This window comes from Rhamphochromis sp. 'chilingali' (assembly GCF_963969265.1).
Source record: "Rhamphochromis sp. 'chilingali' genome assembly, chromosome: 14".
Lineage (NCBI taxonomy): Eukaryota > Metazoa > Chordata > Actinopteri > Cichliformes > Cichlidae > Rhamphochromis > Rhamphochromis sp. 'chilingali'.
The window spans coordinates 33,503,647-33,647,825 of NC_137941.1; the positions used below are offsets into that span (position 1 = coordinate 33,503,647).

At 41.5% G+C, this 144,179-nt stretch overlaps 2 protein-coding genes and 1 long non-coding RNA gene across 4 annotated transcripts; 2 read left to right on the plus strand and 1 right to left on the minus strand.

Annotated features, from left to right (window-relative positions):
• The first annotated feature begins 22,936 nt into the window (after positions 1-22,936).
• Positions 22,937-28,580, plus strand: LOC308410587 (G2/M phase-specific E3 ubiquitin-protein ligase-like). 2 transcript variants are annotated; one of them, XM_080904008.1, is made up of 12 exons: positions 22,942-23,527; positions 23,716-24,222; positions 24,289-24,380; positions 24,629-24,681; positions 25,891-25,930; positions 26,038-26,105; positions 26,239-26,325; positions 26,406-26,719; positions 26,951-27,129; positions 27,284-27,456; positions 27,611-27,825; positions 27,925-28,580. In XM_080904008.1, exons 2-12 carry the CDS (start codon positions 23,931-23,933, stop codon positions 28,158-28,160), a joined length of 1,749 nt encoding a protein of 582 aa, XP_080760134.1. In that variant the 5' UTR covers positions 22,942-23,527; positions 23,716-23,930; the 3' UTR covers positions 28,161-28,580. The 2 variants fall into 2 exon arrangements, with proteins under 2 accessions (XP_080760135.1, XP_080760134.1); XM_080904009.1 differs by lacking the exons at positions 26,951-27,129; positions 27,611-27,825; positions 27,925-28,580 and having other exon boundaries at positions 22,937-23,527; positions 27,284-27,450.
• Positions 28,581-28,701: 121 nt separating this feature from the next.
• Positions 28,702-30,486, minus strand: LOC308409849. Its single transcript, XR_013974090.1, has 3 exons — positions 30,469-30,486; positions 29,102-29,320; positions 28,702-29,025 (listed from the first exon to the last, which is right to left on the minus strand). It is a non-coding gene; the product is annotated as an uncharacterized lncRNA (long non-coding RNA).
• Positions 30,487-52,528: 22,042 nt separating this feature from the next.
• Positions 52,529-119,707, plus strand: klf7b (Kruppel like factor 7b). Its single transcript, XM_080903984.1, has 4 exons — positions 52,529-53,042; positions 93,392-94,043; positions 111,621-111,744; positions 118,413-119,707. Exons 1-4 carry the CDS (start codon positions 52,941-52,943, stop codon positions 118,462-118,464), a joined length of 930 nt encoding a protein of 309 aa, XP_080760110.1. The 5' UTR covers positions 52,529-52,940; the 3' UTR covers positions 118,465-119,707.
• The last annotated feature ends 24,472 nt before the right edge of the window (positions 119,708-144,179 follow it).

Here is a 144,179-nt window from a genome sequence, read left to right on the forward strand (position 1 = left end):
TCTAATCATGACTGTAACAAAAGGTTTCAAACGAGGCCTTAAACCTGGTGTGTGTGCTCCTCAGTACTAGCCAATGCATGAAAATGAGGCTTTCATGAAAACACTGAATAAAAATGTATTTGAAAAAGAATGAATTTACAGTTGAGTATTGAATATTACATAAACTACATACATACATAAAAAGTTTAGTTGACTCTTTTTAAGGTATGCCCCAATAAATTTACTATAGTAAGTTCATTATTTTGAAGTCATATATTGGCTTTTAAATATTTAAAACGTTTATGTAATGTTTCAAAAATAAATAAAAGCATCAGAAAGCAAACAAATAAAAAACACAATTTGTTAAATTTTGTGCACAATGTAAGTGCAAGAAGAACCTGTCAGCAACTGAAAAAAGACAAAGATTACTTTTTTTCATCGTCTTTTCTTAGATTCTAAATCAGGCATTATGTCAGACTAAAGATGAATATCCTTTAAGTTGACTGCCATGTAATCGAAATAAATAAGTAAAATTAAATTATATTTTCTTAGAAGGACTTAATGTGCTATTTAAGTTAGTTGGACTGTTTTTAAATGATTAAGTTTACATTAATTCATTTATTTAATTAGTTGAGTGTTTGGGTTTACAAAGAGGAAACATCTGGATAAGTGTCCCATTTGTATAGGCTTTATTTCTCCAGGGGTAGCAGGGGTGATTTTAATGTTACCTACCCTGGTCAGTCATTTTAATCAAGACTGGAGCACATATGGGTGTAAATGTCCACTTGGGAGTGATAATTAAAAGCAAAGTCATAGTATTTGATCAATTTAGTCCTTTTAATTAAGCCTGTGTTCCTTTCTTTTTCTTAACGTAATATAGTTCCCTCATGGTTGCTTTTAAGCCCACTCCAAATGAATTTGCAATTAGAGCATCTGTCTTGATTCTTTTTTTAAATGTGCAAAATGAATACAGAGAACTTGACTTTGCTAGTCCTCCTTTTATTTAAATACCATTAAGAAACAGTCTTGTTTTGGGGGAGTTTTTTGTAAGGCAAGAACATCCTGCTCTATTTTAGCAACCAGTGTAAAATTTGGCTTTTATGTGAACAGGAAATAGAAAAGAGTGAGAGTTGTTCTTACCAGACCATATATGCTTATTGAAGGAACCAAAGAATACAAAACCCCCCAACAAACTCATCAAACAAGCTTTTTTAATGTCCCTTGCAGGTAAGGACCATCCTCCCCTGGCTTTAACTGTTTTTCTGAAGTGCACAGGTCCCTATAACAAAGAAGAGATAAGATTTGTGGTAGAAATATTTCAACCCCCAGCTGCTACTAAACCAATTTTCAGGTTGTTGTTCAGAAAAATCTTCACCCAAACTGAAAAACTGGAACAAAAGCAGATAAATCTCTTCCTTTGAATCGTATTTGATCCGTCCGGTTAAGAAGCGGGACTCGCAGTCAAGTTCCTCTGTTGATGTCAGCTCCTTCTCCACTTCACATTCCAGCTGCCTGTCACTGTGTTTTAAAGCAGCTCGTTATTCAGTGGTTCTCATTTACACATTTTTATGTCTGCATTATCAGACAACTTGATGAGCGAAAAAACTGTGATTAAACACAACTCATAAATTGTATGTGTTAACCAGTCAAACAGTAAACCCCGTTCTGCTGCACTGATGAATCAGTCAAATTGCTGCTATCATCAGAAATCATGTGACAATTTGAACCTGCAGTAAAAGAGACTTTACGCTGGTGGTCTCTTTTGGCTCCAATAATGTCAAACCATTGCATTTTCTTCTGGTCTTCTGTGTTCTCTCAGCCCTGATCTCTGTCTTCATATCTGCGTGGTACATTTTGTACAGGACACAGGTAAACAGAATTTGTTTCGTGCAGATCTTAACACAAGCTTGTCCAATTTATTTTGAAACCACAAAGCAAACACAAGCACACACACAAAAAAAAAACCCTCACAGACATTTATAACTGCATCCATGGATACTGTCGACTGGGTAACAGGGAAAAAGCTTGATCACTGGTTTGTTACTTACAGAGGAGAGGCACAGAAACGCTTTAAAAATAGCACTGAGGGTTGTTTAGTCCTATTAATGTAAATTCTGGTAGTTTATTTAATGTTCTTTTTTTCAGCCCCTCCCCCCCCAAAAAACAAAACAACCAAGACCCCAAAATACATTTTTAAATAAATGAAGAGCAATCACTTTTGAAGTGATCTCTCCATCACTGGGGGCTTCCTGCAGACATCCTGTGTGTGTAGGTGTGTGTTTTGTTGGTGGATACACTCACCTTCACCCATTTCCTTGACCCAGTTTCAGCGCTGTGTCTCTGCTGAACCTTTTTTAAAGCTGAAATCCCATTTAAATCCCCTCCAACCCCAGCCCCCCAACATCACTGACCTTCCCTATTGCCCCTTCCCACACACACACACACACACACACACACACACACACACACACACACACACACACACAGAGAGAGAGAGGGGGGGGACAGGCACTGCATGTTGTCCTCGTTCTGCCTGGCTTCACCAAAGAATTTGGACAGAACACTTGAATTATTCAGTATCACCCCTCCTTCACACACACACACACATACACACACACACACACAACGCCGCTCCATCTTCAGGTCTTCCATAGTTCTGAAGTAAATTAAACTCAGGGTAGAAAATATGAATAACTCCACGGATTAAAGTGTTTTTGTCTGTTCACTTACATTTTTAAAAATCTTTTTACTCTTCCTCTTTCTCTCTCCGTTAAATGACAGAGTACACGCACTAGAGATTTTTGAACTAAATTTTAGAGAATGTTATTTCGCTGCATTATATATGCTAAATTAGAAATATATGTATGTATAGCATTAAAATGCCTTCCATGACCTGCTTCACAGCTTGTAGAGACACAAAAATGAATGAATACATAATTCGACACAATAAAGATGCTCATTACATGCGTAATGGTGACACTTATTTTGTAAGCCTAAAATAATAATAATCTTTAATTAAATGTTTAGCTTCCATTGAACAGTGGCTTGGTGACAACTACTTACAGTTGAACTCTGAGAAGTCAGAAACATTAATTATTGCCCGCGACAACCAGATATCTCTAATCAAACAGCATCTTGGTTCTCTTGGCTCATTTGTTCACGGAGCCTCAGGTACCTTGGTGTGATGTTTGATTCTGCCATGTCCATAGAACAACACTCTCACCAGTTGATTAGGAAATGCCTTTTTCAGCTAAGAAACATCTCCAAACTGTGAACTTTGCTGTCTAAATCTGAGTTAGAAATGGTTATTCTGCCTTTTCTTTTTCCTTATTAATAAGGAAAAAGAAAAGGCAGAAAATTCAGTTCAGGTTTAGTATTGTGTGGGTATGGAGAAATAGGCTAATAATTTAGTGTAACTTCATCTTGCTTAGATTATTGTAACAGCCTTTTTCTTTGTTTGAGCAAAAGGAATCTTGACCGTCTCCAGTTAGTCCAGAATGCTGCTGCAAGGCTTAAGACACGAAAAAGAGAGCACATTACACCATTTTAAAATCTTGGTACTGACTTTTAAAGCTTTGAATTGTGATGCCCCTGCCTACATTTCTGATCTTTTAGAACCCCACGCTCCCTTCGCAGCCTGAGATCATCTAATCAAAGGCTGTTGGTAGTCCCACAAACTTGTTTTAAGACCAGAGGTGATAGATCTTTTAGAGCGGTGGCCCCCAGGTTGAGGAATGCTCTCCCTCCAGCATTACGTTGCCTTGATTGTATTTATTCTTTTAAAAAGCAGCTTAAGACTCATTTATTTAGGTTGGCTTTTAATTAGATTTGTGCTGTATGTTTGATTATTAATGTATTTTATGTATTTCTGTTTTATATTACTGTGAAGCACTTTGTGGTTTTTATCCTGTGAAAAGTGCTATATAAATAAATTGATTTGATTTTGATTTGATAATGTCGAGCTGGCAGACCTTGGCAGAGAAGATATAAAACCACATGCTATGAATAACTATGAATTAACATATTTAGTCAACTGAAACTTTTTTTGTTTTAGTACTCAAAGTTCCTTCTTTAAAAAGTGCTTCTCAGTTAATCAAGTGTTCTTCCACAGAGCTTTTTAAATACAGCAGCCACTCTTAAAGTGGCTCGCAGGCGCACGAGAAGATGACCTTGAAGGAGAGACGGACCAGATTTAAATGAAAAAAGCTCTTTGATTTCTTTTGACCGTTTCCCTTTAGATCTTTGATATCTTTCTCTAAAGGAGATCACTGTTGTTCCTCCTTGATGCCTGTCCTGTTGTTTTGAACTGACATTGCTACAACAAAGAAAAAAATCCTTAAACAATCAACCTGCATGATGGTGCGCTGGGTAAGTTACAACAACTTGGTTTTCCCTGGTGTTGGTTGGGTTTGGGAGGGGATGCTGTGAGCAGCGTGTGGGGAAGGGGTGTAGCATTGAGCCTGTTTGCAAATTTGCAAATCATTGGTTGAGGCAGGTGTTGGTGTGATTTATCTCTATATGAATAGAATAGAATTGAATTAAATTCACTTTTCCATTTGTTACATCAGTGGATTCATCAGAGACAAATATAATGGAGCTAGCTGGTTAGTGCGCTAACTTCACAATACACTGAGGTCTTCAACATAAATGCAGAGCTGTTATTTCTTTAATCATTTCGGTTAAATTCTGAATGCTTACTGAAGAATCATAAAATTTGTTCTTAAACACATCATCAGTTTTATGATTATAGATTAGTTTATCAGCGTGTATCACACTGTGGTCTGTTGGTCGTTTGGTAGACCCCCAGAAAGATACCCTCGGAAACAAACAGCAACAATATCAACAGTCACATAAGAAGATTCCTGTCATCCAGAGTCTGTTATTTAGCTGTTCGTGTGGTTAACAGACGTCCAATAAAGATCACACTACTTTAAATCCCCATACTTTGAAACAACAGCGGACCCAAACAAACCAGAGAACAGGCTGTTAGCGTGGTTATTCATGGTAATCCATATTAGTGGATCATTTTTATTTAAAGGCAAAGTGAAATTTTGTCTTAATTTGGAAAAAAAGGAACATTCTCCAAGCACTTTGGGAATTAGCTATACTCTGTGCTGTTGTGCTGTCTTGTCATCTTTGTCCCTTGACATGTTTTTTTCTCTCTCTCTGTCTCTGGGTTGTTATTTTGGTTTAGTTTCTTCCCCTAGGCCAGGCTTATCAGACAGACCCTGAAGTATTGACGCCAAAATCCCAGTCTAGCTTCTATGCACTGCTCAGCAGGTGGCTGCACACACACACACACACACACACACACACACACACACACACACACACACACACACACACACACACACACACACACACACACACACACACACACAGAAACAGATTTCAATGGTGATGTCCTAAGGGACAACAGCAGTCTTCTGTTTCAGATTCTTCTTTAACCTCCAGCTATCCTTCTAACAAGACAGATTTTATAGCCTGTGGTCCATCTTAACACACACACACACACACACACACACACACACACACACACACACACACACACACACACACACACACACACACACACACACACACACACACACACACACACAGATACCTATTAGATTAATGTTTTGCTACGAAAAGCTGCACTTCACCCCTGGGCTGATGAACGTTCTGCCAGCTTATGGCTCAAATATAATTACATTTACTGTAGAATATAGGAGCAAATGTTTTTAATTCTTAACACAGAACAGCTTCAAGCTACAACAATAGTTGTGTTTCACGTCAGGCTCTTATACCGTCAGAGCTCTGACATAAGCAGGGTTGTGGGGGTTTGAAGGAGAGAGCAACGAGCCAAATGGGTAAATAAAAATTTAAAGTTTGAGATTTCTTTTTCTCCAGCTTCAGATTTTCTTTCCTTTATTTGCGTGGCATTACTTCATTTATGTGGAGTTTTCTGCTGTACCTCATTAGTACAGTCATGGTGGCAGCAGTTATGTTTTAGGACAAGATAAAATAATTTTAAAATCAAGTAAATACAACCTTAAATGAGTGAGAACATGATTTAATTAATACTTAAATAATAAATATTGAATATTTATTATTTTTAATACACAAGAAATTATTGATTAATACATGGGAAGTATTGCAATATGTCATATTTTGTTGTTCTTGTGCGATTTTATGTACCTAATTTTAAAACCTGCTATGTAATCGTTTCTACAAGTCAAAGACATATTAGTTGTTTTTCTTTTTTTTTCTTGTTTTAATCATTTTTGCTGATTTATTCAATTCCTAAATATTAGTCATTATACAAGAAAAGCAACTAATGTTGCCAAGCCTGCATTGAGAAAATACAATGTGTTCATATGCATCTGAGAAGCAGATGGTTTTATATCCTGATAGTGTCTTTCTTAGAGCTGTAGCAGATATTCAGGCAAAGATACCAAAATAAAAGCTAACTACCTGTGGCATTTATTCAAATGAATTACAGATGGCACAGAGGAGATAAGAAATCTGTAGAGTCTGTCTGGTGTCCTCATCTAAACACGGCAGTGTTGGCGAACAGTTCAGAGGAGATGAACTGTTGGCTTTGAGTACTGCTACAAAGGATGGTGCAGGTATCGTAACTGTCAGTACAAATCAATAAAGATTCCATATGTTAGATTTTTCTTCTTGCGTTTCTTGAAATTACAATATCAATAATATATTGTTTTCTTGTTTTGCAGAAAATGCAAGAGCCAATATAGTGTTAAGCTGAAAACATAGAAATAAATATATGTAATAAAATCAGCAGTTTAAATGCCTGGTATAAAAACCACCCACAAGGCTCATTACTTTTAAATAGCCCCCCCTTTTTGGTCCATTATGCTGCTTTTTACCACCTCTACAACAATGCGCCAACAAAGTGCTTTAGTGCAAGTGGGTTTTTGTTGTTTTTTACAATTGCTGGATAAATGAGATTTAGTTATCTGACACAGTATGAGGTAATATGCGGCAAATGGTTGGATGCATCTGTTGTTTTGAAGCAGGTACAGAGGAGCCACCAAACTTTATTACATTTAAGAAGACCACTCATTAATGCTCACTGGGTCTACTACGGTCTAAAATTTAAGGGGAGATCATCAATCATCTGTCTTCCTTTACCTCGATACTGATACACCGTGTGCTGCAATCAGTGCTTTCTATATTTTTTTTATTCCCAAGAGAGACGTCCGTGCCAGGACCTCAAACAGCAGAGGAATTAGTAAGAGAGGAGGACGATACATGAGATATGAACCGAAAGACGGATGAGAGGATGGAAGGATAGATGGAGATGGAGTACAGACAGGAGGTGAGGAGGCGGGAAGCAGTTTGGGAGCTTTCAGACTGCACAGCGAAGAGTTTCAGAGGGGCAAATAGGCATGTGTGTTCAAGTCTATCCATGTGGGAAGCTCAACTGTGTGTGTGTGTAGGTGCGTGTGTCTGTACAGTATGTGAGTGGGTGGATACAGTATGTGCGATAAGGTTTGTGGTTCACAGAAGTTTGGAGAAAAGCAGCAGAAACACAAAAGTAGAAAAAATTATTTTAGAGCATTTGAAACAAAATTGTGTGTGTTTGTGCGTGTGTGTGTTTTTTAAATACAACCACACATACTTTGATTTCAGGCTGGTTTCTGCTTGACATGACCTTCAGTGAAGAGGGAAGCAAAGTCTTCCGGTAACATGATGTCATCTCTGAATAAAACATGCCAAAGCAGAGCAAGAGTTCTCCATTGGAAGAATGATGTCATCGTTTTAAAGCAAAAAAAAAAAATCTTCTGCTTGGCACAAAAAGGTTTTAACACCGCCGTCATCACACCGTATCACATCTTCAAATATACTGTGACTTCATTTAAAATGCATTTAAAATGCAATAGCAACTCGCACACACTTGGACCCATTATGCACACACATTGTGATTGCAGAATGACTCATAACCCATCATCAAAACTTAATGGTGCACTCGCTGACTGTGTCAGACATTTCTAAAGGGTTCAACAGCTGCACCAGATCTTTGAATCCTGCCCATGGGTGAAGTTAAAAAGCTAAAAATGCTGTTTCTAGTCTTTATGCTAAGCCAGACTTTTGTCCTGTATATCAATCAGACACACGAGAAACATCTGCTGGTATTATTGGAGACATGATGTTTAAATCTTGTCCACCTTCCTATCCTATATTTACAGTATTAGTTGTTTTCACTGGCTGAATTTTGTTCGAAGGCAACTTTTTTTCAGTGTAACCGGCACAGATGGTGGTCGGAGTTGATGGTGGGCTTGCAAAGCCCTGAAGAGACTGGACTGCAGGTGAGTCCCTCCAGTGGGTCAGTTTTAAATAACCCATTCTGTCCCTCATCTATGTATTAAACCACACCAAAATCTTTCCTTCAATACATTTCTGTGAGCAGTTAAATACCATATTTTTCAGACCCTAAGGTGCACCGGATTATAAGGCGCATTAAGTAAAACAAAACAGTCAGATAAGTCAAACTTTACTCAACTCATTCATCTTGCTTCCTCCACTTCCGTACCATTGATTCATTAATGTTGAATTCTCTCGCAGCTGCTCTATTCCCATGTTGTTGCAGTATATTAATGACTCCTGCCATGCGATTGCATTTGTCCCTAACCATCAGGAACCCTCACGTTAACTTTTATCGAGTGGAAAAAAAGTTAACGTTCATCCTCCAGCTTCACTGTGTTTATGTTACGCTAACATAGCTGTGTCGCTAGCAATCACGTAGCACATCATTATATAGCAGCTAGCCCAACTTCAGTAACCCTACAAACATCACTGCTGTTTAGTTTTCTGTCTTCATTTATGTTGGAAGTGATAGCAGAGCTGTATGTTTTCATTTTTTCACAAATCTCTCAGAACATGCTATATCATGCTTAGGTGGAAGCTAGCCAGCTAACTTCCTGCTAACTTCTAACTCTTTTCAATTTAATAAATTCTGTTTTCATGGATGCCTGGATGTTAAACTTATTTGTTACACCTCATAAAGCAGCAACACTGATCATTTAATTACAGATGAAAGAATTTAGATGGTATTTAAGTCTCAGTGATGTTGCAGTGTTCATTAGACTTTGGGACCTGAAGCGGACGGAGTTTTGGACCCAGATTACTATGAGACGTACCAAAGTCGAACTAAAACATTTTTTGACAGATTTCTGAGCACCGTGTACCACATAAAATCGGTTTGAGGTCAGTAAGTACAACCAGAATTCATACATAAGGCGCACCGGATTATAAGGTGCACTGTTGATTTTTGAGAAAATTAAAGGATTTTAAGGACGCCTTATAGTGCGGAAAATACTGTAATTGAAGTCACTACAAGTGGATAATGTGGTGCACATATTATAAAATGTAAAAAATACATGGTCGCTTGATGTATTGCAGTGTGACGGTTAGCACTGTCGCCTCATAGGTTTGAATCCACAGGCTGACTGGTGCCTTTCTGCTGGAGTTTGTATTGTCTCCTTGTGCCTGCATGGGATCTCCAGATTTCTCCCATAGTCCAAAGACAAGTATGTTAGGTTAGCTGATGATTTGAAATTGGCTATAGGTGTGATTAGTTGCCCATGTTAGCCCTGCAATAGAATGGCAGTCTTTTCAGGTCTTACCCTGCCTTTAAAACCTCTGACAGCAGGGATATCCTCCAGCCCACGGTTGCCCAGACCCTAATCATAGGAAAATGAGTGCATGTGGGGGTGGATATATTGTCGATATGCTTAGTGTGAAAGTGTTTGTGACTCACCTTCTGAGTACTGGAAGCGTTTCATTCATTATATTAAAAAAAAACCTCATGTTTGCATTACCTTTCAATGTATTTGTTGTTCATATTTATTTAGAAAGGGTGACATGTGACCTGCAACTAATAAAGAACAATTTGCATGGCTTTGGTTGGGAGAATATTTGAAAGAAGAGGGGAATTGCACACCAGTCCCTCTTTGTAGTACCACACACACACACACAAAACCAGTAATGACCATGGAAGCATAATGTGCAGCCAGCTCGCTCATTCTTTCTGCAACAACGGCATCATAAAATTATCCATGAGTGATTTGAAATCATCCTCAAGCCCAAAACTGCAGGTGCAAACAGACTGAATGTTTACAGCACCACATCAAAACAAATTTTAAAAAAGGGTGAAGAAAATCATTTAAATGTTCTGAAATAAAGTCATTTATGCTTGGAAAGTTGGCATCTACACCTTCTCAGTCATTTTCATTGCTGATCATTTTAATCAAACTAATGAGAGCAAAGAGGAGAAACTGAACATGCAGTAATTACAGGAGAACATCACGACCTCCTGCGTGCACACCCCGAGCACAGGAAGTGACACGTGAGAGCAGGCAGTGGTTAATTACTATTGGTCCTCCATTGCTGTCCCACCGGGCGTCAGCCTCTGTCGCTCCCGATGCTAAAATAATTAATGCTGTCGCCGTCATACCCGGTCCCTGTAGCCATGGCAATGAGAAGATTTTCCCCCAGGAGCCCTCCCGGTTGTCAAGCAGCAGTTAGTCAATGAGGAGAGTCAGTGAGTGTCTGAGTGAATATACCGTTCAGCAGTGATTGTTCTGAGTGATTTGAGGAATGGCTTAAAGCTGCAGGTACCAGCTGGCTTCAGTGAAGTCAGGTTCTTTGTCTTTTAGAAGGTAATTTGAAAATTTGAAACAATCTGCTGCATCTTATTAGCAAAGAATCATCTTGGGAGGTAAAATGGGACTCAAAACATCTTTCGACTCAACTCACTGAGTTTCCAACACTCAGCCGAAATTTGATTGAAAACTGCTTTCAACAGTCTGTAACAGTCCTGAAGTGAAATAGTCCATGTAAGCATTGGATACTTTGAATTTTACGCCTGTGTTTTACTTTTATAATGCTTCCATTGTATTTACAGTGATAAAAGACAGCTTTCAGGCCAAACAGTGTAACCGTGAAAACTAAACTCAAGAGGAGCTTCTATCCCCAAGCATCCGGGCCCTAAACACACACACACCCGCCCTCTCACATCATCTCTAATTGACTGAGACAGGACTCTTCCAGACACTCTAAACCCAGGCACAATGTACATTTCAAATTCCTTTAATTTTAAATATGTTTATATTGTCTATTCTGTAAGATAGTCAGATGTCTATTCTTATTAATGTACAGAATTCACCTGCCTGCTGCTACTACTGCACATTCACCCAATGTATATACTATATACATATAATGTTCTTCCTCTACCCCCCCCCCCCCCCCCCCCCATTTTTGCACATGTCGAGGAGTGTGTCAGGCTACATTTCACTGTGTCTTATACTTGTATAACTATGCATGTGACAAATGTTGCTGAAACAACAAAGTAATAAAAAGATAAATCTATCTGATCGAGAAATCACTCATCTTTGGAAAAGAGAGTTTATTACAGAGAAATGGCTCTTTCCAAAATAAAAGCTATACTATACGCTTCTTCTGGGCTATATTCTCAGCAGCATATTAAACATATCAGGCCCCCATAAGGAGAATCATGTGCTAACAGCTGTCTAAATGACTCGGGTAAAGTTTGTAGCATGCGTGCTTGTTGTTTTTGTCTGCTTCCACTTGTCTTTGCACTCGGATGATGTCGGCGTAAATGTGCAGTCATATTCGTTGTGTTCCCACTAGTGCTGTCAGCGTTAATCTCGTTGAAATGACGTTAACACCACAACACGGCAAATCTCCGTTAACGAGCTACCGCCGATCGCCCCGTGCGTGGGGCTGGATGGCCAACACGTTAACGAGCTAACTGCGCTAACACACTAGTTCCCACCAATGTAATTGAGCATTGCATGGCACATCCAACATACTGTTTTACTTTAGTCCATGACTCGCTTACCTTCAGGGTCATACGTCACATGAAAACCAAAATAATTCCAAACGCCAGATCTGAATGAGGGTGGGGGAGGTTCAATTTGCCATGTTGCAAGGAGAGCTTAACTTCTGTCTCGCTAGCTTGCCCTGCGGTCAGTGAATCTGTGTTCGACTACTCCGCCTAAGCTGCACTGTCGAGCGCAGATCCACTGAGCGCTGAACACAGACAGCATAGTCAGAAGGAAAGTTGATAAAATTAATTAAACATTTTGTATTGTTCAATACATATGCGTACCGAACCGAAAGCACTGTATTGCTGTATCGAACGGTTCAATATCAATACGAATGTTGTTGCACCCCTAATATATATATATATATATATTCGTATCGATATTGAACCGTTCGATACAGTGCTTTCGGTTCGGTACGCATATGTATCGAACAATACAAATGGGAACACAACGAATATGACTGCACATTTACGCCGGCATCATCCTAGTGCAAAGACAAGTGGAAGCAGAAAAAAAACAAGCAAGCATGCTACTAACTTTAGCCGAGTCATTTAGACAGCTGTTTAATATGCTGCTGAGAATATAGCCCAGAAGAAGCGGATAGTATAGCTTTTATTTTGGAAAGAGACATTTCTCTGTAATAAACTCTCTTTTCCAAAGATGAGTGATTCCTCAATCAGATACAGGGCTCGCAATATCGCTAGCCCAACGTCCCGGGGCTAGCGATTCTTTCAGTCGGGCTACCAAAATCTATCTCTGCCCTGCCCGTCGGGCTATTGTAGGAAGGAAAAATATATGTCAATGCTTTTGCATTCTTTCAGAAATGTAGCTGGGTAATTATGTCATTGGCATCGGTGAGCCACTGTCAATATGTGACATATTGAAGTCGCGTTTGAATTTGCGCTTGTTTTTTTGCTTTCACTTTGCAATCGTGCGAACTGTGTATAGAGAGCGACAGCACTGATCTGTGAGTGATGATAATTTGTGCACCAATTCCTCTGACATCGTCTTATTAATTGTTAGCTTACTATGCAAACATGACAAGTGAAATCTCCCGCAGCTTAAACATGTGAGAGGTTGATCGCGCAGAGAATCGCTGAGCTTATGTGAGTGCGTGTGTAAAAGCAGCAGGATTTATATTTGACTACGGTGACCTGGATGACTGAGAATCTTCACAGACAGATATATATTTTAGTTCTGCTGAGCCAAATAAGACAGGTCAGGGTGAAGAAGTGACAGCCAAAGAAAAGCTTACCACAAAACGGAGAAGTTATGACAAATCAGACTATAAGGCAAAAAGAAAGTGCAGCTTTATGGTTTCATGGACAAAAGAATTTCTGTGGCTGCAATATGACAAGCGAAATAACCAGGGCTGCACATAAGTGGTCCGCAGGTGCGCATTCGCTGTCAAAATAAAAAACACGCACAAGGGTTAGGGTTAAATTTAAAAACTGTACTTTTGAATTAAAATATATATTTATAATTTTAATAAATGACAAATTAAAAAGGCATGAACATTTTTTTTGTATCGAAAAAATATCGAACCGTGACACCAAAGTATCGAACCGAACCGAACCGTGAATTTTGTGTATCGTTGCACCCCTAATATATGTTACTGCCTCCAAAAGATTGTTATATGTCGTTGCTTCTATGATCATTTTAGAGAAACTGAGCTTCTCCAAGCCTCTTAAAACCACTGCCAAGACAAAGCCTTCCCACACCAAAGGTGGACAATGGTGCCCACACTGACCGAAGACACTTCAACATGTTCTCAAGAGAGCGTCTCCATTCTGAGTCACATTAGCAGCTCTTGTTCCGTCTGTGATAATCTTGCACCATTTCAAGTCACATTGACTGTCATTCTTCTTCCCCACAGTAATCTCCTACAATCTTCCCATGATGTCCTCCATGTTGTCCTCTTCCTCCTCTGCTTTCATATCCGTCAACTGCATTAGCCTTTATGGATTACACTGAAATGACTATACAGCCAAACAATTTGTGACAATGCACTTGAAAAAGATTATAGGACACATGACAAGCGCATGTGTGTGTGCGCATGTGCACGTGTGTGGATCAGAAGTTGTCCTGTGGTCCTCTGTTTTCTGCTGGACCCTCTAATCCTTTTAAATCAGCTTTGTTAATCCCACTTTCTTCTCACTGCGCCCGTGACTTCATGCAGGCACATACAAGAGTTCTCACTACTGTGTATGCGAGCTGTGTTTTCTTCACGTTTCAAAACGACCTTTTTAGATTTAACAAAATACATTTGTTAGTTTAAAAACAGAGAGTTCCCACTTTTTATATAATATACATGAAAAGTACTTGATGAAAACTTGCACATATGTTCAAGCACCAAAGGTTTTCCAGCAGAACATTGTATTATTTACAAAAAAAGGTTTTATGTTATTCTAAAGCACTGATCAGTCAGTTATAACACTGAACAAAGGTTTTAGGTAGTTTACCTGAGGAGGATTCTAACATATCACACAATACCAACACAAAGAGAAGGATTTTTAAAAAATCTTTTTTCATTTCATTTTGAAGCATGACAATCCCAGAAGTGCTGTTAAAGTCTATCTTCAGCTACATAAAATAAGAGTTCTGTCAGCAGATATTATCTAACTGTTGTGGACAAGAGGAGAGAGGAGATGAGACAACCTAAATCCTAAGTGTTCCTAAACGCTTAAACTCCCTACCTGCCAAAGTCTTGAAAGACTGAGCAAAGACGCACCAAAGCTGATCTGTGCTGTTTTTAAAGGGTGGTATCGAATAATGGTAAACAATCATAATTTTGTAAAAACCATTCATACCTTTATGATTAACTTTTACAAACATTGCTAATTAATGTAGGTTCAGAAACAATATACTGATTGTTAATGACCGCTAGTTAATATTAACACTCAATTATGAGTCAGTCACACTGGAGTAAAAAATTAAGATGGCAGCCTCCCTGTGCCCACCGACTGAACTGATCCTTTTGGGTTCGGCAACCAATTGTAAGTATCTTTTAATTCCAAGGTGACTCCACAGATCGGATTACCAATCACGAGTGATTACGATCACTTTTGGACAGACTGGCAAAAGGTTTCCAAATAACTGCCTAATCTAATATACAAATGCAGAGAGACTGCCAATAAAAAATAGATAGATAGATAGATAGATAGATAGATAGATAGATAGATAGATAGATAGATAGATAGATAGATAGATAGATAGATAGATAGATAGATAGATAGATAGATAGATAGATAGATAGATAGATAGATAGAATCAAGGTTGTTTGTGGGAGCATTTCTGGATTTCTGTTCCAAACTTTACAAATCTGTTGATGTTTACATAAAAATGAATTAATTTTCACATATTTATCACAGTGAATTGCCCTAGTATTGTAAACAGTGCACGTTATTGACAACTTAACCCAATCAGTTGCAGACTAATTGCAGACTAATTCTGGCTTATTGCCCTTTCATCAACATCTTGATGCTCCAAAGTTACTTTTTAAAAACTGGGTGGTTGCAGACCTAGTCTACGAAGCAATCATATCAAAGGCAAATCGCAAGTTCATTGTATACGGTCACAGTAATTTTGGTCCTGCTCTGCACTTCCTAGTGCATTTTGAAATAAATTTTAATTTGTTATCTAAAATTGTTCTTAGTAAGCTTATTTGCCACTGCAGCGATATCCTATACTTGATGTACTGTATCTATAAGATGTGATCACATGTCAGACTCCAACTTTTTAGAGCTCTTGCCATAAAGACAAGGTGTAAGAAAGAGAAGAGCAGCCGTGTTTTAACAGACAGAGAAACACTGTTTCTATGTTTGTGGCGTGTTTTTAATTTAGAGTCTGTTAAAAGTGTTAAGACTTTGGAGGAAAGAAACTTTTTTTGGCATTGCAAGTGTTATATGGACTAAATGGACGCCATCACCAGCACTCACCAGAACATGCACTCACACGCCACACTTTTCCAGTGCCATGTTCAAAAGCGTGCTTGAAAGTCAACCATGCAATTAGCCAGATATGTAGCCATTATGACATGTCATCAGGAGCAGGAAGAACAGCTTGTAATTATGAGCTTCTTAATATATATATATTTGCTTATTTCCCTACTGTGAGACAGTTCTTGTGCTACCACGGGGATTTTTGACTATTTTATTTTTTAAGTTCTGCAACTTTGCCCTGTTTCACCTTCACCAAATCACTTTCAGATATTCCCTGCAACTCACCCACCGCCCCCTTCCCAAAGATCTGTTTATGAAGGCAGAGTCTTTGAACCCCAGCAGTCTTTATAGTTCAGAGGCTGTGAGGTGGCAGCTGATAATGTCAGTGCTAATGATACTTCAACCTGGTAAACAGTCAAAACACTTCGGCGCTGCCAGCTCACTGAGGCCAAGGTGGCGGCGCTACTGAATTCTAATTTCGGAGAAGTTAGGTGGGGTGAATGTTTGAAGATTGCAATGAAAGAAGGGGGTAGTGCTTTCAGAATCATAAATGTATTCATGGGAAAACAAAGATGAATCAGACAAACAGCCCAAAGTTGCGATGCTTTTGAGTTGTTGCAGAAGTGACGAGAGAGTGTAACCCCAGGGACAGAAACCACGGGAAGCTCCCTTTTTCCAACTCAAATCCTGAGGATTGAAATAAAGAGAGAAAGGAGATTATAATGAGAGCTGTGTTTTGGGGGGATTTTTTTGCATGCAGCTGTGTCCCGTCTCCGGCTCCTGCCCCTGTGAGGGTAGCAGCTCGCCCTTAAGGGCTGAAGGTCAGGGGGTGTGAACCTGCACGTCCCAATTTTTACAGTCTATAGAGGATTCACTGTTATTGTCAGTTCATGCCTTGGGCCCTCTGCACACAATCGCTAAAATGAGCAGTGCTCACCACAGGGTGGAGTCATTTTAGGTCACCAGTGATGCAGCGTAGTCATCCTTCAAAGATCATGTTATGAAACAAAGAAAAACCTGTTTTGTTCATCCCCGATGACATGAACCCAGAGTCTCATTGACTGTGCATTGAAGCTCTCTCAGACTCAGGTCAGGGGTGACGAACATTGAGCGCAGTGGTGAGGTGACCTTATTTGCATTGGAAAAAACAAAACAGCAGATGAACCATGAAGTAAACTTGACTATGTTCAGAGAGCATCTCAGTGAGATGTTACATTTTTATTGCTGCTTCTTTGATTTTTTTTTGTAGCTAAAGTGATGCTCAAACTTGTGACATATCCTGTATTCAGCCCTACTCCTCTTACTGCTTAGTTCAGGTTCTTTGTCTTTCGAAGGAATTCACCCTTTTCAGCTGCTTCCTTCGGTCTTCAGAGACGTCTTCCTACAGGCTGCTGCTGCAAAGCTGCTATCTAGTTATTTCAGGTTTGTGGATTCACTGTGTGTATTTCTGCCTTATATTTATCTACAGTCAATTTATGCCACGATTTAACCTAGTTTTCTACTCCCATGTTAGTTCTACTGTTCTTCACAATTAGTGTTCAACACTAACTGGCTGTTAGTTAGGAATTAGCGTCCTCTCCCACAGTAAAACGCTCTGGTAATAACTGTTGGTCTCTTCCCTCTCTCCCGTCTGAAAAAATACATAAATACATCAAAGCAATTCAATTAGATGCCCACGAAACACAAAAGAGAGATTATAAATTTAAGCAAATAAGGCTTCAGTAAATAGGCAGGTTCATCACAGGCTGGGTAATTAGGAATATTTTTGAATGGATTTTGAATCCAGCCCTCAAAGTGTTGCTGACTTGCTGCTGTCCTGCCATGTTGTTCTAAAAAATAATAAATTAAATGAAATAATACAGTTTAAATATTAAAATCCAATGTGTGATTTAAGTCATCCCTTATTTATTTTCAGGAGCATATTCAATAATGTAAAATAAGCTGTTGTCAAAGGCTCAAAGTTTTATTGTGATTGAGTCTTTTCCACAGTGTGAAGCAGGTTGCATGAACTCTCCAACCACGACCCTAAAGTGATTGTGCAGCTGTAAGGTCTACACCAGGTGTCCACATGAAGCTCTTTCCAAATGATTTTGAGTTTCAGTTTTGTGAAATGTTATGTCTGTCCATGGGAAATTTCACATGCTTTCGTACTCAGATGGGAATCAAAGAAAAATTCCTCCATTTACAAAACTTAAACAGGCCACACGCAATGCCGCCTTCAGACGGTGCTGCTTTTATGAAAGCTGCACTCATTACCCACAGACCCGATTAATAATGATTTATCTCCCGCTCCTGCTCGCAGGTTGAAGGATTCACTGTGTAGAAATGTGAGAAAAGACAAATAAATAAGGGCAAATAAATAACCTGCCAGAAACACATGAAACTGATAAGAGACACAGATTTAGTGTAAAAGTTAAAGTTATGGGTAATAACGGTGCTTTCAGACTTTCACAGAAGAAAATATCAACATTTTCGCAGCCTCGGGGGCAGAAAACCCAGATCAAGAGCTACTGTCTTTTTATCTTCCAGTGCAAAATGCAAACACTGAAGCGGTTGGCAGTTATAGAGCAATTAGAGCGAGAATAAATCAATACCTCGCAGAATACGACACAGTGAAAAGGTTTCCTTTCACACAAGCCATGAAGTATTACGCTAGGTTAAGAAAAATATTTAGTGATGAGAGATGTGAACTGTAGGTTGGTAATTACACTGCAGGGAGCTCACAATCAATAATCCCTGTCAGAACTGTTTATATAGCAGGAATACAAATATGTGCCAGTAACACGTTTAATGCAGAGTTCTGATCCTGTGTCAGGCCACGTGCTTATAATCAAACGCATTTGATTAACTGATCATCAGCGTGATCAGTTAATAAGTGTGAGCAGCTCTGGTTTTAGCAGTTTGCTGATCTGGCGCATTCAGGTGTGTGTGAACACAAGGCCACCATCTTCCCACGAGCAGACATCCCAGCAAATACACTCCAAGGTCAGACCGTGCAACAATCAGAAAAACTGCAAAACCAAATGAAAAATCTCAACAGCTCAGACTCTACAGGCCACAGGTAGCATGTTAAGTGTTAAAGTTCATGGCAGTACAGTTAGAAGAAATTTAAAGTGTGGTTTGTTTCTTCTCTCTACTGAGAGGATGGCAGCACAGCTTGGGTTTGCAAAGTTGCATCAGGATATAACAACAAGACAACAAATTAAACCAAAGTGGAGATTTTTTTTTACAATTATTGCACAGTGCAAAAAACATACAGTCATATAGAAAACCATTACTTCCAGTTATTGCTGCTAAGGCTGGTTACACAGTCTTGTGACCACTGGGACTGCATAGATGCAGTGGTGCTCATGATGTCTTGTGTGGCAAGTGGTTACACCCACCAACCTAAAAAAAATTTATATTTTGTAAACCCTTTAGATTACACCTTAATTGTTTAATTAAATCAAGCAAAACTACATAAATTGTGTCTTTGTTCGATAAATTATGGTCCCTAACTGTACATCAGCAGAAAACACAGTGGTATGATGTAAAAATAAAATAGTAGATGGAAAAACAAGACTTCCCATTTTCAAACAAAAAGTAAGTCTGCAGACAGAGTTTTCCTCTGATGCATGAATTATGAAAGCCTTGGTCAAGATTTTTTTCTTAAGTGCTTTTATTCTTCTCAGGACATGAAAAAAAATGTTTAACTCTTTTTTTTCCAAAAATATGTTTTTTTATAAAGTTATAAACTTGTCCACTCCAGTGGACTACATGCGCCTGAGCACTTAGCATGAAATACTGTGAATTTACTGTAAAAATTAATTACCTCGTGTTCTATTGTAAATATACAAACACTTGTTTGCTTGTATCCTTTGAAAAACATCTCAGCAATTTTTTTGGAACTTTCAACTCATAAGGCCCCAATGTTTAGACGTAAATAACAAAACCAATCAACAGTCCTAGCTGTGAATCCTACACCTGAATATGGCAAACTATCTCCAACAAGAGAAACATTTTTGAGTCTACACAGTTCTATAACGATGCAGGACAGTATTACCAAGCCCTTAGTAGCATGCTGGAAGAAAACACAAACTGACATCTTAGTCTCTGCATCTCCAAACAGTTCTATGTTCATCACACCTAGGCTGTGCGAAAGTTTGCAACGCATCCAGGGCACAATGGCACACAGCATTGCATGCAGATGTATTTGGTCTTCCGTGTGCACGCAACATCATGGCACCTGTTTGCATTTTTCACCTCGGTCAGTTGGGGCCAGTGATATCCTTTGGCAAACCTGACCTCACAGGCTACTTTGGTGACTGCTCTCCACTTCACGGGTTGTGGGGTCCCACTGGGTCTTCCTCTTTTGCATTGCTGGAGGGTGAATCTCTTCTCTTGTTACTGACAGTTCTTTCCCATACAAGTTGGTGTTGTATGTTATATTATCAATTAGATCTGCTGGAAACAGATGTCTGAAGAAATCTATGGGATCCTTCCCCTCCACATTCAATTTCCACTCTCCTAGAAAAGGAGGCAAGTCTCCAACCAAGTCATTGTCTTGGACTTTCCAAATATTTTTGCGGGCTTGAGTATGGTCAGGTGCCATGTACCCATCTCCCACAGCTCCCTGATCATACTGACCTTCCTCTTCATCCTGCCCCTCATCGTTCTCACTTTCTGCATCCTGACTGTCTGTGTCTTCATCATCCGTAGTTCCTATGTCTCTGTTCTGCTCTGGCAGCCACTCTCATCATCACTGGACTTATCACTGAACTCCTCATCACTGCACTCATCAATGAAATCATCATCACTGGAGCTGGATGGAATTTCCTGGACTATTCTGTACGCTGCCTTATTCTTTGCTGCATTTGAAGTCTACAAAATATGATAAAATAATTATTATAGTAACTCAAACTACAGCTGATCTGCACAGAAATATATATTTTAAATGAGTAGCTTATAAATGTAACAATTATATGCTTAATAATAACCAAAACAGTCCCAAAAAACAGTGAGACAATTTATGACTTATGTTAAAAAAATATAGTGGGTAATGCATGATGTCCACTACAGTGGACACATGGTTAATCGTAGTTTTCTACATATTAGACATAACAATTTCTTATTCCAAACAGATAATATCCTTCCCTAGATGTTACTGCATATCATCATATTTTTTTTACCTGTTGGGCTCTTTTAGCATAGAAGGATTGACAGGATATGCCAGCAGTGGTCGGCAGGGGTGACAGTTTGTCTGCCATCTTTGATTCAGAGGAAATTTACTTGCAGTTGCACTAACTGAACACTGAATTGACCTCAATGGAGCATGGCAGCAGAGAGCACTCTAGAGGCTAATATGCAGTTCCACCATAGAAACCAATGCATTAAAGAGATATGTACGTTTTAGTAGCTGTCCACTCCAGTGACCACTATGCATCAGAGGGTTAAGAAAAATATTTAGTGATGAGAGATGTGAACTGTAGGTTGGTAATTACACTGCAGGGAGCTCACAATCAATAATCCCTGTCAGAACTGTTTATATAGCAGGAATACAAATATGTGCCAGTAACACGTTTAATGCAGAGTTCTGATCCTGTGTCAGGCCACGTGCTTATAATCAAACGCATTTGATTAACTGATCATCAGCGTGATCAGTTAATAAGTGTGAGCAGCTCTGGTTTTAGCAGTTTGCTGATCTGGCGCATTCAGGTGTGTGTGAACACAAGGCCACCATCTTCCCACGAGCAGACATCCCAGCAAATACACTCCAAGGTCAGACCGTGCAACAATCAGAAAAACTGCAAAACCAAATGAAAAATCTCAACAGCTCAGACTCTACAGGCCACAGGTAGCATGTTAAGTGTTAAAGTTCATGGCAGTACAGTTAGAAGAAATTTAAAGTGTGGTTTGTTTCTTCTCTCTACTGAGAGGATGGCAGCACAGCTTGGGTTTGCAAAGTTGCATCAGGATATAACAACAAGACAACAAATTAAACCAAAGTGGAGATTTTTTTTTACAATTATTGCACAGTGCAGTGCAAAAAACATACAGTCATATAGAAAACCATTACTTCCAGTTATTGCTGCTAAGGCTGGTTACACAGTCTTGTGACCACTGGGACTGCATAGATGCAGTGGTGCTCATGATGTCTTGTGTGGCAAGTGGTTACACCCACCAACCTAAAAATTTTTTATATTTTGTAAACCCTTTAGATTACACCTTAATTGTTTAATTAAATCAAGCAAAACTACATAAATTGTGTCTTTGTTCGATAAATTATGGTCCCTAACTGTACATCAGCAGAAAACACAGTGGTATGATGTAAAAATAAAATAGTAGATGGAAAAACAAGACTTCCCATTTTCAAACAAAAAGTAAGTCTGCAGACAGAGTTTTCCTTTTTCCCACTTATTTCTTGGACTCAGTATAAGAAGAAAATGAGAATGTGACCCTGCAGCCTTCACAGTGCAGCATGTCGGTGATGGGAAATGGGGGGGAGTTCTGTGGCATTTTGTTAAGTTGGTGATTGGCCACAGCGGGAGCTGATTGATTCAATTAAACCAACACCTGCTGTGACATATGAACTCCATTCTAGCTATTCCCAGCCAAATGTTGCGCATGACACACACATGCACACACACACACACACATCCTTATACATCAATATTATTTTGAGAACTTACAATATACAATGTCTCTTTCATTGTTTGCACTGAAATGAATCAAGCTCATACACTCGGGTAATCCTTATAGTTGGTTGTTTTTAACCGACTGCACTGTTTCTTTCAGTTTAATTAGTCTGACAGCACAGACAGAGAAATGTTACCGCTGACAAAATTGAGATTTTTTTTCTTTTTATTGGTGCAATGCAAATGTTAACCTTTTCCAAGCACTTGATTTATTTAATGAAGAAACGTTTCCCCGCTGTACCTACCACAGTCAAATTTCAGCACGTGTCGGCAGCAGGCTGATATTTCTCCCTACTTGCTTATAAAACAGGCAGTAATCATAAAGGATAAAGCCGGTATAATTTTTCTGCATTTTCTTGCTTTTAACAGGAGCTCCTTTCATTCAAATATAATGCTAATATTACATTATTACATGGATGCTAAAAACCCTATAGATTTTAATATTGCAATAACAGTTTATTAAAAAACAACCTATATCTACGGTGGCTGGGAAGTGCAAAGCGCAACAAATTAAAAAACAGCAACAAATTAAAAAACCGCAACAAATTAAAAATCCACAACAAATTAAAAAACCGCAACAAATTAAAAATCCACAACAAATTAAAAAACCGCAACAAATTAAAAATCCACAACAAATTAAAAAACCGCAACAAATTAAAAATCCACAACAAATTAAAAAACCGCAACAAATCAAAAATCCACAACAAATTAAAAAACCGCAACAAATTAAAAATCCACAACAAATTAAAAATCCTTGACGGAAAGGGATTGTCTGAAATACCGGAAGTGGCACAACGATTAGGCTTACTCCATATTTGTAGCTCAGAAAAGTGATTCGGGATGTCAACAAACGTTGAGAAACTCACGCCTCACAGCGCTTCCTTATCACCCTGACGGTGCTTGCTGCACTACATAGAGAACCGGAAAATGTTTTGCCCGTTTTGTGGCGTTAGCTTCAGCCTCTTCACCCCTTTTTGTGCTTCCTGTGGACGGTCTCTGGAGCTTTTGCGGGACACAGACCAGGCTGAAGGATCAAACTCCCCGGGGACATCAAAACAAACAGAAAATTCTGAACAAAGTAATTTTGATATATTACTCACTTTTTGTTCTCTTCAGACAGTCTATGCTATTTCAGTTAAATAGCACGTTTATTTACCATTTTGGCTCCGGTTTCTGTTTCTGTTTCCTTATACTGTATTCTCGTCTACGTTTAGTAATGGAGAGTGCTAACCCCGTTTTGATGTCAAACGTTTTTCATTCAACCAGAACAAACATGTCCGTCATACAAGCAGTTCATGGAGTACAAAAAATCAAAATCCAAAGAGCGTCAGGCCTTCAGCTGTGGAGCAAAATTAAAACTCAAGTTACAGAGTAAACCTGTCAAAGTAAGCCATCACAGGTAACTTTATAAACGAGGATTTGGCAATTATTCTTAAAGTGATCTGGCTTTTATTATTTGTTTGTAGATCAATATCGGATTTATGGTGTCACAACAAACCGACTTAAAACCGCTAAGAGGGAAAACACTGCCCTTATTTATTACCCCCGAAATTACAGCCCCTGACCTCCTGAAGCAGGCTGTAGAAAAAATGAGAACATTCAACAAGGACTTGGTGGAGGGACCATATGTCCTTTTGTATCCTGACTGCACAGAGGTGATAAATGTGCCTGGGACAGAAAGGCCATTCCGATTGGCAGACTACAAAGAGGAAATAGGAAAGAACTACAACAGGATTTCTCTATTCATTTGCCCAGAGAGCCACTTCAAACGAGGTTTGTTAATTTTATATTTTGATGTGTTTACATATACAACAACTAATAATGTGTCTACTTTCTCAGCTCTGATTGCAGAGGATGGTACCTCAGACTCGGACCCTGAGATTGTGATTACATCAAGAAGCACAGCTGAGTTCAACCAGGCAGACACATTGGTGTGTACTTTTTTTCCCTCTCCACCATGCCAGAGGCCTGTGAGTGGCCCTGGCAGAGGTGCATGTCCTCTGAGTGCTCTATTTTTTTTCTCTATAATGATCATAATTCTGTAACATCCATGGGTCTATTATTTTCATTGTGTGATTATATGTTCTTTAAAAAAGTATTTTTTTTAAGTATTGATGAACTATCTAAATGCGATACGAAGTTGGTGAAAGCTTTGAAAAGTGCATGTTTTTCATCTTAGGTTTTCAAACCACAAGACCAGAGTACCCCTAATGGTAAACATGCAGAGAAGGAGTAAGTTATTTAAGAGCTTGTTCTGCTATATATTAGAGTTGGGCAATACAATATATGTCTTTGTTTTATTTCAGGGAATATTGATCACGATATAAACCGCTAGATTTGTACATATTAAATGTGCCGTTGCTCATGGTAAATGGTAAATGGCCTGTATTTGTAAAGCGCTTTATTAGTCCCTAAGGACAAAGCGCTTTACACATCCAGTCATCCACCCATTCACACACACATTCACACACTGGTGATGGCAGCTACATTGTAGCCACAGCCACCGTGGGGCGCACTGACAGAGGCGAGGCTGCCGAACACTGGCGCCACCAGTAGGCAATGGGTGAAGTGTCTAGCCCAAGGGCACAACGACCAAGACTGTCCGATCCGGGGCTCGAACCGGCAACCTTCCGATTACAAGGTGAACTTAAAATTTCACATAAGTAAGATGTGAAATCCTCAGAAGCTTGTTTTGATTTAAATATTTATTTCCTGTCATAAGTTCAGACAGACGGATGTATTAACATATTACATCCGTTTCAGATAACTAAAAAAAGGTACATGTTAAAAACTAAATCAAAAGTCAGGGATAAAGATTTCCAGTTTCAAAAGACAACAAACACCAGATCACTCAATTGCTTGGTCAATTACATTTAAAAACAAAAAAGAATGATTCTAAACATAAATCTTAGTTTACAGTAAGTTTTACAGGAGAACAGACATAAAATTGACAAAGTCTTTGTCAATATCAAATGAATAAGCTAAGAAATAAAAGCAAATTCTCCTAATCTCTCCTTGTATATTTATTTTAATGGTTGGTTTAGATGTAAATGGTGCCCAAACATCTCCACGGGTGGCGCTGCTACTTCACTGTGCTGCAGGTAACAAGTCACCCTAACTGGACATGATGCTGTTCCCAGAGCGATTGGTTGCTGCGCTACTTGATAAGGATTGACTATTCTTATGTCAATGAAAAAAAAGAGTGATTAGAGGAATAAGCAGCATATAAAATGGATGGATGGATAGCTCTATTGCAATAGTGTCATATTTCCTTTGAGAGAAAAGTATACTGCAATACATATTGTTATTTTATTGCCCCGCCCTAATATAAATATTTATTGGTTTCATAGCCTTTTTATAATGTTGGTATCATAAATAATATTGAACTGTATGAGCTTCTTATCTGAACATTTTAATTCCAATACTCTTATTCTGTTTCAGACATGCTCCAGGACCTTCATCTATCATACAGCCATGTCAGGTATTTGGGCAATTTATGTCAGCATGACGTTTTTTGCTATTGCTGAAATAGTACAAAGCTATGTATGTTTATATACAGTATGCAATTTTTGTTCTTTTTTTTTCCAGATTGTAATATCTGATACAGAGGATCTTGATCACCAAAACGAAACGAATCCAGTCATGAGTCCCTATAGGTAAATAAAATTGTGTCTTATATGTAATTTTAAATCTGTAACTACAGTACACGTTTGGGTTTGTGAAATGGGTAAAGATAATTAAAGGGTGAATAGAAGTTATTCTAATGTTGGAATTATAATTTCTCAACAGTAAATATGCAGACCTGTGTGCCCCCTGCATTGAGGACGAGGATGAAGAGCTGGTTGAAGTTGCTTCACCGATTGATGACAGAGCACTGTAAAATATCAAATACTACTTCAAATAACAACACTAAATTGTATAGTCTTGCATTCGGTCTTTCATTTTTGTGATTACAGGGAAGACGTTAACATTAATCTACCTGACATCATTGCAAACTTATCCAGTGCTATTCATCATGGAAGTGTCAGCAGATTCAACATCTCAAGAGCAAATGTCTGGGATGGAGCAGTCAGGGGTTTCAGGCGGTTGTCATACTCTGAAACCAATGACATGCTGGTTAAATTTACTGATGATTCTGGCATTCTAGAAGAAGGACTTGATGCAGGTGGCCCAAAACGAGAGTTTTTGAGTCTGCTAATGAAACACATGAAAGATCGTCCCATTTTTGATGGACCCGAAGGACGTCGATTCCTCGTCTACAATGCAAAGGGTATGCAATGATCAGATGTTTGATAAACTTAATTTAAAGACTTTTTTGGACTTTTAAATCAATTTGTTTTTAATTATTATCAGAAGCAACTCATAATAATTTCTTGGATTATTTCAAAACAGCATTAGTCTGTCTATCTGATCGATCTATCTGACATCGATCGGATCTGATCGATCGGTAGAGAGAGGTGTGTGTGTGAGAGAGTTTATCATTTACTGTATTCATTCACAGCTGTAAGGGAGGATGAATACTACCTAGCAGGAAAGATGATAGCCGTGTCAGTTGTGCATGGTGGTCCAGGGCCCCATTTCCTGTCAGAAGAGCTGGTACATTATCTTGCAGGCCAGACTTCAGTAAAAGCAACAGTTGCCTCAGTCACAGATGACGACATAGGGAAAGCTTTACAAGAGGTGAGGACAGCGCAGGATTTGAATGCAGGATAGAACTACAGCTTCTTCATCTGTATGACATTAAAAAATTCTTTCTTTGTGTAGGGAAAAAACAGGAATGAAAATCAGACACGCAAGCTTACATTGTGTATGTCCATTTTTATGGGTTTTTCAGATCGACAGTGCTGGTTCAGTGGATGTCCTGCGTGACTGTGTCATAAAACACAGTACTATGCTACAGGTGGCTGGTTGTCTAAGGCATGTTTCCACAGTTGAGGAAAAGAAAGACATTGTGTCTGACTATCTCCGGTGGTATATAATTGCTCGAAACTCATCTGTAATTGACAGGTGAGACAGGTGAATTATTGTTATGACAGTGTTGTTCATAATTTCCGACTGAAATATTTTACATTCTCCAAGGTTTCCAAAGTTCACAGTTTGTCCATAGTTTGTGCATGTACTATGAACTGGTAAATGACACAAAGTTCTCCTCATTCTTTAGATTTAAAGAGGGTCTTTCAGCACTTAATTTCCTGAGTGCACTCCAGCAACACCCTACTTTGCTTTCCCCGGTCCTGTGTCACATGGAAAAGAAACTCACAGCCCTTGAACTTGAGAGACTTTTCAAACCTGACTTCAGCCCATCTGGAAGTAACAGGAGACGTCTGGAAAGTCAAACTGTGGGCTACTGGTCAGACTATCTGCTGGACTGTGAAGGTTTATACCAGTATTTCTTTTAGTACTCATTACAAGACAATGTGTTGAATTCACATATACATATATAATTTTTTAATTTTTTTTTAAAATTTTTTGCAGAATCACAAACTGCTGTGTCGTTGGGCGATGTTCTGATGTTTGCAACTGGGCTAACATCACTGCCACCTTCTGGATTAGATCCACTACCAAGCCTACAGTTCCTGGATGACTCTTTATTCCCGATGGCAAATACATGCTTAAACTTATTGAAACTACCAATGATAACTTCATATTCCTTGTTTAAATCCAACATGGATTTTGGAATTCAAAACTCCCCAGGATTTGGATGTTTCTAGAATGTCTGGCCTTGTAGTTCAAACCTGCTGTTGATTTATTCCTCAAGTTTTTAAGTCAAATTTTTTTTTAAATATGTTATGAATAGGAGAAGGTGGGACATACTGGCGGTACAGCACAAATCCATTATAGTTTACCAGGTTTATTGTAGTTTTATTAGATAACCCAGTTACTTACAGCTGCTTCTTCTTGGCATTACATTGTAAATTCTGTAGGTTTTTTGCTACGGGACTTATCCAGAAATCTGTTATGTATTTGAGCATGTTTTTTTTATTCTAAAATGTAGGTACATCTGTTCAAAGGAGATTTAAAATGCAATCGCTAGACTTGATTTGTTCAAAGTTTTGACAGTGCTACTAAAAGTAAAGGCATTTAAAGGTGTACTGTGTTCTACTCTTAAAAGTTGTAATAAACACACAATACAGTGCAAGATGTGATTTTGATTTGATTTATTATTTATATAAATGTTCAGGACTGTATCTCAACTTCCATCAGCTAAACAAGGACCAGAATTATCAAGACATTCAGTAAGAATATGCTTTTACAAACACAAACTTAAACTTTTGGCGTCTTCAGCCAACTCATGTAGCCTAGTTCAAAAAAGCAGCATATGCTATAGGTTTTGGTGAAAACAACAAAAAGCCAGGTTTTTGTTTTTTTTAGAAATTTGCAATTTCTATTAACTTCATGTAAAGTTCAGTGGCAGACTCCCAGCAGACGGGCTTTTGAAAATGATTTTGCTCCATTACAAAATTCAGATACTCCTGTATGTTTGAGTCCCCACATACAACTACTGACAGCCTAGACTCAGGAAAAGCGTCCAGTTCAGATTGTTGAATCAGGAATCCACAGTCTCTGGAGCCGTATCTGTGATCAATGGAAGACAATTGCATTAATATAGGTTTACACATAAAGTAATTATTTGATCATTATTATCCGTTACCTGTGGGGTAGGTAGTACAGTTCATTTGGCACACCTCCTGGACATGAAGCTGTTCTTGAGGGACGAATCCGATGAGTGTTCCACAGCTTCACACATTCATCAAGATCCTTCTGAACAATGACAGTGAAGCAAAATCTCAAAAGGCACTGATGCTCGTGACTTCCATTGAAGTGTCCAGCATCTCGAAGATCCGCAAACAGCTCCAACCAAAACTGAGCCCTAAAAAAATTGTTTAGAGATAGTTTAGTTTGTTTACATGGCATCGTTTCACAACACGTCATCGCATGGCACTTTACAGTTCATTTTAACTGAATCATATATAGACTCCAGTCAGTTTAAATGTTTTCTATCGAAAGGGATTGCATACAGGCAAAACTCTAAAACATTTCAGTAATGTGCAAAAGTTAATTTATTTTAGGAATTCTAATTAAATGTGAAATTAGCGATACTGAGTCATTACATACAAAGTGAGGTATTTCAAGTATTTCTTACAATGTTAATGATTAAGACGTAGAACTTATGAAAAACCCAAATTCAATGTCTCTAACAATTTGTATGTTCTATTTGTTTGGGTCCTTTTTGCATAAATTACTGCCTCCATGCAGCGTGGTATGGATGCTATCAGTCTGTGGATCTGTTGAGGTGTTATGGAAGACCAGGATGCTTCAGTAGCAGCCTTGAGGTCTTAGCCACTACACTATGTTACACCCCTTTCATCCACACTTACATTAGACAAAACTTTCTATTAATGTGCTTTGATAGTCTCTGTGAACATTCAAATTCTTTTAAGGTGTTCTTTATGGAGGGTGTCAATTATGTTTTTTGTCCCACAGCTGTCAGGACAGCAGTCATGTCCATCCTGTGAGTCCTCCTGAATTAGAAAGACCATTTAGAGGCTCAGGAACCCTTTGCAGATGATTTGAATTAATTAGCTCATAGTAGAGTGGCACTTTAAGTCTAAAATATTTAACCTTTTCACAATATTATGGTTTTGAAGTTGGGTTTTTCTTAAGTTCCAAAGCATAATCATCATAATTACTAAATGGGCTAAAAATGTATAGTTTGGCATACAATGAGTATTTAATATCGGTTTTACTTTTTAAGTTGAATTACTGAAATAATAATAATAATAATAATAATAACAACAGTAATAATAATAATGGATTGCATTTATATAGCGCTTTTCGAGGCCCTCAAAGCGCTTTACAATTCCACTGTTCATTCACTCTCACATTCACACACTGGTGGAGGCAGCTACAGTTGTAGCCACAGCTGCCCTGGGGCAGACTGACAATAAATCAACTTTTGCACGACATTCAAATTTGTTACGCCTTTAAATATCAGGCAAAATTAAATGTTATATTTACCTTCCTTTTCGATATATGGTTATTCGTTGATGAACCAAACATGTGACTGGACTCTCCGCTGAAGTGGTCATCATGATGGTGACGTAGTGCGCACTGAACTGCAGCCATAATGCCGTTTTCTGTCCCACAGTCAGTTCTCAGTCTCATCGGTACAACACCAAGGCTCCCAACACATGACAAGTAATAGTAAGCTATAACCACTGGATTATTATTGGTTGGTCCACATTCTAGCCACAAAACCTTGCGTGAAAATCCATCAATGCACCCTGAAATGGCCAAACCGAATGGTTTGAGCTTGTCATAACCATCAGCATGCCACATGTAGTTGGGTCCCAGCGAATGATAGGTTCTCCTAATGAATCTTCTGCGTGTTCTCATCTGGCATCCATGAGGATTAAGCTCCCGGAGTATTTTCATCACATCATCCCTCTTCACTTTAAGATGATGCTTTTGTTTAAGTACCTGCCACATTGTTCGATACCCAAACAATCGCCCAGGTCCTTGAAGCTCCGCTCTGATTGCGTTAATGATCGTTGTTCTGGAGTGAAAATATTTTCTTCGGTAAAGTCCAGCATTATTAAGTTTACTTTTAAGACTCCTTAAACTTATCTTTACACCATGCAAACTTAACATCATGTCCATGATAACACTATATGAGTGACCTTCGTTGAAATATTTAATGCAGTACTGTAGGGTGTCTGATCCTTCAGCCTGGTATGTGTCCCGCAAAAGCTCCAGAGACCGTCCACAGGAAGCACAAAAAGGGGTGAAGAGGCTGAAGCTAACGCCACAAAACGGGCAAAACATTTTCCGGTTCTCTATGTAGTGCAGCAAGCACCGTCAGGGTGATAAGGAAGCGCTGTGAGGCGTGAGTTTCTCAACGTTTGTTGACATCCCGAATCACTTTTCTGAGCTACAAATATGGAGTAAGCCTAATCGTTGTGCCACTTCCGGTATTTCAGACAATCCCTTTCCGTCAAGGATTTTTAATTTGTTGTGGATTTTTAATTTGTTGCGGTTTTTTAATTTGTTGTGGATTTTTGATTTGTTGCGGTTTTTTAATTTGTTGTGGATTTTTGATTTGTTGCGGTTTTTTAATTTGTTGTGGATTTTTAATTTGTTGTGGATTTTTAATTTGTTGCGTTTTTTTAATTTGTTGCGGTTTTTTAATTTGTTGTGGATTTTTGATTTGTTGCGGTTTTTTAATTTGTTGTGGATTTTTGATTTGTTGCGGTTTTTTAATTTGTTGTGGATTTTTGATTTGTTGCGGTTTTTTAATTTGTTGTGGATTTTTGATTTGTTGCGGTTTTTTAATTTGTTGCGGTTTTTTAATTTGTTGTGGATTTTTAATTTGTTGCGGTTTTTTAATTTGTTGCGGTTTTTTAATTTGTTGCTGTTTTTTAATTTGTTGCGGATTTTTAATTTGTTGTGGATTTTTAATTTGTTGCTGTTTTTTAATTTGTTGTGGATTTTTAATTTGTTGCTGTTTTTTAATTTGTTGTGGATTTTTAATTTGTTGCGGTTTTTTAATTTGTTGTGGATTTTTAATTTGTTGCGGTTTTTTAATTTGTTGTGGAGTTTTAATTTGTTGTGGATTTTTAATTTGTTGCGGATTTTAAATTTGTTGCCGTTTTTTAATTTGTTGCGCTTTGCACTTCCCAGCCACCGTATATATCAGACATTAGGGCTTTGTCAAAAGTGGTGAAAGTGTTCTTATCCACTGACGTGGGACTTATTCATTAGCTTGTAATATGTTTGGGCAGCAGTTGAGCTCTGTGGCAGAGTTGGGAATAAGCTATATGAGATAAGAGAAGATTACTTTATGGTCTTTGGTAGGAGAAAATCATCCTGCATTGGGCAACAAAATACACAGCAACAAATATCAAGACAAAAACTCTAATAGGTACACTTTCTTTAAAAAACAGACCTAGAATAAATAATTAATATACAATAATTACCTTGAAGCCTCTTTACTTCTCTGTTGTTCAGTCACAGGCTGAACTCTGTGTCAGACTTTGGCTATGCAGGAAACACTCGATAACAAGATCATTGTTTAACTCTTATAAAGAGATTTGTCGATTAAAAGTGGTAGATTTCAAAATGAGTTAAAATAATACCCTGATAGCACTTGAATGCTAAAAGTATTCCTTGCAATGCACATCTGGACGTCGCTATTTTAAGCCTTAAGTGAAGTGAAGGTGGTACTTCTACCTCTGCAAATAAATTTCGCACACAGGTGAGGACTGCACCAAAGGTCTGAAAATAATGATCACCCTCTCAATATAGACCACATTAGCATCACATTAACCTTTGGGAAGTGTGTGTGTGTGTGTGTGTGTGTGTGTGTGTGTGTGTGTGTGTGTGTGTGTGTGTGTGTGTGTGTGTGTGTGTGTGTGTGTGTGTGTGTGTGTGTGTTCAGAAAGAGAGTTTGAGGAGAAAGGGGTCAAATATTTTTCTCCTCCTCCTCTCTTTACGTCTTCTTCTACACACATACCTTTGTTCCTTTCTCTCCCCTAATATTCCTCTTTTATATATAGGTTGACTGAGTTAAGCCCACAGTAATGGCTGACTTAGGCTTCTCTGATCAGTCATTGTGGAGCTTTGTAGAGAGGAAGCTACGTAAAGTGGATGATGAAGTTTTCAGCAGTCATGCTTTTTGGTGGTGATAATAAACTTTTGGTTCCTGCTGTTCTACATGTGATGCCACCCATGATCCAAATAAACTTTTTTCCTCCTCCTGACCCAGAAGGAAAAAAGGTTGTTTAGTTTTTTTGTTTGTTTGGTTTTTCAAACATTTGTCCCTCAAGTTTTTGCACTCTCTCACAGCCATTTATTACAACTATGATGATTATTGCTTATACTGAAATAATGGTTATTTCTCTCAATGACCCAGTCATGCACTGTAACATTAAACTAGCTCTAATTTTCATGGTAGTTTCATGTTAATGGAGAGAAACCGAATATCAACTAAAAATCCAAAACAAGCACATGACATAAAAGTTCTAAATTGATTTATATGATTTATATGAGTGAAATAAGGATTTGATCCACAAGCAAAGCCTGACTTGGTGGAGAGGAAAGTTTAAGCCTCATCTTAAAATCTCCTGGACCCAAATTGGGAGCCGATTCCAGTGGATCCTCCCACTCTACTGTTGAAAACTCTAGGAACTACAAGTATCCCTATATCCAAATCCCATTGGGATAATATGATCCTTTATAAGTGAGAAGAAGCATTTTTAATTCAATTGTGAATCTAACAGGAAGCCAGTGGGGGAAGAAAAAGCTATCATGGGGGAAATATGATCTCTTGTTCTAGGCTCTGTTAGTGCTCTCACCTCAGTGTTTTGGATCAACTGGAGGCATTTCAGGGAGCTTTTAGAACAGCCTGATGAATAAAAAAGGAATGCTACTGAACAACCTGAGAACAACACCTAGAAACTGTAATAGCTGTGTGTAAAATTGAATATTAATTAAAAGTAGAATATTGTACACTTCTTTAGGAAGGCTGGCATTCAGATGGCTAGATGTTGTTGGTAGGCACCACAGAAGCAACATGTTTTGATGTCTAAATACTGCGTATAATGTAAGAAGCTGTTTCTCTATAGAAAGCAATAGTCAAAAATGTATTGCAATATCAAACCCCTGTGTGTGAAAATTTGAAAAGCACCTTCAAACCCAAATCTGTTTTTTTTTTCTCTTTGTTTTGTACAAAAAACTGAAAAGCTTGATTCTAAATATATCTTTGCTGCCATTTCTTCCTTGGTCTCACTTTTCTCTCCATGAAACATCTAGGGAGTGATTACACCTCCATCTCTCTCTGTCAAACTGAGACTCAAAGTCACACCCTAGTTTCACACACGCACACCTGCACACGCACACACACACACACAGAGGGGGATGCCAGTATGTTTCTGGTGCAGTGAACTGTCCTCGTGTGTCTGACTGACAGCTACCTCACTGTCAGTAAATATGGGATTTATGGAGTACAGTAACTGGCCTCGGGTGCCACATTAGACTATATTAATCCATCACACATTTATATGGCTGCAACTGACAAAAAAAGGCAACGTGTAAAATTCTTTTTGCCCTCTGGCTTTAACTCAATCAATAAAATGTTCCTATTTTTGTGGAAATCGGTTTAAGGTTGATAGTTTGATTTACGGGAAAAAAAAGATTGAACATGAACTTCACACTGCAACAGCTGAACATGGTGTAACTTTGGAAAATCTCATCAGTCAGTAGCAGTAATCACAGTCGCATCAGTTTATCCAACATGGCATGCGATGTGGAGTCTTATCATTTTTTTGTACATTTTTTTTCTTGTGGATTTCACTGTGTAAGTATTTGAAAAATTGCTCATATAATTTTGACTTACTCTTAAAACTGCAATACACTTAGAGATGTACAGTATTTACAGTATTCGTTGAAGCATCTTTACCCTTCCCTATGACCACATTTGTCTCCGCCCATCAGGGACCCTCATGCTGACTTTAACATCGTCACTCTGCTAATGTGTTTGTATTATTCTAATCATAGCTCTGTAGCTAGCCACCAGCCAGCCCAAATTCAATACCCCTACAAATGTTGTTTTTCTATCTTTGTTTATGTCTAAAGTGGTGCTGTCAGCGATAATCTCGTTAAAATGACGTTAATGCCATAACCGCATTAAAGTGGCAAATCTCTGTTAGTGAGTTTTTGCGGCGGTGTGTGTGGGGCTGTACGCCGCTAGCATTAACGAGCTAACCGCGCTAACGCATTCATGCGGTGCAGCCCCATGCACGGGGCGATCCACACATACTCACTAACGGAGATTTACCACATTAATGCGGTTATGGCATTAACGTTATTTTAACGAAATTAATGCTGACAGTCTAAAGTGATAGCAGACCTGAATGTCACCTTTAGAGGGAAACTAGCAGGATAACTTCTTGCTAACTACAAGCACCATTAAACTTCACAAATCCTCTTTTTTTATGGTTGCCTGGGTGTAAAACTTTATTGCAACAGGAGTGCAGCCACACTGAACATTTGATTAGAGATGAAGGAATCTGGGCTATTTTGAACTGTGATACCACTGTGTTTGCTTGAGCGTGGGAACCGAAAAGAGTTTGGACCTTGAAATGGCTAAAAATGTCAGACTTCAGAGGTGGATTGGCCCCACCCACCACCCATACTGGATATGTGAAAGAAAATGGATGGATAATTTTTATACCTTCTTTCATCTTTTAAACAAAGCAATATGCACATGACAATCATAGCAGAATAATAAAGGCTTATTTTATGGATGAAAGTATCAAAGTTCGAGATCCTAATGTTTCAGTTCATGTGTTTTCTGTCCTGTTCTCATAGGTGTATAAAATCAAGTAGCCAGCCATAAAGTAAGCCTTTATGAGAGAATTGGATTTTTACATTTATGAAAGAATGAATTGTTCTAAAGAGCCCATTTAAAAATTCTACTGTAATAGGATGCCAGTGTTGGGACAAGCTAGAAATGTGTTCCCTTCGAGAGATTCCCCGATCGACTGTAAGTGGTAGTATTGCAAAGTGGTAACATATAGCAACTATAACTCAGCCACAAAGTTACAGAGTGTTGAGGTGCGTAAAAGTCGCTAACGCTCTGTTGACTCAGACCTCTGGCATTAACATCAGCACAAACACTGCCCCCCAGGAGCTTCACGGCATGGCTTTCCATGGCCGAGCAGCTCCTGGAGGTGCAATGTGTAGGTGGCCCAGTACTTTGTCCATGTAGTGCATCTTGAATGCTCATGCTGCTATTACATTTAAAAACTGCCTTTCGTTCAAGTGTGTGCGTGCACGTTTGTGTGTGTGTGTCCATCTTCCCTCCTCTCTTCTCCCTCACAGTTTTAAGCCAGTGCTGAGCCACTAATGGAGGACAAGCCTGTTAGAGCAACACGCTACGCTATACTGACAATACTCAAGGCATACACACACACACGCACGCACAGAAAAAAGATATCGCACAAAAATTCCCCAAATACGGAGGACATATAAATGCAGACAGCAACTATTTACTTCTACAAGAGCTGCACACAAATCCGACTACACAGCCTCACATGCATCCCAGCAGAGTACACCACCATGGCAACAGCCTCCAAAGAGTTAATCTATTCAGCGATGCAGCAGTGCGCCCAATTCTGCCTTCATTTGTTTGTCAGTCCTCCTGAAGGTGACGAGAAACCAGCAGAACAGACGTTTCATAGTTTATGTTGTTCGAAAAGCAGCATCATACAGCACAGTTTTATTCTGAGGAACAAAGTTCTTCACACCACAGGAAGATGGGCGCTGTTATAAATGCTGCTGAAGAAATTCATGATGTGTATTGGTAGCAGCAGTGTGCCATGAAAATATACATGTAAGCTTTGAGACACTGTTGCAATCCTTTAACGCACATCACACGTAGACATATATCCTCATTTAATGCAAGTATTAAAAATTGATTTCACACCTTTTTTTTCATTTTTATGTTTTTCCATGTCATGTGTATGTTTCCATGGATACCAGGACAAACATTTACCTTCAGATCATCAATTATTTAGTAAAGGTCATTTTCTAATTTTAACTTGAAATGCCAAATTCAGTATCTGACTTCCACAGTAATGAAAAACTCAGTCATCATTAGACTGACTCATCAATTCATTCTCGCTTTTGTCCTATAAAGTGTCTGTTTACCTCTGTGACAGTCAAACCTAATCAAATATAACTGGTCAATATATGATAGTGGACTATAAACGGAAACCAGGATGTTTACGGCTCTGTTGTCAAACGGTTCTGCATTTTAATATGCGGACATCACCGTATAGCAATTATCATCATCTGGAAAACTGGAACTTTGCTTCAGTTACTTCCATGTACACAGACTAATTCTATGATGGAGACGGAAAGTTTGGATGATGTCTTCCCTCTTTAATGCTTACAGCTCCAGGGAGGAAATGTGGGCTTTCTTTGAGGTGAGAAGCAATAAGTTGCCCCTTCTATTCTTTTCACAAGCCTGGCCAAAATTTATTTCTGCCCATCTGACACTAGTTAGGACCTCAGGGTTTCAGTACACTTTTATCTCTGAGATGTGGGATGCTAGACAGTTAAAAAAAGGGGGGGTAGTGACAGAAGAGGGGGGAGGAGGGGGGAGGCGAGTAGGAGAGAAAGAAGAGAGGATGTGAAAAAGGAAGGAGGGTTTCAGACACAGCAGTGTGTTAACGGGAGCCAAGCATGGCAAATTGGACTGAATTTTCCGCCTGTGTGATTTCAATACACAAACCCAGGCGTACATAACCATGTTTAATAAGCGCTGCACTAATGCATTGTATAATCTTCTCTAAATTAATATGTTAGACACAATTGCCTGGTAATTAATTTCTGTCACAGCATATCCAAATGAGAAGATTTATTCAGATCTGTCAATCATAATCTCCGGGGCCTGAGGCAGATTACTGCCCAGTGCAATGTGCTGTTGCAAGGATGATGATATGGTTATATGTGGTGGTATATGTCCAGTATGTATAAACATCCATTACCGGGGGTTTTAAAGAGCCCGTGAAGTGGGCTGGTCATCAAATGAAGGTCATTGTGGTGACGGGATGAAGGGAAAGGCAGCAGCCTTTTGTTTTATGGCTTCATAAAGAACATAATGTCTCTATGGGCTCCTTAGCCATCCAACATCCACCCACCATTCAGTTTCATGGCTTTTCCTTTCCCACACTTGTGTTTCTTCCTTATTGTTTCCTAAGATTCCCTTCAGATAAAAACGGCAGCTACAATCCACAAAGTGATAAGCTTCAACACTCACATATTTTCATTTCTGCAAATGAAGTCTTAAGTCTTTGTGCCCTAAAGCAGTAACTAGTGAATAATAACAGAGGGTGAAGGAAACTTACATATTCACTTTATTGTTAAGTTTTGTGAGATTTGGGAGGCTTTCTGCTCCACCTAAATGCTGTTTTGGATTATATTGTGTGGTATTTCTCAAAAGACAATTTTTAACTTGGCCTCTTTCCTCAATATTTTATATATGTTGAGTGATAGGAACTTATACTTAATTGAGCTTTCTATAGGTGTTAAACAAGAGGCACCCCAAGAGTCCAAACCACCGCTAAGGCAGCTTTCTGAGCAGTATTTTCTTTCTACTATACTGTGTGTAATACTCAGTGTTGGTCAGTTACTTGCAAATTGTAATTAGTTACTAATTACTGATTACTTCTCCAAGAAAATAATCCTGTTACTTTACTGATTATTTGAAAAAAGTAATCGGATTACAGTAACACGTCACTTTTAACGCGTTACTGCCCATCTCTGGTAACACTGTATTTTGTATATTTTCATTCTGTTTTCTTTGTTATTTTAAAGACACTTTGAGAAGTTTGTAGTGCAGTAAAAATCAGATAAGTGTAGCATGACTGATGTTTACCTTGTTTACACAAACATTATGTCGGAGAATGTGATGGATGATAGTTATTGATTTATAGTTATAGAATATTCACAACATACTTCATACCGTGTACATTATAACATAATAGACCCATTTCTGTAATATACTTACATATCTATATTATTGCTAATATATATTGTAATATATCTATATCACTAAGCACTTCTGGATGGATGCAAACTGCATTTCGTTGCCCTGTACCTGTGCATGTGCAATGACAATAAAGTTGAATTCTATTCTATTCTATTCTATAAAACTGGACATGAGTAACTTGAGCGTATTACATAATATTTTACTACAGTATATTTCTAACTAAATATAGCAGCTCATTGTCTTTGTTTTGACCTTACTTTCGTATTGATGCAACACATTTCAGGGTCAACTTGTCAACGCAAAAGGCACACGTGAAATAGAAAGCTGAAGTCAGAGGTCAAATGTGACATGATACCCGGATGTAAACTAAAAGTAAATATGTAGAATCCCCATATACCAGGATCATTTCCCAAATGTTGACAGTACAAACAAAGGTAGCAAGAATTTTAAGCATAATTTTGAAGATAAAAGACATTTTATGAAAGTTTGATCGTATTTGACCCCAAAGAAAAGGTCAAAGGTCAAATGTGACATGATATATTCAATCTTTATCCAGTAGAATCATAGTTTCTAAGTTGTTTCTAAGTTATAAGACTTTCTTATAAGTCAAATTTTAATGAACTTTAACTATGACCTCACTCTACACCCCTACAAAGTTTGATCAGAATTCATTTAAAACGTTTTGAGCTATCGCGTTTACAGACAGAATACTGCGCATGCATGCAAACACTATTAAAAACCCCGTTCGCCTCAGTGGAACTATTAAATATATTACAACCAGACTACAGAACTGACCTTGAACTTTTACTCCCTGCATGCTCCAAATGTTCGATTATAACCAATTCAGGCTGAAGGCTAATCCAGAATGTTAAACTCTCTGTTCGCCTTTCTGTCTTTCCCTGTTTTCCCACATGCTCAGCTACATTACCGGCAGTTGTCTCGCTGCTTTATGAATGCGAGAGTGAATGAATAGTGGCATTGTAAAGCGCTTTGGGTGCCTTGAAAAGCGCTATATAAATCCAATCCATTATTATTATTATTATTTACCTATGAGTTGTTTTTTCACTGCCTGACTGGTTTTAAACCCTCTAACTGGTAATGAATGCATGGTCAGGGTCTCCTTGTGCACCCGGGGCCATCTTGCTTTTCTTTTTTTCTCCCCCTCCCTCCTGGTGTTGCTACTCACCACTTCCTGCTGGATTCCTGGTTGGCACAACTGCTCATCATCATCTATCATCTACCTGCACTATGTCAGGACTATTCTTCCACCCACTCTCTGCCTAATCGTTGTGGAAATCGTCACCGGCAGCAACTTTTAGAGTCGCCTCATGTTTCCGAGTTACTTTCGAATGTGAATAAAACATTTTTACGTCTAGCAGTTCTGGCTCAAAACCTTAACAGCCCTATTTAATAGTAACTAAGCTGAAAATAGGCAACAGACAACTGTTCCCCAATTGCTAGAAAATGATAGTCATTGCTCCTGCTGTGCATAATACTCTCACACACACATAGCCAAACAATATATCACTTTTTAACTGTTTCCACATCCCTGGCGCTTGAATACACACATGTACACACGCACGCGCGTGCACACACAAACATGCACATGCACACAAGCCTGCAGGCATGTGGTTTTTCTTTATTAAAAACCAGAAAGCACAATTAGCTGCAGAATATGCTTAACCCTGTATCGCTCCCTCAGCTCGAGGATATATTGCTTCTTCTTCTCCATTATTAAAAAAATAACAGATGAGCGGAGGAGGGGAGCAGACAGGAAATATCACAGTTTCATGTTTAGCAAGTGGAGGCTGGGAAATGTGTTGTGGTGGAAAGACTGAACGTGTCCATATAGTATAAGACGCAGGCATTACATGTGAAATATGACAATGACGACAGTTATTGCTCGACCGTTGAGGTCCGTGAGCTACGACGGTGTCAGCGCCTCACTGACTGACATGGAAATGTGTATGTATGACAGTCTCACGGCAGTTTTTCAACCTGATGTCGTATCCCTGAAACTGCAGCCATTAAAATTGTGTCATTTCTGCTTCCACTGGCCTGCTTCCCCCACTGATACTGTATTGTGCATGTTCACCTTTGCATAATCAGAGAAACTGCATTTTGTTTTATTAATTATTATAAATTAGAGATAAAAAAATTTGGTTTATTCGTTAACAAAATACAGCAAAGTGCATAAAAACACTTCTTCCACAGTGAGTTTCTGTCCTGTCTCCCTCCCTCCCCCTCCCCTCACCCACAACCAGTCGCATCAGGTGGCTGCCTCTCCCTGACAAATTTCTACCTGTTAAAGGGGAGTTTTTCCTTCCCACTGTTGCCATGTGCCATGGGTCGTCTGCTTGTTGGGTTTATCCTGCAGTATAAAATGCCTTGAAGCAGCTGTTGTTGTCTAGGTTCTGCTACATGGCAGATAGGATATGGACACAGGACTCGGAAAACAGTAGGTAAACTCAAAAAGCAGCTTTAATGACGAGTACTTTCAAACAATACAAATCAAAAGCACAGCTGGAGTAAGGGATCCAAAACTAGGAAACGTAGGGGAAGCACAGAACAAAGGACCACACAGCCCAGACGGATGGTGTGACAATGAACAGATATAAACACACCAGATAACGAGGGAAATGGGGAACAGGTGAAAACATGGCTCAAGACAATTAACCTAATGAGCCTGATGGGAAGTAAACATAGACACGAGACTTAGAAAACAACCACTGTCAAAATGAACCAGGAAGTAACAAATATGGAGTAAGAACACACAACACAATGCCAGTGTACACAAAAGGAAACACTGGTGAGAACTGGGAGCTCCAGCTAAAAACATGGCAATAAGTAACAAAACAGCTCAAAATCCTCACAAATTCTAATAAAAAAACAAAACCACAGAACTACAGAGACCCTGGGACCATGTCAGCTGTTGTGATCTGGCGCTATGTGAATAAGACTGAGTTAAACTGAATTCAAATAGAGACAAAACTTTACTTCCCTAGATTAATACATGAAAAATACACAAATTCCACGTTTCTGTCACATTTACTACATAACTTTGTCAAGAACTCTCTTAATTCTGCAGTCACATTCTGCATACTTCTTTTGCCTTTAATTTAGTGGCACCCAAAAGGAAATTTAGCACCACAATCTGTTTATCTTAGTGTGCCCAATTTATAATATTGACAGCAGTGGAAAGAAAAAAAATAAAGGATGCATTTTTAATAGATGATAGATCTGCTGGAAACTCTGGAGAAAATTCTCTCGGCATTTGATGAAAAAGATAATTATACACACACACATCCACTGCCCTAAGTTTGGTAAGTAGTTAAGAAAGATGAGTGAGTGGATAGATAACAAGAATACAAACATATGGAGTCATGTTTTTGAAGTAAAGAGTCATTTTTGGTTTCTTTTGCTGTTCACTAGCCTTCAGACCACCTTGCTGCTCACGGTTCACAGCTTGTGGTTTCACCCCAGGCTCTCTCTGACGCACAGAAATGTTCTGCTTCTCGTGATGTTGGGTTCAGTGATCCAGCTGTGACTCTCACAGCAGAACATGGTGTCTGTGTCGCCTCCTTCTGCCAGAGTCAGACAGACAGGCGTGTTTGTGCTCTATTTGGTGTGTAGTCCACCTTGAATCGGGGAGTTTTTTGAGATGCACTCCCCTCTGCAGGGAGGAGGACTGTGTTTGTATCCCAGGAGAGAGAAGAGCACTGAGACCTCAGGCCCACCCCAGGGTTATACAAAAATCTGTTGCTCTAGTTTTTCATCCTTAACTTTTTCAGGCAGGCTCTGATTTTTCACAGCAGTCGATAGATTTCTATTAGCCGTTTCCCAACTTTGCCAAGATAAAATTATACGATAAGATTTGTTGAAAGAAGATAATTGTTGATCTTCTCATTTATTCGTTGGCAGTTTCTTGACTGGCATTACTTACAGAAAATTTACATACCTCCCATAGGGACCACCATTTAAGCTACTTTAGCCTGTAGTTGATGGAAGTCTGAAAGATACTTTGCAACCCACCTAGATCCTTTTTTCATGCTGAGCCTGACTTCATCAGTGTGATATCTGCTGTCATTCATGCCTGCTCTTTGACATATTTAGGTCTTAGTATTGGATTCCCTGTCTCTGTCTCTGTCTCTGGAATGGGGAGGACCAACAACAGATCTATACTGCTAAATATAAATAGCTGCTGGTGGAAATAACAATCCTCTTTTTACTATAGTGTGACTGAAATGACATCACAAATCCAGACAGATGGTATTGTATCATTTAAAAGGTAAGATACTGTACCGTAGTGTGGCTGATGTGGTCAACTACAGCAGCGGTCCCCAACCTTTTTTGCGCCACGGACCGGTTAATATTTTCACGGACCGGCCTTTAAGGTGTCGCGGATAAATACAACAAAATAAAAGTAGTACCGGTTCCGAAAAAAAGAAGATTTATTCATAACACACGTGAAAAGACCCAGGAAAACAGAGTTAATGATACAAACGATAACAAAATAATGCTGAAAACCGATAAAAACCCTGAAAACCATACATTTCACACCTGAGCCTCAACTCTCGCGGCCCGGTACCAAACGACTCACGGACCGGTACCGGTCCGAGGCCCGAGGGTTGGGGACCGCTGAACTACAGTATATGTTAGCTCTAAATTTTTCTTCTGTACCTTCCTAAATGGGCTTAGAATAGAGAAATGCTTTTCACTAATCCTGAGCATAAATGTCAGTGTAATTTTGGACATTAAGTGTTTTCTTTGAAATGTTGTTTCCAGGATGGAACGATTGTACACGATACATCTTTAATGACTTTATAAAACAAAACAAACAAGTTTGAATTTATTTTAGATTTTCTATCATTTACACAGGATCAACATTATTGTCAGGGTCCTGGGACTGGGCGACCCAGGATCCCTGGGCAGTCATGGACCTGTGTATTATTATTATGTATTTTTGGTGTCGTTTCCCCTTCTCTGTGCGTGTACATATGTGTGTTTCTCTGTGCTGTGTTAGTCTGTGTCCCACTCATATGTTTAGGCGAGGTATGGGTGTGTATGTCTGCGGGTGTGCCTGGAGGATGGAGCTCGGCCACCTGCAGGCCTGAGGGGTGTGGCCCTGCGGAGGGACTGGCCACACCCGAAGCCACACACCTGCAGCTGATCAGGGCTCGTCAGGGGAGCTACTTAGGAGAGTCTTGGAGCTCCCACCGACGCGGGATCATTGAGTTATCTTACCAAGTCAGTGTGTGTTAATGTAGGTCTGTGCTGTGCGTATATGCCCGCCGAGGGTTAGTGTTGACGGCTGCGTCTCTGGTTTCCCTACAGGAGGAGGAGTGGTCCAGAGAGGCAGCACGCACGGGTGTGCGGAAACACAACAGCGGGGAGCACGAGCACAGATATCGGAGGGAAGCACGCACACGGGGTTCGAGGGAGCAACGGGGAGTTATTGTATTTACAGCCTTTTCACTGTAAATAAAGAGCACTGTTTGCATCGCAGAGTCTGCGTTTTGGGTCCTCCTTTCCCCACATCCCCACGGTCTGCCAGCCAGACCGTGACAGAATGATCCCGCCAACCACCATGGACCCAGCAAACTCAGGAGTTGCCACGGAGGAGAGATCGCTCACGCAGCTATGGGATTACTGCCGGAGCGTAATCCAGGCTGTAGACCCACACAAGAGACATATACAGGTAGTGTTCTTTGACAATTATCTCTCATCCACTACCTTCACCACGAACATTCTGGACATTAACAAACTTAGGCACCTGGTCGCTAGTTTAAGGGAGAGCTCGAGTTTTGAACTATTTGGCTTGGGTGGTCCGAGCATGGACAGTTCGGCTGCTCTCCTAGAGACTCTAGCCGCTTGGCTTTTCACGCGTCGGCGGAGGGCTTTCCCGTTGATGCTCGCGGCACAATCGTTTGATCCGCCGTTACGGAAGGCATGCCGCACTCTCTACCATCATCCCGTTACGCCTCAACCCACTCCTGCGGTTTCAGCCCGGTCAGCTGGCAACGGACCAACAGCGCTCATCACCGCAGTGAGTAAACCCGACTCATTTGTTTCTATTAATCCTGTCATTGAAAATCAAAACACAGATGAACAGCAGAGGACTGTTTCCGTACACCCGGCCCCGCCTTCACGGAGGAGAAGGCGTCCTCGCAAGCAGCGTTCAGCCACCTCTACACTCACTCCTGTGCTGGTCGAAGGCTCAGGACCAGCGGCTCTGGACGCCACAGTGAGTAAAATGGACTCTGCCGGTGTCGTAAATTCCCTTCCTGTGAACATGGACATAGAGACTATAGCCACTACGGCAATTAACAATGGAGAGACTGTAAGAGGTGTAACTGAACTCCCAGTGGGGATTTTTGGACCACCGACGGACGAAGGTGGCCTGAGTGCTAATACTGGGGCAGAATTTTGCATAGACAGCCCTGAGGTAGTTAGCTCAGAGTCGGTGGGGTCAGAAACTGTTTGCTTTACCTCCAGAAACTCAGAAGATGTTCACTCTGAGACTGTGAGCTGGGAGCTAGGGAGTTCACAGCATACAGACCCAGATGACTTTTTGGCTCAGTCTGGCCATATGGAGACAGAGGTTCTCCCCAGGGCTTCCCCAGAGGCCGAACTGGAGGCCTCAGTTGCCTCTGGACCCCTGGAATTTGTTGAGCCAGCTGTAACATTCTCATCCTCTCCACCCTTCATAATAGCCATATCACCCTCAACTCAGTCCGCTGCCCAGCTAGTAACGGAGTCTGCTGCCCAGCTGGTGACTGAGTCTTCAGTCCGGTCAGCCTCTCACCTTCATCCTCAGTTGGAGGTCGATATGCCTGCTGGACCACCTCTGCCATCATTTCACCCGTCTGTCCCTGCATCGCTGTCCAGTCCACCGGGAGCAGCTGCCGCACCATCATCACCTTCTCCCTCTGCAGCTACTTCTCCACCAGAGTCCCATCAGACTGCAGCGACCGCAGCACTCTCGGCTTCGCCATCTGCATCACCTACTCTACCTTCACCTTCCCCACCTGCAGACACCGCATCACCATCTTCACCTCCAGATCGACCGTCAGTAGCTGTAGCGCAGCCGGAGGTGCTCAGGGTGCTCGGAGAGCGGGAGGAGCCCGCACCGCCAGCTGTGGAGCCCTGCGAGCCGGAGCAGGAGCCCGGCGAGCCGGAGGAGCGGCTCAGCGTGGCGGAGCAGGAGCCCAGCGAGCGGGAGGAGCTCGATCTGCCGGAGCCGGAGCTCAGCGAGCGGGAGGAGCTCGCTCTGCCCGAGCCGGAGCTCAGCGGGCGGGAGCAGCTCAGCGAGCGGGAGCAGCTCAGCGAGCAGGAGCAGCTCAGCGAACCACCAGCAGAGGAGCTCGGCGAGCGGAAGGAACAACCGGCGCTGCCAGCCGAGGAGGAGCTCGGCGAGCCGAGGGAGCTCTCGCTGCCAGCAGCCGAGGAGGGGCTCTTGCTGCCAGCAGCCGAGGAGGGGCCCGCTCAGCCGGAGCCGGAGGTCAGCGAACCGGAGGGACCTCCACGTCTGGCGCGGCCTCCACGCCATCCACGTCCTCTGCATCCACGTCAGCGACCAGCGCGTCATGAACCGTGGGCCACACCTCGCTGTTGCTCACCGGAGGAGCAGCGCCGCCACCGGACCCGTGGCAGGCCGCCTGGGGAGCAGCGCCGCCGCCGTCGGACCCGGGGCAGGCCGCCGGAGGAGCCGCAGCGCCGCTACCGTCACTGGATCCCGGGCAGGCCGCCTGGGGAGCAGCGCCACCGCCGTCGGACCCGGGGCTCGCCACCGGAGGGGCAGCAGTGCCGCCGCCACTGGAGCAGTGGCAGGCCCCCAGAACCGTTTTTCTGCTGTTGCCGGACCCGTGGCTGCCCGCCGGAGCTGCAATGTCGCCACCATTGGACTCGAGGTAGGCCCCCTGAACTCTTTTGTTATGTTGATGGGCCACCTGAGACTGTTTTGTGGCATTTTTTCTTTTTGTTGCTCCGCTGCGGGATGCGCGGTCGGACTCTGGGACTGTGACCTTGGGGGGGTTGTTTTCTTTGGGGGTTTTTGGTTCTGCCCTCCGTCCTGGACCTCCCGCCGCCCGCCCTGGGTTGGTTGTGCTGTTTTTGGTTTGTGTTTTTGGGTTGTCGGGAGCCGACCCTTAGAGGGGGGGTACTGTCAGGGTCCTGGGACTGGGCGACCCAGGATCCCTGGGCAGTCATGGACCTGTGTATTATTATTATGTATTTTTGGTGTCGTTTCCCCTTCTCTGTGCGTGAACATATGTGTGTTTCTCTGTGCTGTGTTAGTCTGTGTCCCACTCATATGTTTAGGCGAGGTATGGGTGTGTATGTCTGCGGGTGTGCCTGGAGGATGGAGCTCGGCCACCTGCAGGCCTGAGGGGTGTGGCCCTGCGGAGGGACTGGCCACACCCGAAGCCACACACCTGCCGCTGATCAGGGCTCGTCGGGGGAGCTACTTAGGAGAGTCTTGGAGCTCCCACCGACGCGGGATCATTGAGTTATCTTACCAAGTCAGTGTGTGTTAGCGTAGGTCTGTGCTGTGCGTATATGCCCGCCGAGGGTTAGTGTTGACGGCTGCGTCTCTGGTTTCCCTACAGGAGGAGGAGTGGTCCGGAGAGGCAGCACGCACGGGGGTGCGGAAACACAACAGCGGGGAGCACGAGCACAGATATCGGAGGGAAGCACGCACACGGGGTTCGAGGGAGCAACGGGGAGTTATTGTATTTACAGCCTTTTCACTGTAAATAAAGAGCACTGTTTGCATCGCAGAGTCTGCGTTTTGGGTCCTCCTTTCCCCACATCCCCACGGTCTGCCAGCCAGACCGTGACAATTATACATGCAGGCTCTAATGTAACACCTTCACTAATATTTGGTTCGATGCTAGTTTGAGGTGATGTTGAAGTATTTGGAGGGAGCCTTCTTTATTATCCTATTTGCTTTGAGCAGTGGTCCAGTTCTGCTGGTAGCAGAACAGCCCCAGAACGTGATGCTGCCACCACCATGCTTGGCAGCTGTTCTCGACAGTGACAAGGATTTGACAGGGTCCTTACGTTTGACACCCTTACCTTTATCCTTCCAAAGATACTTCTTCTCAATGTGGCCAATCTTTGTCTGACAATAAAACTTTTCTGGAAAGTATTGATTTTGAAGCAGAGTCTTCTTTCTTGGGCTGTGCTCTCTTCATTCATGGTGACATAAATGGTAAATGGACTGATTCTTGCATTTTTCTACTCTACCTGAGCACCCAAAGCACTTTGAACAACATGCCCCTTCACCCATTCACACCTATTCATACAGGCACTGTTTTTAAATGTGTAACTGCTTTCTATCAAACATTCTCACACATTTATACTCCTATGAATGCATTGCAGAGCAACCTGGGCTACAGCCACCCTATACAAATATAAAACTTACTTTTACAGTGGTGAATGACGGTGGTGTTCCAGCAGTTTCCAATTGATGGCAGGCTTGAGGCTTGGTGGTTTCTGGATTGTGCCTGAGCATCCTAACCAATTTCCTGTCACTTGAGTGTGACAGTTTGGGTTCTTCCAGACTCAAACTGTCAAGTATGTTGAACTAATGATCATAGAGTTGTTTAGAAACAGCTTCCAGAGGCCTTCCTAACTTGTGTAAATCTACAGTTCTTTTTCTTAGATCTTTCTTAGACTTTCCTTTTTTTTTTTTTTTGCAGCTTATAGATTTCACTATGCAAAGTAAACTACACTTTGGCCCTCTCACCACAGTGTTAGACATGTAAATATACCTTCTGAAAGCATGGGGCTTTATGCCAGCCAGCAGTAGACTCTTGGATGACTGATGAAATGTCAATAAAGAAAATTAAAAGGTTCTTGTTGCCTCAGTGCAGATCGTGCAGCAGGCACCAATCAAAACCCTGGATCAAATTTTTACCTTCTTCCCCGACATCTTGATTATTTCTGCTTCTTCTTTTTTACAGATGCACTCTGAGTTTTCAGAGCTTACCTGACAGCGGTGGTGTGTGTGAGCACAAAAGTTGATTTGCACCATTGTGACATTAGTGCAGGTACCAGTCTACTGAATTTACAACTACAAAGTGTTCAGCGCGTGTCCTGCCTCCTGCACGCTCTACCCAGATGGCACTGTAGCCTAAACCAAAAAGAATCCTCCCAGTAGTGAGAAGTTGAATGACAGGAAAAGTCCTTTCCTGTGCGATACATTTTAGAACAAGAAACTTTGGACAATGACGGTTCTCCTGACATTTACCAGTGAAAACACAAGTAACTGCCAGCATGGAGGCTTTTCTGAGTTTCTAAAGGTATAAAATGAATATGAGTGAACATAAATGTCTAATGCAAAACCTTAAAATGTTTCATTTTTTTTACACTTACTTAGCAATAGAAGGTTCATTTCCTCTGATAGTTTTGTAGTTCTGTATTTTTTAATCATTTAAGTCTGGTAAGGATTATAAATGTCATCCTTGAAAGCATGAAATTCCAGTTCAGTGAAACAATCCTTTTTTTCTCCTTCCCCTCTCATTGCAACATTTTTTTCCAAAACAACACAACACAATAATAAGATTACAACACTGAGTGTGTGAGGATCTAGGAAGCAATGCCCAGATCCTGTGTAGCCGTGTGTAGGCAAAAATGCAGCCCACACACACACACGCGCACACACACACACACACTTTCTCTCTGTTTTTCCCTTTGTTTTCTCCTCTTATGGAGCTTGGTAATTTTAGCAAGAAACTGAAAACATGTAACCACTTAGATTCATCTCACCACTAAATGAAAAAAAATCTCTTTTTTCTTTTCTTTTCATTTTTTATTCTTATCATTTTCCATTTCTTTTATTTTCCTGTTTTCTGTTGTTCTCCATCTTTTTTACAACAACAGAAGAAGAAAGCAAAGTACAGCTGTAACTTTAATGGTAACAGTACAGGCAGCAGATGGGGTGAAAGGAGCATTGAGTGGAAGTTATTCAAAGTAAACATGATAATGATTCTTTTATTCTGTTGTTTAATTGTATGCAAATCTTCTGAGGGCATCTTATAGAGGGTCAGTAGAATATTGATCCATACTCCTCCACCCCCAGACCCCTGCTCTCTGACTCCTGCTCCTTCCTCTTTCCTCTCTTCCTTCAGTGGCAGACAGAGCTGTGAAAATCAATGGGGAAAGTGTCCTGAAACAGCTGATCTAGAAGCCATCTGGTCCTCATATTCCTCCGAGACGAGCCGCAGGTCTCCAGAGATGAGACACGCGGAGAAGAAGCGGGGACAGAGCAAGAAGACGCACAAGCGCACAAGGCAAGTGTTAACTGGACGCCACGTAAATCCTCACTATGTGGCTGTTACATAAGAGAACAGGTGGAAGCAATCTAAGCTTATTTCAGGAACATTTGATCTGGCCCTTCACTCATTTAGCTGTGGGATGAGCATGAAATCGATTTAGTGGAAAATAACCTGCTCTACTGGGATTTTGATTTTGCACTATTCTGTCCTACCACGACTTAGATGAACACGTTCAAGTAATTTTGCATGATGTTCTTGTTTCAGCACACTGCCTGTCAGTTTCAGATCATTCATGACTCCTTCTTTATCATAGCCAATCTTTCCATCCATGTGTCAAATTTCTGAACTTTAGTGACCTCAGCGTTATTTATTAAGGCTGATTATCAATCTGTCACATTTACATGCAGTCAGGGGGGCAAGGGGGGGCAAAAGGGGAGCGGGGGGCAACTGCCCCTCCAGTAAAGCCCCCTCTTTACAAGTTAAAATACTTGTGAAAACGAATTGTTTATTTGTTATAAAAGTGTTTTTGTGGATATTTTATTTTGCCTCCATTTACATATGGAGAGATTTTTACATACTTCTCTGAAGTGGTATATGCCACCCTCCCTAGACATCTTGGCCCTCCTTTGCACCAAATTTTCTAGATCCGCCACTGCCAGCAGTTACTCTCATTTGTCACAGTAGCTAGAGAAGAAGGAAAGTGGGAGAGAAGCAGAGGAACTGACGGGAGGTAAGTGATGGAAAAACAAAGAAAGAAATTAAGCAGAGAAGAGAGGAAGGATGTGACAAAAGATCCAATCATCCTGTGAGAAAAACTGCCCACAGAGGTTTTATAAAACGGTGCTCCCCATCAAACACTTTCAGAGCGTGGAAATTATTTCTGCCATCTGATCCTTTAAAAGCCTATAACAAGTCAAGCGGATCCCGTCTGTCGGATCCTGAAGCCTGAAGACAGACAGTTACTTCAGTTTTCAATAGTAATAAAAAAAAAAAAGTTAGTCGTATCAAATAGATCACAATGAACATTAGACACAGAAACAGTAAAAAGCTATTTATATTTGATTATGTTTTTTTTTTCTCTCTAAGCCCTAATATTAACAAAATGATGCTTTCAGAGCCTTCACGACTCATTTTTATGAATATTACGTTTATTTTAAATAAGTCTCTATTTTATTTATCAAATTTGGTTTGATTTCTCTAAATCTATCTCCACAGGGTACTGCTTGCTCCAGCATATTGTTTCAGAAGTTATTTACATATAATTTGCACTATTCAGACCCAACTAGAACAATTTGGTGGAGGAGTGGCCTCAGGTTCACCTGAAGCCAATCAGAATACTGCATACTGAATAATATTTAAAGCAAGCAATGGCTGCAGCTGGGTAAAGAGGTTTGCATAATGGTTTTATGGAGTCTCATCCAGTCTTATGTTCAGGACCTGATGTTGCACAGGTGAGACTTATAGAGGAGGTATGGATGCACCACGTGCTTCAAAAGCTGCATATTCTCCTGTAATCACTCAATCAAGAAAATATCTTAGGAAGGGAAACTGAACTGTAGAGTGCAGGCAAATTTATTTTTGAAGAAGTGGGTGTTAAACTGTGAAGGTTATATTTATTGTGTGAAAAAAAGTGTAAAATGTAGCTTTATTTTAACTAAAAAAACAACAACATGTAAACTGATCAGGTGGGTGGATGGCGCTGAGCTCTCCCCTCTGCATCAGTGCTCTCTGTGTAGACGTCGCCACGTGAAAACCACATGGAAGCTTCTCTGCGGTGAAGCTGTAACACCACCAAAGAAAAGAACAAACACACACATTTTTATTTTCACACCTCATCCCATTGCTCATGCTACTTCCACTTCTTTCTGCAGTTTCATAGGGCGGCTTACATTATTTTGTCACTGTTTCCTCGCAGCGGCGGTGGCTTCTCTCGTTTCTCTCCTCGCTGCTTGTGCAGTCTGTAATAACTGAGAGTGGAATGCTGGCGCTTTTATATAGGCCTCTAAAAATAACTCACCCCTCACTTCCATCTACAGCCGGAATGACAGCCCGCTCCAGCCAATAGCGACTCTGAATCCCCTGAACGCTCCGCCCCTCTCACTCTTTCTCCTCGCCTCCTTAATTGGACGCCAGTGACATCATCAACCCTATTTACCTTATAAGGTCACGCATGAAATTGACTGACAGGTGGCTCCTCCTCTGCTCCCCTCCCCTCTCGCACCGGTCGCTTGGAATTGCAGCGGGGTCCAGTCTGCTGCTGGAGGAGCAAACCTGGCAACCTGGCAGCTTGTACTGAGACCGATTGGCAATCTGGCAATGCGGAAATAGATCTGGCACCCCCCAAGCCAGGACTGAGGAGAGAGGCGTGACAGAGCGAGCGGAGAGGAGACGGGATAGCACTGACAGAGATCAAATTATCAACTCTTCTTTCCCTCTCAGCTTTTTGTTTTTCTTTTTTTCATCAAAGTGTTCAGGTGCGCTCATCCGCACCAGATTTGGGCTTTTTTTTACATTTTTGTTTTGTTTTTGGGGGTTTTTGTTTTCTAAAATTTGTTTCTTTAATCTGTCAAGTGTGAGGAGAAGAACGAAGAAGTGCGTTTCTATCGTTTGGATTCTGGACTTCTTTACTGACTTCTTTTTTTTCTTTTTTTTCGAGCATGGATGTGTTGGCGAATTACAGTATTTTCCAGGAACTCCAACTCGTCCACGACACTGGTTATTTCTCTGCGATGCCTTCCCTGGAGGAGAACTGGCAGCAGGTCAGAGACGATGCGTTTTTCTCGTCTTTTCCGGGAAACTGACGGGCTTAGAAACTGGGATGCGTGCGCTGGGTTGCTGTTTTCCGCGTGTGCCTGTAGTGTTTTGCACCAGCGGAGCGCTCATGAGCGCCAGCGAAAGCCCCGTGTAGTTGCGTCTTTTTTTTCTCTGCTCACATGGAGCACGGCGAGGTTCGCTGACAGGAGAAAACACGCACACGCATGGAAAACAGGCGCGGGTGGGGGGAATAAGCACGGAGCTTTACGCACTAATAGCAGTATCCCCCCAAAAATGCGTAAAAACCCTCTAGTCATACCAATGATCCCTTTCATTCCCTTTAACCACACTTTCGGCTTCATTAAAGCATCTTATTAACCATTTAAAAGCAGAAGCATGACGCTATCGCTCCGTGAAATCCACCGCTATGATTTTGAACTTAAATGGCTTAAATGTGAGAAACATGTGGCCACATCCAGGGTATGCATAGTGCCAACGTTTGAATGCTGTGGATGAAACTCTGAAAGTGAAAAATGCCGCTTCCGTCTAATTTTGCTTGTAGTTTTGGTGATGATAGTTTTTTTCCACGAGGCAGAGAGAAAGGGATCGGCGTTCAGTTTGTCAGATGAAAAGCAGATGAGGATGCTTTTAAAGTTACTCCAGTGTTGTTTTTAACGCTAGACTGAAAAGTCTGAGCGCTCTTATGTAGTTTTAAAATTAACCTTTTTTTTGGTAACTTTACTGGGAAACCTTGATTGATCTGCGCTGTTGTAGACTGTGTAGAATGTAACTGACAGGGTCAGACGCGAAGTGAAGGTGAAAGTGAAATTTGTGTCTTTGCAGTCTGAGCCCATGATGGAACATTTAAGTGTCTGAATCCGAGAGCGTGATGCCGATGCTGATGTGATCGATAGATCAGATATGTTTGGACTAACACGCACACACACACACACACTGGAGGAGAGAGAGGGGAGCTGTGGAAAATGGACACATGCTTAATAGCAAGTGACTTGATCTTAAATAATATATCCACATCTGCCACTGTTTGTTTGCAGATAATCCTGTTGAATTATACATTAAGCACGTCACCCTCTATAGAACATACAGTGGACCCTTCATGCGAGCCCGCAGACTATTTTATAACATTTTTATTCAAATGTAAAATCTTCATTTTAATGGCATGAATCAGATAAAGCGCGATTTTCTCTGTACGTACAGCCACGCGAGTTTTGTGGTCTGTGGGTCCAGATGTACCACATCTTTCATTTTTTCTGTTTCACACACAGAGGCGATGTTTAAAAGGCTAAGCAACACAGTATATCGTATGGGTCATGTTTTATGATTTGCTAACCAATCACAGGGTGATATTTTCACTTAAGTTTTCCCTGCTTGAACTTGAGAAATGGAAATATCTGTTAATTGGAATCCGCCTTACAGCCTCTTGTAAGTGTGTGGGTGCCTTTATATGAAATCTAATGTTCAGTAAATCAGTCCATCAAAAATCCCCCAGTGGACCCCTGCATGGCACAGTCCACTCCGACAATGCTGGATTGCTCTGTTTCATGTATTTGAGTAGTAGAACCATGATAATTCCCACGGTGCTGAATAAAGCCCAAACTGCGGTTCTCCTCTATGACTGTCTTACTGACACAAATTCACAATGTCTCATCCTATTTTTAGTGCAAACAGCACACACTTCCAGCCACAGTAACCTATTTTTTCTGTCTGTTATATGTTAATTGATTAAGAGTGTTGAGGAGGAAAACTAATTAGGACTAGTCTGGTGAGTTGGAGCAGTCTTTATTCCTGTTTGCTGTCCAGGACACCATGTCTTGGACACCTGAGTTATTGATTTTCTTGCAAATTTTTACTTGGAGATCTGGGGAAAAAATAAAAAATAAAGGTTAATACATACATAAAACACACACACACACACACACACACACACACACACACACACACACACACACACACACACACACACACACACACACACACAGCTACTCCACAGCAACAAAAGCAATACCATCTAGGTAAATAAAATAGTTGCCACACAAAAAGAGCTGACGCTGCCCTCTGCTGAGCAGTTTTACCCCCCCCCTCACTGTACTTCACACTGGGGTAAAATTTGTACTGGTTGTTGTTCTTTGCCATTGAAGTGTATGTGGTGTCTTCATACCAAAAATCATAGTTACATGTTCGTTCTTGTGTTACAAACTGAGCATTCGAAAGTCCTTAACTGTACGTGCAAAGTAATGCACACAGTAATCAGGTTAATTAGGGTAATCAAGAGATTTTTTTAAAGCTTTTCCAAGACAGAAGCGCTAACTTGATGCTAAATGCAACAGAAATGTAGTCATTCATTACTTAGCTTACAAGACGTGTAGAAGACTCAAAGCCTTTCGTAGGTCAGCCACTTCATATCTACAGTATTACTGAGCCAGTCTAAAGCAGGCTCTTCTAATTAACTCGCTCCTGTTATGGCTAGTTAGCTTTGAGCAACTTCCTGCCAATCAGCAGGACTGGTTAGTAATAACATGTAAATTAATCAGTAGGTTTTCTTTCTTTTTTTTGCAGTGATTGTTCCAAACATGCTTAGCCTAGCCTATCACCAATACTTAAGGCAAAGTTGCCTTCCAAGTTATCAAAGTTATAACATGTACTTTTAAATACTGAAGTCTCTTGTAGTTAATGAGCAAATAGCAAGCTACATAGCATAGGGCTACTTTTTGACGTACAAAGCAGTTGCTGTAGTTTTCTTAGTAGGGACATTTTAAATGAAAAGAAGGCTAACTTCAAGCTTTTCTTTGGGTGGAAGCTAGCAGTTTTCACCTGCTCACAGTGTTGGTGCTAAGCTATGCTAGCAACCTCCCTGACCTCTCTCTACACAGAACACACAGAAACAATTGCAAATACTATTTTATGCCTCCAGGTAAGACATTCAAACAGCATCCAAAATATTAAGAATTTATTTACTTACCCTGCGACTGTTTAGCCGTACAAACTCCCCAAGACAAGAACTAACAGACTTAAAAACTCCTTTGTCCCACACGCCATCAAACTGTTTAACTCCTCTCTGGAGGGGAGAGGGAGGGGAAACAGGAGGACAAAGGAGGGGGGAACAACTAAGCTGTAGTGCCTCTTCACCTCACTGTACAATACCTTTTGTGCAATACTTTTTGTAAATAGTCAACAGTGCAATAGACTCAATACTTGAAATGTGCAATTCACTTGTATTTTTATTTTTTATTCCTATTTATTCTATTTATCCCCTTTGTATATTTTATTTATATTTGTCTCTGTATTTATATATATGTGTGTGTGTGTATATATATATATATAACAATTCTGTAACTGTAACTTCGGTCGTTGCTGTGCTTTTTGGAAGTCGAATTTCCCAGAGGAACCCACCCGAGGGATTAATAAAGTTCTATCTTATCTCTTATCTTATCTTAAACAGCTGAATGTGAGAGTTCATTTACATCAGAGGGAGCGTTTTTGATTGAAAACTCAGTTTTCATTGTGGAAAGTGCTGGGTGATTATGGATGGAAGACCAAAGCTTTGAAAGAGGGAGGAAAAAAAATGTAAATGTGTTTTTGTCGAATTTATCTGCACAAGTGGCGACGCAGAGGGGAGAAAGACAAACATACACACACATAAACCAGGCACACCCACGTTTTTTTTTTCCTACTCTTGTTCCTTCTGTCTTCTTCTATCCCCTTATTCACTCCATCACACACACACACACACACACACACACACTCACACACACACACGCTTGGCTGGCATGCACTAATGGAAAGCTGTGGTCTGGCAGGACTCATCCCGCCACTTTCGACAGTAATTGGCCGTTTGCTGTCAGATGGACGGAACAACACACACGCACAGACACACACTCAGGCAAACAACACACACAAGGAAGCAGATTTGTGGATGTCATTTATCTTTCCTGACTGTCCCTGTTCTTGGTCTTTGTTTCCTCATACAGGCCTCTTTTATCAGGCTCTTTGCATCATGGCTAAACATGTGGAAAACACACTCTCGCTCTCTCTCTCCTGCCTATCCGCCTTAGTGCCTCTGACAGTATTGAGCCCATGGTCTGTGTGTAATTGCTGCATCTTTGCAGGTTTGGGATGATGTGATGGGCTTTGGGGATTTGTGAGTGTGTGCTGAGTGGCTCAAGGATCAAATAGCAAATGCAGGCTCCCCAATTAGATGTAATCCATTTATTTCAAAGCAAGGCTACTCCAAAATCTGATGAATGAGGGGGAAAATGGACACAGTGAGAAAAGAGGGACGACGAAACTGAACCCTGGAGCAGACGTTTAGGTTTCATGTGGTTGCTGTAAATCTGCGTTTACAGTCTAATACGCTATGTCGACAATCTTTGCAGGTGTTGAGCCTATTCCAACGCCCAACGGTGCTTTTAACTGGCCGACTCGCACGGTCTCTTTCTCATCTCATCCCTTAGTTTACATGCTCTGTGTGGCCATAATTCCTTTCAGGCTGATTGATTTATTTGCTGTGGTACCATTACAGCACTATGCTGGCCCAGCAAGCTCAGTGTCACTGAGATACAGTGTCTCCATTAGGCCAGCCTACAACCCTGTATCCTTTTCAGGAATGCTGTCTGCCAGTGTTGTGCCTATGTGTGTGTAGATTTAACCATGAAACAGCTCTGGCCAATCAGTCGGTGCCTTTTCAGAATGAATCCTCAGAAATCTAATCTTTCATATTGCTTGCCTTAATATGAAATAATAAAATTCAGAAGCAGAGATTCAAATCATAAAATGTATTAGCACTACTCGTGAACATCAAAACTCACGCCAGTAATAATTGACCGACTCGGCTCAAAAACTTGTCTTTCTCCTCATCTTCTTGGTAACCTGTTAATCTACTGCATGGACCATTACATGAACCCCTTTTTCTGTCTATGTCTCTTTCTCACTCCCATTTTTGTCTCTCTGTGTCTGCCCGTGGCTTGGGGCAGGCCCGGGGAAGTTTGACAAGATAATGAATTGCCATGCATGCTGCAGTTTTTCACATTTCACAGCCCAGTAACTCTGTATGTGGCGGTGGAGGAAAGAATGGAGGGGACGGAGGGGCAGCGAGACACGGAGTGAGAGGAAAGGATGAGAGAGACACCAGAAGACAGATAAAGTGAATAAAGGCAGATGAAAGTTAGTCAGAGAGAAGAGAAGATGTTTGTCCATCGCCTTTCTGCTCTCATCTTCTTTTTGCCCGTGTCATTTCCCGGCATGTGTTAATGCAGACACACTCACACACACACACACACACACACACACACACACACACACACACACACACACACACACACACACACACACACACACACACACACAGTTATGTAATTGTATGTGGAACACAGCTGCTTCCTCATGGTCGCAAAAAGAAGATGGGTGAGGAAAAAAAAACAAAGGAATGAAGAGAAAAAGAAAGAGACAGCAGAACAGAGAAATGTAGCCGTGGCTTGTGTAATGCCTGATTCAAATGTCGGAAAATCAACTTTTTAAACAAAGCCACTTAAAACTGAATTGATAAGTTCTATTCAATTCAGTTTTATTTATAAAGCGACAAATGACAAGAACAGTCACCGCAAGATGCTTTATATTGTAAGATAAAGACTTTAGAATAATACAGATACATTGATGAGCCCCTATGAGTAAGCACTTGGTGACAGTGGGAAGGAAGAACTCCCGTTTAACAGGAAGAAGCCTCTAGCACAGGTTCAGGAAGAGACAGTCATCTCTAATAACCGGCTGGGGGAGTTAGAGGAGGGAGACACACTGGAAGAGTGCCAGAGATGAAGAATAAAAATTGTGATGTCTTGGTTTCAGCTTTTAATGCATAATATTAGTTAATGTTCTTTTATCCTTACAGTTCATCCCTTTCAGTTCTTTTTCTCTTTTTAGGCTATGCTTACTTATTAACACATCTTAACCGGACAGTGTTTTGCTGTTCATACAGCATCCATCCTTTAGTCTAGAGGGAAACAGATCAGACATTATGATCACGTGCCTAACATTGTGTTAGTCCCCCTTTTTGCTGCCAAAACACCTCAGACTCTGTAAGGCATGGACTCCACTAGACCAGTGAAGGTGTGCTGTGGTACACCAAAATGTTAGCAACAGATTCTTTAAGTCCTGTAATTTGTGAGGTGGAGGCTTCGTGAATCGGACTAGTTTGTCCAGCACATCCCACAGATGCTCGATTGGACTGAAATCTTGAAATTGCCAATTGAATGCCAAGTCAACACCTCAAAGTCATTCCTAAAACATTTCTGCTTTGTGGCAAGGTGCATTATCCAGGTACATTATAATTAGCTTTCAACAGTAGTCTTCATGGAATGAAAGGGGTACATGTAGGGCAGTGCGATATGACCAAAATCTCATATCCCAATATAAGAATTCTATCGTCCCGATAACGATATAAATCACAAAAATGTAACATTTTCCGTAAATTCTGTGAATCTCGGGCAGCTCGGAAGTGTTTCCAGCTGGGCGTCGTGTAGCTGGAGTCGAGTGTTTTAACCGATGCATGAAACAATACATTTTTAGACATAAGTTGTAACGGCTGCCGTTTTCTTTGTGAGTATTTATTACACGGCGTGCTGCGGGGAAAAGCCTGTTCTAACGTTTGAGTCTAAGGTCTATTTTTTAGCACCTGGCGGCTCTTTTTTACTTCTCATCCGTAAAAAATCTGGTCTTTCACGTGATTCAGTTTATTTTGAAAAGTCTCAACAGGATCTTGAGCTTTATTGTGAAAGGTTTATGTGGAACATAAACAAGCGGACACGCGATGGTTTTACCGTCGTTGTTGCTAACCACAACGCATAAAAACAGGCGCTTGTCTGTTAGTAGTGTGGTTATATAAAATATAAGAGAAAGAGAGAACTTTAAGAAATGAATATAGCCACTACAGTGACCATCAAAACCATGAAAAAATATTGCTGTAAACAGTTTATTTTGCGACACCACGAAACAAATGATAGCATAAAATGAAATGATAGACGTTTTTATATCGTCATCCGATATATATTGTTATATCGAACAGCCCTAGGTACATGGTCTGCAGAAATGCTTAGGTAGGTGGTACATATCAAAGTAACACCCACATGGATGGCAGGACCCAAGGGTTCCCAGCAGAATATTGCCCAAAGTATCACACTGCCTCTGCCTGCTTGCCTTCTTTCTATACTGTGTCCTGGTCCCAGGAAAGAAACACACTTGCTCTCGGCTTTCCATATGATGCAAAAGAAAACATGATTCATCAGATCACGCCGCCTTCTTTCATTGCTCCGTGGTCCAGTGTTGATGCTCAAGTGCCCAATGTTGGTGTTTTCAGTGGCCAGCTTGGGCATCATGACTGGTCTGTGACTATTCAACCCCATAAGCAACAAACTGTGATCCACTGTGTATTCTGATGCCTTTCTGTCAGAACCAGCATCACCTTTTTCGACAGCTTGAGCTACAGTAGCTCATCTATTGAATCGGTCGGTACAGCCTTCACTCCTCACGTGCACCAGTGAGCCTTGTGTCACCAGTAGGTCCAGGTGTACACTCTTCCAGTTCCAGTAGACCCGACCAGAATTCTTCTGTGATGGAAGATTGTGTTACTGGAAATTAAACCAAAAGCAGCTGTGTCTTCCACGATATATAAAACGCGATCGCTCCAGCTGAATTGTGTTAGTGCTTCTGTCAATTTTCATACATCTCTTACACTTCTTTTTTTGACACCTTTGCTGATATTGTAGCTGTCAGAAATATTTCACATCTGCAGCTACAACTTTTAGAAGCACCAGACTTCATCGTGTTAATGCGAGTGTTTCCATTCCTAACTGAAACTTGCCATGCTTAGACTGATTGGCAGAAGCCCTGTTTGTCTTCGTTTTTCATCCTGGCGATAGTCTAGGCTGACCTACTATTAGCCCTCTGCATGCTGGGTTGGACTACCCGGGAACTTTATGGTACAGCGGCTGTGTCTGTTTGCGTAGGTATTTGCCTATGCAGAAGAGTTGCTTGCAGTCCTCCAAAAAACCTACAGTGCGTAGCTCGGCATAGATGATGCTGTGCGTTTGGGTGAAGTGCTGATTGGGTGAAAAAGTGACACTTTTCAATGATTAAAATGAACCCCACTATGAAATTCTGACATATTCACAATTAGGAAGTAGTTGCAGATATTACAATCCAGTGACCGGCACAAATCAGAGAAGCATTTAAGGCTGTAACAGTAAACAGAGGCATTGAGACACAAGCACGCTGCTCCACTTCTTACAGTGTGGAAGCTGGTGCCAATTCTGCCTTCAATATGAGCCGCTCTAATCACTGCATTCATTCACTTTCTTTTTTATCGTGCTCCAAACACACACAGTTATTGTCTTTTCCTCATAATTTGAAATCACTCGAGTCAAATGCACACACACACACACACACACACACACACACACATAGGCACTTGCCCGGGAACCCATAATTCAGTAAGTGAATAAGGCATTCAGTCTACGGTGGCAGAGATTAGATAAGAAAGTGAGCAGTCAGACTGCCGCGGCAGGAAAGCAGAACAAATGAACTGCACTCGTGATGGAGAGAGCTTATACTGTGAAAGCCATAGCCCTGATCTTTCAAGATGAGTGGTTTTCTATGGAGGGCAACTCTCCAGCAGTATTCACCATGGAGCGCGATTACTACAGTTTACAAGGAGATTTACCCATTCATATCTTCATGCTTCAAGCACACAGTGGGAATGTGCTATTGTGTAGTGAATCATCCTATTATATGTCATGTGTTGCATATATATCAATTTCCCACTTGCTTTTTTGTGGTATTTTAGGATCGGTTCTTGTCTGCCGCACTACCTGCCTTCAGATCTGAAGAGCTATCGGTTTCGTGTGGCTCTGGTGGAGAGAGCACTGGAAGCAGTGGGAGAATGGGTGCTAAGATGCTACAAAACGCTCTGCAGCACTGAAGGTGCTAAGCCTGGGAACAGCCTGCGATTTATAACCATTTAAATTCTATATAATTGTGTTCTGTAGGACATCAGAACTAAAAAGAAACAAAAAAAAACAAACCAGAAGCTGTTTATTTAAATAGACCCCATCGAAATAACTGATGATGTTGTGTCTGGTTCCCATTGCCTTCTTTTAATTATAGCTTGATTTGACACCTGAAAAGTTTATGACTCCATCCTCAGTAACTGACAGCGCTGTTATCTTTCAATAAGCAGATTTTTACATTAGAAAAATATGTCAGTTTAATTGCAAAGCAGCTCTTTCTGTCAGATGTTTAAATGGATTACAGGATACAGTGTATCGCAATAATTACAGTAAGCAGGTCTGTTTTTTTTAGCTTCTCTCCTTTTAGAATGGAGTTTGTAGATAAATGCACTTGTATTCGGGACGTTATTGGAAAATAAAAAAACCCAGGCGTGTCTGATTTTATCCGCTTTTCTTAAGAGAAGTCCTCGTGGTGATCACAGGCTGAGCTCGGGTGAGACGCACTGTCATACGCACACACACACAGACACACACACACACACACACACACAGGTGTGTTGTATTGTGTATGTGTTTGTGTCTCCACATCCTGCTGAGCTAGTGTTTGCAGACCAATTGGCTCAGGGATAAAGACTTGTGACCTGGCATCCATCCAGGCCTCTTATTCTCTACTCAGCCATCTCTCTTTCTCTCTCTCTGCCCACCTCCCTCCTTTACTGCTCCCCCCGTTGTCTTCCAGACGCCTCTTTGTTTATGCACATTTTGAATTTGCACATTTAAAATGGAAGTGCGATGCTAGGAATTCGAGGAAATGCCTCACTTGCCTCGCTGGACCGAGGTGGAAAAGTTGATCAAGTTGTCATATAAAGGCAGACAGAAACCTATTTTTCCAAATAAACAATGACACTGTAGGGCCGGCTTCCTCTTCCCCCTTTGTTCTTCTGGGTTTTTTTTCTCATTTATTACTACAAAAGTGGAACATTGGTAGAAATCCCAAAAAGGGCAGCTAACAAAAACATGCCGTGTTTGGCCAGAAACATCTTTCGTGCACTGAAAGCAGCAGCACTGAAATGTCATGATGTTCCAGAAGTGCTGCTGCAGCTCTTTTATAATGTGATTTTCTGGGAGTCTCCCTTTTATTTTAGCCAATAAATGCACAAAATGTAAAATTTTACTTTTAACTGGATGGCACTATTTTCCAGATTTGTTAAGCTTTGCAAGCTTTTCATTTCTTTTTAGTTTCTAGCCTTTAGTTTGTACTTAACCATCAGCCACCTGGGTGCTCACATGCAGTGAGTGTGCGTTTGTGTTTGGGCAATGACATCATTCGTAGTGTGCAGAGGATGTTGACAGTGGCTGAGGAAATGAGTGTATGTGTGTGCTAGCTTGCCAAGGCCAACAGCTGGCAGTACACCATCCAGGAAGGACTTACACATGCATGCATCGCCATTGATTTCACAAAGATTTCATATAATAGAGTGAAGACCAAACTATGGCTTTTAAATGTGCCAGTAGATTTTTTATTAAATTGTAACTCAGTCTGTTAGTTAAAAAAAACCTAACAATTCATGAAGTTATGCAAGAAAGGAATTCTCACTTTGGGCCCAAAATGTTCCAAATGTTGGGCAACGATAAGAAAATGAAATATCGCGATAGAATATGGGTAAAACGCGCATGCGCAGTGCCTTTGTTTTTATACGCACATGGCGGAAAAAGCATGACGACGATGGAGAATGAGAAGGGCAAAAGCGGATCGTTGAATGAAACGGATGAACCAGAACTGGTTTGTAAAAATGCTGCAACTTCAGTGGTGTGGAACTGGTTTAGCTTTCGTCTGTCAAATACACAACAAAGCACATTTTTGGTAGAGCGTGCTAGCGGGCCGTCGTTATTACCGTGTTGTTTGGAAAATACGGCACACTTAAAATCAATCCTTTGATTTTTCTGAAAGTCGACAGAGCCCCTTATAATCCCGTGTGCCTTATGTATGAATTCTGGTTGTGTTTACTGACCTCGAAACGAGTTTATGTACACGGCGCTCAGCAATCTGTCAAATGTTTTAGTACGACTTTGCTAAGCTATGAAACCGCACCGCTTGATGGATTGTCGGAGCATTACGGCTATCGTAGGCAGGAGCCTCGCGGAGTGATACGTACTGTGCTTCAACATAATATTACCGTATTGTGTGTGTATAACCTCTTTTTAAGTTTTGTGGATATTATACATGGTTATGCTGAGGATATGTCGGCCAGTTTCCACTGGAAATGCCTTTTGGTTAAACTGTCAGCAAGGAATTTGCATTTGCACTGTTAATTTTTATATAACTTTAATGCACATAAAAAACAGCTGCTTGTTTAAGTGAAAATACATTGATGGGTTTTTTTTATTTCACTAATAAAGTTGTGGAGTTGTAAAGTATTTTGTCTAGTGTCAACTATATCGTCAGTTATATCGTTATCGCAAATTTTCAAATGTATATCGTGATAAATATTTTTGGTCACATCGCCCTGCTCTAGATGAGACCAGCAACACTTGTCTGAACCATTGATACACGACAGGATGGATCCATTATTTCAAGGCTCGTCAGGTTTTGTCCAGTTTTTGTTTTTAAGTTTTTAAGAATCGTAACCTCAGTTTCTTGTTCTTAGCTAACAGGAGTGGCACCTGGTGTGGTCTTTTGCTGCTATAGTCCATCTTCTTCAAAGTTTGACATGTTAAGTGTTGCTTGTAACAAGTTGCTATTTGAGTCGCTGTTGCCTTCCAAGCAGCTCGAAGAACTCTGGCATTGACAAGACGTTTTTACGCACTCTCAGTTACTCAAAAGATCATCAAAGATGGCCATTTGGCTCCAGCTTTGAGTATGTGTACTCCAGCAAGTTGAATTGTTTTATCTGACACTGAGGCATGAAACAGCTGGAACAATGGAGGAGCAATAACAGCAGAAGAAGAAGAAAGAAGAGTGTGCAGTCTTTTTATTTTACACAGAGACCACGAATTGCTGTTATTCCTATTGATTTTACTTCACTTCTCTGCACACCCCAAATCCCACCTACACCGGTGCATTGGTCTGACTACACATCAGTGTCTACTTATGGACCATATCAACACTTGTTTGCTTCTTTTCACAAGTGGACGGCTGCGATCCATGGCCATTTACACATTTGTCAGTCACGTGTCTTTAAGGTACCCAGCTGACCACTTATGTTCAAGGTCAAAGGGCACCATCCTCAGTTACTGTATGTGTCATATGTGTCATCAGTCAAGCTCTGAGACAGACTAGCAAAAAACTAAAAGTTTGAGAATAATGTACATGTGCAGGTTCATCCAGCTGTTGACATTTGAAGGAAAGTCCTTTGCAACAACCACCTTTGTTAAAGACAGATTATTCCCGACATCTTCTTGTTTGGGTTTCACCAGAACACATTAGAGTTCATCACATATCTCTTGAGTGATTGTGATAAACAACCATCCAACATTTGTTTGCTCCATATGAGGGTGGCTGGCAAAAATCACTAAAATAGTATATATGAATAGTAGAGCTGGGCGATATGAGATTTTTTCATATCACGATATGTTTTTTTCATTTCAGGCGATAACGATATCTATCACGATATAAGCCAAATAACTATATTTGTAAGATTTAAATGTGCCGTTGCTCACAAGTAAAATGTGAAATAATCAGCAGCTTGTTTTTATTTAAATATTTATTTCCCATAATAAGTTCAACAGGGTAGATGTACTTAAGGAACATGAGACTTTTTCAGATAAATAAAGGCAAATATTGCAAACTACACAAAAGGCAGCCACTAAAGCGTTTAAGTTTCAAAATAGAACAAACAAAACAGACTAAATTGTCAATTCCACTTAGAAACAAAATATTAATTCTAAAAATAAATCTTAGTTTGTTTTACAGAAGAACAGACAAAACTGACTAACTTTTGTCAATATCAAATAAACTGAGAACTAAAAGGAAATTCTCAATCTCTCCTTGTTGTATAGCTGAGCTTTTCAAACAGTTTTAACAGTTACTTTAGTCTGACAAAAGCCGAATGACGAATTAGCGCTTCCAGTCAGAGACTGAGGCTACGTCCACACGTACACGGGTATTTTTGAAAATGGAGATTTTCCGTTTTCGTTTTAAAAAATAATCCCGTCCACACATAAAGGCAGAAATGAAGGAAAACGCTGCTATGAACATGCCAAAGCAGCAGGTGGCGCTAGATTCCTAACCGTGCAGAAATGTTGGCCAATCAGAAGTCTAGAAGCCTCGGTGGGAAAAAGTAAACAAAGCTGCGGCATAGAAGCAGAACCGAGTCGTATGTGTGGACGGACAGTAACTGTGTATATGTAAGCATTTAAACACTGCAGAGAGTAGAATTAACAGTAACAGTATTGTAGAAATTCATTTCACCGAAACAATAACGTGGCGCACAGTGTGACGCATGCACCAGTTTATTGTATTTCCAGACTTGCTTTCGGCACAATTTACAGTGCACGCTACTCTGTTTTTTGTCAGACTTGAAATAGCCGAAATACCTTCACACTACGGAACTTCTATGGCTCTTCCGTTCGACAATCTCTCCGGCATTGGAACCATCATCTGTTTTCTCTTCGGTCACGCTCGGTTGATTTTTCTAGTCGGCACACTCATTTCCTCCATTACCCGCTGGCTGCTTCCCAAACAAACACACGTGCGGCTTGGCACTTGTGCTGTACGTAACAAGTCACGCGACGTGACGCTGCGGCTGTGATTGGTTCGGCTCTGCACTACTTAGTTTGGATCGGCTGACCTTTTTTTTTTTTTTAATTTTTAATTTTATTTTAAGAGGACAAGAGCGGCGAGGTCTATCGCGATAGCTTAATTTCTCTATTGAGTAAAAGTTATATCGCGATACATATCGTTATCGTTCTATCGCCCAGCTCTAATGAATAGCACATTTATAGCAGGGCAACCTTTAGTCCAGATTAACAACATATATTTGAACATAATCTGAATAGAACTGTGATTTTTTTTAAACTAAATATTGAATAATTAGCGAACCCCACTTAAACCCACTGTTACAATGTGTATGTATGAGGTTTTTATTAAGGATTTCAGGCCATAATAAAGCATACCAGCACAACTCTGTCTGTGTGTGTGTGTGTGTGTGTGTGTGTGTGTGTGTGTGTGTGTGTGTGTGTGTGTGTGTGTGTGTGTGTGTGTGTGTGTGTGTGTAGGTATGACTGAGATGTCTGTGTTGAGGCTGAGACAGAGTTGAAGTGGGGACGGATCGTGCTGGGGTCTCAGTGCGCCTTTATGCATGCATGATTGGTGTGTGAGTGAGTGCGCAGAGCGGGACAGTAAATGGGTCAGATGCAGTGAGGGGGATGACCTTGGGAATTTGTCTTGTTTTTCTTCACGACTGTACTCTTTGTCTTGGGTTAGGGTTGGGGGTGTGGTGGGAGGTGAGACAACTCAGAAACAATAGATGCACCAGAGCCACGCAAAGCTGACTGAACTGTTTCCACAAAGCTGGAAACATGTCGACTGCGTAGAGCTGTGTGTTGTAGCATTGAGATTTCCTTTAACTTTGAGTACAGTGAAGAAGAGACACGGACCATCGTTTCACAAACTGAAGATGGGGTTTCTCATGTTGCCAGCAGTCTTGTTGTGCTGAAGTAAATCTAAACCCGGTCTCGTTCTCCCTCTACCTGCTTTGACTTTAAATTACAGCTAAATAAAACAAAATAAAGAAAACTGTGAGTACATGATTTCGATTTAATTTTAAAACAGCCGTTTTGGCTTTTTTTATTTCACATTTGCATCTTCTCAAAAACTACTGAACATGAACAAAAATCCAGACTAATCCATGTAAAATGTGTGAGTCATTAAGTTGATCTACGTTTTATTGTTACCATGTAATCATGTTTTGAATGATAATGTTTCAGTTTGGGACTAAAATATAACTGACTGGTTCATTTAGCAAAGCTTAATCATAGACTATCATAGATTGCATATAAATGATGGGCAAAGACTCGGTGATGTCAGCCCATTTGTTTGTGAACTTTGTGTATTATCAACAAATGCAAGCATGCTTGAGTAACAAGGCACATCCATAGACTGAATGGATGCATTGTCTGATCTGCTAATTTGTGCTAACGTATAAATAATGCTAGAAGAGCAAAAAATTTAATATTTGCACATATAACTCAAATTAGCAGCTTGCTAGCAACCAAAGCAATCAAAAGGAGGGTTGCTTTTTCATGCACCACTCTAAACCTCCAACCAGTTTCATGCTAGTAACTGCTAGCACACTCCACACTGAAGTTACCAAGGTGTTACAGACCAGTCTCCACGTCTGTGTCTTTAAGGCCTAAATCTCCACATACCAACCAATGTCAATTCAGCAAATATCAAAAGTAAATCTATTCATAATAGTGTTCAAACAACACCATTTTCAGTGTTTGTTAAAAATAGCAGGCGTTGAATCGGACCAGCTGTGCTGCTTTAAGTGGACAAATACTTTGTTGTCTGTTGTCTGGTGAAACACTGCAATGCTTGCTATAAGGGGATATGTGGGTCGCCTGCTATTTTAATCCACAATGTTGCCAGGAATACCTGGGGAAATAGACAAGTGCTGCAGTGTGTGTGTGTGAGTACATGTGTACCCAATCCATATACGGTATACATGTGCATGTAGGGGGCCAAGGACAGAGGAGAGACAGGCAGTTTATGTCTGAGAAAAGGTGTGGAATTAGAGGAAAGTCTCTTCATTTCTTCATTTTTAAAATGTGTCAAATAAGTTTACAGATGTTTTGATGATGTGCGTACATACTGGGAGAGTACCAGTGGTAAGGTTTTGGAAAATGAGCTTATTTTCACTGTTTTATGTTAATATAAGCTTTTCAGTTTGGGGCTGTTGGTCTGATTAATCATCAAACACTGAAAGTTAAAAAATAAAAGCATACTTTTTCTTTGCTTTTTTGTATAGATCAGTTAATCAGTGAATATATTCATTAATCAATCAATCTTATTTTAAAAAACTGAGTCTCACCAGTGCAGACCAGTGTGGCAGTACTACAAGGAGTTAGAGAGAAAACAGCTTGGAGCCAAAATTATGACCCAAGATGGATTTCCGATTCATACATGACCTCTGTTTCCATCCAGATCAAAGGAAAATTAACTTTGATGCCAACTGAAGACATGATGTGTGTGAGTGGAAGTGGGGGAAAGAGGGAAGACATCTGAATTATTCAGGGATGAACTGCAGGACACAGGAAAGTGGAGAAACGGAGTGTTTCTCTTTTACCCCCAAGACTTTGTAATATAGAGAGGATTTTATCGGCCTGGTCTGTAAACCACACACACACACATACACACACAGGCATGTATGAGTCATGCGTACACCCGTCTGGCTTTTCCAGCAAGGCCAATGAGATCAGTGACTACCTCAAAATACAAAAACCTCTGGAGGTAAAAAACAGAGACCCCAGTGAAGAAAAGAAAAAGTGTGATGACAGTAGCAGCTTCCCTGGAGTCATAAATGCACACACACACTCCCAATCTCATACATGTATCCTCCCTGATGGCTTTCTAGTGAAAAACTTTCCTCTACTATTAAACCTGTAGCAATAACGTTTATTGTTAAAGTAGCTGCCATGTAAAAGGGAGAAACATGAAATCAGTGCAGTATGGATAAACTACGTTCAGGTGTTTTTATTACCATTAAAGGCTCAGCAAAACAGTATTAATGCATATTTTTAATGCCTTAATCTCATCTGTGTTAAAAGGCAAACACCCATATGTAAATGCAAAATTAAAAAAAATCTTAACAGGTGCTGAATGAACAAAAAAAAAACAACAATCTATCAGAGCTCCAGCACTCCCAGTTACATATAAAATGTATTTAATATACTTTGGCAATAAGAAAGGATGTATTTACATGGACACATCTGTAGCAGGGATGCAAGTACTGCAGCATTAAGAAGGCTCTTCATTCTCCCAGGATGAGGTTTAAAATATCTTTTCAGTATCAGTGCAGAAAAGAAGGCTTCTCGTTCACAGTACCTGAACACAGAGGAGTAACGGGGGAAACTAAAAGCTGAGCGAAGAACCCTAACAAACCCCTGTGGGCACCAGGGCTCCCTGAATCGTTTGGGAAAATAATGTGAGTCACGATCTCAAAGGAACTCACCACCTGTGCCCTCCACACCCATCATTAAAACACTTAATATGGAGTTGGTGTTTATGACACTTAACATCTGTGCTTTGTTTTATTCGAAAACCATCCCAAAGCAGAAATATTCAAGTTACAGCCAACGAGCAGAAGGCTGATACTGAAAACAACCCGAAAAGAGCTGAAAACAGTCATTCGCTACAACTGGTGCATTTAAAAAACGAAAGTAAAAACAGGAAAATGAAAAGTTTCCTCCGCCTGTCAGTGCAGTAAAAGCAGAATGGAAACACGCTGGATGTCTCGGCGTGGTAGGTGGTGGTTGCTCCGCTGTTGCAGCACTTTGGTGATTTTGGTTAATTTATGCGCTCTGGGATGAGATTCTGATAAAAATCTGTTTGGAGCTTCTTGAAGTCGTAACAGTTTTATAAATGATTCAGTGTGATAAGATGTATTGTTTTTGAAGCTCGTGGTGCCTTTAATCTATCCAGTCTGTTACCCCCCCGCTCACAGTTTGTGCTGTAATAAAGCAAAAACAACATCACGCTTTATGAAATTGTTTGACATCATGTTGGTGATTACATATTCAGGTTCAGACCAACTCAGCTACTAATCCTGATATCCTAAAGCACTCTCTTTGATATATTTACATTTAGCGCAGACAATGAAATGAAACAAGCGGAAAATAAAGGAAGGGATCAGCTGCTGTTGCGTCTTAATGGATTGACCCTTTCTGTGTATGAGGGTGTGTGTGTGTGTGTATGAGGGTGTGTGTGTGGTTTGATGGGATGGAGGAGGGATGATGTGGGGGATGAGGTCATAGTGTAGTGTGAGCATGCGTGACTCTTTGTGTGTGTGAAATAAAGGCGTCTGAAAGTGTGTGTGTGTGTATAAATGATGACTTCATTCGTTATGCATTTATTTATGATCAGTGTTAGGTGTGTGTGTGTGTGTGTGTGTGTGTGTGTGTGTGTGTGTGTGTGTGTGTGTGTGTGTGTGCGTGCGTGAGGGTGTGTGTGTGTTTACCACTTTGAAGGCTAAGAAAAAAAAGAACAAAGAGAATTTTCTAGTCTTATCGCAGCGATTTTGGACGCTGAGGTCACAACTTTATCACATTTTTATTTTACTCTGCTCAAATCAGATACGGTTGCTTAGGACACTTCTCACAAAACTTCAAAACACAAGGAAGATACTGCATGATTCCTCGTCCAATAATATGATGCATCACCTATTTCTGTTGTTTGCTGTTAAACAAAGGAAGTCACGATCACACGTCGCTTATGATGCTTATTGTGAATATAACATCTACGTGCCTGAAAGAAAAACTTGAGCTTTTTTCAGTTTTGCTTGAGCTTCTGTGCGTGAATAAAGACGTGAGAAAGCCCAAAACTGCAGTGTTGTGTGTCCAGTGTTGTGTGTGTTTATTGATTTTGATCAGCTGTTCACCGTTTACATTTCTATAAACTCATTTCAAGCTGAGATGAATCTGATAATTTGGGGATTTTGATATTTTCATGTTGTGAGTGATGCAAATCTAATTGGAACAATCTAGATGGTGGAACTAGTTTCTCAATTATTTTACATCCTGAAGGATGTGTTCACTTTGAATGGACCATACATGTTTATATAATCCTTTCATTTTGTTTTTTCACGTTGCAGCGAGCCTTGTCTGTATCATCATATTTGATTGACTTTATGCTCTTTTTTAAGTTGTTGGCAGCAGTGCCACTATTAAAGTTTGCTTTTTCCATCAACAGTTCAGCATGTGAAAGCTAAGTGGGAACTCTGTTTTCCTCTGTTATCGAGCGTGAAGCGGCAGCATGTGTTTGCCAGGTGATGTCTGAGTCAGAGCACAGATGTGAACCCAGATGTGCTTTGCTTTATGAAAAGGACAGAAAGACAGTTTTGGATGAAAGACTTAACATTTTTGCAAACTAGAGGAGCGTTTGGAAGCGTGCTTAGGCTTCCATAACTTCGATTCTCAGAGTTTGGCTCTGGTTTTTCGATCAGAGTGTGCTGAAATCAGGGTAGCGACTTATGTCGAGATGGAGCGCTGCGTTACAAATACGCGCGCTCGGATTTTCCAGTCGGTTCGAGTGTTGACTTAAAGCTTCTCGCTCTCCTCCTCTTTCATCTGTAAACAGTTCAAACAGCATCATCGGCAGGTCAGTGGTGTTGTTGACTCGCTGGCGCTGATAGACATCAGCAATTCCTCTGCGCACTCCCCCTGTTAGCCTTGCTTTTATAAGTGCAAGGAAATGTGTGTCTAAGTAAACAGGGGAGCGGGTCTGTCTTCTCTACTTGTAGCAGTACTTCTAAACAGAACCCTCCTCCCTTTTCCCAGAAGATTAATTATAAAGGTTATAAAAGGGCAAACAATAGTCAGTCAGTCCTTTGAGATGATTGGCTCTTGGTGTCCAACTCGGCCAGTCGATTTGTGGCCACACAGAACAATTTTCTCTTATCCAGCTTTCCTGCAAATAGATGCTTCCCGGCAGCTGACTTTCAGCTGTGATTCCTGTAGATTTGTTTACAATGCAAACTACTGTTGGACTGCAGCTCCCACTGAGGTGAGAGCACAGCACTAACGCACACGTCAGCAACTGCGGAACAAGCACAAGTTTTACCCAGCCTTGCTTTTATAAGTGCAAGGAAATGTGTGTCTAAGTAAACAGGGGAGCGGGTCTGTCTTCTCTACTTGTAGCAGTACTTCTAAACAGAACCCTCCTCCCTTTTCCCAGAAGATTAATTATAAAGGTTATAAAAGGGCAAACAATAGTCAGTCAGTCCTTTGAGATGATTGGCTCTTGGTGTCCAGCTACATGAAATTGATATGAATACTGCTGATCTGTTTGTAAGATGGTTTATTTGTGTGTGTGTGTGTGTGTGTGTGTGTGTGTGTGTGTGTGTGTGTGTGTGTGTGTGTGTGTGTGTGTGTGTGTGTGTGTGTGTGTGTGTGTGTGTGTGTGTCTGAGGAATAAGCAGTCCTGTTAGGATCAAAGACTTTCTGTGAGGAGTGAGTTTAAAACTGTTCTTTTATAAGATGCAGACATGTTCAGTAGTGCAGGCATAAAGTAACAAAGTTATATGTTCTAATTCAGACATTGCAGAGCTGTTGATGTGACCTGGCTGAGTGCATCCAACTAATTTTCTGTGTGTGTGTTTTCTTTTGTTCTGCTCCCTCTCCTCCCATCTCTCGTCACGTCTTTGTTTCACTGATGTTCACCCTGCCGGCTGCTATTCTTTGGCCTTCACATCGCTCTGAGCAATGAAGATTAGCTTGACACATGGGACACACACACACACACACACACACACACACACACACACACACACACACACACACACACACACACAATCGAGGGTCTTATAACAAGTTGTTAACCCCCATTTATAAGTGTGGCCTGCAAATCAGCTCAGTGAAAGGGAGTGTAATCCCTGCCGGACGATTTAATGGTAATCTCCATATCCTGAATAGATTACGTACACACACACACACATGCACGTTTGCAACGAGATACCTCCTTTTCATCCCGCACTTCTGTACTTTATTTACTCTTCCCCTTGCTCGTCTCTGTCTGTGTTTCGGGTTATTAAGAGTTTGGGATGTTTCTTTCTTCTTCCAGGCTGCTTGTCGTTGTGACGGTGTTCATAGAGTTTCAAACGGCACTGATGTCTTTTTATAGCACTTTTATAACCAACAGTACAGAAATGACAAGAAGCGTGTAAAGTCTTTGCTGTCAGCAGTCATGCGGAGGGCATCGATGACTTTTATGCATTTGATTGATTCAGCTTTATTTTTAGAATTATTACCATCTGCAAACTGTGACACAGTTTGCACGATCTCTCCAAACTCGGGATGACGCCAAAATTATAGTTTCCACTTTTACACAAGGGGCCATGAGTGCCCAAATCAATGCTCCAGATACACAACTGTGGTACCTTGTGTCATCAACTGTGTGAACTCGTGAGTGTATGCAAACTCTTGTATAAACAGAACAGTGTTTATGCATTAGAAGACTTCCAACATCTCTGTGTATTTAGGCTGAAATCAGGTCAACAAAAGACCCCCCAAGAAAGATGATCAAATGCAGCCTCTCATTGCGTTGGCACACTGGCTGGACTAACAAGGTTTGCTAGAATTACATGTCTGTTGGCAAGCACAGGGTCCTGGAAATAGATAACTTTGTGATGTTTAGAAGTGCTTTTATGAATAATTCCTAATTTATGTCATGTGATGTAATATAAAGGCTGACAAACAGACACACAGTCTCACTTCCATTACTTGAAAATATAATTGTTTAAAGGGCTCCAGAAGCAAAATGTTAATTACAGAGTTCTTGCTGTTAGTTCATTCAGTTCAGTTTCCTCCATCTTTTTCAGTCGGATTTCTGTGCTCTGACCTTCACGCATGCTGTTCTGTCAGCAGTTAGGAGGCTGTTGTTGGCCCTGCTGATACACACATACACATACAGTATACACCCAGCAATCATTAAAGGAATGTATTCCTCAGACTGCAGGCTGTCAGCAATATACCAGGAATACATCAGGGGTAAAAGTCAGCATGTGTGCCTTAGTATAGATGTGTATGTAAGGACACGCAAATACACGTGCGCGCCCACACACACCCACAGCACCACAATGCTGACATCATATATAAACACCATCATCATGAAGAACATCATTTAACAGCTTGTGGTGTCTGAGAGTGATGTGTGGGTGATAAAATCAGGCTTGTTGTTCAGAGTAGCAGCCATTTGAACTAAATGAGCATCAGCAACAATAACCTCATTTAACTGAGTGAGAAATGGGTGATGAGCGACAGCTCACCAAATAACTGCAGGGTGAGCTAATGAGCTCTCTGCCAGTGTGGCGTTTTTAAAAAGAAAGTTGGAGCTGCAGCTGGAAAAGAATGGATTTATAATTTTCTGTTTTATTTATGCATTAGTTTATAGCTCGCTCACTCCAGGGTGGGGATACAGTCGCGTCGCTGGTTTGTGCGAGCGCAGGGCCACGTCTGCAAGTTCATGTTAATAAACTGAAGAATTAGCAGGAGAAAAATAATAATCAGGAACTGAAACTTACTGTCTTGGAGTGGATGAATCTTTCTGTGAGTGCTTTTGATTGCTTATCCAAATATAGGTGAGGGGTCTTTTTTATAATATTAGCTGCCTGTCTTTGCAATCACTTTCACTTAATTTTGTGTCTTTTTAAAGTGTCAGAAGGTTCAATAAACACACCAGTTTTAATTTTTCTGGCAGTTATTTCATGGTTCATCAGTGTCTTCATTAAAGATACACAGATTAAAGTCGTCACTCTATGGTAACAGCACTTGAAGATACTCAGTTGTGGCTCATTTCCTTCTTTTTGAAGCTGTTCCTGCTGCTTGTGTAAAGTCACTTGTCCTTGGGAAAACAAGTGCTACAACCTCTCACCTCTCCAAATCCCCCAGCTTAGGGAACACTGTGGTATGGTCACGGATAGGTTTGCAGTCTTAGGCTTTGTTACATGTAACACTGGCCCTGCCCTTTGACAGCATCTGCAGGACTCAGGTGGCTCAGCCCGACGCTTTCGCTCCTTTTTCGTGACACCAACACGGCATAAAAAATGTCCGTGAACTCGGTCACGCAATGCAGATCGCCCTCCAGGACCCTCCTCAGTGGGACGGGAAAGTAAAGGGCACGCTCAGCACAGCTTGACTGACCTTAAACAGGCGTGTATTTCACACACACACACACATACTCAGTTATAGATGGGTTGTCATATTGTCACACACCGTAGAAAATGCGGCAGTAATATCAGCATTTTCCAAAGCAGGGCTCAAAGCAGTGCTACCTGCTGACAGCAGCTGATAATGGACTCAAACTCACCGCAATCTACAAAGCACAAGTATAAAAGTTTCACATATAATTTGCATACTTATCATGATTGGGCCAGCTGCCATTCACATATTGCAGTGTGGTTTTCACACGCCTTAATAAACCTGATGTAGATGGGTGGAGAAGATATAATGTGCGAGTGTGTGTGGGTTGGTTTTTTTTTCCTTTTTTAGAGTCACATGCATGCAGTCTCGTCCCGAGCTAGTTGGCAGGAATTCAGGCTCATCCGTCAGCATTACTGCTCCACTCCGGAGGGTTCATTGGGTTCGTTGCAGCGTAGTTCAGAAAAGCTGGTAGATACACAAACGATCTTTGTGGGCCGCAGCCTCATTTTTTCATTGATTGTGATTCAGATTTTCTTTTATTTGATGGATCTATAGTATATGCTGTAATAATGAGGAGTTCTTTTGAAAAGATATATAATCATATGCATATATATGCAAAGGAGAGATTGTCTCTGATAAAGAGCGTTCATATATCATTCTGTACTGAAGCTTTTATGGAATTTTGAACCTCTTAGACGCCATTTATTAAGCCACATTTTATACACTTTGATGCAGGCATTGTGTACGTGTACGTGATTTATATTTACAGTGCACCAACTGTATGCACTGTATTACATGCAGTGTGACCTTTGAATAAAAGTTCAGTCAGTGGCGCTACAGTCAAAGGAAGATTGTGCAGTAATTCATATATGTCTTTTCTCAGGTTTTAACACGTCCATGGAAACCATGAGGCGTGGAAATTACACATTCCCGTTCTTCTATGTGCATTTATGGAAAGTCAGTGGTGGTTAAGTGGCATCGAGACTCTGGTACAGAGCAGAGGAGGCCACAATCACAATAATTATGACACTGATTGAGTTGGAGCTGGGGTGGAGGCAGGATGCAAAGCAAGGGTGCATGTTTGCAGATGCGCAGTGACTGCGGGCAGGCTAAAGTGACTTAAACAGTGGCGCTTATATAAGATTTGCCAATTAGCTGCATTGAAGGCTCTCAGATGAGTCATCGGTTGATATGGGCCACCTGTTGCCATGCTCAAATTTTAAGGCTGTACTGCACACATCACACATTAAAGCATAATTGTACATAATTCAGTACAGTTGCCCACATAATTGTTCATAATTTCTTCTAAAGCGCTGTGAATTTAAGAAAAAAAGAACTAGAACACATCAAGTCTGACTGCAGGTCATTTTTCCTTTTGGTTGATAAAAACAAAAGGAAAAATGTTCTTCCTGAATAGGCTTATTCAGTCATCATCACCGACATTATGCACGCACAAAATGCACTCGTGTGAAAATTAGTCCAGTATGTTGTTTTACACAGTTTCATAGATGTAATATTCATTTGAAACCAGATGACATCAGTGATTAAAAATGGCATAAATCCTTTTCTTTCTTTAATTATCATCAATTCAGCTTAAAAAAAACAGGCAATGTCACACAAAAAATGTCTCTTTTAATATTTCTCTCACCAGTATTCATCTGTGTAACATCTCCCAACTCGATACCGTTAAATCCTTTCACAAACAGCGGCATAGCACCAATTGATTTGGACCAGGGAAGAGCCAGGGGGCAGATTTCCGACCCGGTCCCAGAGTGTCTCGGCCTTGACAGACAGGGGAGGGGACAAATGAGACAGTGTCAATATTGAAACAGGCTAATGGGCTAATGAATGTGGAGAGTTCTGCCTAATGTTCCCAACAGAGCTTCTAGCAAAACCATTAAAGCACTTTTATATGAGTAGACAGGCACAATGCAGTAACTCGATTTATGGGGTACTTTCATGGTCAATTAGGATTGGAGAGAGAGGAGAAAGGCCTGATAGGGGAGGTTAGTGTGTGAGCGTGTGTGCATGTGTTCTTGTGTGCGATATGAGCTTATTAGCTTTAGACAGGGTTACGCCTGTTTTTGTCAATATTTTCCTGAGCTGCACTACTTGTGCCAGTGCGGTCATGCTGTTCACAAATGTGATCAGCAGATAGACTGAACACCCGCACAATAAATTTTCTGACAATCAAAGGTCATAATCCCTGTCATATAAAAGGTAGTCATGTGACGGGGCAGTTTTAAGGATTAATATCAGTAAAAATAGTCACCGGGGAATACTGCAGACCCCGGTATGTCGGACTGGATAATAAAGCCTGACATTATTTTTATGAAATCTGATCTCCCCGTGGAACCATCTTATCACCTTCTTTATTACTTCTTGCACAGCTGGCTGCAGGTGTGACCAAATGTCCTTTAATCTTCAAATATGTCCGGATGATTCGGCCCTCGGGGGTCGTATATAAAATTTTAAAGATCTGACCTGGAGAGATGAGTTGGCCGATTAAATCTCAACGCCAGTAAAAACAAAAATGTGATTATGGATCTAAAAGAAAATGTGTTCTTTGCTCAAAAGTAATCCAGTGCAAGGAGAATAAGTAACAGATCCTATAAAATGCACTTAACAGAAACCATGACAACTGGTTTATAAATTTTCTTAGGGCCGTTGCTTGCAAAAGAAAACAGCAGTGAGGTCTTTCAGAGGAAGCTGCCTCAGCATAATGAAAAAAAAAAAGAAAACTAAAATTTGGGACACTTCATTTGTGGTGAAAACCTGACCTAAATCTGACTCAACTAAACCTAAACAGCTGCTGTTGGCAGGTGCTAACGTTATGCGGAGCAGCAAAATTAGTTGCCACCAGCTAGCCAGAGAAGTTTGGTAATCATGGACTAGAAATGGTAAATGGCCTGTATTTGTATAGCGCTTTACTAGTCCCTAAGGACCCCAAAGCACTTTACACAACAAATCATCCACACACAGGTGATGGCAGCTACATTGTAGCCACAGCCACCCTGGGGCGCACTGACAGAGGCGAGGCTGCCGGACACTGGCGCCACCGGGCACTCACACCACCACCAATAGGCAACGGGTGACGAGTGAAGTGTCTTGCCCAAGGACACAACAACCGAGACTGTCCAAGCCGGGACTCGAACCGGCAACCTTCCGATTACAACGCGAACTCCCAACTCTTGAGCCACGATTGCCTAGAAGCAACAAAGTATAAATTTAGACAAATATGTTGTACTGTAGGACCTTATTCCTCTTAGATTGCCCAAGGCACGGTGAACTGAGATAACGTTCTCAAGTGACTTCAGTCATTTACTACTATTCTCCTAAATTTTTGTATAAAAAGAAACAGAGAGTAGAGGAAGCTTGAAAAAAGAAAGTACTCAAATAGACGGTGGTGGTAGCTCAGTGACATGCTGACTGTGTGTGCCCTCAGGTGCTTACGGGACATTAGGTTAATGTGGTTGACTCACTGGAAGTACGCTTTTTGGAGCAGGGCATTGCGGGGGTTACCTAAAACTGGTGATAGTGAGACAGCTCAACAGTTTGTGGCTGGTCACAAAAGCGAACTTGTCACAGCTCGTGTCAAAACAAATCTGCCTGTAGCACAGGAGCTCTACAGTTGAACAGATTTTGAAAGAACACATTACAGCATAGGGCAGTTCTAGACTAAGAATGGGTGTGGTTTAATACTGCGATTGCTTCCATTAGACTAGGAAGCAATAGTAGCTCATGTTAATGCTCTACAGAATTCTGCAGGCAACACCAAGGTGGCTGTGGCGTTTGAGGTGAAGCTGGTACTAATTGGAAGGTTGGTGGTTCAATCATGGCTGCTCCAGTCTACATGCCAAGATGATATTGGGCAAGTTGCTGAAGCCAAAGGTTGGTCCTGACACATTTGTCAGAGTGTGACTCTTAGTTAGAAAGCACTGTCGTTTGGTGTTGTTTATTAGATCAAATGATTCAAGCCTGAATGGACCGTACATACCTGATTGTCAATACCTGGGGTACCAAAGCTCAAAACAAGCGTCAACAAAAGAGTAAGATCTTTGTCAAGTTTTCGTGAGCGCAACCCACATACTCAACTCTGCTGCTCAACTCACAAATGCATTTTCCTTACAGATGTGGCACCATTTAAGGGCTTTGCAACAGAATAAGATTTATTGACAAGTAAATGACCAAACATATATTTCCTTACTTCTTGTGTTAAGTTTAGTTTCTGTGTACACAGTTGGAATCACAGATTTAGCATATGCAAAACCAAAATTACAAGATCTTAAAATTGATGATTGTATATATTTTTTGTTAGTAGTAGTGACAGCTTCCGTCCCTAAATGTAAATGTATCATCAACATCAGCCCTGACAAATTATGGGAATGGCCAATTCATTAAACCTGAGTACATGGGCACACACCTTTCGGTATTCTGAGTCGTGCACATGCTGCTCTCTGTTTCACGCGCACACAAAGAAACTCTCAAACTATGCATCGTCTCTCTGTTGTGTTACTGCAGTTTTACCTCAGAGAGTTGTTGCAGCAGGCAGTCAGCGGAGGATATTTTTAGTTTGCTGAAAAAGAATCGAGTTGTACAGTTTCCCCCCGCCACCCTCTCTCGCCTTCTCACAATACATTCACAGAAAAAACGTTTGAATGAAACGGTTCATTGGTTTTAACAGCAGCTTAATGGGAAGCCCTAATGACTCAATGAACCCTGCAGGGTGAATCACAACATAGACCTCGGCAGGGGGTTATCGCTGTTCATGTGCCCATTTCAATTTAAAAGTTCATCAAATACAAGAGAAAAAACTGTCCGTATTATTAACGTAAATAATATTATATTGCAAGTTGCAGTCACATGCAACTCTGGATGTTAACAAGATGTCCTGTCTTGTAGCAAACACCAATTAATTGTAGAATATGGACAGAAAAACATGGCGCTGTTGTTAGCTTTTCAGAAAGACTGATGAAATACTTTTTCAGGCTAACAGCAAACATGCTAATGATGAAGCTTTACTGCACAGCCAGCATTGAACACATTACCATTGATTTAGGGTCATGTTTATATCCATATGATTAATTATTGTCCAATATTCATTGCCCTTAAGGTCTGTATATCTTCATTTTCTTAATTACCAGTTGCCGGACCTTCCTTCGATTAGCTATCCAGGATCATCCGTCATTTCATGCTAGGCAGTTAGCATACAGTTAGCATGTACAGTAAGCTGCTGCGTGATTACCTTTCAGTTAACTTCAGAGATTTCCTTGTGTGGGCTCATAGGTTTGGGCCCATGATGTTGCTGCAATCTCAGCAGCTGCAAGCTAATTTTTCAAGAATAACTTGTTGAGTTCAGAAAACATTTTAATGCCATGATGAGAAAAGTAGCTAACTCTTTCACTGACAAAGCTAATTTTCTCAATTGCTGTTAATTTGCAATGTAAATTTACACCAATTTACATTGATGTAAATTGGTGTAAGAAGTGGGGTAAAAGTCAGCAGCTTAAATGTAAATGAATACATTTGTGATGTCCAAACCATATAGTATTTAATCTAACCTTAAACATTATGTTCTTTATATTCACATCATTTTTTGTTCTCCACTGGGAGCTGCGTGAAGCTTCTATCAAAGCACTTTGCATAAGTGACTCTTTAGCTATCACATTTACTCTTTTTAAAGTTCTGGAGTCAATGGCTTTCCTAAAGTCAAGTGTTGCACAATCACTTTCAGGGTGTGGCTCTCAAACTGTAGTGTTAATCAAAGAGAACGACGGCCCTCGGAGAGAAAAACCACTCAGTGCTTCAAGTATCTCAGTTACTGTTTGGCTAATAAAAAGGGTATTTACATGAGAAAAAACATGGGTAAGCTTTATTCAGTGCTTTATTCTCAAATTAAATAGGAGCGGGCTTTAATGATCCCTGTGGGGGAAATCGAGTCACTGTAGCAGAATACTGGAATGAGATGCAGCAAAGACAATAGAATATAAATAAGAATGTCGTTAATGGGGGATTCAGGCATAAATATCTTTCAGTACACGTGCATAACAGAAAAGAGAAAATACTTGTTTAGGGGTTGTTTGAGTTTTTTGTTTTTAAACTTCAGATGCAAAAACACTGAAAGAAACGCGTGGGTTCTTTCAGCTGAACCCACGCCACTTAAAGGCTACACGGCTGTCTCAGTGTGTGTTTGTCTGTGTGTCTATGCATGCATGTGTGCGAATGTAACGTGTGGACAGCTACCCCATAATTTTTCCAGCCTGGACAAATGCCTCATGGTGGAGGACAGGCCGCCCGACATGAGTAATGACCTGCAGACACAGAGAGAGAGAGAGAGAGAGAGAGAGCAGCTTCATTAACAGAAAGCACAACAGACAGAGGGACAGATGATTCTGCCACAGATTTCAATCCCTCCATCTTAGCCAATTACTGAAATAGCTAGAACACACACACGCACGCACACACACACTGTCATATACAGACTGAGGGAGACAAAGGGAGACAAAGGCCATAAGCCTGGTTAAGCATTATTAAATTATTTCTCAAATTAAAAGGCTGTACCTGCCCTGTCCTTTTAGAGCTCCCTCTCTCCCTTTTTCCTCTCTCTTTCTGTGTGTGTGTGTGTGTGAGATTAAGCTGTTAATTAATTTTATGTCCTTGTATTTAATTACCACGGGCAGTGAAAATGGCGCGTGTGTGAGTGTGTGTGTATTTATTTGAAAGACAACGAGCTGATGAGTGTGTTCTGGTGAGCGTCTGTTATGACAGTTTGGAGTGCAAAAATCCCACACATGCATACACACACACACACACACACACTATATTCTGAGGGCTTTTTTTTAACTGTTTAACTTGTGTGTCCACGGCATCATTTTAAGTTACGTCACAACTCAGGTGATGCTGGTTACTGTTGTGAGCTAAACTGAAGGATAATGTGTTTTTTTTTCCTCTCTTGTAAATAAGTGGAGCAATTGTGTAGCAGTGATATCGATGTTGGGGTATATTTGTTACTCTTAGTGTCTTAATGTCGAGCAGTGTGCAGATCTAGACTTAATAACTCAGAGATAACAGCGAGCAGACCACAGCCTAAAGTTACAGTCTTTAAATTGGAGTTGATTGGATATACGATCTGTTTTGGGGTTGTTGTTTTTTTTTGACACCTTCACTGCAGTAAAGCCCATAAATCTCTATAATTTTTATTTAAGTTCTATACAAAAATCCATAAGAGGCTTTTGGCTGTTTTGTTTTTTATTTATTTGTGACTCTGCAGCCAGAGTGCATATGGAAAAACTAAAAAAAAAAGCAATCATACTTAATAATTATCAGTTAAAGTTGAAGGCAGGATTTGCTTTAATGCTTGTAAGTTAAAAAAAAAAGAAGTAGAAGAAGAATAATGAGATTCTTCAAATGTTAAGAAATAGGCAGAGGGAGACATAAAGCGGGGGCGAGAACGAGAAACCGGAGAGGCTGAGACGACTAAAGAGAAGTGGAAGACAAGTGGAGCAGGTGACCTTTGCTTTGTGAATGAGAAAGGAAGGAGTGAAATGTGCACGATGAAGAGAGAGCGAGGGAGAGAGAAAGATGGAGTTTATAGAGGTGAGAAGGAGGAGAGGGAGGAGAGGGGGGAGGGACGGGCTGCTCAAAGGCATGAAAAGATGGAGAGAATAGAGGGAAGATGGAATTAGAGGGAGAGAGAGCAGTTACACAGCAGGAGAGTCTGAGTGCTCTCCTCCATCAGAGACCGTTGATTAAAATTTCATTGGCTGAGGCTGGAGGTCAGAGGTGATGCGGTGTGTGTGTGCGTGTGTGCATCTGTGTGTGAGCCCTAAAAGCTTCGAGCCTCCCGCCTTCATGCACTCGCTCACTCCAGCGCTCTCTCTCGCTCTCATTGGCTAATTACATTTCTTTGTCTCGTTCTTTGGAGCTCACTGCTTTTTAATTTCCTCTCAGCTGTTCGAGTCATCTCTTTCGATCTGTCTTATGTTAGATTAAACATGGCCGTTTGCATTACTTGTTTTTGCCACTAGTGACAATATATCTGCACAAACAACAACAGTTTAAAAGCTATAATTTAAACTCTGGCAATATAGAAATGATTTTTTTAAAGCATATTTGAAATTCTGCTCTAGTGGGGCTGTTTACAACTAAAAGATTAAAACCAAAAAAGACAATATACATTCATAGCAATCCCTGACTGACTGAGCCGTGTTTTTCTACCTTAACCTTCGCCCAGACTTTGATCCGAGCGATTTTCACTCATGTCGCCTTGTTCTTCCGTCGGGTCTCGTCTCTATTAACCTCTTTTGTTGAAGCCTCCTCCTGCTTTTCAAATCAGACCCCACAGGACTCTCTGTTTATCGTGCTGCGTTTTCAATCAAGGCGGAGTGAGAGGATAGCTGAATTCACTAACACCACACACAGGTGTTCGCACAAACACAGTCGGCTCTGTCACTGTAGCAGTATTCAGTGGTGTCTTTTTTTTTCTTTGCTCATTAGTGTGTGTGTGTGTGTGTGTGTGTGTGTGTGTGTGTGTGTGTGTGTGTGTGTGTGTGTGTGTGTGTGTGTGTGTGTGTGTGTGTGTGTGTGTGTGCGTGTGCTTGGTAGGATGAACCTGAACCCTCTTTTGGACTTACTGCCAGTAATCAGTGGTGTTTGTGGATTTAATGGTGTCTTAAGATGTGAGAGCTGTGTGGGAGGAGCCTCAATCCTTTTTATTCACAGTTCCTAGGCAACTATGCTGCATTAGTATTACAAATTGTGAGATTGGTTATTAATTGATTTATGTGTTATGATTCTAATAAATATATGCAATAAATAAATAAGTTATATACAAAAAGATTCAAGTTGTGCTACCAGAATGAAAGTCTATCCTTCAGCTTTCCCTTTACCAGTAAAGGTAAAGGCTTTCTGCTGCTTTAGTTAAGTAAAAGTGTATGAAATCCCACCCACTGGTATTAAAATAAAGAAATGACTTCAGGTTTTTGTAAGACTTCTTAAAAGTCAGATGGCTTTTGTGTTCTAATATTTTACCTCTGCGGCGCACATGAGATATGTCAGAACGGCGACCTGGTCAATGAGGCTTCACTGCTATTGGAAACAGTTGCAGTGTTGTTATTGGAAGCAGAGGCGTGTGGGAATGGTCACCATCCAGCAGTTTTGGCTCATTACTGCAGCTGGCCAGTGCAGTGCAGGCATGAGGAAACTGGTGTCTCCAAAATGGCAGCTGTCTGTGTGCGTGCTGAGGTGCAGACTGCATTATTTATGCTGCTGTGTTACACTTCGTAGCGCAGTGGTTTGCAATGGTTTTGACCACCTCTGCTCATATAGATTTAGTCTGGGGTTTTTTTTTTTAGGAAATTATAAAATTATAAAATCAAACAGTACAAAGTGGCATGCCAGCAGATGTTGTGCTATCCTGACCTCAGCTACATCTGTGACACTGACTGTGAGCCAGGCCTTATCTCCCAGCATCAGTGTTGGACCTCGCTAATGCTCTTGTAACTGAATGGGATCAAATTTGCAGAGCCAGGCTCAGAAATCATGTGGCAGGAGTGAACCTAGAAGAGTTTTGGCTGTTACAGTAGCACGTGAATATGCATGGCATTGTAATTACATCTATGGCCACTTATGTGGGATGTTCAGGTGTCCACGTATTTGATTTATTTATTTATTTGGAGACTTGTATTAGCTGCATGATTAGCATAAAAATAACCAAAACCAGTCACGGCAGATGGCTAACCTCTGGGCCTGATTCTGCCTGAGGTTTCATCCTGTTAAAGGGGAGTTTTTCATTCCCATTGTCACCAAGAGCTTGCTTGCCATGCTTGTTGGGAGTTTCGCCGTAGGCTCTTTACAACCTAAAGGACCTTGAGCTGACTGTTGTTGTGATTTGGCGCTACATAAATAAAATAAAATAGCTGTTTTAGGTGTTCAGATGCACATCGTAACTGTAGCGTGAGGAAAATAGCTTGAAAAGTCAAGCTGTTCCATCCCTCGCCGTTCTCCCCCTCACCTGGGTAGTAATGCTCCTCGTTCAACAATCTTAGACTCCTTGTCGAAGTTTCACATTTTTAAGATTAAAGATTTACTAAATTGCCACACTAAATTAAAAGAAATGATTCTGGAAGGTTGTTGGATGATCTTTTTTGGCCACATCACCACCATCGCCTAGTTATAAACCGTAACTCCGTGCAGACACAGCTGAACGAGCGTCACATCGCTCAAGCTCGGCTTCAGTCTTCAACGAAACATCAAGCACGCATCTACTCTGCCGACACTGAAGCTTTGATATTGCGCACAAGCACTCTCAAGCACGAGGCGTCTCATATTCACACACATCAGTTAAAAGTCATTATGCTCCTCTCACTCTCACAAACATGCACATCCTCTGTGTACACAGTCACATCAGCAAATTAACTGAATAAAGAGCCTCTTTTTGCCTTTTCTTTTGAGTGGCTAATTAGCCATCAGAGCCCGCTGCGTGGAGAGACCGAGATCCATCAAGAGGTAGCGCTTCAAAGAGCAGTTTATGGGAGCCAAAGCACTTTAATTAGGACCTCTTTGTATGAGAAAGTAAAGAGAAAAACATAAATTGAAGCCAAAAGCTGTATAATGTGGAGGGGAATAAACATATTGGAATACACGCGCAGATAAAGAGAGACAGGAACCAACTGAAAGGATCAGACCGGAGAAAGTGTTTTACAGCAACATGAGAGGAAACTGATTCCACAATCCGGAGCGGCAGTAACAGTCTGTGGGGAGGTTTGCACAAGGGTAGCTGTCGCACCACTATATTTATGGTGACTAATGTGAGGAAGCACAGAAAACACTGGGCTATACTGAGACTGAGGCGAGAACAATCATGCAAACCCTGGGTTCTTTTGAACCAGAAGCATTAAAAAAAGAAAACACAGCAAACTTTAAAATGATCACATCACCCAGGTGGTTGCTTTGCATTCACGTACCTGAAGCAGACATTTGGAGTGGATATATTGGCTATACTCAACATGTTTTATATCATTGTGTTTAACTGGGAATTTGTGTGTAAGGATGTAAGAGCTACAAGCAAATACAAGATCCACGTTTCACTGGTGAATCCATCAGGTATGGACACGGTGCAGGAGCTGGAATGTGGACAACTAATATGGCTACTCAGCTTATCACAAGCAGTAATGCCTCTCTTTGACAAAAAGGCTGTTTTTTGTTGTTGTTTTTTAAATTTTTTACCTAACCTCCACATTCGCGTCATGTGATTCGCAGCATGTTGATCCCCTGCTGACTGAGCTGCTGCTCTGCATTCTGTCTGTCATTAGACAGATGTCTTTACCCTCACAATGGGACCAAAAAAGAAATAAAAAAATACAAGGGTTTTTTAAGAGTTCGGTTGTTATTGCTGTAAGTCTGAGCTTTAAGGAGACTGCTGTCAAACCCTTTGTGTTTTTAGTGCCCCTGCTTTGCCTTAAGAGCTTTTAACTGAGATTCCTTGTATGTGTGTGCGTGTGTGTGTGTGTGTGTGTGTCGCCTGCTGACATCCGTGATAATAATGGTCACATCATGCCCTCTTTGCTCTCTACTGCTCCATCAAAAAATTTGTTTGGAAAATAAACCGGGCAGATTTGAGAATTTGCAAAACGATGCTTCACTTGACTCGACTAATAGATGATAGAGTGTGTAAAAGATTGTGTGGTCGTGTCACCCACCAACTAGTTAATGACTGGTTGGTACATGTTGTGTATCTTAATCAGTTTCAGTGCTTTATGAAATCTAAAGCCTCGCAGGGCAAAGAGCCTTTCGTATTTGTCGTGGCGTTCAGTCAGCCATTGACCACATGCGAGGCAGATCGTTGTTGGAAGTATCACTTTACAGAATAACATAAATGGCTGCATCTCGCCATTGTCCTAATGGAAATGTTGGTAATAGTCAGATAACCGTGCGCATGTAAACACAGACGGAGCATCTCCTGCTGAATCCACTTTAGTCTGTTTGTTGAGCTGCGTCCTCGATGATCCTTTGTCTGTCAAAAGCTCTTAGCGCTTCCATCCAAAGCCCTCTGCTTTCTGCATTCATTATTAATGGACCTCAGCAGGCTGAGGACACACACAGAGGCAGGACCTGCATATTAGTGCTAGCTTTTTTAGAAGAGATGTTCAATCAGGCACTCAGATACAAAGGGAAAATAGAGGATTCAAGGGGGACAAAGATTGAATTTTTATTTTTTTCCTGATTGTTTTTGTTTCATTCGATCACATGGAGCACATCCACTTGCTGATCTCACTCCAATGCACTGCAGTTGATTTTACAGATAAATAAATTGTAGAATCTCGGAATGGCTTTCAAATAAATTGGTCCGTGCTCACGGCAGCGGCGCCCCCCATATTTGCCCCTAACCTCGTTTGACTTGACTACTTTGAATCTTTCTTCATTTACTTCAATGAAGGAACACTAAAAAAAGCAAAATGAACAGCAGAGCTGCTGCTTCTGGAAGTATTTCTTCCAAATTCACAGAAATACCTGACGATCCTGAATCATTCAACAATGTTTGTAAATTATTGAGGCTCCTTTGCTAATGATAAGAAGCCAATCTGTAGCTCTGCTGTCACATTAGCACATTTACAGTGACATTTATTACCTGTCGTACTTGTTTGCAAAGCCCTTGCTGCTTGCAGCTGTACTTAAGTAAAGCAATTTGACGTGTATTGTGCATCTTAATGGAATAACTGCTCGCAAGTCAAAATACCTTTGTTTCTCATTCATCTGCTCATTTTTTCTGGATGTTAGCTGCTGATCCGAAACTCCATCCTACAGTGAGTTTTTTTGGTTTTGTCCTGCAAAGGTTTGCTTGTTTTTAACCTTTTTTCTCAGTAAACGAGATTTTCTTCTGCTCCGTGTTGCATTGTTTGCACTGATGATTCAACAAGGAGAGTTTCGTTGTAAAATCCACGCTGTGCTTGTGTGTGTCTGTGTGTGTCTATGTGTGTGTGTGTGTTTGTATGTGTTATTCGATGTGACCTTTCTCCATATGGTGTGGGACTAAGCAGGGAAACAGGAGGTGAGCCCTGCACATGCTATCAGTCTGAGCTGTTAGCCAGCATCCACAGTCATACACACACACACACACACACACACACACACACACACACACACACACACACACACACACACACACACACACACACACACACACTAATATGCTGCAGGCCCAACATGTCATTGTTACCTGATATTCATGGTGTGTAGGAGAGACAGATGAAGGAGAAGGTCATGTGTGTGATGTCAGAGGCGGCGCGTTCAATGCTGGCCGTGGGTTTGATTGCCGCTCGCTCTTCTTGCACAGCCTCGGGCTCCCTCTACCCTCTGTCCTCCCCACCCACCTCCCACTATCGTCAGCATCGGTCCAGCCCCCACCAGGAGACAAGCAGACCTTTCTATTTTTGATTTCTAGTCCAAGATAAAACAATAGTACAGCATGCTCTCAGAAATCACTGACAGAGGCTGTATTTACAGTATCAAAGCAAGCTAATATTAATGGCTCGGCGGCTGTGTTCCAGGATGATGAATTATGTATGTGTTACACATACAGTACAGCAGCCAAACTTTATTCTGCTGAGACCCGGAGAGGATAACAGTGTTTTAGTGAAAATCTTGCAAAACTTTTCTTTTTATCTCTAGTAATACTTTGCATGTACTCTGCAAGCTTTAAGAGCCTAATCCCTCAGGATGAAGGCATAATCTCCAATAATATTAACAAACACACAAACAAAGAAGCCCATAAATTCAGAGCTCCTCATTTAGATGACCTTTACAACTCGATATCGTCTTAAGCCCGTTGAGTTATAAAATGTTATTAAAATCAACTCAGACAGACTTGTTTTTAATAAAGAAGCAAAAGCACAGAAAAAAAAGGTTAAAAAGTAGGACCTGTCATGAAAATATGAAAATATTCTCTCTCCATTCAGTTTTTATCACATGCTGCGTTGTCACATTTGTCAAATCCATGTGGAGATGGAGGGAAAAGGTTTTTTTAAGCATTTCTAAACTCATTTCATACTGTTGAAAGTAAGTCATTGTTTCTTCCAGTTGCTCATGCCAGGATTAGGATTAAACCAGGATTGCACCAAGTTCTCCAGCACCTGCCAGATTCTGTTGTAAAACTTAAAATCTCAGCAACTAAATTCAATCAGAATCCAATCAGAACAACAAAAAACAAGAATGGTAAATTAAGTTTAAATTACCACATTTATTGGTTTGGTCTTTATCTAGAAATTGAAAAATTAAATCCTTTCTCAAAGATCCAAAGCCATCTCAAATAACCTCTTCCATTAAGTTTCAAATCATTGAAGGTGACTAATGTGTCATTTCATTATTTTTTTCTTGTAGAGCTTCCTATCGTTGTAATCATTATTCCAATATCCAAGCATGAGGCTCTTTTATCTCACCATAAAACAGTTGGCAGCCTGAGTTTCGATTTGCTTCCTGATCCATTAGCGGTACCTAATCTTTAAACGGAGATATAACAGACCCTTTAGCGTGCCCTGCTCTGTTGTGTTGCACACAGCAATGAATGAGTTGAACACAAACGCTAACAAAACAAAGCAACTGTCTGGACAAAAGGCTAACAAGAAGGTTTTTTCCTTGCAGCACTGGTAGCTTTACAAAAGTCATTGTTGCAAGATGTTGGTACAAACATGCTTATCATTTTCAAGTTTCTTTATGGAAGCCCCCCCCCCCCCCCCCCCCCCCCCCCAACCCCACCCCCTAAGAAATATCTTTGATTTTTATTCAGATGCAAATGTGCATCCTTAAGGGGGGAAAGGGCATTCTTTTAAACAGAAGGAAAAAAAGGGAAAGGAAAGACGGAGAGGAAGTTCAGCTTATCACCACTCAACAGATGTTGTGACTAAATGTGTTGGTTTGTCTCATCACTCAGGCTGAGCGAAGTAAATCTCCAGAGCCGGCCCGTCTGAATGGACGGAGTCAACCAGCTGCAGCTAAAACACACACACACACACACATTTATCTAGTAGCTGTAATTTGCTTCAATGACAGAGGTGGAAGGAGCCAGAGGATCAGGATGAGAACTTTGAGGCTGCCAAAGGCCGTTGGCCAAACGCAGGAAATTCATTTTCCAAGAGGAGACATTAAATGCATCATGCAGCAGGACAGACAGTGCCACAGCCAGGTAGCTTTCAGAAAGTGCTGAGTGGACAGAGTGGGGGACTTTTGACATAAAGAAAAAAGATCAAAACATTTTGTTTAGTTCCTGTGAGACCGAACAGCAACACAGACATTGAAAACATATTTCTGTCTACTACATGGTTTGAAGCCAGGTTTTCCAACTGTATTTTCTATGAAACACATTGTGATGAGATACAAAAGTAGCTGCATTTATCATATCACAGTCTGGTCTTCTACATATACCAGCGTCCGGGCATCCAGTGTTTACTGTTTCCGAGATAAGCGTCCCATTTTGTGGATGGTGTTCGTAAACTTTTCACCGTTATGAGGAAAATCATTCCAATAGAAGTTAAAGAATAGAGACAAAGATGGAAAGACTAAAAGAAAAGCAAACTCATGACATGCAAATGCAAACCCCTCATGTCAAAGGTCTTTATAGAGAATAAAAGTCCTCAGTGCCTCCAAAATTATGCACATTAATTTAATTTAGTTAATTTACTGCTTGTTACCGCAGTATGATTGAGTCTGAGCTGAAGGGAAGCTACAATTTAGTCCAAATTAGCTTCTGTTGTTTAAAGTTGCGTATTGAAAGATGTGTCACCAATATGAAAAAGTAAAATACAGAGAGCAAAAACATTTGCTCATGAAAACAGGATCAGATTTGACTTTGAGCAGTCACGAAATCCATCCTTAAGTATTTTCAGGATTACATTTCCAAACCAAAAGTGCCTTATTATTGTAAACATGAAAGAATATGATAAGACATCATAAAAATGTAGCTGCTGCTTTGAACTCCTGTGGTCTAACATCTGGTTTGTATCCGTTTCTGTATTCAGTAACATGTACTTCTCAGTGTTTCTCCTTTTACCCTCTTTTTACTCTTTAATGAAGGCTGTTTTTTTTAGCTAACCCCCATATTAGCAGGTGTGTGAGCTTTACTTGTATCTCTTTAGATCATGCACCTCTATAGGTGGTACACATGTCTTTTTTTTCATGCCTGAACATGCAGGCGGGATTTCGGCAGTAAGCTGTGTTGTGGGTCGGAACGTTCAAAGCAACAACAAGATCAATCGAACAGCTTCTCTGAGACCTGAAAAGTGCAGTAGGTAGATTTTTAGCAGAGACAAAACAAGAATCACAGAAAGCATAAAAGTTTTCAAAGGAGAAGTGCAGCCTCGCAGTAGTAAAAGTAGGTTAGTGACTGGAAGGTTTTTGGCTCAGATCCCTTGAGATAATGTGGCAGGTGCCCTTGACCGAGGCACTGAAGGCTGGCAGACCAACAACTGTGGTGATGCTGCCAACAGCAAGTGAACAGTGGTTTTAAAAAAAGTGCAGATGTCTCTGTTGTTGCTTGATAAATAAAGAATTTTAGGATCACTCGCTTATTTTTCCTTATTTTTTCCCCTCCTTGTCTCCATTACTTCCTCTGTGTCATTCTTGGACTTGTCCTCTTGTCATCTGACTTCCCTTCTTTTCCCTGTCTTGCGATATAACGTCCATGGTTGGTTGATTTGGGTGAGCGGGGGTGGGAACAGGAAAGGCTTCCACAGTTCAGGGCTCCAGAGAGCTTGGCCGGGCAGCAGCAATCAATCACAGGCTAAATCCCTCCTCTCTCAGGACGGCCGTGTGCCAGGTAACATGGTCAACAGCTGCAGAGAAATATTAAGCCTACAGCAGGTACCTGAACTTAAACAGACTGGTAAACAAGGTCTCTGAAATGTCTGCAGTTTGGAGAAACGTACTGAGTATAGCAATGTACAAAAAAACAAACAAAAAAAATCACACCAGGCAGTGCGTTGGCTGTTTGTTCAAATATTTGATGCCAAACTTTTTCATGCATGAAAACAATAACTGTCCTTACTTTATGTCAGCAGTAAAAGTACCAGGATAGGCAAAAATCTCAAGGTGGTCAGTTGTGGACACGAGAAAATTTACTTTTTTAAACTCTTAATCACACAAGTGTCATAGAGGTCAGCAGGACTTATTTATGATTTTTCATCTTTAGGAAAGCATTTGAATTTCTTGCCCAGAGTGATTGAGGAGTCACAGTCATGTGAAGTGCACCTCGGAGGGGCTGATTTTTCTGTCTGCTTGTCCCTGTGTTGCTTTGGTACACCGTGAACCTCCGTAAAGCTCCTCTCTTCTTTCCAAAACCCTTTGAGTTTACCACTAACGGTAACAGTTACAGTCGTTTAAAGAGCGTTTGTAAAATAGGAAGCTTGTGTTATAATCCTGGATAAACTGTGATAGCCAACTGTTCTTTTTAAAGGTACACAAATATTGACCCTCGGTTTGTGCTTCTCTTGCAGACGTGTCTAGAGTTGGAGCGGTATCTACAGACCGAGCCCAAGCGACTCTCAGAGCTCTTTGACGATGAGCTGGACTGCCTCTTAACGCCAGCGTTTATGCAGGGGGGTGACAGTGATGAAGACCTGATGGACCCCCTCCTTCCCAGCCTCCCTGACCAGCCCAGTCCACCTTCGCTACTTGTGACCCTCCCCAAGGTGCAGGCCAAAATTCTACACGTTCCCAATCCCAACAAGAACCAGACATCAGCTGGGCCTGAAACCCTCACAGGCAAGGAGCAAGTCCTCGGAGGAGTCAGTGCAGCTCAGCTTAGTGCCGCTGTCACTTCCCTAACACCGCCATCATCACCGGAGCTTGGCCGACACCTTATTAAGCCCACACAGACGCTCACTGCAACAGCAGACGGCACATTAACGCTCAAACTGGTGGCAAAGAAGGTGGGATTAGGGGCGGCTAAGCTGGTAGCAGCGCGAGCGTTACCATCCCCACCAGGCCGAGGAGGAGCCCTCAGTGACAGCGAGCAGGGAGGGGTGGGAAGTCTGGCAGGAGACGTACCAGAGAACAAGAAGAGAGTCCACCGGTGCCAGTTTAATGGTTGCAGGAAGGTTTACACCAAGAGCTCCCACCTGAAGGCACATCAGAGGACCCACACAGGTAAAACCTTAATTGCATTCCCAGGAATTCAATTCACGATGCCACTAGTGTTTCTGATGAACTTAAAGTTTTCCACGTGGCGTTTTTTCCTGCAGTTTGAAAGCATGCAAGAACTTGTAAAACACAACACTGAAAACATTTTGATCAGTGCACAGAGTGGGCTCAAAGTTGTCACTGTGAAATGCTCCCCATGATTTTAGTAAAGTGCAGCACACAGACGTGGCAACTAAGAAGTTTCGGACAAACGTGCCTGACTGTTTAACTGCCCTCAGTTAGTGAAGCGGAAGAAAAGTACAACTCTGACTGGCAAGGAGGGAAGAGGTGTTGTCTGATGATGTCTGCGGGTTAGAAGCTTCTGATTTTGAATTAAAGACTCTAGCCTGGAGCTGGAAGCTTTGAGTACAGCTTAGCATGCTGTTTTATGATGTTTCACACTATGATTTGGTTGAGTTTCCGCAGAAATCTGCAAAGAAAACATCTGATGGATTTTTAAAAGAGATTAAAAGCTCTTTTCTTCTTCTTGTGCTTCTCAGATGATCCTCCAGAATTATTCATTTGCTTCTTGATATCACCTCAGTGCCAGAAAGGCCCTGCCTCAGTAATTGCCTGATGATTGATAGACTGGTAGTAAATTACTTTGCCAATTCAGCCGTGTCCAACTGGGTCTGACGTGCAGCTTTAGCTGCTTACTGCAGCTGCCCCATCTGTGACCCTCAAACAGAACACATGCCGGCTAATGCGACCAGGAAGGGGCAGGGAGCTGCGAGTTTTCTGTAGTGAAAGCATGAGGAGACAGGCTTTGGCTTGTTGAAGTAGACTCATAATCAAAGATGGATTTGACTGATGTAGCCTAAGATGAATAAACTTTATATTCCTTGTATTTTACTCTGTAATAATCCATCTGTATAGGTCACAAAGTAAATTATGACAGAGAAGCAGATCCATGTTTCTGAAGGTTATTCAGATTTAAAAGATTTTACCAAGACATTTATCATTAGTCATAACAAATGACAGATAAATAACCGAAATATGGTATTTATGGCTTATAAATACCTGACTCATAACTGGATCATTAAGCTCCAGGGTAGAAACCCATTCAACAAAACTCTCCGCACCTCAGCATCCACTAACCCCACTCTGTGATTTTACATGGCCGAACACTTCATGGCGGAGTTGCTGGCGCTCCTGAGAGCCCCCCATTCTTTCAGAAATGTTTGGAAAAGCGGTCTGCATGCCCAGTTGCTTGATTTTATACACCTCCGGTCAGGGAAGTAATTGGAACACATGAATTCAATGATTTGGATGGGTGAGTGAATACTTTTGGCAGCATAGTGTATCTCTAGTTTTAGTGACAGGAACCAGTGCACAGTTGATTTTCACATTCTGACAAATCCACTCATCAGTTTCGAGGTAACAAAAAAAAGCCTCCTGGATTTAAAAACTTCTGCCTGAGTGACTCGGGCTGAACCCATCATTTATCTGCAGCATAGGGGATGTGCAGATTTGTACCACCTGAAGGTAGCATTATTCAACTTTAGCTTTAACCACACCATCATTTACTGTAGCGGTTTATGTCCTCCAGTTGTCATCATACAGTGTTAGCAGTTTCACCAGGATCACAGTACGTAGCCTGAAGACCTCGTCTGTATTAATACCGGCAACTTTGGCATCATAAATCCAGCATGTTACAGGCTTATATGATCCCCAGCAACCATTGCATGGCTTTAAGTATAGCATTACATTCCAGGGCAGCACCTGGCATAGCTGGGGGAACCCACCACTGTAGCTTTATTGTAGCTAATCCAGAGTGGAGCTGCTAGTTTTCTGGTGCCCTGACGCGAGCTCGGGTATCTTTAATCTTCTGATTATTCCACAGACGAGTCATGCTAACCAACGATGAGCTTTTAAAGGCAGAATCCTTCACTGTGGGGAAAAAAGACGAAGAGGACACCCTGAAGACACAGTAGCTTCCACACTCTGTATGTGTGTGTGCGCGCGCGTGTGTGTGGCATAAATGTGGGGGTGGTGTATTCCCTCCCGATGTGTTCATTACAAGCGCAGTGCTGTGGTTTAATTAGCTTAATCCTCTTTTTGGGTTATTATAACCATAAATCATTGAACATACATGTAGGGAGGGATTAGCATAGCAGAAACTACAGGGAGGAGCAGCAGTAGAAAGCCTGCACAGTGTCAATACACTTACTGTCACATAGTGCACACCAGAGGCCATTAGAAACATCATTATATTGAGGTCTGTCAGCGGCTATGCTGCACGTGTGCTTCATTTCCTTTTTTTGTAGAAAACGTATTAAAGCGTTCATACTGAAAACAATTTCTCCTTTTTTTCCTTTCTTATACGGAAATGTTCAATTAGGGGTGAACAGAAACATTAATAGATGCAACGGATAGACGCAAATGAATTCACTTAATCTCTAAAGTGCCCAGCCGGCGCTGTTCTGAGTCGCAGCCAGGGTTTGTCTAGTTCTCCACTGTTTTACTTTTCAGTTTCTTGGATGTGGTTGGATCTTTAAAAGAAGTACACAGCTAATTGTATCACTTTGCGCTTCAACACAATATACTTAACTACATATTTGGCAGCCAAATTAGCGGGATAGTTGGCCAGTTTTGGAAAGAGGCTTTGCCTTTCAAAAGTCTTTGCTGCACATTTTTGAATGAGCACGAGCTCAGTGTGGAGGAGTTTTGTTCTACAGCCAAAAAAGTAAATGAATAAATACATAAGAGCAATAAAATATGAGGATTTGCATGCATCACTTTGCAGCTCGCTGGAATGCTGATTGTCATTATCATCTTATGCCTAGCTTCTGCAGGCAATCAGTCAAAATCCTTCCTAACTTAATTTAGTTACAATTATTAATGCATTGTTTGATTAAACAAAGTAATAAAAGATACATTGGCTGAACCAGTGTAAGCATATATCACTGGTGTCTTTTTTTGTTGTTGTATAAAATAGAGATGCAAACAGCAGTGATGTAGTCAAACTGCAGAAACGCCCGTTTGTCAGCCACAGGCCACATAAGTTCAGCAAGAGAGGAAGAGAAAAGAAAATGGTAGTTAAAGTGAAAATGAATTTCTCAGCAGTCTGCAGCACCTCACTCAGTGTGAGTGATTTAGTGCAAGTTAGCAGGTATGTTGCGCTAACTGAACCTTTCACGGTATCCGAGCGATGCAGCTGCAGCAACAGAAATAGTTAATGAAGCAAATGAATAGCAGCCTTACAAAAAAACGTAAAGTCGGTATGTAACCTTAAAAGGGGGGGAGTATATAACCAATTATTATAGAATGGTAAATAAATTAGGAATTATATAAATTGCATTTTACCTTTTCTATTATACCTGTGTAACCAGAGCACAGAATGTCACTGCCAACCAACCACCAGCCACAATATGCAACAAATACCTTTATAAGTGAGCTGTGTCAATAGTGGTGATCCTGAACTGTTTACAGTATTAGAATTTTATGCATTTTTACCAAGATAACATTTTTTATTTTGAAATAGTACAATAGTATAGTTCATGTCGTAAGATTCGGTAAGCATGTAGTTACCTGTGATTATTTGTTGTTTGTAGAATTAGTTATTTCTTGGAAACATTAAGCAATAGAATAAAAGTTTAAATAAAATAAAAATTCACCTCCATCAGTTTTTTATTTTTACAAAACAAAATTAACCAGGGTGACACTTCGGCTGGCCACGTTTCACCCAGACTGGGTCCTGAACTTGTCAACATTTTCAAGTTCATCACAGGCGGGTGTAGGTGACAGTGTGTAAATGCAGAGTCAGACACTCCTCAACAGTCCTATGTCACATGCAGCAGTTCCTCAACAACAAATCAGTAGGTTACAGTTTCATGTAGTGAAGGAGAGGCGTTATTTTCCACTCGGGTCTGTGTGGTTCGGAAACTTCTTTAGCATACTGTTGTAGCTTGCTTGAGTCACTGCATTCGAGAGCAGTGGGACCGCATTAACATTTGTGAAGCTTTCCATGGACATGAGGTGCATGTTCAATGAAATCTGCATAACCTCATAATGATGATGCTTGTATTGTGTGACTCAATATTACGTGATGTGAGGTGTATTCTGTCTGTGTTCTGTCATGCAGGTTAAAACACTGGTCACTCCGGTTTAAGTCGAGACCTCCACTTCCCCCCCCCCCCACCTCCACCCCCATGAGGTGACACCACAACCTCATGTGGAGTCAGGAGAAGCCCTGCTGTAACCCCTCGACATCCCCATAGAATCAAAACTCCAACCTGTCTCTCTCTCTCACTCTCTCCCTTTTGCTTATTCAGTTTGGGTTGCCAAGCAACTGCATCACACTCTTCCATAATTGGTTGGTGGCTGGTGGATTGTCCATGCCTGTTAATCTCTCTCCGAGTCGCTCTCTCACTCTCTCTTTTTCTCTCTCTCTTTCTTTCACACACACACACACAGACACGCACACACACAGACACACCACTACCCCCCTCCTCTCTTCTCTCTTTCTCTCAGTTGCTAGGTGACTTTATCATGCATCCTTGCCTTGCCGTGCTATAATTGGCTGGCGTCATGGTTGCTGTGGCGTCAGGCCCAAGCTGGCCTTGCTTCATTCCTCTAACACTGTGTGCGTGATATGGTGTGTGTGCGCGTGATATGGTGTGTGTGTGTGTGTGTGTGTGTGTGTGTGTGTGTGTGTGTGTGTGTGTGTGTGTGTGTATTTGAGGGGGGTCCTATTGAAGGAAGACGAGGGGCTTGGGCCAATTACAGAAAACGAGTGTGAAACGACAGCCTGTCTGGCACCTGCGGCCCGCACTCATACCCCGTATCACACACACACACACTCAAGCACATACATGTAGGTTGAGATTGTAACATTTCTTCAACAGGCCTACAGGATAAGCTGCCAAGTGCTTTTCTATTCTATGTAGAAAATATTGGTCCCATAGTCAGACCACAGAGGACTCTGAGGAGTGAAGTAGAAGGATTCACACATTCAGATACTGCTGCTGAACATGGGTGGTATTTTGGTTCTTTGCAGAGCTTGAAGTGATCTGCTGTAGAATCACATGTACTCACATATTTTACAGCTGTATAGAAATATTTACTGGTAAAAGGTATATATATATATATCTCTATATATATCTCTCTCTCTATATATATATATATATATATATATATATATATATATATATATATATATATATATATATATATATATATATATATATATACATACACACACACACACACACACACACCCAGCACGCCCCTGCGGGCGGTTTATCCTTCAAGCTCGGGTCCTCTACCAGAGGCCTGTGAGCTTGAGGGTCCTGCGCAGTATCTTAGCTGTTCCCAGGACTGCGCTCTTCTGTACAGAGATCTCCGATGTTGTTCCCGGGATCTGCTGGAGCCACTCGCCTAGCTTGGGAGTAGGGCTGCTCAATTAATCGAATTTTAATCACGATTACGATCTGGGCTTTCAACGATCATTAAAAATGACTGAGCCGATTATTAGCCCCTCCCTCATTTATCCGCGACACCTTAAAGGCCGGTCCGTGAAAATATTGTCGGGCATAAACCGGTCCGTGGCGCAAAAAAGGTTGGAGACCGCTGATTAAGAGGACCGAGGGAAGCTCGGAAAGGTAAGCAGAAGTTATTTGGAGAGGAGAGTGACTGCCGTTGGTTGAAAAGAGAGGTTAAAAAAAACTTCAGTGGTGTTGCACACTATTTTATATTATTTTTTAAAGTCATTATTCAATACATTGTTATTGTTAACCCTTTAAAGCCGGTCAGAGCAGCACGCTCCGTTTTGTGTAACTATTTTTAAATCCCTGAAAGCTAGCGCAATAGTTTTTTTTTGCATATGAAACCAGAGGAGTTGTACTTACAACTTATGCCATCAGCTTGTCCTCGGTCACGGTTTCCTTCCACATAAAGCTTTGCAAAAATTGCATAAAAAGCGCTTGCAGCAACAAAAACATAATATTCCAGAAACACGCTTTGCCGATCCGATCAGCTGTTCATAACACTTCCCACAGTGAAACAGACTCAGCGTGAATTATCGCATGTCCGCCATTTCCTGCCCGAAACCGGAAATGACGTCATTTTCGCGGAAATGTAGTTTTTTTTTACTTGTAGGCCTTAAAAGCCTATACTGGTCATGTTTGACTTTTCTGAATAGTTTCTGGGATGCTTAGAGCTCGAATTGCACTGCTGGAAATAGTTTATTTTGATGCACATGCTGTTTTCTTTGCAAATTTGCATCATAGGATTGTTTTTTCGTTTTTCCTGCAGTATATAAAAATTGGTGTATCTCCAAAATAAAACTATGAAGACACTCAAAATAAATTTCCTGTTGTTGTAAATTATTTTTTGCAACTTTTTTGTATTTAAAGTTTTGAGGGATAAACCTCTTAAATTTCTCCAAGTAGAAATATATGTAAAAAAAACAAAAATGATTTTCAATTTTTTTGTAGTTTATTGCACTTTTTTGCAATTAATGTAGTTACTATGGACTTAATGCATACATATTATTAAAATATGGGCTATAATAGTTGTATAGCAACTTGAAATGCTCCCACAAATGGCACTACAGCATGTAAAAAAAAATAATATAAGCTCTGGCGGACTTGGTTCTATAGTAGGTCGTAAGGGTTAAATAAATATCGTCAAATAATCGAGATCTCAATTTCAGTGAAAATAATCGTGATTATCATTTTTGCCATAATCGAGCAGCCCTACTTGGGACTCACCGCACCTAGTGCTCCGATTACCACGGGGACCACTGTCACCTTCACCCTCCACATCCTCTCGAGCTCTTCTCTGAGGAACCGCTACATCGATCACTACGGCCGTCTTCTTCTGTTTGTCTACCACCACTATGTCCGGTTGGTTAGCGACCACCATTTTGTCCGTCTGTATCTGGAAGTCCCACAGGATCTTAGCTCAGTCATTCTCCACCACCCTTGGGGGTGTCTCCCATTTTGACCTCGGGACTTCCAGGTTATACTCGGCACAGATGTTCCTGTACACTATGCCTGTCATGATCCTGGGTTCTTTTGACCCAGCGTTTTGTGTTTTCTCTTCGAGATTTTGGTTCTGTTCACCTCTAATTGGAGTTTACCCTGTTCCCCCCCGTGTGTTCCTGTTTTATTGTGAAGGTCTGCGTCTTATGTGAGTGTTTTCAGTTTGCCTCCCTGGTCTCGTCATGTTAATCACTCCCAGCTGTGTCTCCCACCTGTGTGTAATCTCCCTGTGTTCTGAGTGTATTTAAGTTGTATTTTCTGTCTTAGTAATCGCTGGTTCGTCTGTGTTGTTTCCCCTCGGTCTCCCCGTATGTATTTCTCCGGACCTCCCTGCATCCTCATTCTGGTTTGTCTTATTAGTTTACCCAGTTTAGGTTTCCGGTTTCCGGTTTCATGTTTTGTCACCACCGCTGTTTGTACTTACACCCCTGTCAATAAACACTCACCTGCACCAGAGCTGCCGCCTTTTGGGTCCTTTTCTACATTCCACACGGCTTGCCCCGGCAATCCGTGACAGTACGAACCAGCCACCATGGACCCAGCGGCAGTAAATCCGTCCGAGGAGCTCCAGGACGACATTACGTACAATGTGGAGATTCTCCTCGGGCTATGGCTAGAGAACCCTCCAGAGGAGCTCCGTCGTGCCGTGGAAGGTCGGCTACAACGGCTCTTTTCTGGCCTGCCATGGCTTCTGCAGTCGCTCCCTCCGACCATGCAGGCTTTTCTCCGGCTCACACCGCACCTTCTCTCAGCCACTACTGCCTCGCTGCCCGACTCGCCGGATGTGATCTTGCCCAGCCCGTCGGAGCCGTCTGCGGGGAGGAGACGCCGATCGCGCCGCAAGCGCGCCACCCCACAGCCGGACGTTCGGGCTTCTAAATCGCCGGCTGTGGTGAGTGAGGACTCTTTTTCATTTTCGGACTGTATGACTGTTCATTCAGGGGCGATGTTCTGTGCAGCATATGATATTGTGAACAGCATATCACCTGCTCAGTTAGCTCCCCCGCAGCCACTCCCAGCTCAGTTAGCTCCCCCGCAGCCACTCTCAGCTCAGTTAGCTCCCCCGCAGCCACTCCCAGCTCAGTTAGCTCCCCCGCAGCCACTCCCAGCTCAGTTAGCTCCCCCGCAGCCACTCCCAGCTCAGTTAGCTCCCCGGCAGCCATTCTCAGCTCAGTTAGCTACCCCGCAGCCAGTGCTCCTCTCAGCTCAGTCTCCAGTGCCCCCTTCAGTTCAGTCTCCAGTGCCCCCTTCAGTTCAGTCTCCAGTGCCCCCTTCAGTTCAGTCTCCAGTGCCGCCTGTAGCGCAGGCCCCAGTAGCTCCAGTGCCGCCTGTAGCGCAGGCCCCAGTGGCTCCAGTGCCGCCTGTAGCGCAGGCCCCAGTGGCTCCAGTGCCGCCTGTAGCGCAGGCCCCAGTGGCTCCAGTGCCGCCTGTAGCGCAGGCCCCAGTAGCTCCAGTGCCCCCGCTACCCGTAGCTCTGGCTCCAGTATCACCGGTTTCACTCATTCACTCCATGCAGGGAGAAAGTCTAATTTCACCTCGAGGTGCTTTTCATGGTTCAGCCGCCATTGGCACAGTTTGCCGCTCCAGGGCTTCCCCAGAGGCTAGGTCTCAGTCCCCGGCTGATTCTGGACCCCTGAAGTTTATGCAGCCACCTGAGAACTGCACCATGTCAGCGTTGCCTGGGCAGAGCCAGTGCTCAGTGCATCGCCAGTTGCCTTCGTGTTTGCCAGAGGACTCCATGACTGCTGGCTTAGTGGTGACTTCTGCTGGAGGGTCCGTAGGACCGCTCCGGCCTTCGTCTCTAGTCTCCGCTGGAGGGTCCGAGGGACCGCTCCGGCCTTCGTCTCCTGTCTCCGCTGGAGGGTCCGAGGGACCGCTCCGGCCTTCATCTCCTGTCTCCGCTGGAGGGTCCGAGGGGCCCGTTCAGCCTCCTGCCTCCGCTGGAGGGTCCGAGGGGCCCGTTCAGCCTCCTGCCTCCGCTGGAGGGTCCGAGGGGCCCGTTCAGCCCGTCCAGCCGCCTGCTGTAGCTCCATCATCATCCTCGCCTGCTGCAGCTCCAGGGCCTTCAGCCTCGCCTGGTCCAGCCTCCGTGTCTTCAGCCTCGCCTGGCCCAGCCTCCGTGTCTTCAGCCTCGCCTGGCCCGGCCTCCGTGTCTTCAGCCTCGCCTGGCCCGGCCTCAGAGCCTTCAGCCTCGCCTGGTCCGGCCTCAGAGCCTTCAGCCTCGCCTGGTCCGGCCTCTGCCTGTGCTTCGCCTGGTCCGGCTTCAGCCTGTGCTTCGCCTAGTCCAGCCTCTGCAGCCTCGCCTGGTCCGGATCGCCATCGCCTGAGTCGCCGCTGTTGCCTTCCGCGCGGTCGGCCCCCTGAACTGCTCCGTCGTCTCCCTCGACGCCGCCGTTGCCTTCCGGACGGCCGGCCCCCGGACCGCCATCGCCTGAGTGGCCGCCGTTGCCTTCCGCACGGCCGGCCCCCGGACCGCCATCGCCTGAGTGGCCACCATTGCCTTCCGCACGGCCAGCCCCCGGACCACCATCGCCTGAGTGGCCGCCGTTGCATTCCGCACGGCCGGCCCCCCGAACTGTGTCCACGTCGCCGCCGTTGCCGTCCGCACGGTCGGCCCCCTGAACTGTTTTGGACTCCTGTGCTGTCGGCCCCCTGAACTCTTCTGTTTTGGACTCTGTTTTTTCCTGTGTTCTGGTGTGCTTCGTTTCTTTTGGTTTTGGACTCGTTTTTTGTTTTTGTCTTTTGGCCTTCTGGTGCTCCGGTTTTGTTTTGCTTCGAGCCCTCCTTCCTGGGCCCCCGCCGCCCGCCCTGGTCGGGTGGTTTTCTGTTTTTTCTGGCTGTTTTGTTTCTTGTTGGGCTGTCTGGAGCCAGCCTTTGAGGGGGGGGGGGGTACTGTCATGATCCTGGGTCCTTTTGACCCAGCGTTTTGTGTTTTCTCTTCGAGATTTTGGTTCTGTTCACCTCTAATTGGTGTTTACCCTGTTCCCCCCCGTGTGTTCCTGTTTTATTGTGAAGGTCTGCGTCTTATGTGAGTGTTTTCAGTTTGCCTCCCTGGTCTCGTCATGTTAATCACTCCCAGCTGTGTCTCCCACCTGTGTGTAATCTCCCTGTGTTCTGAGTGTATTTAAGTTGTATTTTCTGTCTTAGTAATCGCTGGTTCGTCTGTGTTGTTTCCCCTCGGTCTCCCTGCGTCTCCCCGTATGTATTTCTCCGGACCTCCCTGCATCCTCATTCTGGTTTGTCTTATTAGTTTACCCAGTTTAGGTTTCCGGTTTCATGTTTTGTCACCACCGCTGTTTGTACTTACACCCCTGTCAATAAACACTCACCTGCACCAGAGCTGCCGCCTTTTGGGTCCTTTTCTACATTCCACACGGCTTGCCCCGGCAATCCGTGACAATGCCGACCACTTGGTTATGGCGTTCCATGTATGCCTTGCTTGCTAGCATATTGCACCCTGCTGTTATGTGCTGGATTGTTTCTGGGGCATCTTTACACAGCCTGCACCTGGGGTCTTGCCTGGTGTGATAGACCCCAGCCTCTATGGATCTTGTACTCAGAGCTTGTTCTTGTGCTGCCATGATTAGTGCCTCTGTGCTGTCTTTCAGTCCAGCTTTGTCCAGCCACTGGTAGGATTTCTGGGTATCAGCCACCTCCTCTATCTGCCAGTGGTACATACCGTGCAGGGGCCTGTCCTTCCATGATGGTTCCTCGTCTCCCTCCTCTTTCTTGGGTTTCTGCTGCCTGAGGTATTCACTGAGCACTCAGTCAGTTGGGGCCATCTTCCCAATGTATTCTTGGATGTTCGTTGTCTCATCCTGGACTGTGGTGCTGACACTCACCAGTCCCCGGCCCCCTTCCTTCCACTTAGCGTACAGCCTCAGGGTGCTGGACTTGGGGTGAAACCCTCCATGCATGGTAAGGAGCTTTCTTGTCTTTATGTCAGTGGCTTCTATCTCCTCCTTTGGCCAGCCTATTACCCCAGCAGGGTACCTGATAACGGGCAGGGCGTAGGTGTTGATGGCCCGGATCTTGTTCTTACCATTCAGCTGACTCCTCAGGACTTGCCTGACCCTCTGCAGGTACTTGGTGGTTGCAGCCTTTCTAGCGGCCTCTTCATAGTTCCCATTTGCCTGCGGAATCCCCAGGTACTTGTAACTGTCCTCTATGTCTGCAATGTTGCCTTCTGGTAGTTCAATCCCCTCACTTCTGACTACCTTCCCTCTCTTTGTTACCATTCGACTACACTTCTCCAGTCCGAACGACATTCCAATGTCATTGCTGTATAGCCTGGTAGTGTGGATCAGTGAATCGATGTCTCGTTCACTCTTGGCATACAGCTTGATGTCATCCATGTACAGGAGGTGGCTGACAACTGCTCCGTTCCGTAGTCGGTATCCGTAGCCAGTCTTGTTAATGATCTCACTGAGGGGGTTCAGGCCTATGCAGAACAGCAGTGGGGACAGAGCATCTCCTTGGTAGCTTGATGGTGACTTGTGCTATGGGCTTGGAGTTGGCCTCTAGTGTTGTACGCCACATCCCCATTGAGTTCCTGATGAAGGCTCTTAGGTTCCTGTTGATCTTGTAGAATTCTAGGCATTCCAGTATCCAGCTGTGGGGCATTGAGTCATAGGCCTTCTTGTAATCAATCCAGGCAGTGCACAGGTTGGTCAGTCTGGTCTTGCAGTCTCAGCTGACTGTTCTGTCTACCAGTAGCTGGTGTTTTACGCCTCTGGTATTCTTGCCAATCCCTTTCTGTGCCCCACTCATGTATTGACCCATGTGCCTGTTCATCTTAGCCGATATGATGCCTGACAGGAGCTTCCATGTAGTACTGAGGCAGGTTATTGGTCGGTAGTTGGATGGGACCAGTCCCTTCTTGAGGTCCTTGGGGATCAGGACCGTTCGACCTTTGGTTAGCCATTCCGGGTGTCTCTTGTTAACTAGCAGCTGGTTCATTTGTGCTGCCAGACGCTCGTGGAGTGCAGTCAGCTTCTTCAGCCAGTAGGCGTGAACCATGTCGGGCCCTGGTGCTGTCCAACTCTTCATACTAGAGACCCTTGCTTGGATGTCTGGTTACTGGACCCTGTTCTAGGTTGCTATGGTCTGCCCTCAGATCCACTAGCCACTGAGCATTGCCGTTATGGGTTGCGTCCTTCTCCCATATGCTCTTCCAGTATTGCTCCGTCTCCAGCCTTGGTGGTGCTGTTCTCTTATTGTTCCCTTGCCACTGAGAGTACACCTTTGCTGGTTCTGTGGAGAACAGCTGGTTTATTCTCCTGCCTTCTATCTCTCTGGTGTACCTCCGCAAGCGGCTGGCCAAGGCTGTGAGTCTTTGCTTGGCAGTTTCCAAGGCCTCAGGTATGGACAGCATATATATATATATATGTATATGTATATGTATATATATATATATATATATATATATATATATATATATATATATATATATATATATATATATATATATATATATATATATATATATATATATATATATATATATATATATATATATATATATATATATATATATATATATATATATATATATATGTGTCTAGACACAGTGCTATGCAAAAACATTGAGAAACCCATTATTTCTTTATTATTTGCTAGGAAACACTATTGAAATGTATTTAAACCTGTTACACATATATTATAGAAATAAAGCATATAACACAAAAACAGAGTTTGTAGACTTCAAACATTAAATATGATTGTTTAAGACCACCGTTACTCTTCAACAAAGCATTAGGCAGCTTTCTTGTAATTTCTGTAAGTAGTCTTCAGGAATATGTTGGGTTTTTTTGTTCTGTTCTCAGTCAAGATTATCCCATACTCCTTGTTGAGATCAATCGACTTCTGGTAGAGTGAAGAATGGAGTAGGCGCGTATATTGTGCTTTTCCGCCCTGACCTGAAACCCATCGTGGGGTTTTTTCGTCCCAAACTTGATCGGCTTCTTATTTAAATGAATAGTATTTCTTTGAAAAGCTACATGGCCTCTGGAACCAGACTGACGAAATAAAAAGACAACAAAAGAAATGACTCGCCTTCCTCAGCTAGCCAGATGAGCATGCCCGCCTTGGCCAGCTTACTGGAGGAGCACCAACAGTCCATATCAAGGACCGTGTCCTCCGACATTAAAGCAGTGCTTGCCTCTCTTAAAGCTAAACTGGACACGGACAAGCTACACTGACTGACCTGAAGACCAAAGCCAGCTCGACAGAAGAACGCATCCAGGCCTCGAAGCATCATTCAAGCTTGTGCTAAACTCAAGAACAAGAATATTGACTTAGATGGACGTACTCACTGGAACAACATCAGGATTATTGGCCTGTCAGAGTTCATCGAGGGACCCTGACCCTCAACTTTTTTCTCTAAAGTCCCAATGAAGATATTTGGGGAACAAGTGGAACTCCGCCAGAGCTGAATCGCGCCCAGTGCACCCTCGTTCCCAAACCACGACAGGGGGACAAGACCGGGGCCAATGATCATGTTTTCATCGACACCAAACTAAAGAGTTGGCCTGTAAATGGAGGAATGACTTGAAGCACAGAGTCAGTGTTGGGTTGAGGAGCAGAATGAGAGAGTTGGTTTATCCATTCATTTATTTCCAGAGATCCAGAGAGATGCGGCGGGCAGAAGGGCAGGGAGGTGAGGTGAACGCGGCTGAAGCATGTAACCTGAATGGATGAGTTGTGACGGACAGCCAGCGAAGGTTATGCAGCCTGAGCAGGTGAGTAGTGGCAGATGACCACCGAAGCGAACTGCAGGGGAGTTGAGTATTGTTCCAGGAACAGCAAAAGCAAAGTAGAGACACAAGGAAACTGCAGTTAAAATACGAAGATGCAAATAACAAGAGAAGAGCTGAGTTACCACGATAGGAGTAGCTGACGGACTGGCGATGAGTAGAAGGCTGCAGTGGCCTGCTGATTGCCTCTGATGGAATCACAGATGGGTGATGCAGGTCTGGAAACAAGCCAGCACGAAAAAACATCTAAAAACAGCAGACACTCACTCAGAACATGACACATCTGCCATAGATTTCTTTCTTCTTTCTTTTTTTGTTAGTTCCTCCACTGCTTCTTTTGTCCTACACTTGTCCAGCTCCCTCAAATCTTTTAAGGACACACTGCACACCATGGAAAGATATGCCATGTTTTCAGCTAATAGCCCTTTGATTTTTACCTTGTTGGTACAAAGTCTTTTTTATGTGTTACTCACATATTTTAAAGTACCTGTCCAGTTTAGGTGGCATTTTGAATCAGATAGTCAAACGCGCTAAATCTATTCAAAGCTATGATCCAGTCCTGGTTTTACTTTTGGCATCTGACATAACTGGTCTGGAAATGTTCAGCGTGTTTTTGTTTCATCACAGCTCATGGGCTGCTTTCCTGTGATATATGTGCTTGTGCATTTATTCAAGTGCCCTGGGGAGAGTTTAATTTACAAGGAGTGAAATGCAGTAGCTTGTATTTTAAATGAGCTGCTCTTACGTTTTTTAGTCAAACCTCCTTCTACCATTTATGCTACCTTCAGTCATCGCCACTTCTCAGACTAAATGATCAAATGAATTTTACACCAAAGCCATCAGCATAGTTTCTAAATCAGAAACTTCACTGATTCATTCATAAAAAACTTTAAATCTTCATATAGACCAGTTATAGCAGTACCATTGGTAGATGTGCTATGTGAAGCCTACTAGGTCCAGCCAACAAGCTGTACTGTCTCAAGACATGTGGTGTCACTTATGGAAACAAACCTCAGCATTATAGTTGACTCTTAATGATAAAACACAATGAAATACAGATGGCAGCTGCAGAAGTTTGGAGAGATGAGATTACCCTGCTCTGAGCCCCCCGAGACACTCTGTCCACAGTGATCCACAACACATCAGAAACTACGGTGGTTAAGAAGAGCTGTCGCTAAAAATTTACAGCAGAGAGACGGGAACGAAACCCAGATCCCTGTTGTGGGAATCTGCGTCAGGCTGCATGAGATTTGACTGGAAAATTTGAATATGCAAATCCTGGAGAGCAGAGCTCGTGATCTGGAATTAATTTAGTCCAACTGAAACTGCAGTGATGTTGTGTCTACGGAGAAAACACGCAGCCGATCAAAGAGACGCACTAACTGTGGGGAAATAAAGGGGAAGAAGGGCATCATTCACAGTCGGATGTTCCTGTAGCACATCATCTTTTACTTCTCGTTGCATCACCTTGCTGTCAGAGCGGCTCGCCACCTCACATCATGGTCCGCATGAAGGTGTACTTTCTTGTAGCTGTACTATACTGCTGCAATGATTCAAGGTGATGAATTGAGACAATTAAACTTCATAAAAAAATTATAAGACAGAGACGTTATGGCCTGCAGTAATACTGCGGACATAAAAAGCAAAAAAAGATAAATAACCTGAGAGAAAGGAAGGAAGCTGTATATGTAAAAATGTCTGAAATGTTCATGTTTCTTTCAACTACTCAGACTTAATTTTCAAACCAGATTGCCATTTCAACTCACGCAGTTCTGTGCTAGGCACCTAAAATGGTACCTTAGTGGGCAGCCTGGTGAACCAACCATTTAGTCGTCTTTCATGCTGCACGCATTCTTCATCCCTCGGCCCGTCAGAAGCGAGCAACTTAGCGTCTCACCAACATCATTTCAGTTAAGGCAGAATCTGTTGTTCCTCCAGCAGTTACTTTGTCTCAACCTTGCTCAAGCTTTTCATCATTTTTCTGGCTCTGACACAAGAGGATGATGATGATTAAAGTGAATCCCGCCAACAAAATTCTGATTGGTTTTATTTTTTTATTTTTTTTTGTAACACCAGACTTGTTTGAATCACTGACAAAGCCAAGTTGTGGGTGGGTCTGGCACCAGGTTTTTTTCTTTTTCTTTTAAATATATGCCTGAGACTAGTTTGTCCATCTTGGCTTTGTGTATTTCTAGTCTGATTTTCCAGGTTGAAAATTCTAAATTTTGATGGCAGTGACGGCTGACTTTCAGGTCCATGTTGTGTAACGCTCGGGCTCCACGTTAGTTCCACTTAGCTCTGAATTGGTGCGTGTTTGTGTTTGTCTCCTTAAGAAGATTGGTGTGTGCTGTGATGAGAGTAGAGGGGCTGCAGGGACATCTGGCTAACTGACTGTAAGCTGCTGTATTACTTCCCATTAAGAGTCATTAAGACCCCAATTATAGTTACCACCCCACAGTTCACACGCACACACACCGGGGGTCTGCAATTACATTCAGACAGTCTTTTTTTCCTCTTCTGCACAGGGTGCAGTAGAGAAAACCCAGGTTTGGTTTATATTTAAAAGCATTGTCCCGCATTTCTTTAAATACTGGACTGAAGCAAGAGGAGCGCTGAAACAAAAGAAAAGTTCAAGGTCATCTGCAAAAATAATGAGCCTCGCTGAGCTTTTATCACAAGCCAAAATCCTCCAACAAAACACAGCATATGGACATTAGATAACTAGTAAGCAGCTATCAAACTACTTTAGTTTTTAAACCAGCACCGCTACAGGTCCAAGGCACTGATGAAATAAAAGAGCAATCCGTGCAAACTGAACTCACGGTTTGGGTAATGCCAGAAGAAAACTTCTGAGTTCAGCCTGCATAAGATACAGAACAGAGACACAAAGATACTAAAACAACATTTACTGCAATCCAGAACCGGTCGTTAGCACTGATGCTATTAGGAGCCTAAGTATGAATTCATGTCCAAAGGAGATAAATAAAGGAGATATTCATGTACACTTCTGAAACTCTGTTGTAACATAGCTAAATACTCATTTTGTTATTAGTTGTGGTATTTATTTATTTATTTTTGTGGAAGTGTGCAGGGGGGTTTTGTTAGAAGGCCCAGATTCGCTGCTTTATCTGCTCATCCCGCACAGACGCACAGAGAGAGAGAAATCTCATACAAGCATGTACACAGTCGGACATCTTCAGGTCCCATCTGAAGACAGTCTGCTCCTGCACACCACACACACACCTCTCAGCGTAATACACACATGCACAGCTGGAAGGCTTTCTATCATGGAGAGATAACTACAGGCTGAGAACAATAGACCATCTCTTCTCCCATCTGGTGAACCGGGGGATGAAACTTCATTTACATTTCAGACCCACCCCAACCCACCTCAGGGTGTGTGTGTGTGTGTGTGTATGGTGGGATGGAGGTGGTGAGTTTGTGGGGTAATAGAGGGAACAAAACGAGATTCATTTCAGGGTGAATTTGGGATTATGAATTAACATGCCGCTGTGCTGAAAGACTTCATTTACAGCTAATTGAGTGTGTTGGCTCATTGAAATGGCTGTTGTGTTAAAACTTGTCTGCCTGGCTGGTCTCTGGGCTGTCTGGGTGTGTGTGTGTGTGTGTGTGTGTGTGTGTGTGTGTGTGTGTGTGTGTGTGTGTGTGTTTGGAAAAAGCCAGGGGTGGTAACCTGTACATTAGCGAACAGCTGTAGTTTAGACGTGTGAAATTAGATGTAAAAATGATTATAAAATGTGACACCTTCCCCCTCTCTCTTCCTCCCTGTCTCTCCTTTGCAGGTGAAAAGCCCTACAAGTGCTCATGGGAGGGCTGCGAATGGCGCTTTGCCCGCAGTGACGAGTTGACACGACACTACCGCAAACACACCGGAGCGAAGCCATTCAAGTGCAACCACTGCGACAGGTAAACGGATAGGCGGCACAAACACAGCAAACACGCAGTGCAGTTTACATTTGGAGGACTTTGACGTCCTTTATCTGGCCAGGATAAAAAATAGTTTTTAATATACAAGCCAAAGAGTTGTGTATCTGTAAGGTTTTGTTTGCAGCTAATTATTTCCAGTTTGTTTTTGGTCACTGTGACACATTTCTATGTATAATTAGCAGGTATCTCTTCCTGTGCGAACCACCCATACAGTCAATTGATGCACCCTGCAAAACAAATTAGCTTCCTTAGTTGACTGCACACTACTGTCTTATCCAAATATGGTCTCTTCTGCCTCCATAAAGCCAAATCAGAGATGGTGATTCCATCGAGCTGCTTCACTGTTTCAGTGTAATTCCTGCCATTCTTGAAGGCTTCTTCTGCCGGGACAAGTCAAGATGCCTAGTGAAAAAAAAAGACTATTTCCCTCATTAGGTTCCACCAAAAACCTCTAAATCCATTGATTGTTAGTCGTACTTTCACTTACTTAGAACTTCCACCTATGCTGAGCGGTGCATTGGGCAGCTAACAATCTCCATCGTCAGTCAGCGGCGACTGCTTCGGCTTCATCCCAGGCGATGTCGACAGTTTTCAGATCATCCATAAACGTTCGAAGCCATGTGATCTTTGGTCAGCCTCGCTTTCGCTTGCCAGTGTTGGGAACCATGTAATGGCAATCTTGGCCGGGCGATAAGGGGGTAGATGTAGAATATGGCACGCAAAGTGGAAGCGCGTTTCTGCGACAACATCGGCTAAAGGGCGGGTGCCTGCTCTTTGAAAGACCTCTTTGTTCGTTATCCCGGTAGGAAGTTCTCAGTTCGCCATAGGCCTCGTTGCATATTCAAGCAGTCCAAAACTTAGATGAAGAGCTATTCATTTGCAGAGTTGCAAATGAATAGCTCTTCAAGTTGAAGCACAGCTTTATCAGTTTGAGTCAGAGCCATCTAGTACACATCCATCAACATTGGGAAAATGGCACTATAAACCTTCTCGCAGAAGAGGTGAGATCACTGATGTAAGTGTATGAAAACTAAGATAATGTATTAGTCTTTCACTAGTAGGTTAAAGGTTTAGTACTAATACTCTACTAAGCTAGGCTTGGACCTTGACTCTTGAGATCCATTTTTCCCAGCCTCAACAGTTTGCTAGCCAACCATATTTGCTGGTACCTAAGGGCATGTTTAAGGTCTGAGCATTAGCCTGTGATGGAACCATTTATATTAGTTCTTCCTGTCAGCTTTTGTTGTTGTTGTTGTTTGTTTGTTTGTTTGTTTGTTTTTTTTAATTGCTATAGTTTCCAAAAAAGATGTTTCCAGTATGTAAAGTCCATTTTGGGCACAGACACAGATAGCTGGAGATATGACAGCTGAGCGATTATTCCTGTTATGCTTCTGTGAAGTTCGCTTAAAATCCTCCACAGAGGGCGGATGAGTACTTGGTGCATTGTATATATAGAAAACAGACCCTCACGTCTGATGATGAAATTTACATCATTTGGACATGAGTGGACCTCGGTGGATTCACGTATTCGAAAAGTATAACTGAGACCATTTGGCACATTGAATGTAGGCTAAATATATCACAGAGATATCTTATCAGAATCACTGAAAATGATCAAAGTTGCATCTGGTAAGACAAGAGCTGCTAATGAGTTTTCTACTTTTCATGCTCGCTGTCAAATGCAGGAAAAGTTGGCTACAGTATCACAGTGCTTTAGTAAAATGACCTCTGAACATTGCTGACTGTTACATCCAAAATAGCAGGAAGTCAGGTCATTTTTTAAAAAGTTAATAAATAAATTACATGTTTTTCCTACATTTACTGTAGATCTAAACTTTAACAAATTTTACCTTCTTTTATTACAAACAAGGGGGTAAATAAGCACAAATATTAAATGCGAGAAGAGATTTTAAAGGAACGTGAGCAGCTGTGTGCAAGAGGAGTTCAGGATAAAGTGTCAGGATGAAGATTCACGACTTTATTTTAGAGTATCGTCAATTTAATGGTGAAATATGCTATAATGCTAAATTAAATCAGTTCCCAGAGGAATACATGTTAATACTAACGTGTAGATCATGTTATGTATTAAATTGTATTTTTTGTGTGTGTGTTGCTCCTGCTTTACCAACTCATGTCTGATGTGGACAGAGGAAAACAAAAGAGAAGCAGATGAAGGGGCGTACGCTTTAAACTAAAGTCTAAGTCTCCTGCTAGAAAACAACCAGGGATGTGTTTGTGAGTCTGTTGAGAGTCATCTTGTCACTGTTTTGTGTTTGCTTCTTAGAGGAGAGAGAGTGTGTGTTTGAAAGTGTGTGTGCTTACTCATGCTTCTGTGCTGGCAGTTAAATGGATTCTGGCTATTGGCAAGCAGGCTACAGCTAATTGAGTGGCACCAGATGCCAGCTCCACTTTAACATTCACTCTCTCTGAATGTGTATGCGCCTGTAATACCTTTCGAATGAAAGAAACACACGCACACACGCAAACTTTTGCCCTAGAGACAGTGTAATTGGCTGTTGTGGGTTCTCTCTAGTTAGGATTTTAGACATAAACCCCCCAGAAACCTGCTGGAAAGCTTCATAATCCAGACTGAGAGCTGGGACTGTATTAGCTCTTTCCTGGCACATGCATAAATGCACAAACACAGTATGCAGACACCTCACACTCGCATGCATATTGAGCGCAAAGATGTTTAGATGCAAAGTCATATCGACTTGCATGAATAATTAAATGTCCGGGCGTATAAACGCAACACTTTTGACACACAATGGCGCAGACGTAAGCCGATTCAGTCGTAAGCACAGCTGAGGCTCTACCTGAAGCAGGGCTTTCAGTGCGTGAGGTAAGGGCGCCGTTCATCCGCACAGACGCAGATGTTTGCTGAGGCTCTCCAAAGTGAGTCATCAATGCAAAGCATGAACGGCGACATCGAAAAAATAGCAGCTGCTTTGATTAAAAGTCCTTGCCTTTAAATATAACTACAGACATGGATTCAGACTCTTTGTGCAGCAGGCGCATTTTTTCCATCTTTAGGTAAAAGTTTGAATTTGTCCAACACTTTCCTCTTTTCTTTTTGTTAATCTTAAACAACGTCACTGCCTTTCAGAACAACTCGTCTTAATCGTGTTTTCACGTCTCCCTTTTTGGCTTTTTAGTGTTCAAATTACAAGGTTAACATAGCGAGGGCGCACGCTGATTTGTACAGTAGTGGACAAATGCACACACAGACACACACATCTGTGGTGGGTGGAGTCAGGCAAATATTACCATGAGAATGGCAAGAAGTGGCAGGCATGGAGAGGTTAACATTAGCTAGAATGTTCAATCTGACACAATTTCTCCTGGGGAAACAGACACACAGACACACGGCGGTCTGTTATTAATCTCGCCTAATCAAGCGGGGACCCCCCGATGGTTCCTTGGAGCTGGACAGAGGAGGTGCGGGGGGAGAGAAAGGGAGAAAGCAGAGTTTTGAGGAGGAAACAAGGGAGTGGGGGGTTACCAGCTGGTCCTGAGACTCTGCCCCCCCAACATTGACAAAGTAACTTACATGGCCATCTGTCCAGCCACACACACACAGACTGGTGCAGGTGTACAGTAGGTACCACACGGCGAGCTTAGAGCTGAGGGGAAACACTAGACCACAAAGCAACAAGGAGCAAAGTTCAGCTGCACCCTCACTCCACGCTAGATTTTAGGTGAATTAACAGCTGGTCCACGTATACAGAAAACCTACAGCAAAGACAAAAAACCAAAGAAAAGAAAAAAATACAAGAAGTCGTCTTCTTCTGGCATGAGTTTAAAAGCTGACTTTTCTTTTCTTTTTTTAGACGTACATGTTTTGTTTCAACAGCATCCCAGCAACCTTGACTAAATGCGCACTGGTGCGTTGGTAAAGTCTGCAAGCAAAATTGAATCCTGTGGACTGAAGGGCCAAAACTAGAGAGAGAGAGAAAATGACTTTTATTAAAATCAGCTTAGAAGGATCTCACACAGGAGCAGAGATGAAAAAGCAAAAGTGGCTGACAGATGGTGTGACTCAAAACAATCGTCAGAGGGATTTAATGACACCCAGTAGGAAGCGGCACGTTTACGATTCTAGCGAATGCGGCTGGCATCTTATCCTAGTCAACCTGTTGTTGGCGTCTCTCTGCATCAAACACTGTTGCTTCATGGAACAGTGTTTCTGTTATTTTCTTATTTTTTTGTTGTTTTTACTGTCAAACCTTGAAGTAGAGATTATTATTTTATTAGCGCTGGGGAGCAGAGGTTTGTATGAGCAAACAGTAATATATGTATCAGAGCCCATCACTCGCCCCTTAGTGAAAGTGTCTGATCACTTATTTTGCTTTGAGCTGATTGGCTTTCACTTCATATTGGGATCTTCTTTTTTTTTTTTTGCTATTTTCATCTGGCTTTCTAGCAGCTTGCCCAGCTCAAGGCAGCACACAACTTAGCGTCCTTCAAATGAGGTTTTCTGTAGAATCGAAAGGCTGAAATTCAGAGAATAAATCTCAGCAGAAGCAGGTCGTGCTGCAGTTTAACGATTTGGGTGTTTGGCTGTGTCTGGTTGTCTCTATCTGGAACGAACAACAACCTACCTATACACACAACACACGCGTGCACACGCTCGCACAAAGAATAGGCTTGACTAATTAATAATGAATAAAGCCTCTGGCAAATTGAATTTTTAATTTTCTCATTTAAGTCTCGCCCACATTTTGTTTTGCCTTTCCTTTAGTCATATCGTTTGTGATTTGTTTTATACTGGATGTTCAACTTTAATGTCCTCGCAATTAATAAAGTACTGGCAATAAAATGAAAATACTTGTGACGCTGTCAGTTTAATATTATGTATCGCCAGCACCTGGTTTTGTGTCCCTCTCTTGCATCAGGTGCAGCCAGTACTGAGTTAAATGGTCCGGCATCAGAAAGCACTGCCAGCCTGTCTGCATTAGTGTCCATGTTCACGGTGCATATCTAATTAGTTTCTACAGTACTGTTTTACTCTGAGCTGGAGGACTGACTTGGGGGTCTGGCTGTGATTTATGGCGGTGTTTGAGTCGCATTTAGGAAATCACCGAGGCTGGCTTGGCCTCTATTCATCTTTACATCACGGTTTCACTGGTGTGACCCGGTGAAGCGAGAGCACTTAAATTCACCGTGGTGTTGAAATGAACTACTGTGCTTCTCTACTTGTAGATAATCTAGCTCTCTTTCTTCTTCTCTTAGTCTGTCTCTCTCTGGTTGCATGTTGGAATCTTACTCTTACCTCTAACTCAGATGTGACTCTCTACAAAGAGCTTTTGGAGGTGTCAAAACCATGTTTTAAGAAAGTATTTACTTGAATTTATCCTATAGACTGCAAAATGAATAGTTTGAAATTCAGTGTTTAGAACTGTACATGAAACCAATATTCATTCATTCCTCTTATCCAGTTCAGGGTCATTGGGACTGGGGCCTGTTCCAGAGGTAATTCCTTCTTGGGTACATGTTTCTCCATCACCTTAAACAGACTTGGATAAACTGCAATAACACTGGTCAAGAGTATTGTAAGTGTTAAATGCTAACATTTGCACAACAGTTGGTAAAGAAAAGAAAAGAAGAAATGATTACTTCAATGTCGGAGAAAGCTGATGCTGATTTGTTGTTGAAAAAAAAAAGAAAAGGTCGAGAATTTTACAACTTAGAATAAAGGAAAATTCACGTATTTTGAAATAAAAATTATGTGTGATCATCATAGTTGTTCTACTGATAAAATTATTTCCCTCAGTGGTGGAACACTGATAACTAATTCCATTGCTATTGTATATTCATACATCTGAAAAAGTGCCGCAGGCCTGGCTAGTCATAGTAATAAAGGTAACTTGGTACTTTGCATCATTGGTCACGTAGGACTGAAGTTCTAATACTGCACAGTAGAAAAACACAGGATAACACAGTAGAGGCTGGGCAGTTCTGCCAGTTTGGGTTTCAAGTAAATACACAGAAAAGTATTTTAGTGGATTTTGAGGTCTGTAGACTTGATGCTTTTCATTTGATGTCCTCACATCCCCTCTGCCATCATTGAAGAAACTTCCAAACTCTTAAATGCATGTCATGGAGACAAGCAGCACAGAGGCGTCTTAGAGAACAGAAATAAGTGTGTCCTTCCTCCCCCCTCTCTCTCTCCCCTCCTTATCCTTTTTGGGAGAAGCTGTAACCTAAGGAGGAGAAGCTAGCAGAGACATTAGCATAGTGGGGGTTATCATCAGGGTGCGAAAAGTGTGGAGAGTTTCCAGCAAGTACACATTGCCGGTGGGAAGTTCAAGGAGCCTGTGATTATAGGGATTTTCCAAAAATTACACAGAGCCAGTGGGTATTTCAGGGCCCTGGGACTGTGGCTTATTCTCAGATAATAAACAGAGCCGGTGGCATCAATTAGCAACACTTGCCAACCTGATGCATTGTGCTTATTTTAGTGCGAATATACAACGAAAGAGGGCTAATTGAGCCTTTGCAGAGCTGCACATTTGTCATTTATATAACTCTTTTTTTAAATTCATTTTTAAAAATTCATCTCCTGCTTTGCCCAAGCTCTCATTTCACATGCATATTTCATGCTTTTCTTTGGATATTAAAAGGAACATTTCTATGTTTCTACACAGGTGTTTCTCCAGGTCGGACCACCTGGCCTTGCACATGAAGAGGCACATCTGAAGGACAAGAAGAAAAGAAAAGGAGCAGGAGGAGCACGAGGAGGAAGAGGAGGAGCAGAAGGAGAAATAGGAGGAGAGATAGGAGGACAGAAGGATGGGCAGCCATGCTATCGACTGCCTGCGTCATATCCCCCCCGCCGCCCCTCCCCCAATCCAAACACCAGTAGGCTCAAACAGCCATCGGGGGGAAAGTTGGGCAGGAGGAAAAAGCGAGGAGTAGCTAGATTGTTGTTTTTCTTTAAAATTACACATCACGTTTGCAATAGTAAACACTTCACACACACCTGTCTTTGAATGCATCACCCCGGTGAACCCCGGACACTCTCATGCAGCTCTGGGGGCTTGGACACTGCCAGATCAACATGTACTCAACTTGCTTGACAAAACATTTTCTCGCCTTCTTTCTTTTTTTCTTTTTTTTGAAACTTTCTCCGTAGTCAGTGTGTTAAACTTATCGAGTCACTTTGGATGAGCAGAAACTTTTAAATATCCATGTAGTCAGCTGTTAGTGCTTTACCGGCTTTTGAAATGAGATATTCGACTGTTTTTTCTTTTTCAGCTTTCTTGCTCTTTTCTTATCGACGTTTCTCATACACGGAACACACAAACCGTCACCTGCCGCAGTCAGCTCCAGTACTCATTGTGAAGAAAACAACAATGCCAAATCTGCAGGAGAGAGACTGTACGGATTGACTCCCAGCACGGGTGACAATCGAACCCACGGCCCGGGACACCGCTGGTGTGCCCACGGGGCCTCGGTCAGCGGGTGCCGCTGCAGCTCTCAGGCTCTCCTCCAGTGGGTGTTTTGCATCTCTCACCTTCACCGAGATGCCTGCCGCCTCCGCAGGCCATCTGACAGAAATGCGCAGCGACACTTTCTTCCCTTTTTTCTACTTAGAGGACGATAATTCTTCTTCTTATTGTTATTTAAAAAAAAAAAAAAAAAGAATGACACATTTTTTCTCTCTGTGAGGAAAAGATGTCTTAAAACTCACAGCAATGTGTTTGAGAAGAAAAAAACTACAAAAAAAAAACTAAAAAAAAAAATCTAAGAAGACTTTAACAGAATGTGTGGGATGAGAAGGAGAGCGTTGTTGGTCTTTATAATCTCCATGTGCACCGACTGCATCTGCAGACTGCAAGAAATCAGTGGATGAACAAACAACAGAATCACACAGACTCTCAGAAAAGGGGTTTGTGTCTGTGCTTTTTTTTTTGGACTAAAATAAAAAACAGAAAGTAGAGAGGTCTTCATTTGTGTGCTGCTCTTTCTGCCCTGTGACTCCCTGCAGCTGAAAAACAAAACCTTGTTATGACCTCTGTGGTCTCGTACTCTACAGCAGCCGGGCAGAGGATTGCTTAAAAACTGGGAATATGTTTCTTGGTTATTTGTTTTTCTTTTGTTTTGTTTTTTCTTTTCTTTTTCATTCTGATTCTGAAAGTCATCCTCGAGCGCTTTCACAGACTCTGAGATCTCATCTCCCTGGCAGCACTGCGGGGCGAGAATGGAAGCTCAAGAGCTGCTTTTTGGTTATTCACGTGGAACTAAAGATGCCAGCCGACCTTTGTGTGGTGGCTCTGAATAGACACGGTCACATCGACCTGTCAATTTTGCTTGTTTCATATCCACTGACTGCACTGACTTTTCTTTTTAATTCTTTCCAATGTTATCTGTGCTTTTTCCTTTTTCTACGGCGAAAAAATAAGGATAAAAGGAACACAAAGGAAAAAAAAATCATAAAAGACTTGGAAAAAAAACAACACAAAAACAATTCTGTCTCACTCTACACGCTGCATACAGAACAAGCACACATGCTCCGTCAACACACACACACACACACTTACACTGCAGTTCTTACGCTCACGGCTCCTCTTGAGATAAGACTAATAAGATTTAGGAAAATAATTATTAAACTAATGAACAGAGTTGGGGGAAACAACACACACTGCATGGCAGGCTTTGTTGCAAACGCACACACTTGCTCATGAACACACATGCACGCACGCACACTCTTCCTGGAATTATATGTTCTGCTCCCAAATCTTTTTTCACAGTAGGAATTTAGCAACTGTTGTTTAGCAGAAGAGCATCTTAGCTCTCGGCTGGAGGTAACAAATGATTCCAAATCCTTTGAAGTGAGAAATCAGCTTGTTCTCAGTTCCAACAATCACCCACATATCCCTCACTACAGCTTGTGCCTCTCATTTAATCAGCGTTTTTTCTGGTTTTTGGTTGTTGTTTTTTTACTTCAGAGACTTTGGTTACGTTGTTGGTTACAGTTGAGTCAGTGGTCAATGTTTTCATCGGAAATAATCATAAGAAAGCAGCTGCGGCAGATCTGAAACATTAAACCAGCAGCAGGCGTGTAGTATTATTATTAAAGATGGTTTATGCTCGTGGGAAAAAGTGCTTCAAGATGACAAAATTGCCTGAAACGTTCAGGATAACCCCTGATGTAGCCTGAAAATTGAAGCTGTTAGCTAGACTGATGGGGGATGTCAAAGCTTGCTGTGTAGAAATTCCAGCTCTGGTTTTGATCTGGCAAATCAAATGTATTTTCCAACTTGATGGTGCTGTGTAAAAACTATGTTATTTTTGACAAAATACTCAGCACCCACAACCATATAGATGCGTCCTTTTCATGACTGATTTAACACACGTAAGGTTGAATCACCTGAGGTTCATAATGTGCAATGAAAACACTGACTTTTATCTGTGCCCTGAAAGTAATCAGCAACAATTTTAATGTAAAAAAACAGAAAAGAAAAAAAGATGGATCTGAGAAAACTGAGGTAAACGTGTGTCCACACTGCCTGCTTTCTTTGCTCAATAGTTGATGGGGAAAAAAAATTAAATTAAAAAAAAAATGCACTCGCCTTGCATTCGGGGCACTCGGCACCAACAGACGCTACCGCTGCATCCGCCCACCACCACCCACTGTATATGCCCCGCAGCACGTGCAAACAGTCCATTATTCACTGCTACTGACTGGGTGCAGTTGGGGTGAGGGTGCAGGTTCCTGAAGCTCGCAGGAGGTTTTCACATCCCAGTGTACCCAGTCATCGTGCCAGTTGGCTTCGCCAGCCTTCATTAGGTGAAACAGCGAAAACATTCCCCTCCGATGGGGAATGTTGGGGGGGGTTATGGTGCAGCTTCGAACAATCGATACCAAAAACCTCCAGCGTGGAACTGCCCTTCAGCCACGGGCAGAGTCTCACCACTCAGGAGAGATCAGTGGGAGACCGCCTCCGTATGAATTCAGTGTATCTAGTGGCAGCTTTCACTATTAACTCTCTCTCTTTCTAAATATGACAAAGCAGCCCGTGTGGGAGGCGAATCCAGTGTTTCACTTTTGATTTCATTTGCCCCGTTTGCTGGTTTCCGTTACAGAAGCTGTGTCGATGGTCGTGTTCGTCGTTATTGGATAATGCAAAGTCATGCCGTCGGCGTCGAGGCATGCAAAGAGGCCCTCCCATACAACGTACAATCATAGAGGGATCAGGATTGTAGCACTTTTGTGAGGCTTTTGATGGCATGAATGTGTTTATGTGTGCATGTATGTGTCCCTGTTAGGCATACTGTGATGGGAAGCAGTCATTCAGCAAAGAGGTTTATAACTGACTTTTTAAACTGGTAAACAAGTGTGCGGCTGTGTGAGGGAAGAACTGGTCAATGCATTTGCTGTTGGATTTTTTTCTTTGGTCAAAGCAATGGCTGACAATGTGTTTATTAGGGGTTTTTTTTCTTTTTCTTTCCTTTTGACCCTCCAATTATTCATTCATCCATGCATACAAGTCATTGAGCTTGATGACTTGCATCGCATTAAAGAGATGCTAATTCATGCCTTGCACTACACAGGTTTATCTTAAACCATGTAAAATCAGACTGCCTGACAGATTAGTTGGCATTCGGTTCAAATTATTTGGAAGACGGCTGTCGTTTATATGTTTATATGTAACTATAAAAAAACGTAAAAAAAAAAAAAAATCAATTAGTGGTTTTTGTGCCTATTTATAAAAAATAGGAAGCAGCATTTTGCATTCATGCTAATTTAAACTTGACTTAAATTAATCTTTCACAAACTTTGAATTAAAGAATGCTAAAAAGCAAAAACATTGTGCTTAAAGGATTCTCTAAGAAGATTTGTCGCTTTGAGCACATTTCTGTGTTGGTTTTGAGCAGTTGTGCCACTCTAAAAAAGCTAAATTGTTTGTTACAAAAACAAAATTAAAGATTGTAGTGCTTGCCAGCATGAAGCGATTGCAACTCACAGTTCATCTCCTCGTAAATGATAACCCCTCTTGACATTCGACAGATCGCAAAGTCACTTCAGATACAAATTCACATTTCATTCCCTTCACGTCTGAGCCTGTCAAAGCAGGTTTTCTGTCACAGTGTTGCCCGGGTCTCCTGTCGTCTCTCAGGCTCCTCCAGGCCCGGCTAGCTGCCGTCCCACAGCTCTGATTAGCATTAACTCTCGGTCCTCTTCTCAAGTTGCAGTTCAGCTAATGAGACAGCTCTGGGTCACAGGGAAATTTAGTGGTCTGGAGAAAGAGAAAAAAAAAAAAAACAACAACAGGGACCTTGAGCCCGACTTACACCCAGTGGACACATTTGATGTAGAACAAACAGAAAGTCCTGTTAGCGCAGAGAAATATCAGGAGACGGTGAGATACTCACTGAAGAGGCTGAACTTTCATGGAAAAAAAACAAATAAAAAAAAATCATTTACCTACATGAATATCCAGATCATTAAATCAGCCATTGCATTTTATCTCATGGATTACAGATAAAATAAATTACCATTTATCTGCAAAGTCCCAACAGATATTTAATCCACTCCACGTCCCCCGATCCTCCCCCGTGGTTCACAGTTAGTGCCATTCTAATTTTCCTCTCTCCCTCCATCCTCACCCCATCTCTCCCTTTCTGTCCACAGCAGTTGTCCATGCACTATCAGCTGCGGGAATGCTGAATGCACACTTTACACGTTTTGCCCAAAGATTTGCATATCTGCAAGTTAACTGCTGTGAATGTAGTAGATGTAGTGGAAAGAGCTGAGATGCAGAGGTGCAGAAAAGGAGTGGTGGATGGACGGTGGAGAGGAGAGGGACTGTTGATCTTACATAACCGTTCCTGTTAAAGCGTAATTACTGGTATGCTCCAACGCTTCATGCTTCATAACATTCTCGGTCCTCTCGTCTACTGTCAGCTGGAGCCGAACTCATTGTTCACAAATGTAAAATAACGTTTTCATGGTCTTATAGGGTGCCTGGTATAGTGGCGCTAGCAGCTTAAGCAGGAGTGAAGTAGCTTTAGTTTAAGTTAGCTTCTTAGCACACTGCAGATAGCACTGTCAAGTCTCATTTCAAAGTCAAGGTGGGCTTGAGTCTTTGGGAATGTTTAACCATTATATAAGCAACTTCAGACAGGTTTTCCATTCCCTTTCATTAAATGGATAGAGTTTAGGGAGAATCTGGAGAATTTGCTGAAGGTGGTTTCACACTGAAGGAAGAGTCTGAATCTTGTTAGCTCTCTAAAAGCCTTGGTTATGTTAATGGAAATAAACCTTTTCTCTGACAAAGAAAACTTACTAATTCTAAATTTAGTGACCTGAAATTCAGTTTTAGATGATTAGCCTGTTAATGCTGTTTAAATTAAGTGTAAGCTTTTTCAGTAAGAGAGCAATAGCTATGTATATAGCTAGTATTCGCTGGCTAAATAGCTAGCTAGCACTAGCTATGTATAATAGTAGTGCTTTTACACCAAAAAGCACTAGCTATATAAAAACATATGTAGCTAGAGAACTAGCTTGCGAGCACTGATTATGTACAAGTGTAAAAGCATAAAAGCAGACCAGAGAAAAAGGCATCAAACCCAGTGTGAAAACGACCTTCAGACATTCTCTGTGGCCACAGTTAGTTGTTTAGACACAGTCCTTTGATGGATAAGGCTTCAGTTTTCACAGTTTTCCACCATATCGTCCTGATGAAGGATTGTCACTTCTGGCAGCTTTTGTAAATAGCGTGAGATCTTTCATGCAGACCGCTCTGTCTGTAATTAACCATATGTGGCGAACAGCATCGCTCAGACATTTCAGCGTTTCTATAGATCTGCTTTAGTTCTTGCAAACATTGCACTACATGATCATACTTAGCTATTGCACTCTTCATGTGCGCGCACTGCTAGCATAGTCTGTTGGAGCACTCTGTCAAATATCCACTTAACATTTGTTACATGACCAGGATGCACATGGCCACCAAGAACTATTTTCCACAGGTCACCTTGCAGCAGATCAGACTGACATATCTGCTTAAAACTCCAGTTAAATGCCTTTTTCATCACTCTTTCTCTGGAGGAATATGTCGTACTCTGAAAACACTCAGTCATGCTGTGACTTGGTTGAACTTTCTTGGTATCAGTGGCATCCCAGAGTGACGCTGTCTGTAACTACTGTGTTTGTCCATGCTTGATGTGTCAGTATATAAGAGATTCACAGATCTTAACCCTTCTCCTTGTGTCTGTATGTTTCACTTCACCTACACCAAACCCTCTCTACCAAAACCACGACCATCAGAGCCCTCTGGGACCCAACACGCTCATAGATATCCAGCTGTTCTGAGAAGTATTCTCAAGAGCTATGCAGCTTGGGATCCCCAAGCAGTTCTTTGGTGAGACTGCAATAACTTTTCAACTTTACCAGCTTAATGTCCTCACTGGGTACAGTTTTTTTTTTTTTTTTTTCAAATGACTCATCCTTGTAGGTGCTTTACACACTCTGTCAGTTAATCTGCTCAGTTGGCCTGATGCCTGATGCTTTTAGTTAACAGACTCCTTCTTGGAGTCTATCCTGTTCTGTCAGTATGTATGTGGCAAAAGGATTGGTACCAAAGAATTAGGTTTCTCTGTGCTATATTGTTATGGGAAATAGTGCCCTGTCACAGCCAAGGTAATATTTGTTTCACTGACTAACAAGTTTGCGTTGAAATATTTGATTTTTGGCACATTATTTTTTTAGGGTATCAAAATGTTCAGTCCAGAATGGCTATTGTCTGTTTAAACATTTTTTTTACGTGTGATTTTATGACAATTTTATGCAATCATATGCAATCTATACAATTTTTATTTTAGTTACAGTCACTTTTGAAGACTTCCCATCAACATTTCAGTCTACAAAAGTCTATAGCTTTAGCAGGCTATCAACCGTATTCCTTAGAGATTACATTTCTGAAATAGTACAGCAAAATGATTTTGAAGGAAATATAACGTAACTGTTAAAATGATGCAATCATGCTGCCAGGCAACCTCAAATCTTTCAGACAGAACACTTATGTAATTTAGGTTTAACCTTAGCTTTCAGAAAAGATCTTACTTGTTCAAAGTGACTGTGTATTTATATGCCTTTTGTTGTAAGTAACATGGTAGAAATGACATGCACTTTTCAAGTATTACCGTCCACGCTAACAGAAAGTTTATTTGGTTCCAATCCTTATGCCACATATCGTGTGGCCAATCCAATATTTGTATTAACTGTGAGTGGTATTTCAGCACCTTTGTATGGCCCACTGTGTGTACTCAAACCACAGCTGTTGAGGGATCCCACTTATATATTTTCTGGGATGAATGGACATGTAGAAAAGTGAATTAAGACAAGCAGATGTGTTTTCACCATCACGACATCCTTCTCACCTGCCCTGCAAGGGCTCTGTAACTCCGTTCATATCAACCTTGGATCCATGACCCTTCACTCCACCCCGCCCTCCTCTCTTCTCTCACTGTCACCTCTGTTGAGTTGAGTTTCTTTTCCGTTCTCTTATTTTACTTACGATTTTTTGCTGTACAAAGTGTTTAAAATATTATTTGTATTATATGATGTTAGTATGGTAATGTTCTTTATTAAGGAAGAAGAAAATTTATTTTTGTTACTGGTCTGTTTCATAATTCTTTTCTAAATTGGTATTGTAAGATATCTATGCAAGAACTGTTAAGTGGAGCATTTTTATTTAAGAATGTAATATGTGTAATAAATGGTAGAATCTGCTTTTGGCTCTTTTCGGTTTTGTTCAGTCAAACCTCACATAAGCGTTTAACATTAATGAAGACGATTCAAAGCACAAAGTGATCCCATCTGGTGAAGTTCAAATTAAAATGAAAAATACGGTAACTAAAATTTATCACGTTATTTGCATGCTGTTACCGCTGCCTGGAAATGTTTGGTCATCTCCCAACACACTAGGTTAGAAGACAAACACAGTGATACACAGTGATTCAGCATGAATACACATTAATGTTGCTGTTTAATTACAGTGGTTATTATTGTTGTAATGACAAATGTACTGAACAATCTTTTCTTTAATATTCTTTTGGTTGTTCCTATTAAAAGCTGAACATTGTGACCCAAACTGAATCACCAATGACATCAACATAAAATTCCAGTTTTTTATTTAGTTTTTTATTTTGCACAATCTGATACTGATATGGTACTGAAAACAGGAATGCATTTATGTGCTGAAGGACAGATGGTGTTATGAGCTGATAATTCAGTCCTAACTCCTGGAATGAAAAGTTTGTTTTACAACTTTTTATTTCTAAGCAATTAATGCCACGATTAAATTTCTTGAATAAATTGGTTGGGTGACCAAACAAAAAAGTAGTGATTGGCCTTTTTACTGATGGCCTTTTTACTCCTTACAGAGGCTAAATGGTTTAGGTTAACCCACACTCTGTGAAAACAGCCTGAGGGCTAATGAAATACAGTCAAAAATGAAAGGAAAGAAAGGGCAACAAGGGGAAGTAAACTGAGGGAAGCCAAATGTTAACAACACAACTTAGCACCATGAAATGCCTTAATTTCAGTAACAGCCAGAGAGAGCTAGCAGCAGCAGGTGATGTGCCAGCAGGCTCAGTTCAGTTCAGTTTTATTTGTATAGCACCAAATCACAACAGCAGTCACCTTAAGACGCTTTATATTACAAGGTATAATTGAGTTGTTGGTTCAATTATTTGTTCAAAAGCAGTCTAACGATGTGTGAGAGATCGAGAAAGTAAGGGGGCCCGCAGAGACTGCTTATGTATGGGGCCCCGAATTCTGGACTATGCCCCTGTCTCTGCATATAACGCACACATTTTGCTTGCTGTGGGTGTCAAAATGACATTTTTACTGTGCACTTTGTGATTCACACACACAAAAAGGGATTTATGTTAGGCTAGTGTAGCTGAGAGAAGAAGAAAAAGCGAATAAAAGATTTGTCTCAACAACAAACAGCAGGACTTATTTTTCCTGTTGAGATACAAGAAAAAAACTATTGTTTGTTTACATTACAGATATATCTTCCGATTTCATTTTAGGATCCATGAAATGGGAGAAAACAAAAAAATATTTCATCACAGTTTAAACTTCGTTTTTCCCGATCAGTTGAAGGAAAATCCAACACAATGTACCAGAGTGCAGAAAAGCTGTTCCTTGATCATGTCAGAAACGTTTGTGAATAATAATTTTTCTCTCCGGAAACACTTTCAGTCTGTGACTTTTCAGCAGCAGATTACAACGAACCGACCGAGGAAACAACAGCCATCCATCCATCCTTAAGAGAATCAAAGAGATGTTTCTTATTTAATTTTAGCTTGCAGGAAATATAAAATCCCCCTGGTACAGGATGCCCTTGGGCCGCTCTGGGTCTGTTTGATTTCAGTCACCTTTTTTCAGAGTCTGAATCTGGCTTTCACATTTACAGTGCAGGTGTGGGACGATTTCCTTTTGCTTTGAATTTCTACATAAACATCACCTCTCCAATATAACTCTTGAGATTTCCATATTATGTACCCCATAAAGCTCAATGCAGCTGTAAAAACCAGCGAAATCTTCTTCTGTTAAAGGGTTCGGTTCCAGAGCACTTTGACAAGACAGGCAAAAAAGAAAAAATCTTCTACAGAATTACTGAAATCACCCCGGTGTGGCCAGCCAGATGTAATTATGAGTAACATGGTAGCACATTACTCCTGCGTAATGGCCATTTAAGGCAGATGGACACATCCTGTCAGGCCGCAGGCGAGAGCACAGACGTATGGAGGGACAATGGCACGTAGCTGCGACAGAACAGCTCATAGTCTCAACACTGGTGATAATTTCGCTCTTTATTACAAATTAAAACAATCTCATGAATATCTATTGCGCCCCTCCTGGTAAATGGCTTCATGGTTTTTAATTAGAGCTAAGTTGTCAGTGACTGAGCTGACACAAACCCATGTCATGCGGACTAAATGAGGTAATCAAATAATTAATGGCTAACTGGGGATCAATTAAGCAGAAGATACGGTGCTCATAGAAAGCATATCTGCTCTGTTAGTTTGTCCTCTTACATAGAAAATGCCAGTTAACTAATTAAAAGGGACCAAAGTGTGATTGTATTTTCCTGGCAAGACAGACTTGACGCTCATTCCTTGGATTTAAATCATCTTAACAGGTCTTTTACTGTAAATACAGACTTGGCACTTCTACATTTGCCCATGTTTTCTTTGCTTACAGAGCACTGACGATGAAGACATCTCAGCGGAGCCAACACGGAGGATTATTATCATTTCTCAGCAGTGGGCTGTGTTGGCTAGAAAATGGGAATTCACAATGCTGATTAGTGTGGGCATTTTGAAGTTTTGCAAGCTTATTCACTTCTTGTCAGAGGTGGGGAAGGGAGGCGAGCGAGCTGTTTATAATCTTATTCAGCAGCATTAGCCCGTGTAGTGTTGGTGTAGTGTTTACAGAAACAGCAACCATCAGCCTTTCTTAACAGCAGAAATAAACAGAAATGTGGTGAATTGCCCCATAGCACGCTCTATACTTATCTCCCAGAAGGACCGTGTCAGCTCATTTAAGTGACTCTTAGACCCAACTGCCCACCAGCAGTCACCCAGTATAATGCTGCTCTGTACTAAAAGAGGAAATCATCACAACAGCTCTGCACAGAACAACAGCAGCAGATTTAAAATTATTCATGATGGTGGGAAAACAAGCTGAAATAGTATGAATGCTAGTGCATTTTTTATTTAAAAAAAAAAGCATGGTGAGTTTAAGTAACTCAACATGCTTAGGAACGTCACTCAGTATTGCACAATTATCCAAGACCTTCAGTTTACTTTCAATGTTGTGTTTCACCACTGCTCAAATGCTAACTTTATACACTGTCTAGTACTGACAGACCAGCTATTGCTGTCCAACTTCTGGCCACTTTAGTGCAACAGAAAGAAGATCTGGCAAGCAACACTGCTATGTAAGTATTTAGATTGAAAATGAGAGGTTCAGCAACAAGGAGTAGCTGTTATTACTGTTATACTGTGAGGACGAGGCAACTGAAACACTTTAGAGAATGTGGAAGAAACACTACACCATCTGCAGCCTTAGATAGCCACACCCTTCTTTTTAGCTCCCACTTCAAGTAAAATCAGTGTGTCATCACTTCCTGTAATGACACAGAACTTAAATCATAACAGGCAGAAATATCTGATGTATATGTGTTTTTTTGTTCTTTATATAAAGAGCCAGTGTAATTAGACCAGCTCCCACCCTGTTCCAAAACATGTTAAATCTGCAACATTACGCCAGGTTGTATGAAAGCACTGCCTACTGACCTGCCAGGGTTTTGCTGTTTGTTTGGTTGTTTGATTTTTTTGGAAAAAGGCACCATAATTCACAAAGATCCAAGGATTGTGGTGTAATTGTGGTGTACAAAGCTATACACACACCTTTGGCTTTACTTCACAACTAACTGTAGGCAGTAGGAGATCTAGCAACATTTCAAAGCATGTTTTGAACTTTGAACATACGTTTTTTTCCTTACTTACGAATGTGAATCACTATTTTTTATTTACTTTTACTTTCTTTTACTTGATTTACTGTTTATAACTCTTAGACCGATGAATGTTGCCTGGCTTGCAAGTGAAAGTATGAACTGTCTCACTGTCAAACAGACTGGTAATTATGATGATAATGTTAGGGCAGAGATATTGAAATGACTATGAACCACTCTGTATATATGGTATTTAACCCTCCTGCCATCCTTTAAAAAACTCACACCCATCACCCTAGGGACCATTCTCAGCCACGCCATAAAAAGACCATATATCCATATTTTATTCCACTTTAAATTAGCCAACCTTGTAAAACTACTTCTCCCTGAAATATTCATGTAAAGTTTTAATTATATTTTCGTTGTTTTAACCCTTCAAATCCCAGTGTTATTACATGAGCGCCCTGTGTTATAAGCCCCAAAAACCAAAAAACGAAACTAAATATTTCCACAAAAAACCAGTTGAAGTAATATGTGATTGTCATTATAAGTAGGCCTTTAGATGGACCAAAGATTGGCACCAACATACATTTTGACCTGCCATTATTTTTTTTGCATTTTTTTTGCAATTTAAAAATTAAAACTTCAAGGCCCTGAGTCTTCATTGACATCCAAGAAAAGAAGAAAAAATAAAATCATATGATGATAATTTGGGGTTGAAAAATAGCGTTTATAATGGAAGTCAATGGGCAGAAAATGGTCCCCAGGGTGATGGGTGTGGGGATTTCTGCTGCTCAGCCATTTTAGGCTGATTTAAGGAATTCACACTGGAATATTAACATTGACAGGTAAAAACTATCCTGTGGCAAGTTTGGTTATATTCCACTGAACACAGTGGAAATGGCAGCCATTTAACACATAGCAGTGGCACAAAAAGGTCCCAAGAAGGCAGGAAGGTTAATTATTGTCATTTGCTCGCACTGATGTGGGACAATACCCCAGCTTCTGATGTACAGTGTGACTGTGCAATGATAGTAAAGAATGAAGAGAGATGAAGCATGTACGCTTGTCAGCCTTTATGATTGGTCATATAGACCCAATGGCTTTTTTTTACATGATTTAGAAACCCTTCATTTTCTTAATGACTTGATAAAGACCGCCATGACACCACTTAGAGTGATTGCAGTTGTTCGGATTAGTGAAGTTAGGTAATGGAAAGATACGAGTCTACTGAACTTGCACGAATCCTTTAGTCAACCTCAAAATGTGCCGTCTTCTTGCACCTCATATCTGCTCCATTCCAACTAAGCAATGACTGAGATGCAGGAAATTTATAATATTTATTTCAATAATATTAATATAATAAAGTTCAATTTAATTTGTAGCCATGATGGGCATCTAACTGGTTCAAAGGTCAAAACTGTGTCTCGAAGACTGTGGCTGTGATTTCAAAGATGTTCATACAGTTAATGTTTGCAAATTGAGTTAATTATGGACTTTTAGTGACAGACAGTAGTTACAGTTCTCTACCACGCTGCATGCTTGTCTTCTTAAATAATATGTTAGCACTGAAGCTTTGCAGCGTTTCTCAGCTCTTTGTCTCAGAGCTGGAGTCTAATAGAAAGGAGTCAGCCTGCTGTGAAATTTGACAGAGTAAGTGTGTTAGTGCATATTATGGGCGCTGCAGTAAGAAGCACGACATTCGTTATAATTTGTTTATACAGAAACCGGCCTTGGTGACACGAGAAAGTGAATTCTGATTGCTCAACAAAAAGGAAACATGCTGTAAATTTTTGAAGTAAGCTTTTCCTACGAGTTTGATGAAAATATATCAGCACAAATGTCATTTCTGTGTGCTCGGCTCACAGGTCCGAGACTTGTTAGCCTAGCTTGTAGCATAAAAAGAAAGCACACAAAGGGACTGCTGTAATGAATGTACCCTCAACCGATCATCTTTTTTTCACGTGGCATGTCAGAGTAACTGCCTATGCCAAAAACTGTAGCGCAAATGACATAAGTCTGCAAGTCAGTCCATATCGAACTTCATATTATAAAGCATGTTTACAACCTGGGGGGGTTGACTTGATTGGAAGGTGTCCCAGCACATTCAGCTGTAGCCTGTTGGCGTCTACTAGGCCCCACTTCCACTAATTGGAGTCTCTGAAGCTGTTTGTGCTGTCGGTGCCTTTGGAGCATTTTAATAGGCTTATCTGACAAATACTGGGGCTTATTTCAAGGTACCATCAGCCCAAGAAGTTTCTGCTGCAGTTCAAAAGATCTCTGGTGTGAGGAGGAGACACAAATGTCTTGGGCTGCACGTGTTAGCAACTCCTTGTAAATAAGGGAGCAGCTGAAAATAGCTTTGTGTTTTTGTATTGTACTTGTATAACTTGTTGGCTGGTAACTTATCGCCCACCTTCTCGTGGAAATGTGATCACTTCTGGCTGTGTATGAAACCAGTGGGTGATGTCACAGTGGGTAAATCTGATCTTTATAACATCTGGATGTTGTTTAGGATCAGGAATCAGTGCATTCTGCCACTGTGTCCAGCTGCATTCAGTAAACAAATACCAACAACCCTATTAGTAGGACTGATGCAAGAGGATCATACATGTGTTGTACAGATATTGTACAATATGGACGGGACAAAAGACACACTGTGGAAGAGAGCCAGAGATTAATAATAACTAATGATTCGATGCATTAAACATATAGACAGCAAAAACAACTGAGTGAAGAAGAAAAATGTAAAATACTTTTAAATATCCCGGGAACCACAAATACCCACAAGTAAGAGACTGTACTACAAAGCAAGTTTGACATAGCCAGAGTTTCCCTGCATTAAGCTTGATAAAACCTAAAAACCCTCTTCAAGATATTTGGTCTCAGAACTGTGGTTATCACCTTTCTTTGCTAAGCCGCAGAAATCAGAAACCAGTCAGTTAAGCATAATTATTCATGTCTCTCACTTGTAGCAGGTAAAGGTTGATTAGTAACTTTCATCCATACACTGAGGTGCATCACACAGAAACAGGTGGTAGCAATACAAAATACAGATAAAATACTAGAATTATATTCACCAGAACTAAAGCACAAACATGTTGGGTCAGCTGTGTAACCCTGCAAACCAGAGTACCATTTATCAGGTACTCTCGTTTATAATTTGAAAGTCATCGACATCTTAAAAATCTTAAAAGCATCGGAATGACGTCAAAGGAAGTGGACATCCCTAATCACTGGAACACAGCTCTGCTTGTGAGAACAGCAGACCCGCCCACCTGCTCTTCAAACCTTCTTTTTGGGAGGGGCAACCAATCCAAAGACAGCTTAACTTACCTTAAGGAGAAACCCTTGAAGCCCTTGAGTGCTTTCTGTCACATTTCGAGCCTGCGTATAGAACAAAATAACTGAGTGTGCATCAGGAGTTAGTGATGGTGGACTCTGCTAGCAGCTACATCTGCAAAAACCAGAAACTATTCAAATGGTTATTAAACCACATCTTTGTTGATATGTACTGGTATAGGTACGAGTACAGGCGAGGTCATCAAATGTTGTCTTTATGGGGCACGAAAAGCAAAGGATGAACTGACCACAACTTTTTAAATAGAGCTTAAGTTTCTGTGGGCTCTAGCTTTTTCTTCAAAACCGTTGGAAATATGTGATGATACTAACTCTTCACAGATTAACAACTGGCGAGCAGATGGAATCAACTTCAAAAACAAACAGCTGGGTTGTGGGCAGTAATGGGCAGTGAGTGATATCGGTCCATTTACAGTTTTAAAAGTTAATAGTTAATAGTTAAAAATAATGTGAAACATTAGTAAAAATCTTTTGACCAGATGCTCTGTAGCTTGAAGGTCAGTTTGACCTTTAAACTTTAGCGGTCGAGTCCACCCAATTTTTTCTAAGCTATACTAACAGTTTGTTTAATAAAATACTCCTTTGGCCTGCGGAGGAGTATCTTGCCCTTGAAAAGTGTTTGCAGTCAATAAATGAACCCAGAGCTCCCACTGTGTTGCCCTTGGACAGGTGTGTTTCTCTGCTATTGGGCTCCTGGTGCTCTGGTTCATCTCTTGCTGCCAGACTCAATACAGCGCCTGCCAGCTTCTGAAGGTGGGAACTCTGATTAGCTGTGACTCTGTCTTCCTAAGTTTTAAACACAAGCTTGGAGAAGAAGTCAAGGTTGACAGCATCTAACTGCTCGTCTCTTGGTTTGAGTTTTGCCCAGTCATTATACTCTGAAACAAAAGTGTTCTCTAGATTTTTCCAACACCATATATTCTTTTTATACATATGGAAGCGTGCCTGCATAATAAGGATGCTAACAGTGGGAGGAAAGAAGGGTCAAACAACTTCTCTGAGACTTTAGCGGCTAACTATGCAGAGGCCAAAGGTCAGGAGTGTGTACTCCCATGGGCCACTGGAGCAGAGAGAAGTGGTCTGTGTAAATTCTGTCTTTACATGTTCAGATAGATGAACTAATTACAGTGAGTGTCTGCAGAGGTCTACAGGCAATCAAGTCTTTACCTTATCTGCTGCTTACAGCCACTCAGGAGGTCAAACACACATTAGCCTGCTATCACTGCTAATCTCTGTCTCCCTGTCAGTCTCTTCTTCCTCCTCACTCCACTTCAATAGCTCTCTCACACTCTCTTGCAGAGACACACACCTAAACACACGCACACGAAAAGCCAGTTTGTCTTTGGTTTCCTGCAAAACAGTCTTTTAAAAAAAAAATAATAATAATTTCTGATTTCTTTCAGTTAAATCCACAGGTTTTCTGTTAATGGAAGCAGCTTTCAACCTGAGGATTTTTCATGTGCACGGCAAAGGGACCTCAGTTTTATCTGAAACTTAAAGGTTTCCACAGTAAAATATTTTTAATAAGAAAAAAAAGGATAACCTGTGGACTCTTTCACTGCAGAGTGTCTGCTCTCACCAGAGCATCAGTCTTAAAGGGTCTCAGTCTTCTGTGCAGGAAACATATTAACCACATTAGTTAAAAATTATAGTCATCATCAGTGACAGCAAAAAAATTCTTTCCACATTTAAATATAATATCAATATCAAATATAAAGATTTCATTTTTCATTTTTGTATTTGCACAGTATTGTTATACTCTTCTCCTTCCACCTTGCACAGGACGAACACCCAGAAGCAGACACACAGCTCAAATAAGGCTCCCAAAAATGACAAGGTAAAATTGAGATTTGATATGGTGCCATTACAGGTTTATCGAGAACAGTAATCTTGGAAATTGTCCTCTTTGTGCAGACGATGAGCGCGACGTGTTCTGCTTATCACAGAGAGTCAAATATCGAGCAGTGATGTTTCTACCTCCATTTCTCTGTCTCAGTCAGAGCTGCTGCTGTTTGATTGACTTTATCACCGGCTGTACTGTAAAGCTTTAAATTATTCAGTGCATGCCAAGATCCAGAGAGAGAGAGAGAGAGAGGGAAGAGGGCGAGGTGCTGTCTTCAACAACAGCCTCTATTTTCTCCTCTTCCGTCTCGCTGCACATCAGTTCAGACAGTGTTTACCAGAATAAACCCTGTCCTCCTTCCTCTTCTCTCCTGTCTTCTGGGTGGTTTCTTATTCCTTGTCTTTCTGTGGAGATGAATCCGTAGCCAGCAGAAGTGGTAACTTTACTCAACAGCTGTGGATTATCTAGTCCGTACACGCTTATCAGAACTTTAATGACTGTAATGCAATTCATAATGCTTTCTCATGGACTGGCATTGAGATCTGGAGGTCAAAGGGTCATTGCAAACCTACCAATGGACAAGAAAACTTATTTTCTTCAGGGATTAATAAAGTGTTCTGATTCATATTTTCCAAGTGTTTCAGACCATCGACATTTAGACCACTGCAGAGATATAAACTGCAGTAACAAATAACAACCATCGGAAATTAAAAGCACATTAAACATTCAATTCAATTCAGTTTTATTTATAAAATTGCCTCGAGGCACTTTACATTGTAAGGTAAGACCCTACAATAATACAAAGAAAACATAGAAAACCACAACAGTCATATGACCCCCTTAAAGCAAGCACTTTGGTGACAATGAGAAGGAAAGACTCCCTTTTAAGAAGAAGAAATGTCAAGAACCAGGCTCAAGGAGGGGCAGCCATCTGTTGGGAGCAGTTGGAGTGAGGAGAGGATGACAGTACGAAGATATGCTGAGGAGCGTCTTGATGCATTCTCAATCATCCAGGAAAGTAAATCTCTGAAAGTTGAATCTGTTCATCTGGATGTAGCGTTTTTTTGTCCCACAAAAAAAAAAAAAAAAAAAACCCGCTACGTCCAGATGAACAGATTCAACTTTTGGAGATATGCTGAGGAAGAGAGCCTTATTACTTAATTCCCAGCTTATTGTCAAAAAACAATTAAATCATAACTAATAATGTGTAGTAGCTAGTTTATAACTGAGTTGTAAACCATCTAACAATTAACTGGATATAAATAAGTAAAAACTGTAACATTTATTATTATTATTAGTTATAATTGCTAATATATAGTGTTCTTTAGCAAGTTTTATTATAATCTGTCCAACCACTGATTTCATCACAGGGCATATCAAACGGGCTTACATTCACTCCTGCTGCTAATTCATAGCCACTAATTTACTTAACATGTACGTTCATGTGGAGCAAGCACTGTGTTCAGCTAACATTTGGTGTAAACATAGAAGTCATTGCACAGCAGATCAGCTAAAACATGTGGAAATGTGAAATTTGTCTACAGACAAGCCTATTTTTTGCTTGAAAAAGCAAAAACAAGCTAAACTTACAAGGTACTGCCTGTTGTGCTATAAGCACCAAACTGTATTTGAGAAACTTACGAACTATATTGTAAAGTAATGTCTCTGTAAAGCACTTTGAATCACCTTGTTGTTGAATTGTGCTATACAAATAAACTTGCCTTGCCTTGCCTTGCCTAAAGTGTTCTGTGCCCTGTGGTACTTTCGGCTGAATCGATAACTGTATTTGAGCAGAAGCTTGTGGTCCATCATGGAAATGAAACTCTCTCACTCTGTAGCCACAGTGGACAACACTGGACATCACTTTAATGATGGTGGGTCTTTGAAGGGAAGAGTCTTCTTCACCAAGGCCAGGATTTCTTTAAGACTTGTCGATTCTCAGCTTGCTTTACTTTCCCTAATGGACTCGGTGCTAGCGCTGTTGCAGAGGTTAGAGCCTGTAGGTTCTAAAGAAACACGGGAATTTTCCTTTAATCAAAAAGGTAATGATTCTCATCAGACTCTAGCCTTTGATAAAAGACCTGAAAGAGCACTGTGAATTCCTCCTGTCTGTGCAGTTAAAAGCCTCGAGCTCTTTGTGTCTCTTCTGTCAGTCTGTAATCATCAAACTTGAAACAGTGTAAAAAAAAAGAGGAAACCAAAGAGCTACTGAAGAACCCGTTTCTCCTCACAGGAAAATGGTTGAAGGGAAACAGGTATTTCTTTTTAGACAAAGTTGGCTTCACAAGCTTGAGCTTTAGAAGCTCATCATGCCAACATTTTCTAGCTGCAGAGGATGTCATGTGTCAAAGGGTAGTTAGCAAAGTGGACTCAAAAGCAAAATGCAAAGCAGACCAAGTCAAGGTTCAGATGATTTATTAACAACAGCAACAGGACAACAGGATTCCAGAGGACAGTTTGGTTTACAGGGACTGGTGTCACTGACAGAGAGAAGTTAAGGTAATCTAAGTGAGTCTACAGACAAGCGGTCCACAAGAATGTTCCAGATTTTGTGTGTCGTGTCTGAGGCATGTGCGATTGCTTAATTGATCGATCGGAGGAGGACTCTTAGAAGGGGACCGCTGCTCTGATTGAGTCTGGTGAACAGAGTCGTAGGAGGGTGAGCAGGCAGGTGAGTGGATGTGGCGAGATCTCAGATAAAGGACTCAACAGAGGGAGGACCAGCTCGGCGGGGGGACAGGTCTGTTAATCTGGAGAAGGAGCCGCTCTTTGGTCTAACAGGGAAACGCAAGGAAGACGAACCGTTTGATATTTGTTCAGATTTCTTTTGTGTGTGTGTGTGTGTGTGTGTGTGTGTGTGTGTGTGTGTGTGTGTGTGTGTGTGTGTGTGTGTGTGTGTGTGTGTGTGTGTGTGTGTGTGTGTGTGAGTGAGAGAGAAAGAGAGAGCGAGAGAGAGAGAGAGCACAACAGCGAGTCCATTTGTCTGTTTTCTGCACCTGGTGCTTCCTGTGTGTCGGCCCTCACTGAAGAGGAAAAGGAAGAGGAAGCATGCTCCACCACACAAACGCACAGAGCAATTCAGTTCACATGCATACATGATCCTCTGCTTCTGAGTCTCAGGTCAGCGATGGAGGATCTGCTCTGATAGAACTGCAACAAAGCGCACAACAACACAAATCTCCCCTACACAACTGTTTTCCATCACAATAATCAAGGTTGATGCAAGGTACTCAAAAAAGTGAAATCTTAAAGAATCCTCTTTAGCTGGACTAACTCAGCAAAATACTGTGCACTAGTCCCACGGTCTGCTCAAGAGACCAACAGGAAGAGATTAGTCCTACTGATATGACATATAAGTTGAGCACACAAGTAATTTTCAAGACTTCAAGAAAGAAGAGGAGTATTATCAGAGTTTATAATGCCAGTAACATGTATACAGTTCTGAATTCCTGCTTCAATCACTTACAGCAACACAATAAAGAACCCCAAATACAAAAATGTGCACAAATATTAATTTTGCTTCAGTGCAAATGATTTATGAACTACTAACCATACACTGGGCAATACATACAAAATGCATATTCAGATGTAAGGTAATGGAACTTCCTCCATTTATATTTCCAAAACATAGCAAATGTCAGTGTGGCCCTTTAACTCTCTAAAGTTGACTCAGAATTTAAAAGCAAAGACTGTCAGGCTTCTGACCTCGCGCGACCTCAGAGCAGAGAATTCACGAGAAACTACAAGAACAGAGCGACACAACTTTAAAGGGAAAACGTTTAAACATCATTTCCTTTTTAAGGCCAGCATTTCAGGAACTGAAAGCGAATCATCTTGATTCATGTCTGGCCTGTGAACCAGAGATACAGCTTTGCAGCAAGGCTTTTAGTTTCTAGACATTTACTTGATTTACATATTGTGTTTTTGTTTTGTTTGTTTTTTTAACAAAATGAGTTTAATGGAGTTTCAACTGTAATAAACACATATCGGTTTAATTGTTCGGTCAGTGTGTGTGCTGTTGGTGCATGTGTCCGTCTGTCCTTGCTGTGTCCAGCGGTGACAGCAGAAGCTTTGGACCTGTCACTGCTCATAGTTGCTTCACATCCACAGCACTCACAATGTGTCAGTGTTTCTTTTCCACATGGAGGCCAGTGGGGCATCATTACCATCTGGCTATAAGGCTATACCGATGTCAAATATAGGCCAGTGAACACACATACACACACACACGTGCACACGCTTACACACCGATCATCCAGACAGTTTGCTGTTAGCGCTTGGAGAGCAACAGGGAGAAGGAGGCAATGTGGAAGAGAAGCGGGCCTCTGTGACAGTCCGTCCAAAGCTGACCGCCAGCACTCTGGTGGCAGTTGGCCTGGTTCCTTCTCAGTGCTCTGTGACATTCCCTCAATCAGCACTGCAACACACAAGTACATACACACACACACACACACAAATGGAGCTTCCAGCGGGCCTCATTGTCTCACTAGACGATCCATATGAGTCACACTGCCCCTACAGCTCCCAGAAAAAAACACATACACTAATTTTTCCCTTATTTTCACTAACAATAAAGATCAACACTTGTAGTCAAAATAAGCTCTTTACAGGCGGCATGCAAGGGCATGATTTCCTCTTGCAGTGGGTATTTCCTCCTCACTTGTCAAAATTCGATTTTTGTCTGCTTCCCTTTCCACAGTTTCTGTGAAACTGGTTCCTCTTACTGTCAGAAACAACAGCATCGTGAGACTAGAAAATATGATAGCCATCGTGTTTGTGGCTTATTGCTTTACGATTTTAATGGAGGACACTACTTGCTCAAAGGTGACTCCTGTGGATGTCAGACAGTTCAAAAAGAGAACACACACAGGGACACAATATGAAGATGCTAGTGTAGCTCGTATAAACCTTTCAGAAACTCCAAAGTTGTCTCCTTAATAGAAACTCACCAGTCATTTTGTCTGGTAGGAATATTCAACTGCTCGTCAGTGCAATAAGGCGTGTAGACAACCTGCTGGTGTTCAAACCGAGCATCAGAATGAGGAAGAAAGATCTGAGAATGTCAGAAATTGCTGTTCTACTCAGATTTTCCTGCCCATCTCCAGGATTTACATAGAAGTGGACAAAAAAGAGAAATCAGAAAAGGATGATCAGATCGTTTTAAGCTAATAGAAAAGAAATAGTAACTAATTTAACCACTTATTACAATCCAGATATGCTGAAGAGCATCTCTGAATGCACAACAAGTCAACCCCTGAAGCAGAAGGAGTACAGCACCGCTACTGTCAGGAAACTGATGCTATAGTTTGCACTGACTCACACTGGACCACAGAAGTTTGGAAAAATGTGGCCTGGTCTGATAAGCCTCAATTTCGGCTCAAACATTTGGATTGCAGGGTCAGAATTGGGTGTAAACAGCATGAAAGCATGAATCCATAATGCCTTGTATCAGTGGCTCAGGCTGATGCTGGTAGGGTGATTGTGTGGGGGCAAGCTTTGGGCCCCTCTGTACAAACTGAGTATTGTTTAATTTTCACAGCCTACCTGAGTATTGTTGGTAGGCTATGGCCGTTCCTTTACAACCACAGTGTACCCATGTGCTTCCAGCAGGATAACACAGCATGTCACTGCTCTCAGATCATGTCAAACTGGGTTCTAGGACATGACAATGAGTTTGCTCAAATATCCTCCAAGGTCACCACATCTCAATCCAATTTAAATAAATTGTCTGGTGAGTGTATTTCAATATGTCATTCATATTTTATTAGATTAGATTTTTTTTTTAGCAGAAAGATTATAAAATGACTCATTTGAAGTTTTGTTAGTGAAGTCTGGCTGGAAAATATTTATAATGAGTAGCGTTTAAATGAAGGTTTATACCGTAACCCTAACCCAGTAGCACATATACAGTGTCAGTACCGTACAAAAACTCCAGGGGGCACTCCCTGATGTGCTCTAATCACCATCATGTTATAAACAATCTGACAAGCAACAAAAATAACAACAATGAAAATATTAGTCTATAAATGGCAGAGGCCATGTTTAGTCTATGGCCGCCCCTCCTTGAGCCTGGTTCTGCTGGAGGTTTCTTCCTGTTTAAAAGGGAGTTTTTCCTTGACACTGTTGTCTGATTGTTGGGGATTTCTCTGTATTATTGTAGAGTCTTTAACTTAGAATATGAAGCACATTGAGGCAGCTGTTGTTGCAATTTGGCGCTTGAATTGAATTGAATTATAACACCCAACACCAAGTTGGCTGGCGATGAAGTGTTAATACTGTAGCTAGCTAACTAGCAGGTTGAGTGTTGGTGCCCCAACTCTGACTCATTAAACATTAAAATCAGTCATGGTCAGAAGAGCTGGACAAACTATCTGAGTTAACTAATGCTAAACAAAGTCAACTAAAGAATTAATTTATTCAAATTTAACTTTATCCAAGTGTCTCTCTCACAGGTAAGGTTGGACTAAAAGCATTTAGTATTGTATTTATTTGTTATTATCTGCTTCACTCTCCACTATCTTGCTTTCCCCTCCCTGTCCTCTTTTTTTTTTTTCTCCTCTTGCTTTTCTCACTACCCATTTTATGAGGTAATAACTGCCCACTGAGCCTGCTGGTTGGTGGATGATATGGCCGTATGTACACGAATGCGATGGCCATTCAATAGGCTTTTATTTGTTTGTTTGTTTGGCGCTGGACAGAAAGTAGTGGGCTTAACAGAGCTTGTTTGCTGAAAAGAGTTGCCTGCTGTTGCCGTAAACAATGTTGACGAGTGTTATGAGACTGAAGCAGTAAATGTGTCATAAAACCTAAAGCACTCGCCAAAAGAGGCCCGAACAGCTACGCTGAGCTGTGGGATTATCTGATCGCTACTTTTGCTCGATTCACTGAAGAATATTGATTAGTGGAGTTTTTAAGTAACGGTGCATTTGCATATTTTTTCATGTGAAATTCTCATATTTCTTCGCTCAGCCAGTAATCTCGTTGTATTTTAGTTCAGGGATCAAACCAAGCGGAATGATTAAATGTTGCATATATTTAGCAGAAAACCAGGTGATGTGTGTGGCTATCATATATAAATTATTTTTCGTATAACTGGTAGAAAACAGATGAATCCACAGCACTTGTTATCCCTGGTGAGTTTCACCTTGCCCAGCAGTCTTCTGAGAGCTGTTGGTCTCATTAATCTCGTTTTCTCTCCCCTGCCTGCTTTCCACTCTTTTTTTTCCTTTTTTTTCCTCCCTCATCCTGGCTCCTCCTCTCTCCTTTGCAGACAATGATCCAATTAGCTGCTAGCTGCCATGGCACCAGTTGCCTGCAGATGTCGGATTCCTGTGTGTGTGTGTGTGTGTGTGTGTGTGTGTGTGTATTTGTGTAGCTGCCTCAGTAATTACCAGTCTGATGCTCCTGCAGCTCAGTAACCTTGTTCTGACTCCATGCCTTCCTCTGCTGGGTGAGGACTGCAGTTTGAAAGGTACATATAAAGCTGTGAAGCATTCCTATAGCTTTAATCGGGTACTGAAGTCACGGATGAGCACGCACATTAATTCAGAGTAGAGCAACAAGTGCAAACACCATGTCAACTGTTGTTAGATTTAAAAGCAGACTGGTCATTGGGGCACAGACTGGTGGCCTGACAAGCTGCTTGGCCTCAAGTGTCGGGCTGAAAGATATGAGTAAATTAAAGGGAAATAGATACAGGTCAGCTGAAGCCACTCACACAAGTTCACTGCTATACAAAACTAAAATGTGCAAAAGTCTTGAGCTACACCACATTTTGCTTGGAAAATGGGAAATAGGTGTAGAAATGTATTAAAATATGTGCTATAATAAAGTATACAAGACAATTTATACAATTTATACACTTTATACAATTCTAACGAGCTTGAAAGTCAATATTTCTTCAAGTAGTTTCCACAAAATAGTTATCTGGGCGTCTTGGGCGACACTCTGTACTGTTCTCTGTCAAGAAGATCCCACAATAATGTTAAGGTTCAGACTGTGGGGAGGCCAGTCCATGACTTATAGCACTCCATATGGTTGATAGGAGAACAATGAAGAACATGTCATGCCTGTCAGTCAAAAAAGCAACATTAAATGTCCCTAAAATCACATAATCTGTAGGGGTGCAACGATGCACAAAATTCACGGTTTGGTTCGGTTCGATACTTTGGTGTCACGGTTCGATATTTCTTCGATACAAAAAAAATTTTCATGCTTTTTTCATTTGTCATTTATTAAAATTATAAATATATATTTTAACTCAAACGTACAGTTTTTAAATTTAATGTTGCTGAAACAACAAAGTAATAAAAAAATAAATCTGAGGAATCACTCATCTTTGGAAAAGAGAGTTTATTACAGAGAAATGGCTCTTTCCAAAATAAAAGCTATACTATACGCTTCTTCTGGGCTATATTCTCAGCAGCATATTAAACATATCAGGTCCCCATAAGGAGAATCCTGTGCTAACGGCTGTCTAAATGACTCGGGTAAAGTTTGTAGCATGCGTGCTTGTTGTTTTTGTCTGCTTCCACTTGTCTTTGCACTACGATGTTGTCGGAGTAAATGTGCAGTCATATTCGTTGTGTTCCCACTAGTGCTGTCAGCGTTAATCTGAAATGACGTTAACGCCACAACACGGCAAATCTCCATTAACGAGCTACCGCGGATCGCCCCGTGCGTGGGGCTGGATGGCAAACTGCGCTAACGCAGTAGTTCCCACCCATGTAATT

Bases quoted from the DNA above. Each gene is read 5' to 3' on its own strand.
- LOC308410587 (XM_080904008.1), top strand. From the start codon at position 23,931: ATGGTGTCACAACAAACCGACTTAAAACCGCTAAGAGGGAAAACACTG. The intron at 25,931-26,037 runs GTATTTGGGCAA...TTTTTTTTCCAG, and splicing joins CTATCATACAGCCATGTCAG to ATTGTAATATCTGATACAGA. The intron at 27,457-27,610 runs GTGAGACAGGTG...CTCATTCTTTAG, and splicing joins AACTCATCTGTAATTGACAG to ATTTAAAGAGGGTCTTTCAG.
- klf7b (XM_080903984.1), top strand. From the start codon at position 52,941: ATGGATGTGTTGGCGAATTACAGTATTTTCCAGGAACTCCAACTCGTC. The intron at 53,043-93,391 runs GTCAGAGACGAT...CTTCTCTTGCAG, and splicing joins TGGAGGAGAACTGGCAGCAG to ACGTGTCTAGAGTTGGAGCG. The intron at 94,044-111,620 runs GTAAAACCTTAA...TCTCCTTTGCAG, and splicing joins ACATCAGAGGACCCACACAG to GTGAAAAGCCCTACAAGTGC.